General features: G+C 51.7%; 1 protein-coding gene and 1 long non-coding RNA gene across 8 annotated transcripts; one reads left to right on the plus strand and one right to left on the minus strand.

Annotated features, from left to right (window-relative positions):
• Window positions 1-7,593: 7,593 nt before the first annotated feature.
• Window positions 7,594-41,356, plus strand: LOC133754356 (uncharacterized). Its single transcript, XR_009865224.1, has 3 exons — window positions 7,594-7,801; window positions 19,581-19,712; window positions 41,266-41,356. It is a non-coding gene; the product is annotated as an uncharacterized LOC133754356 (long non-coding RNA).
• On the minus strand, window positions 21,902-113,844 carry LOC133754355 (general transcription factor 3C polypeptide 1-like). 7 transcript variants are annotated; one of them, XM_062184845.1, is made up of 8 exons: window positions 113,567-113,843; window positions 108,212-108,421; window positions 106,122-106,298; window positions 105,730-105,873; window positions 103,584-103,680; window positions 99,276-99,399; window positions 50,396-50,458; window positions 41,749-41,838 (listed from the first exon to the last, which is right to left on the minus strand). In XM_062184845.1, the coding sequence occupies exons 1-7, from the start codon at window positions 113,785-113,787 to the stop codon at window positions 50,427-50,429; spliced, it is 1,005 nt and encodes a 334-aa protein (XP_062040829.1). In that variant the 5' UTR covers window positions 113,788-113,843; the 3' UTR covers window positions 41,749-41,838; window positions 50,396-50,426. The 7 variants fall into 7 exon arrangements, with proteins under 7 accessions (XP_062040824.1, XP_062040825.1, XP_062040829.1 ...); XM_062184840.1 differs by lacking the exons at window positions 41,749-41,838; window positions 50,396-50,458 and adding an exon at window positions 21,902-22,096 and having other exon boundaries at window positions 113,567-113,844; XM_062184841.1 differs by lacking the exon at window positions 50,396-50,458 and having other exon boundaries at window positions 41,396-41,838.
• Window positions 113,845-121,000: the final 7,156 nt, after the last annotated feature.

Raw genomic sequence — 121,000 nt, forward strand, 5'->3', positions numbered from 1 at the left:
CTGAAAGAAGCTCCTGGCTTCTGACTGGTCCAGCTCTGGCTGTTGTGGCCATTTGGGGAGTGAACCAGCAGATGGAAGATTTTTCTCTGTTTCTCCTTCTCTCTGCAACTCTGACTTTCAAATGAATAAAGAAATATTAAAAAAAAAAAAACTTTAGCCTTAAAAATAGAGATGTAGCCAACTTGAAAATGAACCCTTTATCTCAGATTGCAAAATAGTCATCCATGGAAGTGTTTCCTTGGCCCGTGATGATTTTTTAAATTTTGAATTAGTTTTTTAAATTAGTTGTCAACATTGAAACAGTGGCAGATTTCTCGTAAGAATCTGATTATGAGGTTTTGTTGAAAATATCGGTAAAATCTGGGGCCAGCGCTGTGGCACAGTGGGTTAAAGCCCTAGCCTGCAGCGCTGGCATCCCATAAGTGTGCTTGTTTGAGTCCCAGCTGCTCCACTTCCCATCCTGCTCTCTGCTATGGCCTGGGAAAGCAGTAGAAGATGGCCCAAGTTCTTGGGCCCCTGCACTCACGTGGGAGACCTGGAGAAGCTCCTGGCTCCTGGCTTCAGATCAGCTCAGCTCTGGCCATTGTGCTCATTTGGGGAGTGGGCTAGTAGATGGAAGACCTCTCTCTCTGGCTCTACCTCTCTCTGTAATTCTTTCAAATAAATAAATAAATCTTTAAAAAGAAAATATCAGTAAAGTCTATTAATAGAGAGTCAGAATTCTGCCCGGTGGCCACTCCCTCACCACCAGAGCTGAGTGGAGACCGCCCCCTTTAGAAGGCAGGCACCCTCTCCCAGCCCACGCAACGCCTCGCTGGCCAGCTCCCTAGTCGCAACTCTGCCCTGCCTGGGCCTGCCGGCATTTGAAGTTACAAGCCTGCTGTAGTGGCAACTTTGAGAACCTTGGAAGTCCCGCTGGGCCTCGTTGTGTGCCACACTGTGCAAGGCCTGGTTTTTCTGGTCTGAAAGACAGACTGTCACTACTGCCTGTAAGAACTTCAGAATCGGGTGGGAAAAGCCAGGCATAGATAACTACAGCCCAGCGTGGCAGTCCCTAGGAGATAACGTTCGTCAAGTCCCTTTATTTGTAAATAAAGCTGTACCCATTGGCATCCCGTGTCTATGGCTGTTTTCACGGCATGTTGGCCGAGGTGACTGTGGTGACAGAGACCGTCTGGCCCATGGGGCCAGAATGTTCGCTGGCTGGCCCTTTGCAAGATAAATCTGCTGACTGCTGCCATAGAGAATGTGAGTTGCATTCTTGAAACAGCTCAGTATGGTACCGTGATTGTGCCCGTTTCACACCACACGGTTAGCTAGTGGATGCAGAGCCAGGGCTCCACCCAGACAAGTGTGCACTCTGGAGTATGTCATCAAAGGCCAGTTTCTCACTCCCTGGAGGCTGTGCCCATGGGCATGGCTTGCCCCGCGGGCTGCTGAATGAACTCCTTGACTTGCCTTGGCTCCTGCAGGGTCTGGCCCTGGGACCACTCCTCTGTTTCCAAGTAGGAGAGGCCTTACAAGGAGCAGTGGTGTTGGTTAGGAGGAGGAGCTTGGGGCTGTTTAGAGAGCACTTTATCAAAGAGTGAGAAAGTGCGGCTGCTGATGCCCCATGGGGTTTTGAACAGCCTGACCCTTGCAGTCTGAACACTTGCCCTGTGGACATAGCACCTTTCCCTGGAGACTGCTGTGGGGAAGCAGTTCCTCTTCAGCCTCCTCTTTAGACACCTGCTTCAAGCCCAGAGTTTTATACCAGACTGCCCTGGGCCCAAAGGTGTATCTTCCCAGAGTCAGAAATAGTGCTTATAAAAATCTGAACTCTTGTGTCTCCTGATAAACAAGGTGCTTTGGCGAGTGGGCATTTAGTGTAGCAGTTAGGATGCCCATGTCCCATATCAGAGTACCTGAGTTTGATTCCTGGCTTCAGCTACCAATTCCAGCTTCCAGCTAACGCAGACCCTGGGAGGCAGCAGGTGATGGCTCAAGTAATTGGGTCCCTGCCACCCCTGTGGGAGACCTGGATTGTGTTCCTGGCATCTGGGGAGTGAACCGGTAGGTGGGAGCTCTCTGTCCCTCTGCCTTTCAGAAAAACAAACAAGAAAGCAGAATGCTGGCCCTGAATATGTCAGTAGCCATACTTCCTCATTCTTTGATAAAGTGCTCTCTAAATAGCTCCAAGCTCCTCCTCCTAAGCAACTGGCCCTGCCGTGCCAGCATTGTCACTCAGACCTGATCCCCCAGGGCTGAATAGGGCTCACTCCTTTGACCTTGGAAACAGGCTGATGGTTTGACTCCTTGTGGCTCGTGGTGCCAGTCAGCAGGTGCTCACTTCCTGCATAAGCATACTGGCTTCCCCATAGGCCCCTGAAGCCACTTCTTGAGCACACTACATCCTTTCCCACCTCCACACCTTGCCCAGGCTGTATTATCTGCAAGCTGGGTCCTTCCTTGAAGTCACTCCCCCTGCCACTGCCCCACCCCCTGGCTACAGATTACAGTGACCTGCGTCCCCTCCCTGACGGCAGGATCCCCTAGAATTGGACTCCATGCCCTGTTCCCTCTTTGAGGGTCAGGGCCCGCTCTTGTTCTTTTGTATGCCCGACATCTGGCACACAGCCTGGCACGTGTTCACTGGGTCGACATGGTAGCCAGGAAAGGGCTGTACCAGCTGGTCCCCTAGCACCTGGCTGGCCAGGCTCATGACAGCACACAGAAAAAAGGCCCACGCTGGCCAGCCCTGTGGCTCAATAGGTTAATCCTCCACCTGCGGCGCCGGCACCCCGGGTTCTAGTCCTGGTCGGGGCGCTGGATTCTGTCCCGGTTGCCCTTCTTCCAGTCCCGCTCTCTGTTGTGGCCCGGGAGTGCAGTGGAGGATGGCCCAAGTCCTTGGGCCCTGCACCCACATGGGAGACCAGGAGAAGCACCTGGCTCCTGGCTTCGGATCAGCACGGTGCGCTGGCCGCAGTGGCCATTGGGGGGTGAACCAATGGAAAAGGAAGACTTTCTCTCTGTCTCTCTCTCTCACTGTCCACTCTGCCTGTCAAAAAATAAATAAATAAATAAAAATAAATTTAAAAAAAGGCCCACGCTTCTGGAGACCTTTGCTGCTCCCTTTGTTTCCAGTAGACAACCAGGGTCCCCTAGATACTGTCCTTTGAACACTTGGAACCTGTCCTAGTACCACAGTCTGGCTCAGCTGCCTTTACTGAACCCACAGCCTCTCCCCCTACTTTCCAGGGGGAATTCTTACCCTCCCCCTTTTTCCAATCCCCGTGAAGTTAACTTTCACTCCCAGCTCCTGCCTCACTTTGGAACCCGCTGTGACCTTGACCACCCTTAGCTGATGGATTCCCAGACTTAATCATCTTCAGAGATGGGAAAGCTGTGGGTGAATGCAATCTGGCAGGAAATTGCCCACCTGCAGAGACTACAGCGCTTTGCTAAACTCTCTGACTTGCCATGCATTCTCTGTGTGTTCCCTCTTCTAACAGGCCCAGGCTACCTAGATGTAGGAACACACCCATGTCCCATATTAGCGTACCTTGGTTTGATCCCAGCTTCCTGCTGTCGCATACTCTGGGAGACAGCAGGCGGTGGCTCAAGCACTTGGGTCCCTGCCACCCCCATGGGAGACCCAAATTGTGTTCCTGCCTGCTGGATTTTGGTCTTCACCCTGTAAAGGACTTGATAGTTATGGTCAGGCTCCCATTCTGGGGCCCCCAAGGTCTCTCAGAACCCTGAAGACCCCTGCAGGGATCACAATCACAACGTAGAGGCCTGCAGGACCAGGTTGTATATGAATGACAGCCATGGCAGGGTTAATGTCATTATGCTGCTTCTGTTGGTTTTCTTCCAACACCTAATATACTTCGCATATCTAGGAATATTATTCAGTCTCATAAAGAAATCTGTTGTCTGCTCATTTCTTGAAGCATGTGGCCTCTTCCATTTTTTTCATGTGTAATTAGAGCATGAAATGTGTCAATAGATACAAAGCCCTTAAGTTTGGGCCTGGCACAGTTAGTGTTAGCTGTGGTGATGGTGGTGATAATGGTGATGGTGATGGTGGTAATAGTAGTGATAATGGTGATGGTGACAATGATAGTGATGATGGTGATGGTGGTGGTGGTGGTGGTGGTGATGATGGTGATGGTGACAGTGATGGTGGGACTCATTTGTGCTGAAGATGTGGACACATGGATCTTCACTTTCATCTTCTCTTTGGGGGGCACCTCTCAGACTTGCTGGTAAATGGCACCCTGGACTTGACTTTGGTGGCAGGGAGACAACCAGAAGAGCTAGGGTTGGGAATCAGAGAGCACCATGCCAGCTGGTGGGCTGCCACTCTCGGTTCCCTGTGACGGGTGCCAGGCAGGAAGGCAGGCCTTGCACTGCCAGATCTTTTGATTTTTCAAGAAAATCCAGATCTCCAGATTTTAAAATGTGAGATAGTCCAAGTTTTAAATGTTGGCTGAAAAAATTAATTTTTTTTTTGACATGGAGACCAGACAGATGTGTGTGGGCTGGATTCAGTCAGTAAGGGACTTTGGAGCAAGTCTGAACACTGTCATGTGGCAGATGCAGAGGCTCAGGCCCAGGGGAGTTGAGTAGCTGCCCATGGGCAGCCTGGGCTGTGGACACAAGGCCCTGATCAGTTTCAGTCTAGTGCCTTCCACGCTGTTCTCCCCCCCCCCCCGCCAACCCCCCCGCCAGGGGCCTGTGCTGTGCAAGGCTCTGCCCCTGGCTTCCCTGCACATGGAAGTTTCATTTTTAGGCCTGAGGAAGGAAACTGAAAAACCAGGACAGCAGATGAGTTGATCCTTCTCTCCCTCTCTCCGCGGGCTTGCTGCCCAGCCCTAGCCCTCCTGGTGCTGGAGAGGAAAGGGTGGAGCTTGTGGATGGTTTGCATTCTGACTCCTCTGCCCAGCTCTGTGGCCTCAGGGGTCAGTCACGCCCTCTCTCAATGTCTAGGCCCTTCCACTGCAAGTGGAGGTTGTCAAAAGGAGCCTCCTATGGGCAGCTGTAAGGATCACAGGACATCATCTGTCTGAAGCCCTTGGAGGGGTACTGGCGCTCAGTAGGCACACAGTGAACATCGGCGGGGCAGGAACACATCTTTTCCCTTAGGATTCTGGGAGATCTCATGACTATATCCCATATTACTCAAGGCAGTTTGACAGATCACTGTGGTGGTGGGGGCAAAAAGGCACTTTAATTTGTATCTGTGTACACATGGGGGCTACAGAAAGCTTGTGAGGAAATGGACCTAACGGAGAACGTGAGTTTTTCATGAAGCCCCTCGTCCACACCCATTTTCACAAACCCACAGTCCTCACTTGTATCCTGTGGGGAGCTGGGGTGGGTGGACGGGGCTGGTTTGGAGTGCGGCGCAGGCATGGGTTTAGGTGCTTGTGTGATGGATACAGAAGCAGACGGAAATACATTTCCGCCTGGGAAGCAGTTGTCCCATAAGCCACTGACTCGATTACAGAAGTGTGACATTTACTTATCTTTACCGTTTCAAACAGAAAGAAATCAATACTTTCCAATTATCTCCAAGGGGGTATTAGACTTCCTCTGTCATATTTTGTTTCCACATCCCAGAGGGAGCGGGGGGAAAGGGGCAGGAGGGCACACCGTGAGAGAGCATGCAGTCTCTGTTGCAGCTCCTAGGCCCGCCCTCCGGCCCTTTCCGCAGCGTCCGTTCAGAAACCCCACCATTCACCCATTCGTGCCTGCACCTGTCCAAGCACTCTTCCGGGTGTGGGCCATTCAGTGATGATAAATTCAGGCAGCTGCCTCCGATTTTGCAGCGCTGATATTTAGTGGGGGAGACAGACCACAGACACATTAATAGGAAAGAGATCAGATAAGTGCTGTGCAGAAGATGAAAGTCGGAAGGACGAGTTCGCTGCAAGGAACCGAGTCCCTCTAGCTTGGATCTGATTGCTGAGACCGAGGGAAGCGAGGGCTCCTGAACAAGGGAAAGGAGAAGGCCAGGGCCGGGAGGCGGGGAGGAATCTTGGGTGGAAGGGGCCGAAGATGGGCAGGTGGGGCTACAGGAGCGTGCCCTCGAGGAAGGAGAGGAGAAGTCTGGATTGTGCCCCGGGCCAGGCCATGCTGAGCCTGGGCAGCCAGGGCAAGCTGTGTGGGTGTTCACAGAGGGAAGCGTTGGAGAGTCAAGCCAGCAAGTGGTACGGTCTTACTTTGCTATGGCTGCTGGAGACCTACTAGATGCCCAGTGAAAAATTCCAAGGAGGGATGCTGGGGGCTTGGAGAGTGGGAGAATGGACACCCTCAGGATATATTTGGGAGCCCAAGTTGCCTAGAACTCACGGAGAGCCTCTAATGGTCGTTTCTGGAGGAGGGGATGAGCAGCTGAGCACCTGCACTACGTAGAGCCCTGTTCTAAGTGTTTGACATGCGCTGTCTTAACCCAGACAGCAGACTCCAGTGTTGGGTCTTAGAGGACTCCCAGGAGGGAATGAGTCCCCAGCCACACGACGTCTTCCCCAGGCTCTCATCCAATTACGAAGCCGGCCCAAGAATGCCCGGCTAAGCATTCCTCAACGAAGCAAGTGCGAGGCGCGGTGCACAGGTTATAAATAACCGTTTCTAGCTGCCAGCTGCTGTTTGGGTTTGGAAAGGGAAAAAGGATCTTAGCATGACTTGTTTATCTCAGGTAATTTGGCAGTAAACCGGGCCCTGGGAATTCTGGTTACAGCGAAAATGCAAAGGAAGAGTGACAGGGATATTGTTTCAGGCTTTCAGCAGAAGGAATGGAACTTTGGGCTCGGAACCAGCCGGGAGGCGCACGTCGGCAGTGAAGGGAAAGGTTGTGCGGCAGAGCCAGTGTTCCAACAGCCCTGCCCTCTGTCCAGCAGACTTCTGTTCTTTTCATGGGATGGCCTTAAGGAGGTTAAGGAGGTGCCCTCAGAAGAGGCCCAGGGCATCCAGGTTTAATAAATACAGTTATTCCCGGAGTTGTGGGGAAGAGGGATAAGCCGCTGCCTCCAACACCTGCGTCCCATATTGGAGTGTCCGATTCAAGTCCCAGCTAGTCTGCTTCCTATCCAGCTTCCTGTTAATGCATCCTGGGAGGCAGCAGGTGGTGGTCCAAGTACTGGGGCCCCTGCCTTCTACATGGGAGACCCAGATGGAGTTCCTGGATCCTGGCTTGGCCTGTCCCGGCCCTGGATGTTGTGGACATTTGGCGAGTGAACCAGCGGATGGAAGATCTAAGATTGTTTTTGTCCATCTGACTTCCTCATTGTGCCTAGATGAAAATAAAATAAACATAAAAAAAATTAGTCATTTCCTGTTATCCGCGGGGGACTGGTGCTAAGGCTTCCCCCTTCCCTATGCCACAATTCAAGGATGGCCAAGTGCCTTATATACCCTGGTGCTGTGCTAGCAGACCACCTAAACACATCTCCTACGCTTTAAATCACCTGCAGGCGACTTCCATTACCTCCTACGTGTAGATGCTGTGTGAATAGTGGTTAATACCAAGACTAGAAAGGCTGCATGTTCAGTACAGATGTAGTTTTCATCTGCATATTTTAACATTTATTTTCATTTAATTTAGGAGACAGAGAGACAGATATAGATTGTTCATCCACTGGTTCACTCCCCAAATGCCAGGCTGAAGCCAGGAGCCAGGAACTCCAGCCTCTGCCATGTGGGTGGTAGAGAACCCAAGTATTCGGGCCATCATCTGCTGCCTTCCAGGGTGTACATTAGCAGGAAACTGGATCAGTAGCTGGAGCCAAGACTGAAACCTGTCAATCCAGTGTGGGAGGTGAGCATCCTAACTGCTATGCCAAGCATCAGCCCCATCAGTATTTTCAGCCCAAGGTTCATTAAATCAGTGGATGCAGAACCTGCAGATATTGAGGGCCGGCTGTCATGGTTTTGAAAAGTGGGATATTTTCTAATCTTTTGTCTTAACTGCCTACTAGATTGAAAATGAGAAGCCTATTTGTTGAGCTTTAAATTTTTTAAAATTATTTGTCCACATTAAACACGAGAAGCCTCTACCAACGTTGGGACACAGTGGGTTAAACCGCCACCTGTGACGCTGACATCCCATGTGGTCCACAGTTCAAGTCCCGATTGCTTCACTTCCTGTCTAGCTCCCTACTAATGTCCAGGGAAGCAGGAGAAGATGGCCAAGTGCTTGAGCCCCTGCCATTCACACATGAGATCCAGGTGGAGTTCCAGGCTTCTGGCTTCAGTCTGATCCAGCCTGGCTGTTGTGGACATTTGGGTAGTGAACCAGCAGATGGAAGATCCCTCTCTTCCTTTCTATCTCTCCTTCTCTCTCTCTCTCTGTCACTCTGCCATTTAAATAAATAATTATCTAAGCAAATAAATAACATTAGAAGCTTTCTCAGAAGACTGGATTTATAATTTATTTAGAAAAATTGAATTCACCAAGACCAAGTCTGTTTTGTCGGGGGGAAGCTGGCAGCTGAAACTAACCAGTTATTCCCTGGATAGGGTGGGCAGCTGCCTCCTCTCCAGGCAGTCCTGTTCCCACCCTGCCACTTCTGTCTGGCGGCTACAGACGTGAGTCTCAGTAAGTGCCAGAATCTTAGTTTCAGGGAGCTTGCAGGAAGTTGGGCTGGAGCTGAGGACGTGCTAGGGTGCGGGTAGTAAGGGCAGTGGGTCCAGGGCTGCTTTTGTTCATGAACTTGGTGTGCAGACAGGAAGCAGGGTGTAGTGAGTGTCCTGAGCACAGGGTAAACCCGTGTTCTTCCCATTCCTTGCTCTGTGACCTTGAGCAAGTTGCTTTGCCTCTCCGAGCCTTGTGGCTTTGTTGTTGCCACAAACAGGTAGGAAAGCCCGGGAGCTGTGACCCAGGAAAGGACCCTGCAGTGGCAGGTGCACACGAAGCAATCATGAAACCTGACCCAGGTGAAATCACGATTTCCAGAAAGCCCATTTGGACAGATCTTGACTTTTTTTTTTTGCCCTTTGTCTTTGTTCCTTTTTTCCTTTTTCATCTTTTCCAGCCATTTCGTAAGAACATGACCCTCACCAGTAGCTGATTGGCTTAGCGAAGAAACGGTTGTTTCAATTTCCAGAAACTGTATTTTGCCATCATTTTGTTCTTATCTCTCACACATTATAGATTGATCTCTTAAAAGAAGGCAATTTGTCCTCCAAAAATAAGGTTTTCTCTTTCTGGCAAGCTGCAGTGTCCTGGGGTTCAGGGAAGCCACTCCATTTCCCTGTGCCAGGCTGCCCACCCGCTCTGGGGTCTACAGCACCTCTTATTATCTTTTTTTTTTTAAATTGAGTTCAGCTGTATTAGAGTTTTTCATCACTGTAACAGAACACCTGGGGCATGCTAACTTTATAGAGAAAAGAGGTTTAGTTAGGTCACAGTTTTGGTGGTCTAAGCAGCATGGTGCAGGCTCTGGTGAGGACACCCACCCTCTATTGTGCCCTTTGGCAAATTTTAGAGGGAGGTGTGTGTAGGTGAATCATGTGGCAAGAGAGGAATTAGGAGCCCACGTGGGGCTGGGAACACCAGCCAGAATTCCATGAGAAACACCTGAACCCTTTTTATAGCACACTCCCAGTTGCCCTAAGGATTTTCTACTAGGCTCCAGCTCCCAAAGATCTACACCATCATCCAGTGCTGCCACCCTGGGAACCATGAACTTGGGGAAGGGAAGGATGCTCAAACCTTATCCAAACCATAGCATCAGCTTTTGGCTGTGTAATATTTTAAGTTTGAGTTTATGGAATAGGAAATAGATCCAAATAAGTCATTCAAAAATTTAAATAATATTAAAGTCTACATGGAGAAGTCACTTCCCGGGTAATTGTTTATACAAATAAAATCAATACGAGTATATAGTCTTCCTCACCCGGTTTCTTGGAAAAGAGGTACATGCCCCATATACTTTCTGGCCCCCTCTTTTCTTCATTTAAAATATGGCCATCTCTTAAGGATTTATATGTGGTAGACTATAAGGAGCTTGCTTGGTTTTTCTTCCAGCTTCACGAGCTCCCGTGCCATTGTGTGGATTCACCATATTTATTCAGCAGTTCCCTACGGGGATGGATTTCTGGTTTGTTCTGTCTTTGCTATTGCAAATTATGCTGCCGCGAACACCTTGTGCATGTGCGTCTTCCTGTTTGTGGAGGTGTTTCTTCACAGCACATTCCTGGTAGCAATTTAGCTGGCTCAAAGGGAAAATGCATTTGTGCTTTTGACAGTGTTGCCAAGATACCCTCCACAGGGCTGGGCCATTTTGTGCTCCACCAGACCTTGCCAAGAATATACTGGCAAATCTCTGGATTTTTACCAATCCATCTAGGTGAGAGAAAGCAGTCCCTCCATGGGATGTGTGTCATGTAAATTAAATTTCATAGATATATCAGGTGAGTGCAGCAGGAGCCCTCCAATGTGGCCAACAAAAGGACTAAGTTGCCTCGCGTTTTGGTAACCCAGTGGCAGCATTGTCACCCCACTGGAGAGAAGCATGTTCTTTGTGACCGGAAGGTTCCAGCCTAGGCTTTCTTTGCCTATAGGATTTCCTCTGAGCCACCTTTGTTCTCCCAAGTCCAGCCTTTGCTGCCACGGTGGGAGCCAGTGTGTAATGTCAAGCCCACCTCTCCGCATTTGGCTTTGCAGGCACCTTGCTGTCTTCTTTATTTTTATTTTATTTTATTTTTGACAGGCAGAGTGGACAGTGAGAGAGAGACAGAGAGAAAGGTCTTCCTTTGCCGTTGGCTCACCCTCCAATGGCCGCCGTGGCTGGCGCGCTGCGGCCAGCGCACCGCGCTGATCCGATGGCAGGAGCCAGGTGCTTCTCCTGGTCTCCCATGCAGGTGCAGGGCCCAAGCACTTGAGCCACCCTCCACTGCACTCCCTGGCCACAGCAGAGAGCTGGACAGAAAGAGGGGCAACCGGGACAGAATCCAGCGCCCCGATCGGGACTAGAACCCGGTGTGCCGCAAGGCGGAGGATTAGCCTGTTGAGCCTTGGCGCCGGCGGGCACCTTGCTGTCTTCTAGGGCTCCTCAGGGCACCATCTGGCTGGAAGGGAACCCCAACTCCGCTGGGGAGTCATTTTCCTCAACCCCCCTTATTAACTGCTCGGGGAATCAAAGCACAGTCAAAAGGTGCAGCACAGCAGAGTTCCTTCCCACGGGCTCCCTCTCCCCGTGAACTGTTGCGACTGTCTTCGTTCTTGCACTGGTCTCAGGACCAGGCTGAGAGAAGTCTAGTCTGTGGTGGTTCGCAGTGCAGGCTCAGGCCGAATTGCCCAGATGGAAAGGGAAGCTCCTCCGCTTGCCAGCTGTGTGACACCGGGTAAGTGTCCTGAACTCTTTGGACTCACTGTGTGCCTCTGACAAGTAGAATAGAGAAGAGTGCCTGTTTCACAGGGTAGCTGTGGGGAGTCAATGAGTTGATGTATTGCTCAGCCTGGAGCCCGGGTGCCTGGCCCACTGTAGATCCAGACTAAAAGTGAACTCCCATGGTGACGGTGATGGCGGTGGTGGTGATGATGGCGGTGGTGATGAGGCTAACATAATGATGGTAATGACGGCAGTTAGCCGCATGCTGAGCCCTGAATCTGCATTTCTGTGACCTTCTACAAGCAGTTCAATCACTGGCCCTCAGCTTGATTCTCTCCCTCTTTGCTTTGTACCCATGAGAACAGAGCTGTGCATCTAAAACAAGAATCGGCCAGCCACAGCCCTTGGGCCACATCTGATTTGCTGCTTGCTCTTATAAGTGAAGTTGTATTAGAACACAGCCACACCCGTTTGTTTACATGTTGCCTGTGGCTGCTTTTGGGCTCTGGTGGCAGAGCTGAGGAGTTGCATCAGAGACTTTATATCCTTGTAGCCTTCACAGTCAAGAATATTTTCTATCCAGTCCTTTACAGAATAAGTGTGCTGAGTGCTGGTCTAAAGGAGTGGTGGTAAAGACGCAGGAGATGATGCCTCTGCATAGGTGCTGGCCGCAGAGTAGGTGCCCAGTATGTTGAAGCTGCATCCGCCAGGCATTCAACTTCTGTGAACTTGGTGCTGGGCCCTTGCCTGCACCCTCATCACTCTCCTCCCACCCGAAGAGGGAAGATGGAGTAGTTACAGTATGAAGAGTTTAATTAAGAATACCATAAAATTATAGCTTGCATATGTATTTCTATCATGTACTATACATTTCCATATGCACCAAAATTACACATGCACATTCATCACAGCAATGGCTATAAAAAGCTGTATCCCGAAGGCTGTACTTTTCGGGAGGTGAAGGCTCTTTTTCAAAGGTAATTTTGACACTGATTTTTCCCTCGCCTGATGACTTCTGAAAGTCCTCCGAGGACGATGTGACTCCCCTCTAAATGGAAGCAGTGCTTATTACCTGTATCTACAGAAAGTAAAACTGACGCATCACAGTCTTGGGACCATTGAAAGGAAATTCTGAGTGCAGATAAAACCCTTCTAAAACCGTACGTGGGAGAATAGGATTATATTTACAAAGATTCCATGCAGTCACTTTATTTTGTTCGTTCTCTTTTCCTGCAGGCATACATCTATTCTAGAAAGTATAGTACGCACGTTTCATTTACATTCGATCTTATTTATTGCTTCCCAGCCCAAGCAGGCAGGTCACCTTGCAAAATGCAGAGGAACACCCCTTAATTTTGCAAGCGGCATATATTGATATTAATGTCACCTTCTTCCACTTCCCTGCCTGAATTGTTGTGAGAATAAATGAGATAGAAGGTAGGAAGATACTCAAAGAAGCTAAGTGCAACAGACAGGCGTAGTGTAACCTGGATGCAGCGTCTAGCTACCTGGAGCAGAGAGGCTCAGGGGTGTGGGGACTGGGCCAACCTGTCTTCCAGGGTGATTAGGTAACAAATGCTCATAATTAGAGCGAATTATCTTCATTGGAAAGTAAGCGAATTATTTTCCAATTTCATGAGTAAAGAAGCTTCTAATGAACTCCAGTGGAGAGATTTGCGTTCAAATTTCAGTAGTTAAGCTCTGTGTTCTTTGTAGTAATATTTTGTTTTTATGGACCACCTTAATTTTTTTTTTTACTGTTCTTTATTGGTGTAATAGAATTTTAGAGATGAAAAGCAAACCTAGAGATGATTCAGCCCAACTCTCATTTGAAAAAGAAAATAGGAGGAATCTATGGCCCTACAAGATCCTGTGACTTATCCAAGGTCCCACAGGGAGTCAGCTTCGTCCAGGACTGTATTCCTTGGAGCTGGTGTGATCAGGAAAGCAAGGGCATCGGCCAGACTGCAGGCGTGGCCACGTTCTTGCTTGGACTGGCTGTGTCCTTCCCACTCTCTGCCCTTGCTCTGGGCCCTGCCGGTGTCTTGCTTGCCCCTCAGCACTGCTGGAACTCTCTGGGCCACTAGCCACCCTGGCCTCCAGCCCACTTTGTCTCTGCCAGCTCAGGCCTATCTCTGGCTCCTGGCTCTGCATCGTATGGCCTATATATGGCTAGCCTGAGGACCCCCTCGGAATCCTGGGGCTGACAGCCAGAGCAGGTGTAGCCAGGGGGTTCTGGGAGCTGGCCATACTAGCTCCTGCCCATGAGCAGCAGGCGTTGGTAGGTCATGATCAAATACAACTACCAGATCTTCTGGGCCCTAAATCCTGGCCTCTTTTTTAAAAAAATTTATTTATTTCTGTTTTGTGTGTGTGTGTATGTGTGTGTACTTAATTGATGGACTGTGTTTTAGAACTTTCAGCAAAATGGAACAGAATGTTCAGAGCGGTGTTTAGGTGTTCTTCGCCGTCTTGCCATGCTTCCAGAAGCTTCTGTGCAGTCAGTGCTCAGTGAGGACTTTGCCGACTCTGGGCCTCAATGCCCACTGCAAACCTGCGTTTGCCCCTTGGTGATGTTGGTGAAACCAGTGTGTTGTTGAACCGCTGGGAGGCGAGGCTGGGAAAACTGCAGAAGCAAAAGATACCTGGGCCCTCTCCTGGAGTGCTGGAGCCCTTCCCTGTATTTTAAAATTCAAATCAGAGGCAAAGCTGTCTTCTTCCCAACTCTCTCTCTCTCAAATTTATTTTCATTTTAAGGGAAAGACAGACAGAGAGAGAGAAAAACAGAGATCATCCATCCCCTGATGCTGGGCCAGGCTGAAGACTGGAGCCTGGAACTCCATCCAGGTCTCCCACGTGGGTGGCAGGGACCCGAGCCCTTGAGTCCTCTCGAGCTGCCTGCCAGGGTGCGTGTTAGCAGGAAGCTGTGATGGGAAGTGGAGAGGCCTGGGCGCAAAGCAGGCGCTCTGACATGGGACGCGGGCTTCCCAGGCATTGTCTTAGCTGCACCCACTGCCTGGCCCCATCCCGGTTCCATGACTTGCTCTCCTACGTTCAGCTGTGGCTGGGCCCAGTGGCTCAGACCACGTCAGAGGACGCATTGCTTTCAGCTCTGCTTTTCCTCCTGTGCCCCGTGGAGTACCGGGAGTTACCAGAAGCTCCCGCTTCCGATCTGACGCCTGTTGTTGCCTTTCTTGGGTTCCCCTGAACCAGTCACCATGAACCATGCTCTGATTGACCAGGCCTGCGTCACAGCTCCGTCTGCCCCTGGGAGGGAACTCAGTTCCACTTGGATTAGCAGGCCAAGGAGTGAGGAGAGGATTTCCCAGAAGAGCAGGGTGTTTTGCTAGGACACAGGGCATTGCGTGCCAGACAGCCAGACACAGTGGTTCTATTGTTAAAATGCACCTGCTGACTCCTAAGGTGAGGGGCCAGGGGCACTGAAATTCTGCCATCTTCATAAATCCCAAGGCCCTAGTCAAGGCCGCTCCCTTTCTAGACCAAATATCAGAACCCTGCGGGAGGGGCTGGGCCCCACCCGAGGCACTGGCTGGTGCTGGGGAGTCAGGCTCCTCCTTAGACCTGGGCTCAAACCTACAGGTCCTCCCCCCTCTTCCTCACACTCTCTCCTCCCCGCCCAGAAGGCTCCTGGCATTTGGACATTGCTAGGGGTTCCTGCAGAGGAGGGGGGGGCACTTGTTGAACATGTCCCAGGGAGTCCATCTCAGCAGTGAAGTCAGAGTCTTTACAGCCTCATCCTGGCTGAGGCAGGGGGCCTCCAGGAGTGTCCTGGCCTGGAAGCCTCCAGGGGACCTGCGCCCTGTGAGGTGCTTCCCTCCTCAGATCTTGCTGCTGGCACTTGCTCGGCTCTGAGAGCGAGTGGGCAGAGCCCGGGAGAAAGCCACGTGTCACTTGGTGCCAGAGCCCAGGGCAGCCAAGCACGTGGTCAGGAGGGCACAGCAGAGTGGGAGGAGGTGGAGGGAACGGCACAGGGCACTCAGAGTCCAGAGGGGCTTCTGGAAGGTTCTGGAAGCAAACAGTGGTACCTTCCTTCTGTACCTCTTCTCTCTGTTCGCAAACAGAGACTTCCCAGCTGCTTTTCTAGCCCCTTGCACTCTCTCGTTCCAAGCTCTTTGCCCTGAGTCATCTGTGGCTTACCCGCTGCCTGCCTCCTGTACCTCAGATCTTCGCAGGCAATTCTCTAAGCCCGCTTGGTCTCTGCTGTCGCCAGGTGGGGCACATTTATCCCTCTTGGGCCTGCTGAGGCAGTGTCCTGTGGTGGCTTAGAACAGGGATTGGTTGGCAAACTGCAGTCCCTGGGCCGAATCCGGCCTCAGCCTGTTCTTATAAACCAAGTGTGATTGGAACCTGGCCAGCCCATTTGTTTCGGCTTTGTCTGGGGCTGTGTTCGAGCTATAGTGGGACAGTTGAGTATTACAGCAGCGAGCACACACTGGCAGGGTGTGAGATGTGTACTCTCCAGCCGTTTACAGGAAAAGCTGGCCGGTCCCGGTGGGTTGTCTGGCCTCTGGAGCCACGCCACTGGGGTTTTTAACACTAGGCTCCGCGGCTTCTTAGTGGGGTGACCTTGGATGAGCACCTAATGTCCTTGGGCCTCATTTTCCCCTGGGGGTGTGTCGTGAGCGAATGCACCATGGAGTATTGGGTGACGTGGCAGCTGCAGTGGCAGCACTGAGGGGAGCAGGAAGCGTGCCACAGCGTGAGCTTTGATCACTCCGTGGACGTTTGGCACAGGGGTTAAGCCACCAGCTGGGACGCTCACGTCCTGTGTTGCCATGTCTGGTTCAAGTCCCGACTCTGCTTCCCATCCAGCTTCCTCCTAATGTGCACCCTGGGTGGCAGCAGGTGTTGACCCAAGTACTTGGGTCCCTGCCACTCATGTGAGAGACCCGGATGGAGTTCTGGGCTCCTGGCTGGCCCAGCCCTGGCTATTGTGGGCATTTGGGGATTAAATCAGCAGATAGGAGATCTTTTGCTGCCTACCTCTCTACCCCTCAAATAAGTAGATTGAATGAATGAATTTGAAGAAGAAGAGAGCCCTGGCCTGAGTTGCAGGTCGTGTGGGGCCATAAGGCTCCAACATGCTACATTTCCTAAGCATGTGGGGCAGCAGAACCTCACACGGGGTGGAAGGGTCTTGCCAGGGCCTCGGGGAAAGTAACGCCTGACTTGCCTTGAACTCAGGTTCTGGAGTCAGGACTCGGGCTCTGTGTCTTCTACCACTCAGCCACAGGACCAGGACAAGCACAGGCAAGGCGCCTCGCGCAGATCTGAGGGGGTCTCATAGTCAGATTTGCATACGTGCACGTTGGCACCCAAGAGTGAGGCCATTTCCAATAGCGCCCTGGGCACCACGCTCACCCCACACCAGTCTGGGCCCTGCTCACAGCCAGATCTGCCTGCAGCCTGGGAACACGCGGCAGTTTCTCCAGCTGATGAGTGGATGATGTTGTTGGCTTGCTTTTAGGGTCCGTGTTGGAGGAAATGTGTCCCCTCCTTTGGTAGGGGGAGGTCCGGGCACCTGTGCAGAGCTGTTGGCACATGAGTGGGTGCCTCTCCAGCCCCAGCCTGCTCCCTTGTGTATCGTCCTCACAGCGTGAGTGCCGCTTTGGCACATGGGGAAGCTGGTGCCTGGGGTGTCAGGGGACGTGCCCTGCCTAGGTCATACAGGGAGTTAGCATCAGGGTTCTGGGAACTGAGCCAGTCTGCCTGAGGTTAGATCTCAGGCTGTTCACCAGGCATGGCCCACTGTGATACAGCCACAGGAGTGTCACTGGGCTTGAGTTCCCCTGTAAGTAACCATGACGGCTCAGACTGCCATGTGGAGGCAGGCGGCCTATAGGAGACGGGTGGTTGGTGCCGCCAGCAACCCAGGCTTCCTCTGTTTTTCCTCCGGGCCACCCTGAAATGTGGCTTTCTTCCTTGTCCTCAGGCATCTTGCCACCTCCACAGAATCAGGCAGTGGACAGCTGTTGCGTGGGCAGAGAGCGCTGTCTCCAAACTTACCTAGGATTTGGGTACGTGGAAGAGATTTGGGAGAAGGGCATTCAAATTGGGTGAACAGCATGAGCAAAGGCACAGGGGTCGGAGAGGTTAGGGCACAGGTGAGGGTCAAGACTGTCAGAAGGAACATAATTGCTATTTATGTTGGTCTAAGCCAAAGAGAAAGGGTCACTGGACTTGCTTCAGGTGCAGCTGGATCCAGGGCATCTACACAAATTCATCAGAACTCCACTTCAGCCTGTCAGCTCCTTTCCTCTCTGTGTTAGGACAGGACGGCCCTTAGCAGCTGCTGGCACACTTTATCTTACCACTCCTACAGCAGAGAGCTCCTCCCCGTGGCTCTAGCAGGAGTCCCAGGGCCATCCTCCTTGGCTGCCGTGGCTCCAGGCCCATCTCGGAATCTGCAGGCTAGGGCCTGTTGTGAGAGGTGGATGGGCTGATCAGCCAGACCTGACTCTCACTCCCACGCTTGGGCCACACATGTGTTCCGAGTCAGGAGGGGGAGGTGGAGGTATTTCCTGATGGGTGCTCCTCGGCTGCAGGTGGTTCTGTTTGGCCCGATTGCCAGGCGTGCGAGTGCGTGCCCAGGAATCAGAAGTGGGGCCATGGGCTGCATCACAGAGGACTCTGCCTTTCTCCATGAGGGCACAGGCCTGGCTGCTCTCACAGCAGGGCCCCGGTCACGCAGGCTTGAGCAGCACAGAAGCTCATGTCTCTGGCAGGACACGGCTGAGGCAGGAGCAGGCAGCCCGGGGATCATGGGAGAAGCCAGGCACCAACTCTGTGCCGTGGCATCTTCCAGATGTCCCTCCCTCCCCACAGCCCCGGACAGCTCACTGCCTCCTCCACCCAGGGCCAGGGGAGCCGAGCTTCTTCCTTTTAAGGGCACAGCCTAGAACAGGCACCCATCCTGCCTCCCACCTGCACCTCGGGGCTCCTGCCCAGCCGCAGGGGATTCTGGGAGCTCAGTGCAGGAGGAGAAGGGGACATGGATATTGGGTGTCAGCCCACAGCCTGCCACACCAGGTGTATTAATTCTGCTTTGTGTTGCTCTAAATAAAGCAGCCCAGAACAGTGTCTTGGGAAAGAGAAGGTTTATTTCAGCTTCTGGTTTGCAGGTTGTTGTTCAGGCTCAGGAGGCCCCATGGGCTGGCATCCACGTAGGCTGCTCGTAGGAGGTGTGGACGATGATCATGGGGGGAGCCCGGAGTGGAGAGACAAAACCTAGGCTGATCTTGAACTCACAAAATGATCTTTTTTTTAAGATTATTTATTTATTTATTTGAAAGGCAGAATTGCAGAAAAGCAGAGGCAGGAGAGAGAGAGAGAGAGAGAGAGAGAGAGAGATCTTCTATCTGCTGGTTCACTCCCCAAATGACCGTTAACAGCTGAGCTGATCCAAAGCCAGGAGCCAGGAGCTTCCTCGAGGTTTCCCACGTGGGTACAGGGGCCCAAGGCCACAGCAGAGAGCTGGATTGGAAGTGGAGCAGCAGGACTTGAACTGGCACCCATATGGGATGCTGGCACTGTAGGTGACAGCCTTACCTGCTACGCCAAAGTGCCGCCCCCAAAAAATGATCAAAATCACTTGCTCACAAGGCCCTTTTTGAGAAGCTGAATACTTCCCAAAGGCCTGATCATCTCAAATGGAAAGGGTTTTTTTTTTTTTTTTTAAAGATTTATTTTATTTATTTGAAAGAGTTACAGAGAGAGGTAGAGACAGAGAGAGAGGTCTTCCATCCACTGGTTCACTCCCCAGATGGCTGCAATGGCTGGAGCTGGGCCGATCTGAAGCCAGGAGCTTCTTCCAGGTCTTCCATGCGAGTGCAGGGGCCCAAGGACTTGGGCCATCCTCCACTTCCTTCCCAGACCATAGCAGAGAGCTGGATTGGAAGAGGAGAAGCTGGGACTAGAACCGGTGCCCATATGGGATACCAGCACTGCAGGCCAGGGCTTTAACCCACTGTGCCACAGCGCCACTGCGCCACTGCGCCACAGCGCCAGCCCCAGAAAGGTTGTTTTTAAGAACTCTGCGGCACATACTTGGGAAGTTCCAGTAAGAGGCAGTGAAGACTTCTGAGCCCAGGTGGCCCGACCCACGTGGTGCCGGCCTGTGTGAGACCCCCCAGCTGCGCCAGACTCCTGTGCTCAGCCCCTCCCATGCTAGTCCACGTCCCTGGGAGGAACACAGACGTTCACTACCCCCATCTCTGAAGCTGTCTCAATTTTTGTGCATAGAGATCGGTGCAGATCCGAACAGAAGCCGGCTCGAGGCTCCACATCGAACCCCCCGGGGACTACTCGGAAGATTTTGAGTCGACTGAGGATGCCGATGCCAAGACCATGGATGTTTCTGGGGATCGTCCACAGGTAGGGATTGGCCGTGGCCTTGTGCCCTGAGCTCAGGGCTCCGGTGGCCCTTGGGACACTTTCCATCAGTTATTCATGCCATTGTCCTCACTCGCACCTGGGTCCCTCCCTCCTGTATTCATCTCAACACACTTTGATGAGCACGTGGGCTGGGTGCTAGATGCCGGTGTCCCCAGGTCAGTGAGGCTGGGGTCTGATACCCCACATAGCCCCTCGATGGCACAGAGCAGCTGAGGAGTGAGGACAAAGCATGGGGGGAAGGGAGGAGGGGACTGGCGTCCAGGAAGGCTCCCCAGAGGGAGTGACTTCGCCCTGGGTCAGAGTTTAGTGGGGAAAGGTAGGCGGGCAGAGCTGGCACTCAGTCTGTCTATATATGTAGACGTGCACTGTTACCGCCGTAGGCAGCAGAGAACGCAAGCACAAACTGCTGTGGCTCAGGGTCCTCGTGGTCAGTGCGTGACTTTGCCAGCTGCTCACTCCCATCGTACTCAGACTGCCATATCCTCTCAACTGCAGTAGTAGGAGGGAGTCTTCCTAAGTTCATGGGAACACAGAGTAGGAAAAAAATGCAAAAAATAAGAATCTTTCAATTCAATTTTTCTATGGACTTTAAACTTTTTAAAAATTATTTCCTTGAGAAGCAGAGAGAGAGCTCGCTCGCATCTGCTGGTTCACACCCCAAATGCCCACAATGGCTGGGACCAGGGCCCCACTGAAGCTAATCGTAGTCTGAAGCCACGTGTGGGTGGCTTCACTTGAACCATCACCTGCTGCCCCCCGGGAAAGGTACTAGCAGGAAGCTTAGGGTCAGGAGCCAGAGGCAGGCTCAAACCCAGGCACTGCGACATGGAATGAGGGCCTCCTACGCTGTGCCTTAACCACTAGGCTAAATGCCCACCCCTCCCCAAACTTCTGCAAGTCCCCTCGTGTATCCCAGTCTTGCCTTGAGCAGGCATCTGTCGTGCACCTGTTATTGGGCTTCAGGCTCTGTCCCAGACACCAGAGACAGAGCAATGGACAGAACTGCTGAGACATTTATTCTTAAACAACTTACATTATTATTCTCCAAACGGGAGACAGACCATAAAGAAAACCAAAGGAACAAGCAGTGAGATCATTTCAGGTACTGATGTATTCTCAGGAAGGTAGGACAGTAAGATGGTATGGGAGAGAGGGAAGGAGGGCCTCTCCTAGGTATGACATTTCAGCTGAATGGTGATGGGTAAGCAGGCGCAGCTTGGGAAGCAGCAATGGGAAAAGCATTCCAGGCAGAGGGAACAGCAAGTGTAGTGGGTGTGAGGCTGGGCTTATTTGGGGAGCAGGCATAGGAGAGCAATGGGATGTGGAATGAGGTGAGGGGGTGCCTGAGGATGGTTACCTGGCATTTACCCCGAGAGCATTGCTTTTATAGTCAAGAGTATGTGAGTAGATTGTCTACCTGGTTACGCACAGGTGGAATTCTCCAGAGATGGCAAGTGATGGTCAAGTTGGTAAGCTGGCCCCTGGGCAATGGGCAGATTGCACAGCCTCACCACAGGGCCCAAGCCTCACTTCCGCCCGGCGCTTCCATGCCCCCAAACTGCTTTTACAGAATGAAAGTGGGCATCCAGGCGAGTGGCCTGTGGTCCAGGGAACATGTGTCTGCTTTCCGTGGCGTGTCTGCACTGCCGTGTCTGCTGATGATGGAGGGCCAGGCGAGAAGCGGGCCTCACCTTGTTGTTCCACGTGGGGGGTCCCAGGGGGCTGGGAGTAAATTGCAAATTTTTGTCTTCCTCAAAAACAAAGAGTCCTTGTCCTTGCCTGTGGAACGACTCCGTGTCCTTGTTTCTCTGGCCCACCGGTGAAACGGGAATTGAGCAGTAGGAAAAGCTGTGGTCTTCGTCGACTTGAAAACTCCGGCCACACAACACACACATGCACACACACACAGTATGCTTTTGTCCTCTGCTCAGAATCAGAGTGAGCAAACGGAGCCGTGCGTTTGCCTTCGTCTGTTGGGGAGGCTGATCCTCAGCCACGTTGCACCTGCCGCAGGGCCGGCCTCGCGTCCATGCCCCAGTATGCGTGTGTGCCCTGCAGACAAGGGGCTGTAGCAGTCTGCCGTCGGCCAGGCATCCAGCACCTGCTGTGCGGTGAGCCCGCAGTCCCTCCTACGCAAGCTCCCAAGCTCCCTGCCCCATAAGGCTCCCTCACCTGCTCCTGGGTTCCGTTAGTGTTCCTCTGTGCACCTGCTCAGAATTGGCATGGCTGCTGCTCTGCCAGCATTTCATTTTCTTCCCTGTGAGTGCTTGATTGTATTTCTTTCTCTCCCTTTTTCCAAAAACCCCATCTTGAGGGGGCTCTCCTTAAGGCTTCACAGTCCATTTCCCCTTGGAAATTTCCTGCTAAATAAAAGAGGCAAATGGCAGCACTAGTTTTCCGGGGATGGCAGAAGCCTTCAGGGATGCAGATGGAATAGGGAAAGAAAAAGAAAGCGTGGGCACACACACTCAGCCGCCTCTCACTGTTTGCAAGCGCAGCCCACAATGGAGCAATAGGAAATGCGTGTCCGCGGAGGTACTTGTCTTCCGACCCTCGCTGTTGAAACACACCGGCCTCTTTGCCTTCAATCAGACCCTCCGTGAACTTCAATTTCCCCGTGGCTGTGCGTTCACAAACCTGTGTGCTGCAGACATGTTCTCCTGGCCTCCACCCCGCCGACCTGCACGGTGCTTTTCAAAGATGTGATTTCCTAGCTGACATTTAAGACTCAGGAGATGCTGTGTGAAAGCCTGAGCCAGGGGCTTGCGCTGAAAAATCAGAAGGCTTAGGAGCCACTTTCTTCTACGATAGCAATGAGTGGGGCTGGGGAGCGGGTGTCCCCTTGGACAGGTGTGTGTTCCCCGGTGTGCCGCAGTCCCCACCACCAAGTTCTCAACACTGCAGATAAGACGGATGATGGGGCAGGCATCTGGTACAGCTGTTAAAATGCCACTTAGGAGGGGCTGGCACTGTGGCATAGTGGGTAAAGCCACTGCCTGCAGTGCCGGCATCCCATATGGGCACTGGTTCGAGTCCTGGCTGCTCCACTTCTGATCCAGCTCTCTGCTATGGCCTGGGAAAGCAGAAGACGGCCCAAGTGCTTGGGCCCCTGCACCCACATGGGAGGCCCGGAAGAAGCTCCTGGTTCCTAGCTTCAGATCAGTGCAGCTCTGACTGTTGCGGTCATTTGGGGAGTAAACCAGCAGATGGAAGAACCCTCTCTCTCTCTGGCTTTGCCTTTCTTTGTAACTCTTTCAAATAAATAAAATAAAACTTCAAAAAAAAAAAAATGCCACTTGACACCTGCATCCCACAGCAGAGTGCCTGGTCTTGAGTTCAAGCTCTGTTCCTGATTCTAGCTTTCTGCTGTCGAGCACCCTGGAAGGCGAGGGAGCAGGTGAGGACTCAAGTAGTTGGGTCCCTGCCACCCATGTGGAAGATCCAGGTGGAGTTCCTGGCTCCTGGCTTCTTTGGCCTGGCTCAGCCCCAGCTGTTGTGGGCATTGGTGTGTGTGTGTGTGTGTGTGTTGTATGTCCATATCTTCTGGGTCTCTGCCTTTCAAAATAAAAGAATTATAAAAAGATGGTAAATGAGTATAGATCAGGAGGTGGTGGGGACTTCTAAGAAAGAGAGCTGAGGTGATATCGTGGTAGAGACCATAAGAAGGGAGAGAGTGAGCCACGCAGAGCAGAGCATCCAGGCCCCTGGAGGAGCAGGTGCAGAGGCCCGAGGTGGAACGCTGGCAAGGAGGCCAGCGTGGTTACAGAGCGGGGGCACGGTGAGGAAGAGGAGGTGCGGCCAGGGAAGCAGGCATGGATCAGGTTGCACAGGGCTTGAGGGCTGGGATGATGTGGGGCTCTCACTGACTGTGAGTCAGCTGGTTTAAACCCTCCAGACTAAAAATGAAAGGTGTCCTTGCACCTAAGGAAAGTCAACCAGGGATGTCCCGGTCCCCTGATGTTCCCCCAGTGGAGTTATCCAAGAGCAAGAGAAATAAGGGGAAGGTGTGACCCCCATCCCATGGACGTCTCCTGGAAACCTTCAGGAGTCTGTTCCCATCGTGTGGGTTCTGGAGCTGGCGGCCCAGGGGTCTTCCCACGATCACCATTCAACGTCATTACAGATGCATACAGCTCTCAGGGCCAAGCATCTGTCCCCTGTGATCAGCGCACCCCACCCCACAGGGCCCTGTAGCAAATCTCTGCAGTTGTCCTTCATCCATTTCAACAGTGATTCTTGAAAAATGCGGGATTGCTTTTTCATAATATTGTATTTATTCATCTATCTATTTAGTTTGATTTGAAAGGCGGAGACAAAGAGATCTTCCATTCACAGGTTTGCTTTCCAAATGTCTACAACAGCCAGAGCTGGGCCAAGCTGAATCCAGGATCCCAGAACTCCCACCTGGGTTTCCCAGGTGGGTGTCAGGGATTGAGGTACTTGAGTCATCACCACTGCCTTCCAGGGTGCACATGAGCAGGAAGCTGGAATCAAAAGCAGAGTCAGGACTCGAACCCAGGACTCTGATATGGGATGTGGGCATCCCAAGCAGCAGCTTAACCACTGTGCGGGACACCTACCCCTGAGGGACCACTTTTAAGGCAGTTCCATTGCTTGGATACTTCTGCCATTTGGGACTACCATGTAATAACCCTTAACTGGGTACCTTTGTAAAAAAAAAAATATTACCATAATATAAAGGGATTGTACTATCCATGCCATTTGATGATTGTACTTTATTTACTTGACAACATCCCATAGCTATCTTTCCATGCCAGCACTCCCCCAACCATCATGCAGTTCATTGGGTCAGAGCGCTGTTTTGGGAGTTGGTAGCATGAGTTTGAATCCTGGTGTTGGTATTGGCTGTGCCTGCAGTGGCGCCGGGACAGCAAGAGTGCAATCAGTTCACCTTTGGGAGTGAGAGCAGAGGGTGAGGAGACAGAGAGGGGAGGCAGGGGCCCCAAAAGAAGAATGATGCCTCCCTCATATCTTCAGGACTGTAGGCTGCTTCTACCATGCCTAGGTCTCTGTGCTTGTCTCTATGGCACCACACCCTGTGACTTTAATTTCTCCCTTCTGAACCTACAAGGGCCTGACCCTCCCAGCAGTACAGAGAAAGAATCCTTTTAACTTCTCAGGGTGTAATGGTAAGGTGGAGTCCCAGCACCCTAAGCAGGAAGTTGCCAGCACTTCTCCCATAGCCAAGCTGCTGGGGCAGAAGATGGGCCCCACGAGAGCTTCTGTGACAACCACATAGATTAACAAAAGGATTTGGCTCTAACAGAAAAAACTCTGGCCTGCCCACCAGAAGACTTAAAACACATGAATTTTTTTTTGGCAATGTTTTTTTCCCCCCAGAAACTTTTGATTTAAAGAATACAAACTTCATGCATTTCATAAATACAACTTTAGGAACATGGTGATCCTTCCAACCATACCCACCCTCCCAACCAACACTCCCACCTTTCTTCCTCCTCACTCTACTATTCCCATTCTTATTTTTTACTAAGATTTGTTTTCTTTTTAAAAAGATTTATTTATTTATTTGAAAGGCAGAGTTACAGAGAGAGAGAGAGAGAGGTGAGACAAAGAATCTTCCATCCATTGGTTCACTCTCCAAATGGCCTCAAGGAGCAGGGCAGGGCTGGGCTAGCAGAAGCCAGGAGCCAGGAGCTGCTTCCCAGTCTCCCATGTGAGTGCAGGGGTCCAAGGACTTGGGCCATCCTCTGCTGCTTTCTCGGGCATATTAGCAGGGAGCTGGATTGGAAGTGGAGCAGCCAGGACTCAAACTGGTGCCCATGTGGGATGCTGGTGCTGCAGGCAGCAGCTTTACCTGCTTATACCACAGTGCCGGCCTCACCAAGATCTATTTTCAATTAACTTTACGCACATACGGTTAACTCTGTACTAAGTAAAGAGTTCGACAAATAGTATGAAAAAAACTGTTCATTAACAGTTGAGACAAAGGCTATACAAAGTCATTGCATCTCAAAGTGTCAATTTCATTTCTATAGATTACCTTTTAGGTGCTCCATTAGTTATCACAGATCAGGGAGAAGAGATGGAATTTGTCCTTTTAGCACTGGCTTATTTCACTAAGTATGATGTTTTCCAGTTGCATTCATTTTGTTGCAAATGACAGGATTTCTTTTTTTTTTAACCATTGTGTAGTATTCCATGGTGTACATATCCCATAATTTCTTTATCTGATCTTCAATTGATAGGCATTCGGGTTGATTCCATGTCTTAGCTATTGCAAATTGAGCTGAAATTAACATGGGGGTACAGATCACTCTTTAATATGCTGATTTCATTTTCCTTGGATAAATTCCCAGGAGTGGGATGGCTGGGTCATATGGTAGGTTGATATTCAGATTTCTGAGTTATCTCCATACTGTCTTCCATTGTGGCTATACCAGTTTATATTCCCACCAACAGTGGATTAGGGTACCTTTTTCCTGACATCCTCACCAGCATTTGTTGTTTGTTGATTTCTGTATGAAAGTCATTCTGACTGGGGTGAGGTGAAGCCTCATTGTGGTTTTGATTTGCATTTCCCTGATAGTTTGTGATCCTGAACCTTTTTTTCATGTGTCTGTTGGGCATTTGGATTTCCTCTTTTGAAAAATGCCTATTCAAGTCCTTTCCCCATTTCTTAACTGAGTTGTTTGCTTTATTGTTTTTGAGTTTCTTGATCTCTTTATATACTCTGATTATTAATCCTTTATCAGTTGTATAGTTTACAAATAATTTCTCCTGTCAGTTGCCTTTTCTTCATGATGGTTTTAAAAATGAGAGCAAGAGCTCACAGTACATGAACGTGTACTGAGTGCTAAGCACCACATTGAGGATGTACCATCCATCACTACATCAGACCTGAGAGTTAAATGCTAACTATCAGGACAAGCATCGTGGCGTAGCAGGTTAAGCCGCTGGCCTGCCACGCTGGAATCCCAAGTGGGTGCCGGTTATGTCCTGGCTGCTCCACTTCTGATCCAGCTCCCTGCTAATGTGCCTGAGACAGCATTGGGGGATGGCCCAGGTACTTGGGTTCCTGTACCCACATGGGAGACCTAGAAGAAACTCCGGCTCCATGTTACAGTTTGAAAAAATTGAAGAAGGAAGAAGTGATGTTGTTCACTCAGGCCTCAGAGAAACCCCGGGCACCACGATTCCCTGTTCCTTGGAATGAGCAGTGACAGGCTGGGAACGACCCAGGCCTGCATTTGCTTGAGGTTGTGCCACAGTCTGTTGTGAATATTATCGATCTTCTGCCTGGGGGTGAGGTGCTCAGAGGTAGCCATCCATCAGTTAGGCTTCACAGTGTTTTATTTATTTTTTTATTTTATTTATTTATTTTTTTGACAGGCAGAGTGGATAGTGAGAGAGAGAGACAGAGAGAAAGGTCTTCCTTTGCCGTTGGTTCACCCTCCAATGGCCGCTGCGGCCGGCGCACTGCGCTGATCCGATGACAGGAGCCAGGTGTTTCTCCTGGTCTCCCATGGGGTGCAGGGCCCAAGCACTTGGGCCATACTCCTCTGCACTCCTGGGCCACAGCAGAGAGCTGGCCTGGAAGAGGGGCAACCGGGACAGAATCCGGCACCCCAACTGGGACTAGAACCCGGTGTGCCGGCGCCGCAAGAAGGAGGATTAGCCTATTGAGCCACGGCGCCGGCTTCACAGTGTTTAAGCCATAACAGAGGGAACCTCTCCTTAGCCAAATAGCTCCCCAGTGAAGCCGTAGCTGAGAATGTAGATGAAAAATGTTTTTCAAAAATGAAACCCGATGAGGAAACAACCAGACAGACCCAAGTTGAAGGACAGCTTACAAACCAACTGGCCTGGGGTCTTTGCAGACACCAGTGGCCTGAGACCTGAGAAAGGCTTGGGGCCGCACCCGATGAAAGGTAGGTACAGCGAGTTCACCCTCCTGCAACGTGGTCAGAGGAATTGCTCCACTGAAGGGTGGTTTCCCGAAATTCACAAGGCCTTGAAAATGATACTGCATCAACATTACATTTCCTGCATGCATTCATGGTACCATGGCTATATTACTCAGCTTTTGTTACTACAACCTAGAGACGTGAGAGGAGCTACTCGGGAAGGAAGAAAGCTCACTTCAGCTTGCGGTTTGGGCCATTCACAGTCCAAGATCTCAGGGCCTCATTAGTGTGGCACCTGATAGTGGTGGGACACGTATGGAGGGGGGAGCCTGTGGGGAGTGAGGAAGAGAAAGAGAAGCTAGGCTGAAGTCAGCTGATAGCCAGGCCTCTCCCAAGGCCACACCCAAAGGACCTCCTAGAAGACCCACCTTTGGACTCCAGAATTGTATCCAGTCTCCCCCCTTAATCCGTTGACCATTTACCTAAGGCTTTAGGGACCAAGCCTTCAACTCATGGGCTTCTAGGGGACCCCCAGGCTGTCGGCGAAGCCTAACGGTAGCCTTGTGACGAGTGAATGTCCTGTGCTTGGGACACTGAAGAGTGCAGGCATGAGGGGTTGTGTGGTCAGCAGCCATGCGTCAATGGGTCAGAATGAAGGTTATGTATATAACACGGAAGAGGGGAAAGCAGGGGACGAATGTGGCAACATGGTAATTGGCGAACGCAGGCTAGGGGTATCTGGGTGTTAATTATACGATCATGATCAATTTTCTGTGCTTTTACATGGTTTCAAAATAGAAAGGGAAAAAAAAGCAGGTTAGGCATTTTGCAGAGCAGTTAGGACATAGGTGAGGTTGCCTGCCTGCATCCCGTATTGTAACACCAAGAGGCGCAGCTCTGCTCTGGATTCAACTTCCTGCTAATGCAGACCTTGGGAGGCACCAGGGTGGCTCAGGTGACTGAGTTCCGGCCACCCACATGGGACTGAATTCTTGGCTTCTGGCTTCAGCCCCTGGACTGTTTGGGATTTCTCTTTCTGGCTATCTCTCTCTCTCTCTGTCTCTCAAATAAATAAGTAAAATTAAATACAACACTAGCACATTAAAGAAATGAGGTATATGGCCGGCGCCATGGCTCAACAGGCTAATCCTCCGCCTTGCGGTGCCGGCACACCAGGTTCTAGTCCCGGTCGGGGTGCCGGATTCTGTCCCGGTTGCCCCTCTTCCAGGCCAGCTCTCTGCTGTGGCCAGGGAGTGCAGTGGAGGATGGCCCAAGTGCTTGGGCCCTGCACCCCATGGGAGACCAGGAAAAGCACCTGGCTCCTGCCTTTGGATCAGAGCGGTGTGCTGGCTGCGGCAGCCATTGGAGGGTGAACCAACGGCAAAAAGGAAGACCTTTCTCTCTGTCTCTCTCTCTCTCACTATCCACTCTGCCTGTCAAAAAAAAAAAAAAAAAAAAAGAGGTATATCAGTAGAAGCAGAGGCACAAGGCAAGTGAGAGGAGAGACGTAGTTTAACCACCTACTAGGAATGTGTATCAATGCCAGTTTCCCAGTTGTGATGATGTACTACTGTTGTTACAAGACATTACCCTGACAAGAAACTGGGCCGAGGATAGATGGGACCTCTCCGGATTGCTCCTTACAAACTGTGCGTGAAATGGCACAAGCAGCTCCAAATCTAGAGCAAAAAAACAATCACGGAAAACACGACCGTGCCGGGCCTGTCCCTTGGAGGTTCTGATTGGGACTCTGTCCTGTCCCTCCCACGAGTCTGGCTTTGCAGCAGTGTTCGAGAACCACGGTTAGAAGGAAAGGAGAGCGGCGGTCCTCAAGATCTGACACGCACAGGCACCACTTGGGATGTTTGCTAAAGACGAGATCTTAGGGCCTGGCATTTGGCACAGTGCTTAAGACACTGCGTGGTACCCCCACAGCCCTTACCAGAGAGTTGTGGTTCCAGTCCTGCCCCCACATCCAGTTCCACCTTCCTGCTGGTGTGCACCTGGGAGGCACCGGATGGTGATCCCTGCCACCCCCCAGGGGAGACCTACATTGAGGTCCTGGCTCCTGGCTGTGGCCTGGCCCAACCCCAGCTTTTATAGGCACTTGGGGAGTAAACCCAAGTGGATGGAAGATCTCTATGTGTCTGCCTCTCTCTCTCTCTCTCCCTCTCTCTCTCTCTCTCTGCCTTCAAATGAAATAAAAATAAATAAAAATTTTAATGTTGCATATTTTAGGCTGGTTTTTGAGCTAACAGAATTGGTGTCTAAAAGGTAACACATTTTTTGACAAAAGAGCTGCCAGGGATTTTGATCCAGCAGCCGAAGATTAGAGCACACCTCACATGGAAGGAACATTTTCCGAGTACTTTGAACTCTGTGGCTTGGATTTGGGGAACTACAGAAGAAAGATGTTTAAAAATCAAAGTTAACAACTCTTCTGCGTCATGCCAAATTAGGATGACTAAAAAGTGTGAAAACAACACAGATCCACAGAGGTTCACAGGGGAGGGTTGGGGGCAGGGTCTGCCCTGCTCTTTGGAACCATATCCTACACTTCTGGAAATTCAGGTGGGAGATGAAGTCACAGAAAAACATAGACAAGAAAAAAAAATTGCTGTTGACAACGTCTCACTATAGGTCAACTTCTACACAAATCACTGACCATTAGTATCAAGAAAAGACTAAATGACTTCAAGCTACAGCAATTTCCCTCTTATCTGTGGTTTCACTTTCCATGGTTCCAGTTATCTGAGGTCAGCTGAGGTGTGAAAATAATACATGGAACATTCCAGAAATAAACAGTTCATCAGTTTTCAGTTGCATGCTGTTCTGAGTAGCGGGACAAGAACTCACACTGTCCCCTTCTGTCCCGCCTGGTGGGTGGGTGGGGATCATCTCTTTGTCCACGCATCCACGCTGTCTGTGCTGCCCATCTGTTACTCCTTGGGGGCTGTCTCAGTTATCAGATTGACCATTGAGGTATAGCACATGCAAGAGAAAGCGCATTCATAGAACTGTTATTACAGCATATGGTTATAGTTGTTCTATTTGATTGTTAGTTGCTGTATTAATCTCTTATTTGTGCCTAATTTATAAATTATGCTTTATCTTGGGTATGTATGTATAAGGAGAAATATAGTATATATAGAGTTTGGTGGTTTAAAGAGATCCACTGGGGGTCCTAGAACACATCGCCCATGTATGGGGGAACTACAGAACTTTTAAAATTTACTTATTGGGTTAGTGCTGTGGTGTAGTAGGTTAAGCCTCCATCTGTGGTGCTAGCATCCCAAATGGGTGCCGGTTCGAGTCCTGGCTGATCTTCTTCTGATCCAGCACTCTGCTGTGGCCTGGGAAATCAGTAGAAGATGGCCCAAGTGCTTGGGCCCTGCCCCAGTGTGGGTGACCCAGAAGAAGCTCTTGCTCCTGGCTTTACATCAGCCCAGCTCTGCCCATTGCGGCCATTTGGGGAATGAACCAGTAGATGGAAAAGACTTCTCTCTCTGACTCTCCCTCTCTCCCTATCTGTAACTCTGCCTTTCAAATAAATAAATACATCTTTTTAAAAGTTACTTATTTATTTAAATTTTATTTGAAAGTTAAAGAGATGGAAAGAGTGAGACAAAAATAGAGTTCTTCTGTCCACTGGTTCATTCCCCCAAATGCCTACCACAGCCAGGGATGAACCAGGCCAAAGCTAGGAGCTTGTAGCTCCATCTGATTCTCTTTTGTAAGTGGCAGGGACCCAAGTACTTGAGCCGTCGTCTGCTGCTTCCCAGGGTCCACATGAGCAGGGAGCTGGTATGAAGCAGGGGAGGTGGGACACGAACCAGGCAGCATCCTAGCCACAATGCAAACACCCACCCTTACTGTACATTCTAGAAGGCAAGAAAGTCCTGAGATATTCCTGAGACATTTTCATATAAAATTAATCTATGTCTTTACTATTAAAAAAGGTAAACTTAGATAAATTAAAAAAAATTAATGTTGTGTCATGTGAAGGCATTAATGTGTCAGTTAATTTTTTTTTCTTTTTTAACTTTGGTCACATTCAAAATATGGCTCAAACTTGAGGGAAAATAATCCGGAGAAAATAGAGGCATGTAGGAAAGCCTTTTTAAAATTTTTAAAAAATTCTTAGGGCTTGGAAAAGATATGCCGAAATACAGAAATGAGTGCTCAGTGGGAGGGGGTATGGCCACAGGGCAGGGCTCAGACCTGGACCTGGACTAACAGGGCCAGCCTCAGCCCCCAGACCTGTAAGCCATCCTGGCGGGGAGCTGAGCTCATCGCTGGTGCTGCTTTATTGCGAATTAGGAAACTTATTCTGAGCACGCGTCTCAAGTTGTCCCTGGTCTCCACGCCACCACTCCCCTGGATGTTTTATATCACCTTACATCTTCTGAAGGCATTGGACTTGCAGTTCCTACCTGGGGGAGTAGACAGCAAGTGGCCTAGACTCAGCAAGCCTGGAGACCTTGGCCAAGTCACACAGTCCTCTGGAGGTTTTGGGAGGTTAGGTTATGTTTCCTATGCCTGCCAGGTCTGAAGTCATAAATTCTGGGTCAAGTTTAAAGGAAAACCCTATTCCTGTATGATAATAGCCATAGAGTAGAGGATACATCATAGTTCATGGAGCCCTTACCCACCCAAGAGCTATTTTCTTTAAAAGATTATTTATTTCAAAGTCAGGAGAGGCAGGAGCAGAAAGAGAGAGAAAGAATCCTCCATATGCTGGTTCATTCCCCAAATGGCTGCAACAGTCAGGCTGGGCCAGGCCGAAGCCAGAAGCCAGGAGCTTCTTCCAGGTCCCCCACATGAGTGCAGGGACCCAAGCACTTGTGCCATCTTCCACTGCTTGCCTAGGCTATAGCAGAAAGTTGGATCAGAAGTAGAGCAGCCAGACTCGAACCAGTGCCCACATAGGATGCCAACACTGCAAGAGGTGGCTTCACTCACTGTACCACCATGCCCATGCCGGCACCCTGTGGTCTATTTCTGTAGGTCATTTGTAAGGTATACATTTAGGGCCTGAAACATTCCTCCCCGATCCAGATCTAAGCTTTATAGAGAACAGAGATGAGCTGCCGTGTTTCTGGTCCCTAGAAAAGTGCCTGGCATAGAGGGAGTATGCAAATCTTTGTTAAGCAAATGAATTGAATAGTTGATTGATTGAATCAATGAGGGAGGGAGGGAGGGAGTTGTTGGTTAGACATCCTGGCCAGCCCACACAAGCCGAGTTCAATCATCACATCACTATGTTATAATTATAGTGACAGTATTTGCCAAACCATGAATCAGGACCCGTAAAACGACAAAGATTTTTGTGCTGCTTCTGGTAGAGGAGTCAGTTGAGAGATACATTTTGGATTCTGAAATATTGGAATTTGGGGCACATGATGATAATTTCAAAGAACCGTTTTAGGCATTTTATTTCATTTACTTGAGAGACAGAGGGAGACAGACAGAAATCTCCCATCTGCTGGTGCATTCCCCAAATGCTGGCAACAACCAGGGCCGTGCCAGGCTGAAGCTGGCTGCTGGGAACTCATTCCGAGTCTCCTACGTGGGTGACCAGGGACCCAAGTACTCGGTCCTTAGCTGCTGCCTCCCAGGGTGTGTATTGTTAGCTGGAAGCTGGAATGGGGAGCAGAACCAGGCAACAAACCCAGGCCCTCCCATGTGGGATGTGGGGGTCGGAATTGCTAGATGGAATGTCTGCCCTAAAAGACTTTTAAATCACACGAGTGGGTAAAGCCACCGCCTGCAGTGCCGGCATCCTATACGGGTGCTGATACGAGTCCCGGATGCTCCACTTCCGATCCAGCTCTCTGCTATGGTTTAGGAAAACAGTGGAAGATGGCCCGAGTCCTTGGGCCCCTGCACCCACGTGGGAGACCTGGAAGAAGCTCCTGGCTCCTGGCTTCGGATCGGCTCAGCTCTGGCCATTGTGGCCATCTGGGGAGTGAACTAGCAATGGAGTGAACTAGCAGATGGAAGACCTTTCTCTCTGTCTTTCCCTCTCTCCCTCTCTCTCTGTAACTACCTCTCAAATACATAAATAAAATCTTAAAAAAAAAAAAAAGCAGTTAGGTGTGTAACAAGTAACAAACCTGGCCCAGGGCATGGTCTGGTGGGCAGTGGAGAGGGCTGTGCAGGACAGTGGTAGCCAGCTGTCACCATGTAGAAATACAAGCCCCGCAGGATTAAGCGCGTTCTGGTCTTCATTAAACATTTGACTTCAGGAGCCAAGTTGCAAGGCTGAGGGTGGAGGAGAGGGTAAGGTAAAAGCAGAAATGACATGAGATAGAGCAATAGACACATGAATAAACGGATGATAAGTCATGAAGTGTGGAAAAACAGAAGGCCGGATCTGGTGGACCAGAGGGTGGAGAGAGCTTTCTGTATTTTGCTCAGTTTTCTTCTGAGTTGTTTGACTGTTTTTTTTTTTTTAAAGATTTGTTTATTTTGAGAGAGGGGGAGAGAGAGAGAGAGAGAGAGAGAGAGGTCTTCCATCCGCTGGTTCACTCCCCAGATGACTGCAACGGCCGGAGCTGCACTGATCTGAAGCCAGCAGCCAGGAGCTTCTTCCGGGTCTCCCATGTGGGTGCAGGGGCCCAAGCACTTGAGCCATCTTCTACTGCTTTCCCAGGCCATAGCAGAGAGCTGGATCAGAAGTGGAGCAGCCAGGACTAGAACCGGCGCCCATATGGGATGCCGGTGTCACAGGCAGCAGCTTTACCTGCTATGCCACAACACCAGTCCCTTGAATATTATTAATACTTTTGTATTAGATGTTATAAAAAAGGCTACAAAATAATGTGAAACTGCCTAACAAACTCTATGACGTAATGACCTCTGAACTGATGTGAGAATGGAGCATCTTCTTTATGGCCTGCATGTGTAGTCTACTTAGAGTTCTTAGGCATTTTCACATCATTTTGTAGCCTTTTTAAAATAACACTCAATATGTAAATGCTTTCTTGTTAAACAATATTCACACGGCTCAGAGGAAAACTGAGTAAAATACGGGTTTAATTTCTGCTTTAATTTTAGGATTTTCCACCCTCACCCCTGTAATCCTGGTTCATAAATTATATTTATTTTCAGTCTCCTAGCGTATGAATTTTAAGGTTATACATTTTCCTCTTTGTATAGCTTTGTCCTTGCCTCACAAATTTTACTGTGTAGTGCTTTCATTGTCTTTTATTTCTAATTGGTTTGTGACTTCAGGGTTTGTTTTTCTTATCCATGTTTAGGGAAATTTTTCTAAACATTCTAAGTAAATAGTTTTTTTTTTAAATAATGATATTTATATTTATAGCATTTGTTATTTTCAGATTTTCGAATAATGTTCATTCTTTTTTTTTTTAAATTTATTTTAGACAGGCAGAGTGGACAGTACAGGGAGACAGAGAGAAAGGTCTTCCTTTTTGCCGTTGGTTCACCCTCCAATGGCCGCCGCGGTAGGCGCGCTATGGCCGGCGCACCGCGCTGTTCCAAAGGCAGGAGCCAGGTGCTTCTCCTGGTCTCCCATGGGGTGCAGGGCCCAAGCACTTGGGCCATCCTCCACTGCACTCCTTGGCCACAGCAGAGAGCTGGCCTAGAAGAGGGGCAACCGGGACAGAATCCGGCACCCCGACCGGGACTAGAACCCGGTGTGCCGGCGCCACAAGGCGGAGGATTAGCCTACTGAGCCATGGCGCCGGCCCAGTAAATAGTTTTTGTTTGATTTTTTACTATCCTTTTGTGTTAATTTCTCATTTTTACTACATTGTAATCAGAGAATGGCCTGTTTGTATCTTCCTGGAGTTTACTAAGGCTTTTTTTTTTTTTTAACCAATTTATTTATTTGAGAGGTAGAGTTACAGATAGAGACAGAGACAGAGAGAAAGGTCTTCCATCCACTGGTTCACTCCCCAAATGGCTGCAACGGCCAGAGCTATGCCATTCTGAAGCCAGGAGTCAGGTGCTTCTTCCGGGTCTCCCACACGGGTGCAGGGGCCCAAGCTCTCAGACCATCCTCTACTGCTCTCCCAGGCCATAGCAGAGAGTTGGATCGGAAGAGGAGCAGCCGGGACCCGAACTGGTGCCCACGTGGGATGCTGGCACTGCAGGTGGAGGATTAATGTACTGCACCACAGCGCTGGTCCCTTTCTTAAGGTTTTGTTTGTGGTCAACCAGATCATTTTTATGAATCCTCTATGATATTTTAAAAGAATAATCATTCTCTTTTGGGCACAAAGTTCTCAGCACATCTGCTAAATCAAGCCCTTAGTTATTGTTATCTAGCTTAGAGATTCTTAAAATACAGTTCCAGACCACCCATATCAGAATCGCTGGGGCTGCTTATTAAAAATGTAAATTCTCATACCCTACATACAGAAGTGGATCCGGAGGGGGCATAGAGTACTCATCTTTTTTTTTTTTTTTTTTTTTGCATTTTTTTTAAACTTTTATTTAATGAATATAAATTTCCAGTGTACAGCTTATGGATTACAATGGCTTCCCCCCCCCCCATAACTTCCCTCCCACCCGCAACCCTCCCCTCTCCCGTTCCCTCTCCCCTTCCATTTGCATCAAGATTCATTTTCAATTCTCTTTATATACAGAAGATCAATTTAGTATAAAGATTTCAACAGTTTGCACCCACATAGAAACACAAAATGAAACATACTGTTTGAGTACTAGTTATAGCATTAAATCACAATGTACAGCACATTAAAGACAGAGATCCCACATGAGGAGCAAGTGCACAGTGGCTCCTGTTGTTGACCCAACAAATTGACACTCTAGTTTATGGTGCCAGTAACCATCCTAGGCTGTCATCATGAGTTGCCAAGGCTATGGAAGCCTTCCAAGTTTGCTGACTCTGATCATATTTAGACAAGGTCATAAAAGACAGAGTGAGGATAGTAACCAATGATCCTAAGAGTGGCATTTACCAGGTTTGAACAATTATACAGCATTAAGTGGGGAAGAGGACCATCAGTACACACAGGTTGGGAGTAGAGCCATTGGTGGTAGAGTAGAGGTTATGATTACAAAGGAATGAGGCCCAAGTGCACTAGACAGGGCCTAGAACAAAGGACAGAGTCATTATTAGAGGAGCTAAGCAAGGTGCTGTCTAAGCTACAATTAAGTTTTCTGATTGAGAGGCAAATAGAACCTGATGGAAGGGGCTTGATAATAATCTGGTGGGCTTTAGGCCTTGTAAGTTCAGAGGCCCAGACCTATCTATCTCTTCACATGGGGTACATCCTAAGGGAGGTGTGAACCTCCTAGGGGAAGGCACTCTGTTGACTTTCATTACTTGGCTGGCCTGGGAGGAGAGCTGGCCAGGTAAAGGCAGGTGGCATCTCTAACAAGAAATTTACAGTTCTGCCTGCAATGTTGCTGACCCTACTTGACCATCCCCTCAGCTGCAGTGGTCCCTTTGGAAGTTGGGCTGAGTGAAGGGCTTTTCAGCTTAGAGCCAATAAGATCTGTGGCTCTGACCTGGGCATCCTTCGACTCCAGGGCAGGTCCATTTCCAGTGATCCAACTCTTGGCAGAGCTGCCAGGGCTCTTCACAAGCTGACTTCTGCTGAAGCCCAGGCTTACCACATTGAAAGCCACTGCAGTGGACTGGCCTGTTGGGTCTCCTTGAGGGCAGATCACTGTACAGATCAGCCATTAATAGGCCTGCCACCCATTGCTTCTGATGCCGAGCTTTCTTTTCCTCCTGGTTTGTGTTAAAGCAGACCAGACGATGCAAGTCAAGGGAGTGCCCGTGTCCCATCTCTAATCTTCGGTGGCCTGAACTACAAGTCTATAGTCACAGGCATGTTCTGTAGTAGTTTTTCTAAGGTTTCTACCAACAAGTCTAAAACATATGATACACAGATTCAGGTCCCACAAATTAAAATGTATCTTTGATTGATTTTAGCAGCTTAAATTTATGGACAATCTTATCTATAAGCCATTTAAAATAAAACTCTTAATAAAATTTTCCCATGTGGACATACAATATGTACACACATATAATATAGCATAATAGACCAATATATCAATTTTAATAATAGCTTTTAAAATCTTTAACTCTTTTTGTAGATTGCCAATTGATTTGAATTGCTTTTTCTTTTTAGTAACCTCAGTTAACCATACTTTCTCTCAGTTGGTACTGTTAATACATTATTGGCTTCATCTGTTTATAGAGCCATCCCAAAGTACTGAATACAATATAAGTGGCTGGAAAAAGTCCATAGGAACCTATAGGAGGACAGCTAAACACAGAACCAACAACGCTTTAGTTTTATGAGCAGCAGATCATATATAACTGTGGATGACAAAAGACTTTAAGTCGCCATGTTTAAAATTATAAACTCATCAACCACCAAGAGGCACTTGCTTACTTCACAGTATTTTTGAAAGCACCTGTAGGATTTTACAAGTATTTAACCCTTTAAGCCTCTGGGGCTTTCTCATTAAGATAACTATCATGTTTAGTAACACAAGATCATTAGACTTTTTAATTCTCAAACATTTGTATTAATAGCATTTTCCATTATAGAAACTTAAAGTCTGGTACCACATCACATCTTGACAGTACTTCTAATATACTCCAAATAGACTGATTAGTTGGTGTCTCTATAAGATGAGAGACATAGGTCCTTCGATTTTTTCAGTTGGGCCCAAACTGGAAAAACCAAAGTCCAGCATTTACTGGAAATTTTAGAGACCAGATTGTTTGAAACTTTGATTTTTTGAATGCCTGTCAAGAATGCCAAGAAGGCTCAAAATCCAAAATATCTGGTTGAAATAAGATTTCTTAAAATCATGACATAACATAGACCAAATTTGATCATTGTTACAAGGTGATTATTCAAATTTTTGAAAAAAGCACATATTTAAATAACCCATAGCTCTTAATAAAAATTCAGCTGTTTTTGAACAATTAGAATTTAACAGACATCAAGAGAACATAATAGATTACTTTAACACATTGCTTTAACAGAGCATCAGAGTTTAATTCTATGTCAAAGAGAAATTGAGCTTCCTGTGATCTTTTGCTGTGAGGTTTCCTTCCTTTACCTTCTTTCATATTGGTGACCATGTTTCTGTGTTTCTGTGTGTAACACATCTTTAAGCATCTTTTGCAGGGCAGGATGAGTGGCAACAAATTCTTTCAGTTTCTGTTTGCTATGAAAAGTCTTAATTTCACCTTCATTCACAAATGAGAGCTTTGCAGGATATAATATTCTGGGCTGGCAGTTTTTCTCTCTTAGTACCTGGGCTATGTCTCGCCATTCCCTTCTAGCTTGTAGGGTTTCTGATGAGAAGTCTGCTGTGAGCCTAATTGGGAATCCTCTAAGAGTGATCTGACGGAGATCGGTGGGCCCCGTCTATCTCTTGGACAAAGAGCCCACTATGTACTTGGACACTCTGAACTTTGGTCCCTCCTGGGATTCTAGCCACAGGTAGTGCACCACCCACTTGATTTTCTGCCAGAGCACACTTTCTGACAGCGAAGCTCCTAATCATCACATCTTTTTGCAGCCTGGACCAGCTGAGAGTCGCCCAAATCGTCAAATCCTAGTTCCTCTTCCCTTAGCAGCTCTTCCTCCAGTCTCTCTGCTCTTGCCTCCTACTCTCAGCTGGTAGAAGCAACTTCAACACCTTCCGTGGAAACCTGCTGAGTACATTTCCAGGCTCATCACTTACCAGTGTGCTTAGCCTGTAACTGCAGGCACAGTTCCGTGAGGGCTTTGCTGCCGCCTAGCAGGGTTCCCTCTCCCCCAGTTTCCGGTTCCCCGGACCTGAGCCCTCAACAGCGGCACCTTTGATGTCTGTATTTCAATTAATTATCTAATTAGTTTGAAAGGTAGAGTTACAGAGAAGCAGAGGCAGAGAGAGGGGTGGGGGGGAGAGGGAGGGAGGTCTCCCATCCACTGGTTCACTCCCCAGATGGCCACAACAGCCAGGGATGGGCAGAGCTGAAGCCAGGAGCCAGGAGCTTCATCTAGGTCACCCACATGAGTGTAGGGGTCCAAGCACTTGGGCCATCTTCTACTGCTTTCCAGGCCATAGCAGAGAGCTGGATCAGAAGTGGAGCAGCCGGGACTCAAAGCGGCACCAATATGGGAGGCTGGCACAGCAGGCAGCAGCTTTACCCCACTATACCACAGTGCCGGCCCCAATGTCTGTCTTTCTATCAAGCAGTCATTTTAGGATGATTTCCCTGACATATTTCAGGTTTTCTATATGGAGTTCACTTCCTCCTAAGCCTTCTCTGACTGACAAGTTCTAGAGATTAGAATCTAAGTATCTTTGAGGAGCCATTATTCAGCCTACCATAAATATAAAGGTTTATTGGTCAATCATCAAGCCTTCACCGATTGATTCTCATTTCTCCAGAAGTATGATAGATACGACAAGGGCTATAGGGCTAGTAGAGCTAGGTTGACTCCACGTACTGGCTCTCCCTGGCTGTTCAGTTTATCCTCTTTCATCTCATCACAAATTTAACCAAGCCTTTTTTTCCCCTTTCAGAGAAATGTCCTGGTTTGGATGCTACATTTTTCTGGTCACTCTAAGTATAGTTCTTAATGCCTGACCTACAGTCTCAGGAAGAAAAAAGAAACATAAACATTTGTTTTATCCAGCAGTTAATAGTTAAGTTCTAAAGTAAAAATATTAACGCTTGGCCTATAATCCCAAGAAGACAAAAGCATTGTTAAAAAAAAAAAAAATCCGCAGGCAGTTACAGTCAAGTGGGAAATGTTCTGACATTTCACATTTAGATGCTGTGCCGCACCCTGCTAGAGGCAGGACAGCCACCAGCAGCTCCCTGCCGGCGTCTCACCGGCTGCACTTTCAGGGTCGTTTGGAGGCCCTTGGGATTTCATTTGCAGAGCTGGCTTCTGGGACCAGCAGCCTGAGCATCATTGGCTTCTTAGAAATGTAAATTCTCAGGCCCCACTGAGTTAGAGAATCTGAGGATAGGTCTCCACAATCTGTTTTGTATGAGTTTATGTTTGTATGTATGTTTGTGTTTCTAAGTATGCATTTATCTAGTTATTTTCACTTTTATTTGAAAGACACAGCGAGGTCTTCCATCTACTGGTTCACTCCCCCAGATGCTCACCACACCTGTGGCTGGGCCAGGCCAAATCCAGGAGCTTGGAACTCCATCTGGGTCTCCTGTGTGGGTGGCAGGGATCCAAGTACTTGAGCCATCACCTGCTGCCTCCCAGGGTGTGCAGTACCAGGAAGCTGGAGCAGAAGCAGAGGAGCCGAGACTCGAACCAGGCACTCCAATAGGGGATAGAGGTGTCTCAAGCAATGATATAAGCTGAGTACCAAATGCAAAAGCCCTCCCCGACAGTCTGTTTTACCAAGCCTAAGGGTCATCCCTCTTTCTCTCTCTCTCTCTCTCTCTCACACACACACACACACACACAGCATCTCAGGTATACAAACACCGCCATTGGTACTGTGAACACTGCTCTGGCCAGAGAGTCGCTGGCTTTCCTCTGCTCTTGGTTTTGACCTTGTGGAAGGTGAGTGCGCTGGAAACAGATCTTTGGTTCAAATGACTTTCAGAAGAACGGCCCGCCAAGTGCCTTATCTCACTGTGCATCTCTCTTCCTGGCTTTTGGCAGGAGCTGAGAAGAAGCCTGGAACTCAGTGCAAACGCACAGAGGAGACAGGGGGATTGTCCCAGCAATGACTAGGACTCTATCGAAGAAGACGTCACCTCTGAGCCCGAGCCTGAGCCCGAGGGCTGTCCTGGAGGTGACTGCCCTCTGTCCACTGGGGACAAGGATGCTCCTGAGGACCGGGAGGCAGGTGGACGTCCCCCGCAGGGCCCGGACACCCTCGTCGTGCTGGAATTTAACCCCGCTTCTCAAAGTGAGTTCTGTCTTCCGTGGCATTTCGTTGCCTGTGGCGTCGCTGGTTCTAGCAGGAGGGCTTCGGCTTGCAACGCTGTTTTGAGTTGCGCTTCCAGGGTGGAGTTGTCCATCAGGTCCCTGTTGACTATGGAAGGAAGACTCCTGGATGCTTCCTGAGGCGCCTGAAACTCCAGGTGGCAAATGTCTGGCGAGTACTCGCGGGCGCCGTCCCAAGCCTTGGAGGGAGTGTGGCCGTGTCTCCCTTCCAGTTGGCTCACGCCGGGAAGTTAAGCCAAGGGGACTGTTGCTGGCTCAGATGACAGTAGGGCTCGTTTCTCTTCTCTTTTTTGGTGCAAAAAAAAAAAAAAAAAAAGCATTGAAATCTACACACAATTTTTTTTTATAATATGCATTTTCAGTGAACTTTCTCATGATCCCTTGTATGCACTGATTTCAAAATGATCTGCTCCTTTAATGCCATTTTCCATGAAGATTTTGGGGTTCCCTTCACACTTAATAAATGGTAAAGACTCAGTATGCATTGACTATTATTATCATCGTCTTTTAAGGAGGCATAATAAATAAAGGATATTGTGATTTTTTTTATGCCACCCATATGTTGGGTTTGGTTACAGCAAGGCAAATCTCTTTCTCCAATATCTCAGTCTTATTTCTGCTCTTTTTTAAAAAACCATTTATTTATTTATTTATTTGAAAGGCTGAGAGAGAGAGGGAGACAGAGAGAGGTCTTGCATCTGCTGATTTGCTCCCCAGATGGTCACAACAGCCAGGGCTGGGCCAGGCTAAAGCCAGGGACCTGCAGCTCCATCAGAGTCTCCCTCGCGGGTGGCAGTGACCCAAGTGCTTGGGCCGTCATCTGCTGCCTCCCAGGGTGCACACGGGCAGGGAGCTGGACTCAGAAGCTGGACACCAACATGGGAGGCTCCGAGGCAGCGTCTTGGCCAGCACCCGCCTCTCCACCCCTTTCTGTCACTCTCAGGGATCCCTCCCGAGCCGTCCAGCCTCACTCTGCGAAAGCACTTTCTGCAATTACAAGGAGAGAGGACAGAGGGGGCCCTTGTCTAGTCCTTCTCAGATCTACTCCGGCGACGCTGTGAGATGACGGCCAGCAATGCCTCCCTGCTCTTTTCCTGGGGGACCCCCGCCCCAGCTCTGCTACAGGTGGTGGAGGGAGTGGCGATCATTAGGCACCGCCCTCATTTCTGGTGGAGAAGCCAAACAGCAGGGAGGCCTGCGTGTTCAGAGCTCACCCATCAGGCATCAAGCTGAAGCTGGCAGCCAAGTCCTGAGTCTCGTGATCTAGGGTAAGGGCCCCACAATTCCTGGCTACAAAAACGCTAATAGTGGCCGAGACCAAGAGCGTACCATGGACCCAGTGCTGTTCCCGAGTTCCATGTGCATTCGCTGGTCTAATTCTCACAGCAGGTGCAGGACCTACTATTATTATTCCCATTGCACGAAAGGAGAAACTGAGGTGCGAGGAGGTTAAGGATTTTACTAGAGAGCACAGACATAGTATGTGATGGAGGCAGGCCCTCTAGCTCCAGGGCCCTCATGCTTTATTTCAGAGTTTATAGAAAGGAAGCCATTGATTCTGCTTGGACCCAGGAGGCAGCACCAAACCCGACAGACCTGTCCAAGCAATCGAAGAACAGCCCAGCCTCAGAAAAGCTCCTCTCGGTGGCATTCAACTTCCCAAGGGAGCAAGGCTAGGAAAGGCGTGGACCACCATGCGGAGCATGGGGATGGGCCAGGGTTTCCTCGGGTGCCTTGTTGGGAGAGGGGGGAATCATCCTGGGGGATTGTTGGCGTTCAGTTACGCTCACTGCCTTCCTGGGGTGCCAGTCACTGTTCTGTCCCTCCCAACCCTGCAGGTCACTTCCAGGAGAACCTGCAGCTCTGCGCCAGCCTGCCCCTACCATCGCACCCATTGTAACAGGGGTGAGAAAAGGCCGACATAGCCAGCTAGACTTCGGTAGGATCATCTCTGCTTTACATACACACGTGCACACGTGCACATGCACGCACACACAAGATGCATGTGTCTATGTTTCTTTACTCGATGGCAACTTGTTCTGGTTTTCCACTTCAAATCGCGATATGAAGCTTCCCTCTCAAACGTCCTTACGTAAGGCAAACATGAGCCAATGGGGAGCAACAACAACCAAACAATCCTAGCAGAACAGGAATTAATTTCTGAAGGTGACATAAAAATGGCCGAAGTCTGGGCGAGGCTAGGGCTGGGTGAGTTCTCCGCTTCTGGGCTCCATTCCAAGCCAAGAGCTTGCAGGGTCCCCACTCCACACGGGTGCACAACTCACATCAAGGTTTCTACCAGTGACGTTCCCTGGAGTCGTGCAGTGCTCAGCCTGCCCGAGTGTACACAGCAGCCATGGATATTTTTAGAGTTACAAGTATCCCAAACAGACACAGGAAGAGAGAGAGAGAGAATCTTCTGGCCGGCTGCCCTGGAGTTGGCAGCCAAAGTTCCTCACTTCAAATTGTATTATTTTCTATTCAGGATCCTCCTGTAGCCTCTCCAAGCACAGGCACCACCAGGCAGCCCAAGCAGCACTGGTCCCCAGCCTGTCCTCGGGGAGAGGAAGGGACGAAACAGGCACAGGGGATCCTCTCGGGGGAGACTCACTCCCGGGGAGCCTTCCAGGAAAATGCACAGCCAGTGAGCCCCCATTCAGGTCCCAAGGCACAGGTGGCTGTTGACAGGAGAATAAGGAAGGCAGGAGCCATCCCTTAAAAAACCAGCTGACACTGACATCCTGGTGGCTCCAGGGGGCGTGAGTCAGCTTTCCATTACTTGAACTAAAATGCCTGCAAGGTGCTCCTTAGGAAGGAAGAAGGTTTATTTCAGCTTATGTTTTTGGAGGTTCACAGTACAAGATCGGACAGACCCATTCAGCTGGTGTCTGTGCAGACAGGGACCCAACAGCAAGCCAGGAAGCAGAGAGACACAGGGTTTCGATAACCAAGCCTCTTGGGGGAACTGCCTTCTCCCAGGGTAAGCCCCAATCACCTAAACATTTCCCAGGCACCATGATTAGATCAGCTGTCCACCCTCAAGTCATCCACCAACCGTTAAACCATGACCCACTATCATAAGACTAAGGGGTTTATGTGTCTGTGGAGCCGAATCCTGATCAAATTCAGTAAAGAATAGAAACAATTCATGGTGTAAAAACACCATGGAGCCTACATCAACACACTACCAAAATTAAGCCATTGGAGGCTTCGTGGTTGTAACATCTTCATGTAAAAACCACACAAGCAGCACAACTCAGATGGGCAGACGCCAGTCACAGCGTGTTCCTTAGAAGAAATCTAATACTGGACACGCCCACTTAGAGACAGTGACAGCACAATCTCTTCCTCCTTCCAGAAAGCAGCAAAGTCCCTTAGCTAACCCAGCCAGAGCCAAAAGGACCAGACGGAACAGAATGGAGAGTAGAACTCAGGCCTGGCAGGTGAACCTAGACGTGGGACCCAGCCCCATGGGTGCTCTAACCCAGCACCACTGAAGAAGCAGCTCTCGTGCTGATTAGAATAAAGGCAACACCAGAAAATCAGCTTACACTCACCCATGCCGGCCAGTCCTGCACACCTTCCTGCCTCTCCTTGCCCCTTTCCCTCTCGCACTCCTTCTCTCACACATACACACACGCATGCACACACGCACACGCATGCACACACACTCACCTCTCTCTCCAGCTCCACGGCCCCAGCCTCTCACCAGCCTCCCTGCCTCCATCAGTGGCAGGAACATCTGCAGAGCTGAGATGTGCCACCTTCCATCCGGGAGCCTCCAGTCGCCTGCCTTCCCACTGGGATGCTCCTGCCTTAACACACAGACTCCTACAGGTGCCTGTTCTCTGTGACACCGCAGTTTCGTTTCTTGGAATTCATCTGCCACGTGCGCATAATGACACAAGGTCAAGATCATTCGTCACAGCCTGATTTTAATAGCAAAGGGTTGGAAATAACCTAAATTTCCATTAATTAAATCAGAAATGTACATTCAATTTTTGGAAGATTCACCTTCATTAAAATGAACAAGACAGCTCTCTCTCTCAGAATATTAACCCAGAATATGAATAGTTATACCGAATGCTAACTCTACACAAAAGACGGGGCCCCCTACTGAAACCCAAGGCCCTCGGCTGTGGTGGACTGAATGCCCCCAGGGCCCCTCCTGTCCAGGGTGGGCTCCTGACATTCCCCCACCAGACACTGTATCCGCTGTCCACTGCCACTGTAACAACTTGTCACCAACGTGATGGCTTTGCCAATACAAAGTTTGCATCTTCAAACTCTACCGCCTCACTGGCCAGCACCAAGGATTCAGCACCACCCTGTTCCCACATGGCCGCTCCAGGGCACGTGCCACCTCCTTGCCCTTTCTGGCCGCCCCAGGCCACCCCCATTCTTTGCCTTCCTGCCTCCCCTCTGGAAGCCACCCCTGCCCATCTCTCTTCTTCACAGATGCGCCTCTTGCTCTGATGACAGCTGGGAAAGTTCTCCATGAGACAAGGACGGAGCCCATTTGGATCAGCTGGGACGGCCTCTCCATCTCAACCCCTCCATGTGGTCACCTCTGAAAAGCATCCCTCTCAACCCCGGGCAAGCAACACGGTGCCAACTCCTGGTGTTTATGATATGGACACGGTGGACAAGAGGGACGTCACTCCACCCATTACAGCTGCCCATGGCTCCAGCTACTGAAGCACCTCTCGCCTCCCATCAGACGGATCCATCCCTGTGCCCAATTCCTACCCAAACCTTCGAGGCTGACCTCTACAGCCCCCTCCTCCATGAAGTCCTCCCTGATTCTCCCAGGCAGATTCCGTGATGCTGAAGACCCCGCTTCATGACTCTTGTCACTCGGCATTTGAATTATGTGTCTCCGTACCCGTGGGGTCTTCAAAAAGTTCATGGAAAATGTGTGTTATGGAAAAACTATGCACAGGCTTCAAAACCTTTTTTGCACCAAAATAAACATTTTTAATTCCAGTTTTTGTCCCCATGAACTTTTTAAAATTCCCTCATATATCTCTCAGTAGTTTGCAAACAATTTAAGAGTTAAGAACTGACTTTCTAAACCCTTCTTTCCTATCTTCAGTTGTATATCTTATAAGATGTGTTTACTTATTTGGAAGGTAGAGTGACACAGACAGAGAAACAGACAGAGAGATCTTTCATCTGCTCGGTCACTCCCCAAATGGCTGCAAACAGCCAGGGCTGAGCCAGGCCAAAGCTGGGAGCCACGAGCTCCATCCTGGTCTCCTGAGTGGGTTGCAAGAACTCAGGTACTAGGGCCTCTATGTCCTGCTTCCCAGGCACACGGCAGGCAACTGGATCGAAAGGAGAGTAGCTAGGGCCCAGTACAGCTTGCCGGCATCACAAGCAGCAGCTTACCCCAATGTGCCACAACCCCAGGCCTTATTTATTTTCATTTTTATTTGAAAGGCGGAGATAGAGATGAGAGACGGACAGACGGGCAAAGAAAGATCTTCTGTCTGCCAGTTCCCTCCCCAAACACCCACAACAGTCAGGCCTGGGCCAGACCAAAGCCAGGAGCCCAGAACTCCATCATGGTCTCCTCATGGGTGACAGAGCCCCAAGCACTTGGGCCATCCTCTGCTGCTTTCCCTGGAGCATCAGCGGGGAGCTGGACTGGGTAACTAAACCTGTGGCACCCTAATGCTGGGCACGTCCCCACCATGCACCACGATGCCTGCTGCACACCAGGGTCTAACAAACACTGGTGGAGCGAATGATTGAGTCCTTTCTATCTGACTACAGTATGCACTGGGTGCAGTGCGCAGCCCCAAGTAGGCTTTCACAAGCACTGCTAACCATCATGGCTGGCCCACGACGCGGACTGCACAAGTCAACACATTCATCCGCCTAGCTGACATTAGCAAGCATTTTCTGTAGAAGCCCCGCCTTTCTCATTTCATGTTCCACAGTAACTCTGCAGGCAGTACTGCCGTATGTGTTTGGGTAGCTCGCACTGGCTGCTGGGAGAAACAGCTCCACGTCATGGAGGCTTCTTTGTCAGCTGCCTCGTCAGCCTGCCTCTCCTCCATTCAGTGTCTCAGGGACCCAGGCCCTTTCCGTAGCATTAGCTGTGCCACACACGGGTTCCTCAAAAAGTTGGTGGGAAATGGAATTCCAAGAGACATTTATTTTGGTGCAAAGATGTTGAAACCCACAGAGCTTTTTCATAATACTCATTTCCCATGGACTTTTTGGAGATCCCTCTATGCATGGATTTCAATTTTTTTTTCTGCACCATAATAAACTTATCTTTACATTCAATTTCCCAAGAATTGCTTAAAGTCCCTCAGATAGGAAAGCGATGCTGCAGACTCACTCACCCCAGCCCAGAAGTGACATCTATCTCTTCCTCTCGTACCCAACTGGTCAGTCTGGTCCAGTGGCCAATCCAAGGGCAAAGCAGCCTGGGAAACCAGAGCAATGAGTGGCTACTGTCACACAAAGCAGCCATAGCTGCAACGAGAATTTCCCCACCTTACAGCTGCAGAAACAGAGGTCGGAGGAACGGAGACCCCGCCCCAGGGCTTCCAGCTCGTGCATGCCAGGGGCAGAGTCAGCTCTCTCTCTCTCTCTCTTCTCTTCCCTCTCTTTCTCTATTTATTTATTTCATGTATTTGAAAGGCAGAGGAGAGAGACAGAGAGAGAGGAATCTCTCATCCACTCCCCCAAATGCTCTCAACAGCAGGGGCCTGGGCCAGGCTGAAGCCAGGAGCCTGGAACTCCATCAGGATCTCTCACGTGGGTGGCAGGGACCCAAGTACTGGAGCCATCACTTGCTGCCTTAGCAGGAAGCTGGAGCTGGGAGCAGAGCTGGGACTCGAACCGAGGCACCTAGCTAGGGGATATGGGCTTCCCGAACAGCTTCCTCACGGCGCTGCCCACCCTCACCCCGGCAAGGCAAGCTCCTGACCGCTGCTCTTGCACATCTGTGCGTACGATGCACTCACAAACTAGACCACCACGAAGACACAGCCTGGGGTCCCTGCGGCCTGGGGATGAGACAGCGCCCCCCAGCGGACAGCCCCCCCCCCCCAGGAGGCAGCGTGGAGTTGGCTGGGTCTCGCCACTCCACCATCTGTTTACTGAGCCCGGTCGCTGTCAGTTTGTTCACTGGCGGCTAAATGATGGCACGAGACAACTGCTGGGTGCTGATTCTTCCCTCCAGACTGCGGTGAGAGGGGAAACAAAACCTAATTTTTTTTAAGCAAGCATCAGATGAAGCCTGAACAAAACCAATAACTCTTTGAAGACAAGCAGCTCCGGAGCCTCCCACAGACGCTCTCTGGGTGTCATTTCTGGGGTTTATTCAGCACTTGTTTACTGTTGGGAGAGAAATATTGCTCCCCTCCGGCCGCCTCGCCTCCCCTGGCCGCCACCTTCCCTAGCCAGGGGATGCCTTGGCCCTTATGGTTGAAAATGTCATAAAAACATCCCCAAGCCTCCCAGGCCCTCAGCCCAGCCTCGGTTCTGCAGATCCAGGGTCCTCTCTCCAAACCCTGCCAAGCCCTTCTGTCTGGGCCCTGCCTTCCAGCAGCGGCTGCTCCACACTGAGACTCTCGCAGTGACAAGTCAGTTCCTCAATTGTTCAGGGTTGATTACTCATGGAGTGAACTAGTCAGGCATTTTGCGTTTGCTTTCCCCGCACACCTCCTTTCTCTGTGGGCTTCCTGCCACTCTCCACCCCCTCCACTGGCTGGCCAGCATGGAAAAGAAGTTTGCATAACTCCAGGGCTTCAAGGCCAAGTTGCTGGTGCCCCAGGTGCTCGACCAGGCCGGGGCCTGGGACTCTGGATTGCCCGTGTCTGCGCAGCCTCTTCTCTTGGCAAGGAAGCAGAATTTCCCATCCGTCTTCCGCAAAAAGACAGGGACTTTTGCCCCCAGGGCTGCCCCTGTGTGCTCGACAACAGCCTGTGTGCACGCGTGAGCGTGTGTGCGCCAGGCAAGGATGTTGTCAGCCGCCGAGTGAGGCTTGGTGGCAGGCGCTGTCTCTTCACAGCACGAAGCACGTCAAGGGACAGCCTGTGATGGCAGATCTAATAAATACAATGGCGCTTTTAAAAAACAAACCAGAGAGAGAGAGAGGAAGACGGAAGGCAAGTCACCACCCTCCCATGAAACAGTCTCCTCAATCGGCTTATCCAATGTGAGAATTGGCTTCAGACAAGGGGCCTCGTCCAGCCACAGCCCCCCACTCCCTGCAGGACTGTGAGAGCCACACACAGGCTCCTGGGCCCTCGGGACCAAGAACAGGCACTGGGCTGCTGGAAGGAGACCCGAGGGCAGCTCAGGCAGAAGCAGAGGGGCCCTGCTCTGGCCACCACCTGCTGCAGCCTGGAAGCCCGGTCCCCACCCCACTCAGCCTCCTTTAGCCTGAGACAACAGTAAGGGTCCTGGGGCCTGTGTTACCAGTGCAGTGGGTTAGGTTAAGTTGCTGCCTGCGATGCCCGTTTGACCCCTGGCTGCTCCCCTTCCCAGCCAGCTCCAGACTAATGCACCTGGGAGGGCAGCAGAACACGGTCCAAGTGCTTTGGGCCTCTGCCACCCATGTGGGAGACCTAGATGGTCCCCTGGCTTCCTCCTGGCCTAACCCTGGCTGTTGAGGCCAACTGGGGCATGAACCAGCAGAAGGGAGATCTCACCCCCACTTCCTGTAACTACGCCTTTCAGGTAAGTAAAGTCACTCTTTAAAAAAAAGAAACAGTCGGGGTCTTGCATGAGAGAATGACATCAGCTGAACTCCATGCTACCTAACCCCTTGACTTCCTTCTTGCATTCAATCAACAAACATTCATTCAGCACCACTTACAGGCTGGAGGCTCTGGGGAATCTGTAGTAAATCAGACATGAAGTTCTCGTTCCAACGTGGCAGCTAGACAGTAAACAAGCAAACAGATAAACAGCAGATGGTGATGTGCACCCCGAATGAAACAACACAGCCTGCATGATGGAGTGCCCCAGCGGACGAGGTGTCCTCCGTGAGGACAAGGCGGCCATGTGAAGATCCAAGGGCAGAACCTCCCAGGCAGGAGGCAGGTCAGGTGCAAAGGCCCTGCAGCAGCCATGAGCAGCCCCTGCCCAAGGAGCCACAGGGGCCGTGTGGGCACTGGGGCAACTGAAGGGTGGGGCGGCACTCGAGGTCTGAGCAGGCCTGGAAGCGCTCATAGGCAGGGCCGAGGAGCAGAGACATCTGGGGCTGGGGCAGTGCCCCTCGCAGCCCAACTTCACGCCTGGGTACCCAGCCAGGCCCTGTGCTGACTCCGCCCTGCAGTGCCTGATCTGCCTCAGAGTCCCAGGAGGGAGAAGCTCGGGTCACATATCCGGTTTGCGGGGCCAGTCAGAACGCCCAGAAGGGGCACGGCCAGAAAGAGCTGGGAAAAGAAAGCATGGCTGCCCGCAGTGGTGACGGCTTGAGTTGGGGAATCTGAGAAGCTAGATGGGGCTGGGAAGGGCCCTCCCAAGTGCCCGCTCCTCAGCTATGCCTTGGGGTGGTGGGCAGCGCCCAGCTTCGCTCCTCCTGCAGCTCGGGCCTCCTCTCTCAGACTGGGAAGCCATCGAGGGCAGTTTGGGCATCCTAGAACCCCCGTGTGGCTGGGCCTCGGTCAGTGCGGGGGGTGCCCTGGGAGGAGCAGGGGCTGGAGGGGAAGGGGGCGCATAGGTGGAGGAGCAGGGGAGGGGTCCTCAGGCTGCAGGGGGGAGAAGGGGGCTGAGAGAGCTGGAGGGAGGGGCAGAGACGAAGAACCCACAAAGGAGAGAGCTGGAGACCAGGCAGAGAGGGAAACCGGCCATGAGCCAAGGAGGATTGGAATCCAGCTTTGGCAGCTCTAGCCTGCGGGTTGGATTGGCTCACTAGGCTCTCCCATGATGGGCAGGGACCCAAGCACTTGGGCCATGATCTGCTGCGTTCCCTGGTGCTTTAGCAGGGAGCTGGATTGGAAGCGGAGCAGCAGGGACAAACTGGCTCTCGGATACGGGATGCAGGTGTCGTAGGCAGCGGCTTAACCCTCTGCAGCACAACGGTGGCCCCCGGAATGACTTGGTTTTAACTCAATCGCTTGTGCAAAGACCCCATGTCCAAATAAGCCACATCTGGAGGCACTGAGGGCTAAGATTCCAGCATATAAATGGGGGGGGGGGGTAAACGCAAATCAACCCTTCACATCACCTGCCTTCTCTGTGCCTCAGTTTCGACACCTATAAAATGGGCACCTTCCGTGGCGGATCCTTCTGGGGCATAGTAAGCCTTAGTGCATGATAGTTATTATGGCACTCTAATGCCCTCCAAAAATGTCCACGCTGTACTCCTAGGAACCTATGGATATGGATGTGTTACTCTACACGGCAGAAGGGACCTTGCAGACGTGACCGGGGTTGCAGATGGAAAGATCATTCCAGAATACCCAAGTGGGCCCCACGAAATCAGGAACTACAGAGAACATCCCCTGGACTGACCCGACAGTGGGAGACACAGCCACAGCAGGACGAGGGCTTCGCCCACTGGGGCTGGCTTGGAGGATGGAGGAAGGTGAGGGCACCAGGGAGCCCGGAGAGCACCCCTCCCCCACCCCGTGCACAGCCAGCAGGGAAACAAGGACAGCAGGCCGAGCACTCCAGGGGGCTGGGTGCTTCCCAGAGCCAGGAGGCAAAGACCCCGCCTCCAGCGCTGCCTGCCAGCACTTTGGCTTGGAGATTGCACCAGACCCATGGCCTGCAGAACTGTAGGGTGATTGACAACACGAGCTCGGGGTCGCTGGGGACAGCAGCCGCAGGAAATGGGCACATTCTGAAAACACTATTGAGGTGGGAGGGGGTGATCTGATTGACCAGATGGAGGCCAAGCTGCCATGGGGTCCCAGGGAGGGGCATGCAGCACCTGGAGGACCCTTAGGGCCAGGGCTGGAGGCTGCACGCTGGCCTTCTCCTTAGGAGTCGGCACAGTGTCTGAGCATGGAGAGGAGGGCCAGGGTGTCTCTGTGCCCACACAGGGAGATGCCTGAGGGCCCCTAGGGATTGAGGGAGCTCCCCCACATCTCCACATCACAGACCCACCCCTGCAGTCATAACCCTGACCGTGGCAAGCTGTGCTTCCCCCAGATGCGATCCTTGGCCTTCCATGGTGAAAAGAACTCCGCAGGGGGCTGGTGCCATGGCACAGTAGGTTAATCCTCCGCCTTCAGCACTGGCATCCCATATTGGCGCCAGTTCTAGTCCTGGCTGCTCCTCTTCCAATCCAGTTCTCTGCTATGGCCTGGGAAAGCAGTAGAAGATGGCCCATGTCCTTAGGCCCCTGCACCCGTGCAGGAGACCCAGAGGAAGCTCCTAGGTCCTGGCTTTGGATCAGTTCAGCTCTGGCCATTGTGGCCATCTGGGGCATGAACCAGCGGACGGAAGACTCTGTCTCTTCCTCTCACTTTCTGTAACTCTGCCTCTCAAATAAATTAAAAAATCTTGAAAGAGAGAGAGAGAGAGAGAGAGAGAGAGATCTGATTAAGTTAATGATAGAGAGCGGAGGAGATCAGCTTGGATTTTCCCAGGCAGGAGGGCGAGGGTCAGAGGGAAGCAGAAAACGGGGTAACAGAGCCAGGGGGTGCATGGAGGGGCTTTGTAGATGGAGGAGAGGACCCAAGGCCCGGAGTACAGTCAGCCCCTAGCAGTTGGGAAAGGTAAGTTAACAGATCCCCACCCCCACCCTGGAAGCTTCCAGAAGGAATGCAGCCCCTGGTGACACTTTGCTTTCCGACTGCTGACCACCAGAGCCAAGCCCGGTTCCCTTGCCAGCTGCCACTGCCCGGTCAGCGGGGGCGGGGTCTCCTGGGGCCTCCCTGCCTCCACTTTCATGCCCCTTCCGTCTGCCACAGCCTGGCTGGCAGAGGACCCCCTAGAAAGGTAAACTGGATCACACCACTCCCCTGCCTGCCCTAAGGACTTCTCATTGCACTTACACAAAAACTCGAGTCCTCACCGTGGCTTGCGGGGGTCTTAGGCAGGAGGGGCCCATCCTTGCTGTGTCACCTGGGGAGCTCTGGCCAACCAGTGCCCCCCAGGGTTGGGGTCCAGGGGACCCTAACGTGCGGCCAGGCCTAAGCTGTTGGCCCCACCCCACCCCTCTGCCTCATGTACTCCAGACCCCATAGCCACCTCGCAGCTCCCTGCACCTGTCACTTGCAGTCCAGGCTCAGGCACTGCACATGCTTGTCCGGTTTCCCAGAGGTTTTCCCAACCCTCCGTTATCAAACAGCGTCCCCATGCCCTTGATGGCGCCATGTGTGTCCCGGCAGCCCTCACCCCGCCTGTGGGAACAGATGTGTCTATGTGTGTGTGTTCATCACCTGTGTCCCCATTAGACCACCAGAAGGGCAGGTTTGTGGCTCAGCAGGTTAGACGGCTACTTGAGATGCCCATATGCCAACTGCCAATTTGTGTCCTGGCTGCTCCGCTTCTGGTCCAGCTCCCTGCTAAGGGAGAGGCAGCAGCTGATGGCTCAAGTACTTGAGCTTCTGTTTCCAACATGGGAGACCCGGATGGAGCGCCTGGCTCCTGGCTTCGGCTTGACACAGCCCTGGGGAGTGAACCAGCAAATGAAGGATCTCTCTCTTCACACCCCCCACCCTGTCACCTTCCTTCCAAATAAATAAAATAAAAAACAGCTTGGAACTCATGCACACAGAGGTCTTCACAATTTCACAGAAAATGTGTTTTCTGGAAAACAATGCATGGATTTCCAAATTGTTTTTGCACTCAAGCTCCTATTTGAATTCTGTTTCCACCACCTGTGTGAAGTCCCTCCTATCTGATTGCTGTTGTAAACCAGGGCTTTGCTGTTGCCCCCAGCCTCTGCCATCCCAGGCCAGGCTCACCACAGAAGCAAACTCAAGGCCGAGCCCCAGCAAAGGATCTCTGAGGAGGCAGAGCTGCAGCAGGAAGAGGCCTGGCTGTGAGGTCAGCAGGGCTGCCCCCGAGGCTCAGGGCACACCTCCCCAGCGGGGGACCCTGGGGGAGTTGCTGCACTGCTCTCAGCCTCAGTTTCTTCATCTGTAAAATGGGCACAGTGGCCGACTTCTCAGCCCGCTACGCAGGGTGACTGAGTGAAGCGACTGTCTTGTCCTGGCTGCTGGCCCCAGGATTCCTCCCAGGGACAGAAATGACTCTGTTGAGAAAGTGTTCCATTGATGTGCCTGCACCAGAGTATCCCAGTGCGTGTGCGGGCACACACACACACACCTGCACATGTCACACACCCCTGTGCACATGTGCACACCTGTGCTCGTATACACACTATGCATGCCCACACTGCACATATACACACCTGTGCACACGTACACACACCTGTGCACATACACACACTGCACGCACCTATACACAAACACACGTGTGCACATGTACACACCTGTGCTCGTATACACACTGCATGCCCACACCACACATATACACACCTGTGCACACGTACACACACCTGTGCACATACACACACTGCACGCACCTATACACAAACACACGTGTGCACATGAACACACCTGTGCTCGTATACACACTGCATGCCCACACCGCACATATACACACCTGTGCACATGTACACACACCTGTGCACATACACACACTGCACGCACCTATACACAAACACACGTGTGCACATGAACACACCTGTGCTCGTATACACACTGCATGCCCACACCGCACGTATACACACCTGTGCACATATACACACTGCACGCACCTATACACAAACACATGTGTGCACATGTACACACCTGTGCTCGTATACACACTGCATGCCCACACCGCACATATACACACCTGTGCACATGTGCACATACACACACACCTGTACACATATACACACTGCACACACTTGTGTACACACACCTTTGCACGTATGCACATTTGTATACACACGTACCCACACCTGCACTGCACATACACACACCTGTGCATATGTACACACATCTATGTGTACACACATACCTGTGCACGTATACACACTGCACACACACACACACCTGTGCCTATGGGGCTGCATGTCCACTGCCACAGGGAAGGCTTGGGGAGTGAGAGGGGGCTTTGCGTGAGTGAGGCAGGAACTCCTTGGGAAGCCCAGGTGGGAGGAGTGGGGCCAGCCAGGTGACAGATGCACCGTGGAGCCGGCGCTGTGCAGTGGGACCTCCCACAGACCTCCAGTGCAGTCAGCAGAATCCTCAGATGCTCTCTGAGAGGCCCTGTCACTATGGAAACCCAAAAGGGGGCAGCATCGTATTCTGATGCTCACTCCCCCGTCAGGAGGGGAGTCACCCATAAGCAACCCAGACCCCACACGCAAAGGAGGCCTCTGGGAAACCTGGGATTGGCAAGGAGGGCTGGGACCCCAGAGAGCCGGTAGTCAACAGGGAATGAGGCCACAGGTATGTGGCTCCCAGAGGCACAGAACCCATGATGGTAGCTGGGGCTCAGGTGGAGCAAACAAAATCAGAGTGCTATGGGGAAGTTTTGTACCACCACAGCCTTGAGGGTCTACCATCCCAATGCCATTTCCTGCCCACGGGGCTTCTGCGCCCGTGAGGAAGCAAGCTTGCCCATGCTCCAGGGGACTCACAGACACCTGCCCAGAACACAGACACCAGACACCCCTGTCCCACCTCACCCTGGGGTCAGAATAATGGAAATGACCACGGCGGCCAGTGCCCCTGTGCAGGAAACCATTCTTCAATGACTGGTCCCAGCAGGGATGGGGAGAACCCATGCCACAGCTCCCACGGGGCTGAAACACAAAACGCACCTGCAGCTGGGCAGGAGCGTGGCTCCCTCGTGCCTGCATCAGCCCCTTCTGGATGGCATCAGGGGTCTGAGAGCCCCACAGAGGACAGGCTGGGCACACTCCCTCCCCTCTGGGGATGCCCCAGGAAAGCAGGTGCACAAAATCCCACCCCTATTTCCAAGAAGGTTTCCTTGCAGTCCCAGGATTCTGCAGGTGACTGCACGTGCCAGGGTGGAGGAAGGAAGTGACACTTCCATCCCAATCCTGGGCTGAGACTGCCCTGAGCCAGTACTGCCTCGCGCCAGCCACTCTGCCTAAACGGGTCCCAGCTCCGTGGCCTCCAGGACATCCTTTGTTCAGGGCATGGCCGTGAACTCACGAGGGGCTGGTGTAGATGACTGATGCCAACCGCCACACAGGGTCAGGGACACAAAAGGTAGTGGCGGAGACTGCGGGAAATTGGAGAACAGCGGCCCACCCTGCGGGGCTGGAGTCCACTGTGGCCACATGCGACCAGTACTGCTGGGTTCCTCCTCCTGTCCCAGAGAAGGCAGAACCTCCTGAATTTGCAAGTTCGGCTGGGAGAAAGACTGTTCTCTGGGCACACTCAGCCCTTCTCTTTGGGGGACCGCCCATGACTTTGGCCACCTGAGACCATGTAGGCAAGGGAGATGCCTTTGGGCCGAGGTGCCTGGTTCCTTTAGATCATGCGAGAGAGAAAATCCGTGCTCCTGTGTCGTGTAAGCCTCTGTGATGTTGGGTGTTTGGCTCAGCAACTGGCCTTAAATCCATGCTAATACACTTGGCCACAAATTCCATTTTAAGATCCTGAGTGAGCCCGGCCAAGCCTGCCTGCCTGCCAGCAAGTGCCAGTTTGCAGCCCGGACCTCAGGCAAGGATCTTGACAGAACCTTCTGCTTCGCCTCACTCCTCAGCTCGCAAGTGCCTGGGAGTTCTCTCCCATCAGCCCAGCTAAGTCCAAACCCCCTGGCACCCCAGAGCGGGGGTGTCCCAGCCAGCGCTGCCTCTGGTCTCATTTCTCACGCTCCCACGCATTCCCTGTAGCTGTTCCAACTTGCCCACGGTTTCTGAGCCTTCAAGGTCGCCGCCTCCTCCAGGCAGCCATCGCTCCCCCAGCCTGAGTCAGTCACACCCTCCTCTGCCCTCCCACCACCCCTTAAACATACCCTATTAATACCTCGTGAGAGCATGCACCGTGTGCTGCTCTAATTGTGCAAAGCTGTGAAGGCAAAGGCGCTCACCGGAGGCAGGCAGGCAGAGGCCCCAGTGCCCAGGCTCAGGCCCTGTGTGGGCCGAGGCCAGGGACCCAGCGCCTCCGAGCCTCAGCCTTCTCAGCTGTGAGCTGGTGACAGCGCTGCTTGGAACTTTAACAAGCACAAGACACCGTGTCTCTTGCACCCAGGCATTCTGCTAGGGCTCTGAGCAACCAGAAATGCACCTGTCATCATGGAGCTTAGAAACTCAACAGTGGTAACCGACCTGAAACTAGATTGGATGCAGGGAAAACATTACTTCATGCAGCTGTGCTAACATTTACAAAGGAGGAGTATTTGCATGGGTGAAGGGAACAGTCTACCCTGTCCGTGTCTCTTCCTAGGAAGAGACACAAAGTGGGTTCTGGCCAGGCAAGCGAAGAGGAGAGCTGGGGGGAGGGGATTCCAGGAAGCAGGAATGGCACGTGCAAGGGCCCTGAGGCATTAAGGTAATTTCCTCCTCCATGAACCCAAAGAAGAAAAAAAATGTGTCAGGGCAGAGCAGCTGAGTGTGTCTTTGGGTCTCCATGGCCCAGAACAGAGCTTGGCATGTGGTAAATGTGACCAGATATTTGCCAGCTGAGTGAGGGACCCTGCTCGTGGCTCCACCCCTGTGCACTGGCCCTGTGTCCGGGGCTGTGCTGGACCAGGAGGAAGATGTGAGGCTGGACTTGTTCTGGATCGTGCTCTCTCAGCCTTTCCACTCCCAAAGCTGGACACACACGCGCGTGGACCCCAAACACCAGGTTAAGGCATCAGAGTTTGTGGCAAAGACCAGCCGCAGTCACCCAAAACCTGGGCCCCTTCTTCAATGGGGCTGAAGACATCCGGGCCTCCTGGGCAGTAACATGGCCCTGCACGGCTCTTGCAAATGGACAGTCCGAGTCAGGGCTGGAGACCCCGGGCAGATCTCCTTCACCCTCCTTCCCAGCTGCCCCCAGGAACTGGGGCCCTGGAAAGACTGGTGGGGTGTGGCTGTGCCACCTAGGAGAGAAACAGCCCTCTGCTCTGCCTCCCTACTGCAGGGTTGCTTTGTCTGCAGCACAGCCTTGCGTGCCTCACATGGTGTCTAGGAAAGGGACAGGGACCTTGGAGTTTGAAGCACTAAATGGCTGCGTCATGAGGCAGAATGGGGTGCGGCCTTGGCTTCTGGTGGCGCCAGGGATGGGTGGTGACTCAGAAAGGGGAGCTTGGGGCCGGCATTCTGGCATAGCGGGTGAAGCCACCTCCTGCAATGCCGGCATCCCATGTGGGTGCCGGTTTGAGTCCCGGCTGCTCCACTTCCGGTCCAGTTCCCTCCTATGGGCTAGGAAAGCAGTAGAAAATGGCCTAAGTGCTTGAGCCCCTGCACTCACATGGCAGGAGTTCTTGGCTCCTGGTTTTGGGCCTAGCTTGGCTATTGTAGCCATCTGGGGGAGTGAACCAGGAGATGGAAGCGCTCTCTCTCTCTCTCTCTCTCTGTGTTTGTGTGTGTGTGTGTGTGACTCTGTCTTTCAAATAAATCAATCTTTTTTTTTAAACTTATTTGACAGGTAGAGTTAGTGAGAGAGAGAGACAGAGAGGAAGGTCTTCCTTCTGTTGGTTCACTCCCCAAATGGCTGCTATGGCCAGTGCTGCAGCAATCTGAAGCCAGGAGCCAGGTGCTTCCTCCTGGCCTCTCATGTGGGTGCAGAGCCCAATCATCTGGGCCATCCTCCACTGCCCTCCCAGGCCACAGCAGAGAGCCGGACTGGAAGAGGAGCAACCAGGACTAGAACCGGCGCACATTGTAAGACCCCTTAAGCAGGCGTCCCACAAACCCACAAACCGGACCCCAGAAACACAGACTCCACTCCAATCGATGCAAAAGGCAAGAGGAAAGTTTATTACATTTGCAAATGGGCTGTCTCAGCAGCACCTACTGGTAAGGTGCAGAGAGAGAGAGAGCAGCCGCGAACAATAGCTTACAGAGTATTTAAAGCTTAAAACCACAGTATTAGCATACTTAATTGTGTTACAATTTTATTGGGCAAGCTACAGGATACTAGCATTTTATTGGGTAAGTTAATGGTTGCTAGGTAAGGGGCTTGGGAGGGGGGGTCACGGGCAGTTTCTTTTTCTCAGCTGAAGCAAGCAAGGACGAGGATGGCAGTACAGAACCTTATTGTAACTTTTTTCCGGACTCCTGCAAGTGTTATCGCGTGAGACCGTTACACAGACACAGAGCAGTTTCACAAGGCAGTTTCCCAAGGTTATTCTGCAGGCAGGTGGAGACACAGTTATCTTAAGAAATGGCTACTGTCAGCAGCCAAACTTTTTAACCCTTGCTAGAATTATTTTGCTAAAATTATTTTAATATTTACTTTTAGCAGGGGTCTTATATTCCCTCCTCTTCTTTTTGTACTAATTTTAATCTTAAAATTTTACAGGGCTTTTTTTAGTTTAGCCATAGAGTCTCTGATGATCCCTGAATGGATCAGTGTAGAAGTAGCACTTTTTTTTTAAGGCAGCACATAAACCCCCCTTTTTTTTAAAAAAAAAAACAACAAGTCCATTCTCCTTCTGTTTTGCAATACTACTTTAAAGACTGTTTTAGCTTACCAATGGTCTTCTCTAGGTCCAGTATATCGTCTTCTACTGCTCTATGGAGGGCCTGATATTTTTGGCGTTGATTATTATTATTTTTTTGCAAGGGCGGCGGTGCTGTTTCCACACCTGCCGCAACCCCCTTTTTATTTAATTGAGAATGGCCTCTGTCTTAGGTTGCCCTCAGTCATTCCTGTCCTTACCCATCATCGGTAACTCTGGCAGCTTGGCCTAGAGCCCTGTCTTAGGTTGGTACAGGATGCTGAGTGTCTTACCCGTCTTTGAGTACCATTCCAGTCTGACATTAGGTGAGAGATGAAACTTACAGCCAAATATTAATTATTTTTGATTACAAAGGAGGTTTGGTAGCAAACTTGAACCAATTTTTTTTGGCCATATTGGACAATCCAGTAGCAGTAAGATTGTTTTGGTCACTAAACATGCAAGCCTTCGCAGTCCACGGTTATTTTCAAAGGCCAGTCCAGGAACACTTACTACCGATACAGCCACGGCAAGGGCAGTGTCCTCTCCTATTAGGATGACGTTGCCATTACAGTCTTCAGGTGAAGCACGCCGCCGACATGTTCTATCCACCGCTGTAAATACAGATGTCAGCATCGGGGCCACATGGGAGCAATTGCGGAAGTTATCAGAGGCTAATGATGTAAAGGCCTATTGGCTGCATAGAAAAACCCATTTCTTAGGAGCCCGCGTCCCATTTTAGTACCGGATCAGGTCCATTCCATTGATTGGTGATAGGATTCCTCCATTTTACCATTGTTCTTTTAACATTTTGTAACTTTTTTACACCCTCTGTAACTTACTCGAACCTTTTGTAACTTACTCAAACCTTTTGTAATTTACAGTCATTTTTTTTTTTTTTACTGGCACCGATTGTAAACCTTAATAACTTGTGGAGGCTGTGCACTCCATAACTTGTCATCCCAATTTTTACTCAATCCTGAGCAGAGAGCCCATTCCTTTGCCAAAGAGGCCAACTGAGGGTCTTTCCAGCCAGGAACATTACAGGCTACATATGTAACTTCAGTTTTTTTTTTAAAGAAAGGCATTGCTTTGTATACTTGCAGATCCTGCCAACTTTGTCAATTTGTGACAGCAAATTATTTTTTTTGTTGTCTGCTGTGCATAGACTTAGTTACTTTTAGTTTAATCTGCAAGAAATACGCTGCAAGCCTTGTAGTGCACACTAAAATTATTTAGAGGAAAGATGGTAAAGGAGCATAGATTAACAGAATGTTGCAATAAACACGGCTCCATTGCTTTAATGATACTATAGCAAGACGGTCCTCTGATCCCTGTAGGGAGGGCCCGAGGCTGGCCCCACTTCCAGTTTTCCGAACTCTGTTTTTTTAATGAATTACCTTCTTTATTAGTTTTGGAGTAACATTTATTGGCCCAATGCCTTCCCCTTTAACACCGGGGGAAAATACCAGGAGGAGCCTTATTTTGATTTTTAGAAAGTCTGTTAAAGGTACCAAGAGAACTTAGAGTATCTGGTCAAAATAGAATTCCTTAACATCCTGAAATGATAGCCATTTATTAGTTAGGGTGATTTTTACACTTTTAAACCAGATCTGATCATAATACTTAACAATGCTTTTCATTAACCTGAACTTAACAGAGACAGTAGAGTAACATGAATTCTATGTCTCTTGTTTGTCGAATAAACCAGAAATAAAAACCTTGAACATAAGGGTTTACATAATTTAGAACTATTTAACAGAGTCAAAAAGAGCTTACAGGACCTAACTCTAGAAATGGCAGAGCAACCGATTAAGCAGACACTGTTAAAATAGACATTACAGTTTTTGCAAAAACAGATTTCAAGACTTAGACCATTTCCAGATATTTACTAACATTAGTGCACATTTTTTTTTTTAAAACCTCATTGTTGTAACAGAAGATCAGACTTTAACTTTAGGTCAATGTAATTTTGGCATTAGCACTTAAAGAAAACTCTGTAAACAATTTTAAAGTTGTAAACCTTTTAAAACTTTTTATGACTTGCTCACACCTTCTGAAACGTTATATCTGTAGTTACTTTTACATAGTCTTGAATTGTCATGTATGGACAATTTATGAGAATACATGCTAACAAACTTAAACAGTCTCTCTTATCGAATTTAAGATGTGAAAAGTACAATACATTTCCCCACATTTTGCTTAGCATTGATGCCTAGATGGCTTAAGACACTGAGTTATTAATGAATACCACACCATTATCTGAATTAAAAGTCAAAATTACATTTCCATGCTTTTAAGTAACATAAGAATAACTCCTCCTGGACAGCAAACATGGACACAACTTTGAAAAGATCTTCATCGTTAAGAGAAACATGTTTAAAGCATATCAAAGACATGTAAAACCGAGCAAGTGAGCTACCAAGCAAACCAAAGGGCTTTGGCATTAACTTAATTCTCTGAACCAATGTTAACAACATAAAGGCTTGTATACACAGAATTTACTCTTATTTTTATAAGACCACTCTAGCTGGAAAGCAAAAACATGAATACAGCATAGGTCTGACACCATTTACAACATTTTAATACATTTCACATAATCTGAATTGACTCAAGCAGCTGTTACTTTAACAAATTTTAGATTCTCATCCTTTGAGAGTTCCAGGGATCCAACTGGAAGCCCAAAGTTGGAAGACTTGGTTTAGAATTTAAGCTGTCAGAGTCAAGCGGTTTAGCCAACAATTAGTACACTTCTGATCAGTTGGGTAATCACTCAAACACTGAAAACAGATAAACAACATAAACAACTTTGCGTTACAGTTTTCCCAATCAAGACTCATAATGGCAATAGAAAAACGCGAAACCTTCAAGGCATGTGAAGGAACACTCTCATCAGATAAGTCAGGGACAGCAGCACAGAAAAGAACTAGACATCAGCATATGAACCATTGCTTAGGCTTCCATTAACTGCAAAGAGAAAAACCCATCAGGTTGGAAAGGGTTAATGGATTAAGGTTCTTGCTCTGGCTCCCTCTCAAAGCCCCAAGGACAAGGGTGGCTCATTGCTAAGATTTTAGGCAAGCATCCGTCTCGGATCTTGGCCAGAGAGCCGAGACACGAAGCATGCCCACCTGTTTATCAGAAACATTCCTTTATCCTCCTCCCCGGGAACTGGCCAGGCTCCCAAGGAGCAGGAGAAGGTCATCCGGCAGCAAAGTTACTTGTCTACCAGAGCTGAACCTAGATACAAGCCCCTTTATTTTAAAAATTTGTCCTTACATTTGGCCCTAGGGTTACATTGAGAGGTAGACATAATTAACACATTATAAGAATACAATATAAATTTTTTTTTGTAAAGCAAACCAAGCATAATCTGTTCAAGCACTCCTATTAATAATAGGGTAGAGTTAACACATAATACAAAAATAGAATGGGTAGTCCGGACACCTTGCCACCACAATTTCTCATTTCACATAGTAATATTAACTTTATAACAGATAACATTTACTTTAAATGAAATATTTAAATGCAGGGTGGGGGGTGTCCAGTGTGATCTATATTTTTTTTTACCCCGAGTGTTTCTTATCCACAACACCCTCTTCAGTAAACCAAGGACTAATTTTTTAACAGCGCTGATAAATAGCTCTATGGTTTGTTTCTTTAACCCTATCCTCTACATCTGCAATAAAGTTTTTCCAGCCTTTGTCACAGCTTGTTTTGTTTCTTTAAATGCACATTTAACTCTTTTTTGAGTACATTTTAATGTTGCTCATCCACGACTCCTTCTGCGAACCAAGGACTGACTACTCCTATGGCATCAATGAACTGTTCTATGGCTCACCTTTTTTTAATCCTATTTCCTGCATCTGTAATAGAGTCTTTATAGCCTTGACCTGTGAGATAATAGAAGAGTCAAAAGTTCCATCCCATGGCCACCCGACATTGAAGGCTGGCCAGTCGGAGGTACAGAAGACCGTCCAATTTTTCTTCCACACCTCCACAGACAAGTTTTGAGCCCACTCTCGGACCTCCTTCCAATGACCTAAAGTGAGGCTCAAAGGTGTAGTTAGACCTTGTCCCATGTTAATGACAAAAGGCAAGTAAACTATAACACAGAAAACAATCACAAGACACACAAACACACTGCGCGCGACGATGGAACGAGACAAAACTGAAACCAAAACTCCAGATGGGAGCGGCTGCCTAGCCAGCCCCTTCCCGGGGAAGGAGGAAGACGAAGTCCTTCCCTTCTTCCCAGCCAGGTGGGAGAGCGGCCTAGCCAGCCTCTCCCAGAACACCGCTGGAGCATCCTCCAGGGCTTGAGCCAGGGGTCCTGGACACGTCTGTCCCTGCCTACTACTGGCTCTACTCTTTCGGCGCCTAGCGCCCGGACGCCTAGCGCCCGTACAGACAAACAATAGAACACACAGAAATACACAGATCAGGAAAGACTTACCTCCGATTGGGAGATGGAGGGTGGATCTGGAGTCCAATTTCCCGGCCAATGCACCAAGAAATGTAAGACCCCTTAAGCAGGCGTCCCACAAACCCACAAACCGGACCCCAGAAACACAGACTCCACTCCAATCGATGCAAAAGGCAAGAGGAAAGTTTATTACATTTGCAAATGGGCTGTCTCAGCAGCACCTACTGGTAAGGTGCAGAGAGAGAGAGAGCAGCCGCGAACAATAGCTTACAGAGTATTTAAAGCTTAAAACCACAGTATTAGCATACTTAATTGTGTTACAATTTTATTGGGCAAGCTACAGGATACTAGCATTTTATTGGGTAAGTTAATGGTTGCTAGGTAAGGGGCTTGGGAGGGGGGGTCACGGGCAGTTTCTTTTTCTCAGCTGAAGCAAGCAAGGACGAGGATGGCAGTACAGAACCTTATTGTAACTTTTTTCCGGACTCCTGCAAGTGTTATCGCGTGAGACCGTTACACAGACACAGAGCAGTTTCACAAGGCAGTTTCCCAAGGTTATTCTGCAGGCAGGTGGAGACACAGTTATCTTAAGAAATGGCTACTGTCAGCAGCCAAACTTTTTAACCCTTGCTAGAATTATTTTGCTAAAATTATTTTAATATTTACTTTTAGCAGGGGTCTTATAACATATGGGATGCCAGCGCCTCAGGCGGAGGATTAGCAAAGTGAGCCATGGCGCCGGCCCCCAATCAATCTTTTTTTAAAAAGGGGTGCTCGCCCCAAGAAAGGTGGTCAGCCAAGTCACAACCACTCCGATCGGTGACAATTCTGGTCTGGTCTGTCCTGTCACAAAGGAGAGACTGAGGCAGCTGGATGGCAGCCACAGAGCCTCCTCAGCCTGGGGCCTCTGAGCAGGATGTGGCCGTTCTGATCATTCTAGAACACGTCTTCTGGGAAGAGCTGGGTCATGAATGGATCAGGCTTGGGGCACCACAGAACCCCTGTCTCAACCACCCGGCTCGGATGCTATGGCCATGAAGCCTCCCAGGAAGGAAGCAGTGGGCGTGGCTGTGTTCCAATAAAACTTTATTTACAGACACAGGCAGGGGGGCCCCACGATGCGAGCAGGCCGAGCAGTCCGAGCTGCATACTTGCCAAAGGCTGTGTTGGGGGCGGGGCGTTGTGGCACAGCAGCTTAAGCCATTGCTCGGGACACGGGCATCCGGTGCTGGAGGGAATCCCAGCTGCTCCGCTTCTGATCCAGCTCCCTGCGGATGTGTCCTGGGAGGCAGCCAATGACAGCTCAAGTGCCTGGGTCCCTGTCACCCACTTGGGAGCCTCAGATGGCGCTCTGGGCTCCTGGCTTTGGCCTGACCCAGCCCTGGCTGTTGTGGGCATTTGGGGAGAGAACCAGCAGATGGAAGATTCTCTCTCTCTGTCTCTCTCTCTTACCCCCCCACCCGTTTCTCTGCCTTTAAATGGTTGAGATGCTAAGTTTCAGGTTATGTGCTTTTCATTGCAATTAAAAAGTAAAATTGAAGAAACAAAACAAAGCAGGATTTGCCTCCTGGGCTCCAGTTTGCCAGGCTTTGTTCCAGAACATCCAAGCCAAGAGCCCCCGCGAGGCACTGGCCGCCCAGCCACGAGGCAGGCTCTGCCGATGCAGCCGATGCCGCCTGTGAGCGGTGACTGGGAGAGGGGGGCTGAAACCATGGGGAGACTGCACAGCCACGGTCCGCCCGCACGTGAGTATTTCTAAACAGTCTGGAACAAGCACAGCTGAAATGATCTTTAGCTGGGGCCGACACTGTGGCGCAGCGGGTTAAGCCACCACTTGGCGACACCGGCATCCCATATCGGAGGGCTGGTTCCAGTCCTGGATGCTCTGCTTCTAATCCAGCTCCCTGCCAACATGCCTGGGAGGCAGCAGAGGATGGCTCCAGTGTTTGGGCCCCTGCACCCACATGGGAGACCTGGAGGGAGCTCCTGGTTCCTGGTTTCAGCCTGACCCAGCCCCAGATGTTGCAGCCATTTGGGGAGTGAACCAGTGGATAGAAAATCGAGCTCTCCCCCCCCCACTTTCTCTCTCTCTCTCTGTTTTTCTGTCTCTACTATCATCTATATCTCTGCATCAATCATCTATCCATCTATCTGTATCTCTCCTTTATATGTCTCTGCCACTCTTGTCTTTCAAGTAGATACATTTTTTATAAAGAAACCCGTACCAAGATTTAAGGAACTGAAGACAAAAGTTGGGGTCTATAGCAGCCTCAGTAGGTGCTGGTGGTGTTGGATTTGTGGCTTCAAGGACCTCTGAGCTGTCACTGGGCCCTCAGGGGATGCAGCAAGTGCAGATGGAGAAGCCACAATGCCATTCCTGCCTCTACCAAAGCCACCAACTCATGGCCCAGGCTGCCCCGGCGATCGTGTCTGGGATGTGGTTGAAAATGGGCCTGATCAGAGGCAAAGGCCCTCCAAGGAGAAAGCAGGCACCCCAGGGCTCAAGGCTGAGACGTCTGATTGACAGCACGGCAGGGAGCAAACGCTCCCCACCCAGGGTCAGCCCTGCTCACGTTTTGATGAGGATCGCTGTTGAGTCTGAGGGTGCTCGGGTGCACGCGTCCCCAGGTCTGGAGCCATCCACCCCCCTCAACTCCATTTTGCTCACAGCCTGGTTCTCGTTGGGATGAGCTTGTGGATTGCGACAACTCACAGGAGAAACGACCCCTCAGCCCCGAGGCAGCCCTGCCTGGGCAGGAACCGCTGACATTCATTCTGCCCCTACGGCATGCTGGCCTGGGCTACGTGATGCATACAAGCCCCGTCCTCAGAAGTGCCTGATGGGACCGTCCCCACGTTCAGAGAAGGGGAAATGGAAACTCGGGGCAAAGCCGTCTGCCTGAGGTCAGAGGCTGAGTCCTTACAAGTCCTCTCCCTGCCCGCCGGGGCCCAGGCTGCCTCTCCTGGGTTTGCCTCTGCCTTTGGAGATGACGACTCAAGGTGCCCAGACACAGAGAGCCCGGGACAGAAACGGGACGCTGGCCTTCTGGCAAAGCTCCTGCTGACTTCCTGGCAAACTGAGTGAGGGGCAGCTTTGATGATGGAGAACATCCAACTGGCCCCTCCCCTCCCATTAGAAACTCCAAGGGCAGCAGAACCCAAAGACGAAGGCCAGCGGCGAGGCCTCATTCCAGGGTCCCATGTCACTCGAAGCTGATCTTCTTTTTAGATTTATTGATTTGTAAGGCATAGTTACAGAAAGTGGGGGGGGGGGGCTTCCATCTGCTGGTTCCTTCCCCAGATGACCGCCACAGCTGGAGCTGCGCTGATCTGAAGCCAGGAGTCAGGAGCTTCCTCCAGGCCTTCCATGTAGATGCAGGGGCCCAAGGACTTGGGCCATCTTTTCCTGCTTTCCCAGGCCATAGAGGAGAGCTGGATGGGAAGTGGAGCAGCCAGGACTAGAACTGGTGCCCATATGGGATGCCGGCACTGCAGGTGGTGGCTTTACCCACTATGCTACAGCATCAGCACCTAGGCTGATCATTTTTAAAAGCATGGACCTTGTGGCCCCTGCAATACCAGCATTCCACATGGGGGCACTGATTCAAGTCTCCATTGCTCCACTTCTGACGGAGCTTATCAGAAGTGCTTATATCAAAATGTGAGCACAGCCAACCCCGGACGGCATCGCTGGCTCCTGGCTTCAGCCTGGCCCAGTCCTGGTTGTTGCAGACATTTGGGGAATGAACCAGCAGACAGAAGATATTTCTCTCTCTCTTTCTCTCTCTCCCCCTCCTTCCCCTCTATGTCACTCTGCCTTTTCAAATGAATAAATCTATAAAAACATAATTCAGGCAGACATAGGTGGGAAAACTGTAAGGAACGGCAGGAAATGACTGACCCAGAATGGAGGAGCAACACCAGCCCTGGGGAGAGAACGGAGGGGCACACAGAGCATCTAAGACTCACTCACATTCTAACCCTTAGCTCAAGTAATGAGTACACAGGTCTTTATTATTCTTTAGACTATAGAGATGCATTCTGAACATTCTTTTGTATCAATGATTTTCTTTTTGAGGCTGAAAGCAGATGTTTAAGGATTGATCCTTAAATGCCCACCACCTGGGTCTTTAATAATCTGAAATTTCTCCTGGAGGCACAAGATGGCTGCTGCAGCTCCTGACATCACATTGTCACCCAACCATTTCCAAATACAGGTGTAGGGAACACCCAGTATTGTAAGGAAGACTTCACTCATCCGTCCTTGTCCTGCCTTCAGGGGAAACATTCCCCCCCCCCCCCCAAAAAAAAAAAAAATTCCTGCTTACATCCACCTGGCCAAAACCAGGCCACTCAACCACAAGGGAAGCTGGGAAAGCATCTTTTCCATCCATTTGTTGGACAGGAAAGAGGACTGAGAGGGAGAGGGCATGGCCATTGGGCAGGAAGCCTGTCACAATCCACCTCCTCTTCTGGGCAGGTCAAGGGCACTGCCCCACTGTTGATGTCCTCCAGTCCATCAACAACCCTGGCTCCGTGACCCTGGAGCCTGCCCCAAATGCGCCATTGACCCTGAGTGATGCCCTGAGTTGCCTTTGACCTCTATCCCCCAGCTCATGACCGAGCACAAAAACGACAAGCCTCACCACACCAACTGGTGGACAAAGTCGGAAACCCCCCAGCCCCTGGCACAACGTGGCCTGGCTCAACTCTGCTGTGTGCTGGGCTGCCGTGCTAGAAGCATATACACTGGATGCAAATCGACCAGACAACTCCAAAGTCAAGTTCATTGCAGTGGTGAGCCAGGCTGTCACACACAGCAAGAAGGGGGTGGAAATTATGACGACACTGCCCAGTGGTCCTTGACCCAAGACGGGTGCTCCCCTGTTTGCCACAGTCCCTACCACTCCCTATTGTGCCCCCCATGACACACTCAGGGGCCAACTGCTGTGCCCACGTAGCTCCTCGCACCCCGGGCCACTTCCCAAATGTGGGTCAGTGTCTGGCATTGTGAGCTGACTTGCGTTTTGGTGCCTTGAACTCAAGCACTGAAGGCGGCCGAGTTTCCTGTGCCGAGGTGACAGTACCAAGTCTACTCTCACATCAAGGCCTCTGTCAGCTGCGCTCAGGCATTGATGTCCTGAGTGATTGAAGTCAAAGACTCCCCAGGCCCGTTCCCAAAGACACGACCGCGGGGATCCCACTATCCCGCTGCCACCCTGCGGCATGGCAGACAGGAGAAGCAGCTCGGCGGGGGGCTCAAACACAGCCCCGGAGGCTCCTCCTAAACACTGCTACTCACAGCCACAGTGGGGTGTCTTTCGGGGAAGCCTGACAGAGCTACAAGGACGAAATGCAGAACGAGAACACGGGGAAGCGTGCGCCGGGGTCGGGGAGGCACCCGACTGTGTTCCTGACATGGCTGAGGTCACAGGTGTCCGTGACCCACACCAGGAGGCGTTCACCTGCACCTCCCCAGGGACTCTAGGACGCGGGTCTCAGGGTCTCTGTCTTAGAGATGCCACAGCCAGCACCTGTTGATCACAGCCTTGTGCGTCCCTGTGTGGCCAACAAGGAGGGTGCACGGCAATGGCGTGCGGCTTCCAAGGCTCCGTCATGGAAGGCAACACAGCGCCTGGCCTGGGCCTCCGGGTTGCTTGCTGTCTGGGAAGCTGGCTGTCATATTGTCAGGGGCCTCAGGAGGCCCTGCGGTTCATGTAGGGAAAAACCTGCTAGGCAGCCCCGGCTTGGCAGCCACGTGAGAGCCACCTTGGAGGGACCCTCCAGCCCCTGGACAAGGACTACAGACTTGGCAGCCTCATGAGAGACCCCTCCCCAAAGCCACCTGAAAACGGCTTCACTGGTTATTGGTGTTTTAAGCCACTATGTTTGGGGGGAGCTGGATGAGTGACAGAGGTGGTAAGGCCTGGGAAGCGAGGAAGCAGACATATGGCCTGTGGTTCAAATCCCTGCACCCTACATCAGAGGACCTGGGTTCGACTCCCGACTCCAGCTCTTGGCTCCAGCACACCCTGGGAGGCAGCAGTGATGGCTCCAGCAACTGGGTTCCTGCCACCCACATGGGAGACCTGGGCTTGTCCCTGGCTCCCAGCTTCAGCCCAGCCCCAGCTACTGTGGGCATTTCAGGAGTGAATCAGTGGATGAGTGTCTCTCTCTCTCTCTCTCTCTCTTATACCTCAAATACATTTTCCAAAAAGAAAAAAAAAAATCAAAACCCAGGAAGAGAGACAAGAATTAAGCAACGTGTCGGATGGTAGAGGGCAGGATTTGAACTCAAGCCCGGCGCTCCAGAACAGCTAGCCACTTGACCACACTGCCAGTCCCGCTGCTCCCAGAAGACTCCCTGCTGCTTGCCCGCGTCCCTCTCCTCTCAGCGAGTGCCTGCTCTGTGCTGCTTAAGCCCCCATCACACACTTCACCCTCCCAACAACTCTGGCCAGCAAGGTCTTATTTTCCCCAATTTATTCCTTCTATTAAAATGTAATCATCCAAATCACGCATCAATGCATTTCTCCCTGAGAAAAATTCAAACAGTGGCTAAGTCCCCCTAAATCTCCTTAGGATACTTCCAGCCCCGCTTGCAGGGCCATCTCCGCGATGGCCGTCATTGCCTCAGTGGGTGCCCTCCCAGACTTTCCATCCTAATAACCCTTGACGTTCCTGTTTATGTCCCCAAATACGCTACCTCGCAGGGCGTCTGCAGGGCAAAGTCCCACAAAGTGACACGGGCAAGGCGCTCTGTCCCAACAGAACCACTGATGAGGCGCTTGGTCCCAACAGAACCACCAATGAAACCGGGCAAGGTGCTGAAACCCAACAGAACCACCGATGGCACCGGGCGGGGTGCTCAAACCCAACAGCACCACCAATGACACTGGGCGAGGCGCTGGGTCCTAACAGAACCACCGATGACACCAGGCAGGGTGCTCAAACCTAACAGAACCACCGATGACACCGGGCAAGGCACTGGTTCCCAGCAGAACCATTGTGTCTATGTAGACACGACCTGCAGGGGACATGATGACACGCGTGCAGGCTCTGGTGGCGGCACCATAATGTGAATCAAAGAACTGACCACCAGAGATGCCAGGATGGCAAGCGTCCCCCATGGTTAAGGTAGCAGGGGCAGGGGTCACGGCCATGTGTCCAGGCTGGTGGCAGTCTCCTAGCTTTGCCTTTAGAGGTGGTTTCCTGAGGTTCAATCTGTCATTAGTCATTGAGCAAAGCCACATGCACATGTTAGGGCTCCCAAGTCTGAAAGATTTTTATCAGGGGGCAGGCATTCGGGGCAGTGACTGAGATGTCACTTGGACACCGGCATCCAGGATCTGAGTGCCTACGATCAAGGTCTGGATCCGCTTCTGGTCCAGCTTCCTGCTAACGGACCAGGTGGTGGCTCAAGTACTTGCGAGCCTGTCACTCACGTGGGAAACCCAGATGGAGTTTAGGGCTCCTGGCTTTGGCCTGGAGCAGCACTGGCTGTTGCAGGCATCTGAGGAACAAACCAGTGGATGGAAGATCTACATCGCTCTGCCTTTAAAATAAAATGAAAGAGGCTGGTGCTGCGGCGTAGCAGGTAAAGCTGCCACCTGGGATGCTGGCATCCCATATGGGCGCTGGTTCGAGTCCTGGCTGCTCTACTTCCAATCCAGCTCTCTGCTATGGCTTGGGAAAGTGGTAGAAGATGACCCGAGTGCTTGGGCCCCTGCATCCACGTGGCAGACCCGGAAGAAGCTCCTGGCTCCTGGCTTCAGTTTGGCTCAGCCCTGGCCATTTGGAGAGTGAACCAGCAGCTGGAAGACCTCTCTCTCTCTCTCTCTCTCTTTCTCTCTCCCTCCCTCCCTCTCTCTCTCTTTCCTGTAATTCTGCCTCTCAAACAAATAAAATATTTTAACAAAATAAAATAAATGAATAAAAATTGCTATGGTTTTTGTTTAAGAAGACACACAATCCTGTTCCCTGGGTTTATTTCAGATCAAATGTATTGTTCTACGCTTTCAGAATCTGGCACCCCAATTGGGACTAGAACCTGGGGTGCCAGCACCGCAGGCAGAGGATTAGCCTAGTGAGCTGTGGTGCCAGCAACCCCTGTCTCTTTCTTAACGCTGCTGTTTCTCAGGTGACAATAAGTCCACTTCGGCTGTCTACAGGGTCGCTCCCTTCCTGTTAGTAGCTGCAGCCTGCTCTTTGGAGAGAGGATTCCACCACTGACTGTGACGGGCACTGGGTCTGTCCACATTTCCCTCTATTTGGGGCGAGGCTGCCGTGAACGCCTTGTGCACCTGCACAGGCCTCCAGGTCGGCATCAGTCAGCAGCAGTCACAGAGGCATAGGGATGGCTGGGTGTGGTTCTAATCCACATGACCAAAATTTCCCACTGCAGCTACTCCAGGTGCTCTCCCAGCAGCCCCGGGTGGAGAGCCCCGCGTCCCCACACCCTTATCCACCTGTGCTATCCTCAAAGCACTCCTTCTGTTTTGCCATCTCAAGGAGAACAAAAAGTGCCCCATTTGTGCCCATTTCACAGGTGAAGAAGTGGAGGTTCAGAGAGCTTCAAGAATTTGCCCGAGATCACAAAGCAAGAAAGACGCAGGAAAGGGACTTGGATTCAGATCTTTGCCCCCAAAGCCAACTGCTTGCCAAGGTAGGAGGGTGTTGTTCCTCGAAGAACAAGCGTTCCTGAGCTCAACCTTCGAGGCTCACTGCTGCGGGGGCAGATGGCGACTTCACAGACCCGGGGCGCACAAGCAGAGGAAGTGTGTGGCACCCAGCTCCCGGGCCGGCAGAGATCCTGGGCGCTGAGCAGACCACCACCACCCGGGAAAGCCTCAGGGAGGAAATGAGCCGAAATGGAATGGACAAGGTGTTGCTGCCGACTCGGAAGGTAAATTAGATCAGCGTGCCTCTGGCACGAGGCACTCAGAACCGCGCACTGCCGGGCTCTTGGCTGCTCCCAGGCAACAGCCGCTGGGAGGGGAAAATAAAACAATCTATGAGGCTGCACAACACAATAATGAATGATAACAGGCCCCGGAACGGCAGGGGAGGATTATTGGGAAATCAGCTAAGAGCTTATGCTGATGGCAGGAGCCGGGAGAGTGGCTGAGTGTGGCCTTAAACTTGCAGGCGGAGATGTCTTGGTGGGGGTTGGGGGGTGGCTCCCGCACTTGCTGGCTGGGGACCTCCAGTTCCTGAAGCTCATGGAGACCCAGCTTCCTCGGCCGTACAACAGGAATGAAAACAGGACAAACGGGATTAAATGAGACACGGGCAGATGACACACCAGCCGGGGCCACCAAGCACAGCTGTTCCGGTTGTACATAAAACAAGGGCACTTAGAGCTGAGACTGAGAAGGGCTGCAAACCAACCCATTTTCCATGCCCAGAGCTGGGGGCTGGGGTGAGCACTGGGCGCCACAGCTGGGTCGCCACTTGGGATGCTCATGTCCCATGCCCAGAGGGCCTGGTTCAAACCCTGGCCCCTCCACTTCCCACCCAGCTTCCTGCTGATGCACCCTCTGGGAGGCAGCAGGTGATGGCCCAAGTACCCGGATGGGGCTCCTGCCTCCTGGCTTCAGCCTGGCCCAGCCCTGGGTGTTGAAGGCAACTAGGGACTGAGCCAGCAGATGGGAGACATCTCTCTCTTCCAAATTAGAAATAAACAAAGTGGGGATTTCCCAAATTTACTAAAGCCCCTTATACAGCACAGCAGCCCCCCAAAGTGCCCGACACGTGGCAGGTGCTCCCTAAACAGGAGTGTTGTGATCCCACATTGGGGTTTGGGCTCTTCTGACCCCTGGAGCGACCGGAGCTCTCCAGTGTCCTGACAGCAACCCTCACCGGGAATGAACTGCACAGGAGCCACAGACGAAAGGCTGGGGTGGAGGGGAGCGGTCCCAAGAAGAGCAAATGAACCAAGATCATGCCCTGTGGACCACATCAACAGGCCTGGGGGTGCCAGAAGGGAAGCGAGGGAGCCCACTGTTGCTGGGGTCATGACCTTGCCTGGGAAAAGCAGCAGATGCAGGAGGATGGGAGCCCCACCTCCAGCACCTTCATTTGGGCTGGTCTCTGTCGAAGGTGCCCACCCCCCTCCCAAGCCCTCCTCCAGGAAGCCCTCCTTGGTTCCCAGAACCCTCACCATGACTACAAGGGCTGGCAGTGTCTTAGACACTTCTGCAACCTCCCCAGCAACGAGATGCAGTTTACTTTCAATACAAAGTGGATAAATGAATGAGAGAGAGAGAGAGAGAGAGAGAGAGAGAGAGAGAGAGAGAGAGGCGTGTGCCTCTTGGGCCATGTGAAAGAGCAGGGAACGCCTCCCCCAACTGACCCTTCATATACTAGGACAGGGAGGGTCTGAGACAGGAGAGGGCTACAGCTGGGTGTGACAATCCTGTTCCCTGTGGCCCAGGGACTGCGACAGGGGGAAAGGGTGACCCGCAGCCCAGGCAGAGAAGCACTAGGCAGGCACTGGGTGAGCTCTGGCAGCTGAGTCTTTGGATGAAACGAAGAACCTGCAGGGTCCCTTCACCTCGCTGGACCGTCGGCACGGTCAGGGTCATTTGCAAAGAGATGAATTGGAAGAGCAAAGGCTCTGGGTCCAAGGCTGGCCATGTTCAGCCATGCCGAGCTCCTGGGTGGGCCTGGGCGTGGGGCCACTGCAGCCTGGGGCCTCCTGCACCTTTGTCACCTGCCTGGGGCTCTGTCTTCCCATGGGCTGGGAGCCCTGGAAAGGAAAGGACAAGGGTGTGGGCAAAGCCACAGGGGCTCAGGGAACAGTGGTGACTAGATGAAGGCAGGGAGAGGAATCGGGAGAGGACCTCCCCAAATGCCACAAGCCCTCCAACTCCAGCCTGAGATAGGGCTGCAGGGAGCAGCATAGCCCGAGCCGGCGGCAGCAGCAAAGATTCCACGAGCTTTCCCACCCAGTGGCCGCTGGTCATGAGTGGAATGTGCCCGGGGCCGGTGAGGAACTCTTAATTTCACATTTTATTTGGGGCTTAATTTAAGCTTGATTTGATGTTCGTTAACTTACATTTCCAACTAATAGACGCAAGTGGCTAGAGGCTGCCATTGGATGGAACAGATAGAGACAATCTATCTAATAGAATCTTCTGTGCAGCTGGCATCGTGGCAAAATGGGTTAAGCTACCACCTCCAACACTAGCATCACGTACGGGCACCGGTTCAAGTTCCAGCTGCTCCACTCAGATCCAGCTCCCAGCTAATGCACCTGAGAAAGCAATGAGGGATGGCCCAGATGCTCAGGCCCCTGCACCCAGGTGGGAGACCTGGAAGAAGCTCTGGCTCCTGGCTTCCGCCTGGCCCAGCTCTGGCCATTGGGGCTATTTGGGGAGTGAACCAGCAGATGGAAGAGATCTCTCTCTCTCTGACTCCGCCTTTCAAAGAAAAAAAAATCTTTTGTGACATTTTGGGACTCTTTAACTAGTTGAACTTGACTCCCAGCTCGACTTTGTACTTTCATTCTTGTTGCTTAAAATACTCAGGAGTCTCCCTTAGGAGCCGAAGAGTCTGCTAATGCCAGCAGCAGCATCACCTCTACTGATTCAGCCCTACTGTGTGCTGCCAATCGCTGATCACTGTTCACACGTCATTATGTCAGTCTTTGCACATAAACCCACAGGGAGCTGGGCAGCCAGAGGCCCGGGCGTGAACCCTGCCTTCACCTGTTACAGGCTGTGGGCCTTGAGGCAACGTACGGTGCACTCACTGCCTCAGTTTCCTTATCTGGCCCTCAGCGGTGACAAGGTAGGGCTGGGCCAGGTCTCCCATGTGAGGTGCCCAGGACCAGGGCAGGCAGGGAGGAAAAGTCCCCTCCTGTCACCTGTCTTTGTGATTGCCACCTGACCCTCCAGGTATGCAAATGAGGCTGGTGGGGGCAGGGGGAGGGGTAAGTCACCATCCTGGATGCGAGAGCTAGAACTGACAGAGCTGGGGCTGGACCGAGGGCCTCTGGGGCCTGGAGGAAAGGCTTCACCGCCACGTGATCCTGCGTGTGGCTTTTAAACGCCATCCCTGGGAGCCAGGGGCATCGTCTTCAGGAGGGCTGGCGCTCATTGTACACCCAGGAATTGACAGCCTGAGCAGTATGGCTACAGAGTGCAAGATGTTAACTCTCAGAGAAAGAAAATTACGCCCCTGTTAACACTGCTGCTGCTCCTGTCTTCATCCGCGGGAGCAAGCCTCCGCCCGCCCCGTGCTGCAGCATCTGGAACGCCTCTCGCACCTGCTAAGCGCTCCCCAAAACTGACCCTGAACTTAGACGAGGCCGGGTCTGAGAAAGCACCACGTGGTTCCAAGAACAGCTGCCAACCGCTGCCCATTTTGTTATCTGACCTGAAGGAAGTGGCTGGCACTAGGGCGCCGAGGGCTCAGCTTCCATGTCCCCTCCCTCCCTCACTCCTCGGGGGCAGGCCTCATCCTGCCCACCCCAGTCACTCACTGCCTAGGGTAGTGGCCGGCATCACACAGTCATCAACAAACATCTGTCCAAGGGGAGGATGTGGGCTTAAATGGGCAGCTGGAGGAACAGGAGTAGGGATGCGTGGAGGGAGGGAGGGTGACGGACAGATGGAAGGGGTGTGCTGGGTGCATGAACAGATGGGGGCTGAGCAGGCAGGGGAACCATGGATTCCTGGGTGATGGGTGCTTGATGGAGGGAGAGCTGGATGGGGGACAGAGGGGGACCACATCCAAGTGCTCTCTAGGATACAAGCCTTGGCCGAGACCAGACCTTACTCTGGTACCAAATACTGACACGCAAAGCTCTCACACCACAAGGATAGTGTGAATGTGTGGGTGCACGTGTATGTGTCTGTATGTATGTGTGTGCATGCGTGTGCATGTGCGTGCCTGTGTGGCCTTGCTGGTTGTGCTGTCCTGAGGGTGAATGTGGCAGAGAACATAAGCCACAAGGAGTGGGAGTGAGGTGGGGTGATCAAACAGGAATGTATTTAAAAATGACTTTGGGGGTCTGGTGTGGTGGTGTAGCAGGTTAAGCCAGCACCTGCAGCGCCGGCATCCCATAGAAGCACCAGTTCAAGACCCGCTCGCTCTGCTTCGAATGCAGCTCCCTACTAATGCACCCCTGGAAGGCAGTGGAAAATGGTCTGAGTGCTTGGGCCTCTGCCACCCACAGGGAGACCCAGATGGAGCTCCAGACTCCCAGCTTCAGCCTGACCCAACCCCAGCTGCGGATGAACCAGTAGATGGAAGATTCTCTCTCTCTCCGTGTGTGTGTGTCCCTCTCTTCTGTGTCAATCTGTCTTTCAAATAAATAAATAAATAAATAAATCTATCTTTTAAAAAGTAACAGATCTTGGGCTGGCGCCATGGCTCACTTGGTTAATCCTCCACCTGCAGCACCAGCATCCTATGTGGGTGCCTGGTTCTAGTCCCGGTTGCTCCTCTTCCAGTCCAGCTCTCTGCTGTGGCCCAGGAAGGCAGTGGAGGATGGCCAGTTTGGGATACCAGGAGGAGGCACCTGGCTCCTGGATTTGGATCAGCACAATGCGGGCCATAGCGGCCATTTGGGCGGTGAACCAATGGAAGGAAGACCTTTCTCTTTGTCTCTCTCTCTCTCTCACTAACTCTGTCTGTCAAATAAAAAAAAGTAACAGATCTTTTAAAAAAAACCAACAACTTTGGACATATGAAGAGTCCTTTACAGGGCTGGCACTGTGATGTAGTGGGTAAAGCCGCCACCTGCAGTGCCGGCATCCCATATGGGCACCAGTTCAAGTCCTGGCTGCTCCACTTCCAATTCAGCTCTCTGCTATGGCCTGAGAAAGCAGGGGAAGATGGCCCAAGTCCCTGGGCCCCTGCAGCTGTGTGGGAGACCCGGAAGAAGCTCCTGGCTCCTGGCTTTGGATCGGTGCAGCTCTGGCAGTTACAGACATTTGGGCAGTGAACCAGTGGATGGAAGACTCTCTCTCTCTCTCTCTCTCTCTCTCTCTCTCTCTCTCTCTCTCCATCTGCCTTTCAAGACAAATAAATAAATCTTAAAAAAAAAGAGTTCTTTAAAAAGTTCAGGGAGGGGCAGGCGTTGTGGTGCAGCGGTTAAGACACCACCGGGGATGGCCGCATCCACGTCCATGACACTCTGAATGCTGACCTCACCACAGGGCTGGCCCATCACGGTTCCACACTGCTCAGGCCTCAGTGGCAGGTGCAGGGCCTGGCACTGGACCCAAACCTGGTGAAAGAGAGCCTCCCCTGACTTGGGGAGACACAAACATGGAGCCATTTGGCCAGTGCCGCGACTCACTTGGCCAATCCTCCACTTGTGGCACCAGCACCCCGGGTTCTAGTCCCAGTCAGGGCGTCGGTTTTGTCCCAGTTGCTCCTCTTCCAGTCCAGCTCTCTGCTGTGGCCCAGAAAGGCAGTGGAGGATGGCCCAAGTGCTTGGGCCCTGCACTTGCATGGGAGACCAGGAGGAAGCACCTGGCTCCTGGCTTTGGATCAGCACAGCATGCCGGCTGCAGTGCCCCGGCCACAGCAGCCACTGGGGGCTGAACCAACGGTAAAGGAAGACCTTTCTCTCCATCTCTCTCTCTCACTGTGTACTCTGCCTGTCAAAAAACAAAACAAACAAACAAACAAAAAAAATGGAGCCGTTCACATCACTGCACAATCAGGGCTGTAAGCGAGCAAAATCAATAGAGATGGAGACAGACAAACAGAAAAAGGGACCAAAGGAGTTGAGACACAGAGAGAGAAGGAAACCCAGTGGCATTCTCTGAGCACCTGGATCCAGCCAAGCCTGAAGCCACACAGCCACTGTCCTCAAGGGAACTCATAAAAAATGGACCATTTTGCTTACCCTGGCTTGAGCCAGATTCTGTCACTGGGGACCGACCAAGTTTCTTCATTCATTTTCGCATTCCAGGGGCCATCCTAGGAACTCAGGACCATGGGAATGGAATGGGAAGGTACCAGACTGGACAGGATTCAGCCCCGTCCACGATGCTAACCAACCCACGCCACACTGAGACTGGGAACGCTGCTCCTTGTGCTCACCCTATGAACTTTCCCAGGGCAAAACATCCCAGAGCTCTGGGCCTGTGCAGGCTATAAACAGACAGGTGCACTTGACCGTGGAGGTGGCCTGTGGCCCTGTGACCCCAGCCTGGGCAGGGTGCTGTGCACATAAGAGGAATACACAAATGCCACCACGTGCAAATCTCAACATAAAGTCAAGACTCGCTTTCCCGGATGGGAGCAACACTGTTCGTGACAGAAGGCGGACTCCCTGCCAAGTGCCAAAAAGCAGCCACGGAGTATGGGGGCATGGCGGGGGGAGAGGAGCACTTCCCAGTGCCACGCCTGCCAGCTGAGTGGGGAGAAACACGCCCCAGGGCCCCGTGGACTCGGGTAAGCAGAGCTGGAAAACACCCAGCCGGGAGAGAGTGAGGACTTCTCAGGGAGAGGGAGCAGGATGTGTCCCGGCAAGGTGGCATCTCCTGGGGACACGGGAGCCACGGACGAGCAGGCAGTGCTGGCTCCTTGCTGGGAGGCTCCTGCCCGCTCAGCACCCCTGGCTTCCAGGCCAGAAGTAGCTGCAGGTGTGTGATGGGCGCCTTTTTTTTTTTCCTTAACGTCAACATCTGTCAGGCTTTCATTCCCAGCCTGGATTACGTGAAGTCACCAAAACACTCAGCAAAGGGGGAGGCATCTGGCTCAGCGGCCAGCCGGCCCCCTGGGACACCTGCATCCCATATCGGAGCACCTGGGTTCCAGGCCGGGCTCCAGCCTCCTGTGTGTGCCCCTGGGATGCAGCAGATGAAGGCCCAAGTGCTTGGGCCCCTGCACCCATGTGGGAGACCCAGAAGAAGCTCCTGGCTCCTGGCTTCAGATCAGTGCAGCTCTGGCCATTGTGGCCACTTGGGGAGGGAACCAATGAACCAATGGCTGGAATATTCTCTCTCTCTCTCTCTCTCTCCCTCTCTCTCTCTCTCTCTCCCTCTTTCTCTCTCTCTCTCTCTCTCCCTCTCTCTCCCTCTCTCTCTCTTCCTGTCTGCCTGCCTTTTAAATAAAATAAAAATCCGATTTAATACATACCAATCAAACAAGTAAGGAAGCCTCTAGAATCCAAATACAAGCAGCCACACAACCTCTTCACATTCACGACAGGCTGTGTCTGCTTTTGGAAATTAGAAAACTACAAAATAGGGGTCGGCGCAGTGGTGTAGAGGGTTAAGCATCCGCCTGCAGTGTTGGCATCCCATACAGGCGCTGGTTCGAGTCCCAGCTGCTCCACTTCCCATCCAGCTCTCTGCTAATGCACCTGGGAAAGCAGTAGAAGATGGCCCAAGTGCTTGGGCCCCTGCTTCCATGTGGGAGACCCAGAAGAAGCACTTGTCTCCTGGCTTCAGATCGGCGCAGCTCTGGTGTTGTGGCCATTTGGGGAGAGAACCAGTGGATAGAAGACCTCGCGCTCTCTCTCTCTCTCTGTAACTCTGCCTTTCAAATAAATAAAAATAGATCTTTTTAAAAAAGTACCAAATAAGTTACAAACATGAGTGAGAATGGCAGAGCCTGTGTGGCTAGGCTGAAACCAACAGAAACACAGTGCAGGGCACGTCTTCTAGACTGTGGTCCCCGGCCTGGGCCCCTCTCTGGCCTCTGGGACATTTTTTTGCTGTTCCCCTGCAGACTTGACATTCTCTCAGGCTGTCCAAGGACATAACAAACTTCACACATCCAGCTCAGCACTCAAGACCCCTCTGCTCCACTACCTAACCAAACCAGAACAAAACCCACTCCCACCTCAGTCTTCCCCATCTCAGCAATGGGCACAACCTCTGAGGAGCGTCCTCAGAGCCTTTTTCCCTCACTCCACTTCCAATCTTTCAGCAGGTCCTATTGGCTCTCCTTTCAAACCATATCCTGCAGCCTTCAGGTTCCTTCCATCTGTGCCCCAGGCCAAGCCACCAGTGTGCCTCGCCCACACCACCACCTGCCCACCCTGCTCTGTCTGCCTCACCCGGTATCCCCACTCATGCAGAAGGATCTCTGATCAAGCGCAAGTCATTTCTGACCAAAGCCTTCGGAGTCCCCCCAGTGCCTTTACAAGAAAGTCCAAATTTGACACCGCAGCCCATGAGGCTCTGCACGCCAGGTCCTTCCCACGTGATGTGGTCTCTCCCGGTCTGCAGCAGCTCACGGGCCTCCTTAGAGTCCTCCAGATCTGCCCACTGGTTCCTGTCCCAGGACCTTTGCACTTGCTGCCCCATCCTATCCCACTCTTGCACCATCCTCTAGGTAACTCCAGTGTCACCGCTCCAGAGAGGCCTTCTCTGTCTGCCCCCGACAGGACAGCGGCAGAATAGAGGACAGACAGCAACACCACTTATTAACCATAGAAGCCAATGAAGGCCTGGACAACGCTACTGATGGCTGCCCCTAGGAGAGGAAGTATGTGTCTGGGCACAAGGGAGTTTTGTGCCATGCATGGTTCTGTTCCTCTGAATTTTAAACCATGTCCACTTATTATTATTCCAAAAATGCTTAATAAAACAGTAGGGGGAAGGCTACATCCCAGTAATAGTCCCGACAACCACGCCCAGCGTCTCTGCCACTCCATAGGAGCTCAGATAATAAGTGTATCTCGAGTCTTAGCCAACGTTTGCCCGGGACTGTAAATGCCAGCTCTGGGATTAGAGGCAGGATCACAGTGCAGATGGGGAGGGAAGTGACCTGGCTGGAGGCTCCAGGCTCAGAAGAGAGAAGGCTGGGAGGAGAGCCACTCCTCCCCGGCTTCCTAGGAGACCTCAGGCCCCAGAGAAAGCACCGCTAATCAGCACAGCGTCTGCTTGGGTCAGCAAACTGGGCATGTGGCCAGCAGCTGGGCGACGGAGTGGACTCTCTGGAGTGAGGCTGCAGCGGGTGGCTTAGGGAAACACAGAACAGCTTGGGAAAGTTCTTCCTCCCCACGCCCACCCACCTGCACACACCCAGCACATCTGTGGGAGGAGAAGGGCTGGGATGACGTCATCTCTCGAGTGGCCAATGCCCCTTGGAGGCTCCGGGCTCACAGAGGAGACTCAGTCTGCCGCCCTGCCAAATGGGCAGCCAGGCAGGCACCACTCATGTCACCCCATGGCCAGCTCCCAAAGTGGCCCAGGCCCTCCAATGTCACAGGTTTCTTGCTGCACAGCATGGTGCTTCCCTCTGCTCTGGTCTCAATGGATGTTGGTCCACAAAGACCCCAGCTTCATCCTGCTCTCAGTGTCCCAGGCCCTCCACAAGGACCCCCATTTCCCAGAGGGACCTGCCCAGGGATGCACACTGCATTGGCTTGCCACCCTCTCCCACCTCACTGTCCCCTCCTTCATTAGGGGTTGCTGAAGACCCACCCCCCAAGAAAACTGCTCATCAAATCCCCAAATCCTAGTTTCAGGGTCAGCTTCTGGGGCCTCCCTGGACAGAGGAGTTGAATAGCCCTGTCCAGTTGGAGCTCAGTTTCCTTTCTCCCTCTCTCTTGCAGTGATTCTGGGGTGGCAGAGGCCAAGCCAGGACCCTTTGCCGCACAGAAGCCCTTGACACACCTGAAGGCAGCCCCAGATGCTCCCAGACCGCCCCCAGGGCCATACTTCTCTTTCCCTGGTTTAAAACACTTCTCCCCCCAGCCCTGCCCCCTACCCCCTTCTGACTTTACTCCCCATGACCGTGAGTCATGTGCCTGGTTTACACTCCCTGGAAGGTGTGCAGTCAACGAGCGCAGGACCTGTCTCTGCATCTTCTTGAACATGAGAACCACAGGCTGCTAGTGGAGGAGTAAGACACAGCCTCAGTTTCCCTGTAGCTAAGTCACCCCCACCCCCGGTCCCCTCCAGAAGTCCAAGTCCCATTCACTAGCACTACTCTCAGTGGAGGGCAGCCGGGACTGAATCTAAACACCAAGAGCAGAGAGGAGAGTGTCCCCTCCCTTGTGCTACAGGTAATGGTCCTATTGATAGACCCCAAGGACACACTCTTGGTTTGTGGAAACCATTTTTGACTATTGGTGCACAAGAACAGGAGCAGGCACAGTCACAACCACAATAATATAAAAACCCAGACTCCTCTCTCTCGATCAGCTGCCAGACCCTGTTATTATTGCTGTTGCTGTTGATGATGATGACCCCAGGCCTGCCGAGTCTCACATGTTGCTGGACCCACCCACCATGCCCTGTTTGTTGTCACTTTGGTCCTGAGTACTAGGCAGGACACTGTTTCCTCTGTGTCCCACGGTGGGGTGCTCACATTTGGGATCAGACCGTTCTTGGATGTGAGGGCATCCCGTGCATTGTGGGGTGTCCGGGAGCCTCCATGGCGTCTTCTGCATGGGAACCACTGTGAAACCTCTATAGGCACGTTGGCTGCTGTCCTAGGAAGGAATGGGAAATATGGGCACAGGTGCCAGCCCCGCCCCTTCCTCGACACAGCCCGCATCCCTGACTGATTCCTACAGATCTTGGATGCTGCCTCAGGATCCTTCTTAACACAGCTGCCCAGGGACCATTGTCAATGACCAGGACTGGCAGTTAGAGGAAGCCCCTTTACTCTCCCTTTTTCTAGGAGTGGGAGAAGAACTGACTTGCAGTCAAGCCCTCAACCACGGTCCCTGCCCCTCTGGGCCTCGGTGTCCCTGCGGGTGTGCGTGGGGACCATCCGGACTGCTTCCCGGAGCTCCGACAGGGCCTTAAGTGGGAGGATCAATGAGACAATCTTGGTAACTCAGAATATTACAGAAATGCACAGCAGGATCCTCTCTCGCGGGGTGCTCTGAAGGTGAACCCGTAAATAATTAGAAGACATTGGGCTGTTATCAAGTGCCAGGTTTAATAACGGAACTAATGAAAAAGGAAGGCGCTGGGAGCGGGCGGGCAGGGTGGAAGCCCTGGCAGTCGGCTCTCGCAGGCTGCTGCCGGGAGGACGTAGCCTGACGCTCAAGGCTACGGCAGTCTGTGTGTGGTGTTTTGCTCAGGTGCAGCGTAACCATGGAGACAGACTCCCCTCCTCCCTGTGGAGTGGATTCCACCTCCCATGTGTGTCCACCTCACACGCGCACCCCATGCCCCTGCACCCCGGCTCCTTCTGGCTTGTGCAGAGGGGAGGAGACTCATGCAGGGGCAGCCTCTGGACCCCAGGGTTGTGGGTTCAAGTCCTGCCTCTGCCCCTTCCTGAGTGTGACCTCAGCTAAGCCGCGTGGCCTCTGGGAGCCTCATGCTCCTAACCTGTACACTGAAGATAAAGCACTTTCCCCCCAGCAGTGTGGGATCCGATTCCGTCAGGAGTAAGGGCCAGCTCCGGGAGGCAGAGGACCAGGCAAGAATGGCGGGAATGAAGGCTCCCTGAGCTTTGTGTTTATTCTGCCAAAAATTGGGGACGGGAAACTTCCTGTCTTTGTGAGCAGGGAAGCGTTCCGTGCCAAGCTGATGCCCGAGGCCATCGTCCCCACTCTCCTGTGAACCCTTTGCCCTGGGCCAGCCCTCCCAGAGGTCTCCGAAGGTGGCCTTGATGTTCAGTACCCTGAACTACTTTACTGCTTGCCAAGAGGGGTTGGGTTACAGGGCCCAGTCTCTCAGTGCTCCATCCTTGGTGTAGCATCCCTGTGTGTACACATCAGTCTGCTGACTAAGGCTGGTGGGGAAACTGCCTGGGCTGTTGTAACAGTGCAATGCTGTGAAGGCAGCTGGCACTGGCCACCACCCACCCAGCCATGCCCCTTTGGCTCTTCCTCTGGTCAAACCCCTCCCAACCCCTTGTCCCTACCATGGCACTCACAGGGGCGACCGACTGCTCCTGATAACAATACTCGGACCACTCGTCAGCGTGAACCAGGTCCTGGGCACTGCCCCAGCTCTCTATGACCCACGATGACCATCCTACAACCCTAGGGAGGCGCTATCATGCCCATCGTCCACGGGGTGAACGTGACACCTAGGAGCAGTGGATCTGCCAAACCCACATCCCTGAGACGGTGAGGGGCTGGGGTTTACCGGGCTGTGTGGCTCTGCAGCCTCAGGTCTAAACCTTTGATGAGGTGCACCCTGGTTCCAGGAGGGCGAGGGCACTGGGGACAGCCGAGTAGCTCAGAGGCCAGGGGCTCCAGCCTCTGCCTGAGCAGTGGTATAAGACAGCAGAGGGGGGGTGGGGGGGTGGGGGGCAGACCTGGGAGGTGCAGCCCGCAGCCAGCATCATTCCTTCCTTGGGGGGCTGATGAGCCAGGAAAGGACACAGCCCCAAAGGAAACATGGGGGGAAGCGGAGCAGCGTGGCTGGCGGCTCCTGCTCTTCTCACGGTAAGGGAGCCAAGTTGCCCACACCCTACGGCAGGCCTTGGCATCTGCCATCACTGCCATCCTGGAAGGGCGCCACAGCCTCCTCTACTGACAGCCGGGGTGGGTGTCTCAGGGGGTGCAGGGATAAACTGGGCTCCGGGGGCAGGCAGGCAGGGTTCTCAGCCCAGCTCTGCAGCCTCCTATTCCAGGGGCCCTGGGAGTCCCTGAGTGTAACACCCTTCACTTTCCGGTCAGTAAACGGGCTCACAATGACAAACGTTAGGGGCTCAGAGAGAAGGTGTGGGTAGGGAGGAACCGAGTACCTGCTGTGGGCCAGGCACCATACCAGCGCAGTGCACAACTTAACCTCTCACAAGCCTGCGGCAGGCAGGACCCTCTAGGCTCCATTTTTACAGAAGTGGAAGCTGAGGCCCAGAGTGGTAAGAGGACGGCTCAAGGCGGCAGAACTAGGATTTAAGCCCAGGCTCTCTGCCTCCAGACAAGCTTCTCAGCCACTATGAGCTCACCACACCTAGCATGGAATCGGTCCCATCTTTCTGTAGGCCAAGCCCCTTGCTGGACAGTAGTCACAGTGGCCTGGCTCCTGGACAGGAGTGGGACCTCATTCCTGCTCTGCTTCAGAGCACGGGGTTTAGGAAGACAAAGGTGGCTGAGGGTGACAGCTGAGAGCTACGAGCTGTTGCCAGCCTTCACCTCAGCCCAGGACTGACAAGGAGCACCCCACGCAGAAGAGAGCTGCAGGTGGGTCTGCTCACGCACATCTACACTGGGCCCAGTGAGGTGTGCTGATTCTGGGAGGCCTGGAGTGCTGCACCCACAGGGCAGCTGCTGAGCTTTTAAGGCCACGTGCTGTGTGGCTCTGATGTGCTGCTGTTTCCGTCAGACAAGCAAGCCCTGTTTGACTTCCCAGGCTGTGTCTGTCTTGTCACGCTGACCACGGAGCTCTCTCCCGGGGCCTCGTCGTTTGGCATCCATGGCAGCAGAGCAGTTCACGGATTGGGGTGTGAGCCCTGCCTCTGTCAGAGAGCTTGGGAGGCTGGGGGACTTCCAGCAGCCTCTACCATCTTGCCTGCAAACTGGAGCTAGTGATGGCATCCAGCCTCGTGGGGCTGCAGGGGGCACCCGGAGAGACAAAGCAGGTAAAGGAAGAACAGTGCCACCCACATGTCCTGAGTCCACAGGGCCATGCTCAGGGAGTTTCACAGCCCTCTCATCCTTCCCCACTGTCCAGAGTTGTACCAGCATTGGGTTTTCCATTTTCATGGTGAACCATTCTCGTCTGGCTCATGGGCCTGTCACTCTGAGCTGCCCCGCCACTACAAGGAAGGCCCTGGGTGGAATTGGGGCCTGCCTGGTCCCCACACAAGTTAAGGCTGGAGGGGGCAGCCAGCCACCACGCATGCTCACAGACACCTGGGGCTTTTGGCAAGACAATAGCAGAGCGGGATACATCCAGACACTCCGAAGGTGCAGAGGGGGAGAGGGGATGCAGCAAATCCTTACCGAGCGCCCAGGAAGAACCAGGCATCATGCAAGGTGCTTTTAAAACCAATTTTACCTATCACACAAACTGTGCCATGACCGCCATTTTGGGAAAAAGATGAGGTTCTGAGGGGTCGTGGGATCGGGCTTGGGTCTTGCAGGTGAGGTCACCTGGCGAGGCTACCTTCAATTTCAGTTTCTGCCAGAAAGCACCGCTCAGCATCCAGGAAAAGCCAGTGTGGCTGTGAAGGGGACCCAGCAGCCAGCGCTTCTCACATTCCCAGCGAGCATGCGCATCGGGGTGCCTAGCCAAAGGGCGTGAGTAGCCCGGGGAAAAACCAGGGCCAGATGAGAACAGAGGGACTCCAGGGTCACAGGCAGAGGCAAGGTCTGACTGGTGAGCTAGGCAGATGCCCCAGAATGCAGACAGTCATCCCCTTTTCCCTGCCCTGACACACACAGACACACACAGACACACACAGACACACACACACACACACCGACCCAGGGCTCGGCTGGTCGGTGCTGGGAATCATTCTGACAGTCTGGGAAATGCCTACACGTGCTCCAGGGACAATCTGGAGGAGGTGACTGCTTTAGATGACTGCACAGAGACCTGATCAGAGGCCGGGAGCCCAGAAGTGAGGGTGGCACTGGAATAATGGAGGAGGGCAACACCCAAGTTAAAAGCCCGGACTCCAGGGTCAGTGTGTGGTGTGCACCTGCTTCTACCAGTCTTTGCTGGCTGTATAACCGTGGCCAAATAAAAGCAGGCAAGAAAGTAGAACTGCAGGGTCTTATTTCCTGCATGCATAGAGCTTGGAAAGGACAAAGAGACAGGCTGGGGCCAGGCAGGGGAAGGGTGAGCAGGGAGACGACATCTGGGTGGGGTATTAAAGGACATGTAACATCGGGCTAATGAGACAGAAGCAGACAGGCATTCTGGGCAGGAGGAACAGTCTGAGCAAAGGCTCAGAGGTGGAAACGGCCAGGCCTCTTGGGAAGTGGGTGGTGGGGCAGAGGGGAGGAGAGAGAAGAACGAGGAGAAAGGCAGACAGCGGAAGTTGTGCGTGCCATGCAAAGGCCACCGTATTTTTATTTTGTAGGCTTGATGTTCAGGCCTGACTGGCAGCTGTCACTGTGGTGGATGAGGACAACGGGCCGGTGGGATGGAGGCTGAAGGGAGGCCCCGCCTGCTGACTCTCAGGCCCCTGGGAGCTGTCCTCAGCCTCGCTCAGACCCCAGGCACTCCCCTGCCTGACTCCCCCTTTCTCAGGAGTCCCGCCCAGTGTCCCAGGGAGGCAGCACAGGGTGTGGACAGCTGCCAGGCTCCAGACACACACTCCACCCTCTCTGCGGCCTTTAGGCTACTGAACTGTGCCTCTGCCTTCTGAGCAGTGAGAGAAAAGAATAACCGGCAGGCTGGGCTGGTAGAAGGATTAGAGTAAAACAGAGAACACGCAGCGCAGGGCCTGCCGCAGGGTCTGCCACAGGGTCTTGATGGGCTTTCTATCCCCACTCCCTTGCCCGCCCGAGAAGGAACACAGTAGAACAGAAGAATCTGCCATTATCTCACCTTGTCCCTTCCTCTTTTAAGCAATTATGTCCCATTGTCTTATATACAGGACACCTATAAAGACTTCCACTGGGCAACAAATGTACCACTTATGGTAACTTTGTGATTGCCCCTACAGTGAGCATGGCAATGCTAACCTCTATTCTGAGAGTTTTCACAGGAAGTCACAATTCAGAAACTAGTCCCCAAGCGATTCTCAGACCCAGACAGACTGGAGTCCACCTTTGCCATCTCAAAGGAAAGCTGGCCCTCGTCGCTGACCAATGGAAGGCAGGCCAAGCGCACTGGGAGCTACCAGAGGCCCACACCCAAGCCTACCCACACAGGGCTCAACCCAGCTTTGAATGGCAACACCCAACTGCCTTGACTCCCCCAGACTGTGCACTGGCAGCCGACTCCTTGCCCTGCACCTTGCAATAAACATCTTTTCCCACCACCCCCCTGCCAGGCATTGCCTCACTTTGCGGTAGGCAAGTGGACCCAGTTTTGCGGTTCTAAGCCAACCCCGCCAACCAGTTTTGGGGATGTCTGACAGCAAGAATCTACGGTTTTCTTCCTAATCACCTGAGCAAAGAAGGGTGCTGACAATAATCCACACGGGGGCTTGTGAAGGTTTAGGGACCTGTACGAGTCTGAACGTTTTTGGTCTAGCATTTCAGTGTCACCAGGAGACACCCTGTGCATCATCACCCCTCCAAATCCGGGGGCCGAGTTAGTGACTGACCCCAAGGACCGTAGCGGACCTTTCTCAAGGGCTCGGAGTCTAAGAAGGTAACAGCAGCCAACCACACCTCTGCTGCCAGACCTGTCACCCTGGATGGACATCCATGTGCCCACAAGGGCCTGCACTTGCCTTTGGCTCCTCCTGTCTCAGGAAGCACCACTTCTCAATCCCCCTAAGCCATCAGCAGGCCACATCCTAGAAAGGTCCCTCCTGTCCCAGTCTGATCCCCGGGGATTTTTCCCAGTCCCTTCTGGCCTCCCACCTGCCCCCAGCAGGAGCTTTCCAAAGCAGTTTGGCCAAGCACGTTTTCCTGCTGAGAGGTGATAGCTCCCACTGAGGCAAGCAAGGAGGTAGCTCAGTAAGCAGCGAGGCACTAAGAGCCTGCCAGCAGCACCTGCGCTGTGGCCGCACACTGCACAGCCCCCGCCCCCTACCTGCTGATCCACACCCATTCCCCACCACGTACCAGACCCCATGACACCTTCCCTAGAGATGACAGCAAGTGTGCTCCAGCCCCTGCAGAGTTACCATGGATGCTCCTGAGATTCTCAAAGGGCCAGGGAAGTGAGCAGTACAAGCCCCACCCAAACCCCACCCCATCTGAATAGCTAATTAGGCACACCCTCCTACCTACAGAAGCAGGATTAAGGAAGAGGAAGGAAAAGCCCAGTTCCTGACAGAGCGCTTCCCGGGTGCCCGGGCATCCTTGGGAGAGCCGTCTCAGGCCTCTCCACTGCAGGAGGGGAATGTTACTCTTCCTGAGTTCCAGTTCTTACCTTTCTTTTACTTTTTAAAAATGGTATTAAAATGTTCTTGTTTCTTTTACTCATTTAATTACTTACAGTAATTACTTTTTTTTTTTAAAGCTAATGCCACTTTTGGCACTTTTAACTTAAAGAAATTATGCTAATTTTAATTGTTTTAACCATTTCCCACTATCACCACTACTTTGAGAGGCTTTTAAAACTTCTGATCATTTTTCCCTATTCCTTTTATGTTTGTTTCACCTTTTATCCTTCTTGTTTGATTTTCAGTTTCTTTGGCTTCAAAGTGGTATAAGTCTTTACATTTTATTTCATTTCACTGTAGTCATTCATAATATGACTCATTTCTCTTTTTTCTCAGCTTGTACACTTTAATCCTATTACAGCTTTACAAATGTCCCCTTTTGCCATTTTAATGACTGTAATTTACTGCACCCTGTTCTTCACTTTGTTTTTACTTAAAAATTTAACAGTCTTATTGAATTTACCCATTTAAGGTGTACATGGCAATGGCTCTTAGTGCATTCTCAGGCTGCATTCCTCACCTGTCCCTTTTAGAACCTTTTCATTACTCCAACCCATTTAACTGTCAGTCCTCTACCCTTGAACTAGCAATCGGGGCCAGCGCTGTGGCGTAGTGGGTAAAGCCGCCACCTGCAGAGCCGGCATCCCACATGGGTGCCAATTCGAATCCCGGCTGCTCCACTTCTGATCCAGCTCTCTGCTGTGGCCTGGGAAAACAGCAGAAAATGGACCAAGTCCTTGCGCCCCTGCACCTGCGTGGGAGACCTGGAAGAAGCTCCTGGCTCCGGATCAGCACAGCTCTGGCCATTGCGGCCAACTGGGGAGTGAACCAGCAGATGGAAAACTTCTCTCTCCGCCTCTCCTTCTCTCTCTGTGTAACTCTTTCAAATAAATAAATAAATCTATAAAAACAAATAGCAATCACTAATTCCTTTCACATGTCCCTATTCTGGACTTGCCTGTAAAGTGGAACTGTTACAGAATTACCCCAAAACTAGCTGAGGGGTTGCCAAAGAACCCCCCAAACTGGGCCTGCACACCCAGAGTGCAGTAAACCAATCATGGGCATCGGGTGATTGGAAAAAAGGAGACATTTATTGCATAACACACAGCACAGAGTCAGGCAGCCAAGGCTCAACACTTGGGTTCCCCACGGGAGTCAAGGCAGTGAATCTTAGAGTTCCAAGCTGGGGAGGCACGGTGGGATCTGCTTGTGTGTGGGCCTCTGGTTGGTCCACAGTACATGTGGCCTTCCTTTGATTGGCCAGCCTGCTTCCTTTGGAATGGCAAAGGTAGACTGCAATCCATATGGCTCTAAGGGTAGACTGGATATTAGTTTGTTTGATCAGGGCTGTGAGTTCCTGAAAACATCTCGAAGTCTAACATCTGAAGTCTAACACCGGGATATCGGCTTTGGGAGAGACGGATGAACCTTAAGGCCTGCAATCCTGCCTGTGGGTTCTCGCAGAGGCTCTGATTTACAGAAGCAGCACTGAGACCTTCCTCAATCACGCCACTCCCTTAGCTTCCCAGTTAATCTTTCCAGGGGCACTGTGGGCTGAGGTTCTGGGCCTGATAAAATCCACATCAAAGGCTACCAGCGACTCCGTACAGAATCTGAATGGCCCTTTGTGAGCCGTCACTCTTTCTCCAGGAAATGACCTTGCCACCCTGTGGAAATGAGCTGACTACAGACCAATGGGTTGATTTCTGGACTCTCGATTCTACTCCACTGATCTACATGTCTGTCCTTGAGCTAGACCGCACTGTTCTGCTTACTGTGACTTTACAGTGCGGGGTTGGGGAACAGTGAGCCCACAAGCCGTTTGCGGCCTGCAAGACCATTTGGTCTGGCCCCGCCAAGGCAACCACAGGCAGAACTCGAAATTCAATAAATCTACAGCAAGCTAATTTTAACAAAGCTGATAATTTTGAATGGCTGGCAAATGATGTCATAACTACCCAAATGGCCCGTGGCAGAAAAAGGCTCCCCATGTCTGCTGCAGTGAGCTGTGAAAGTGAGAAGTGTGAGTTCTTCTGGTGTATTCTTTTTCAGGATTGTTTTACCTTTCTGGGTCCCTTATGATTTTCCTTATGAATTTTAATTTAGAAACAGTCTGACTGCTTCCAGAAAGGACTCAGCTTGAGATTCTGAAATGGACTGTGTGGAATCAGATTAATTTGGGGGAGAATTACCATCCTCATGATGTTAAGCCTTTCGACCTGGGAACATGGGATGTTTTTCCATTGACTTCAATTGTAAATTTCTACTCACCACGTTCTGCGGTTTTCAAGGTATACATTTTGTTCTTCTTTCGTTAAATTTATTCTTAAGTTATGGGGAACAGAATTGTTCTCCAAATTTCATTTTCAGATTGCTCATTAGTAGTATTTAGGAATAAAGTGGATTTTCAAACATCTGGTGTCCTGAGATTTTGTTGAACTTGCTTATTTTTGAAGAGTCGCTGTGATGTTGGCAAGGAGGAGCTGACACCACCAGCACTTCCCTGAAGCCTCCCCTGGGCTGTAGCCCCACCTGCGGCATCCAAACCCTCCACCCCGTCCACGTGGCAAAAAACAATGCAACTTTTGCAGTGTTTGCTGCTAGAACTGGAACTGGCTAAAAGCATCCGATACAGCTACTGGCTGCATCCCTGTGCTAACCTTCTGCTCATTATGCTAAAATGACCATGGCTGACACTCCCACTCCCATCAGGCACCTGACGCCATGACGCTTCGGCGATTTCTAGAAAAGGCTATACCCTAATCCTGCCCCAGACACACTCTGTATGCCTCTAGGTCAAATAAAGGGATGGACCCTGACCTGGTGCGGTGCAGCTGTCCTGTGAGCACGCCCACACTCCTTCCTGTTACACCCACTTTGATTGTAAATCACTCTTTAAATCTTGCTTCCTTGCTGCCTTTCATCTAAGTTACATCCTTGAATTCCTTCTGGCAATGCAGACAACAGCCCGGCCCCAGCCATCCTCACAGCAAGGCAGAACTCCACGTCATCACCAGGGGAGTGCGGACACCTCACCATCTGCCACGCACCTCGGTGCAGGACTCTCCTTGTCACCGAACGGGAGAGTCTACAAATGACAGCCGCAGGCCTCAGGCTGCAGGAGCACGATGCCCGTCAGTCACTCCCACCTGTGATCAATGCAGTTCTGCACTGCCTGATTCTACTGTGCTTCTGCGGGACTGTCACGTTCACATCTATTTCCCTGCATTCCTTCTCTACACAATTTAATAAACACAGGATGACTGGTAACACTTGCAGGGAAGAATCCCAATTTGCAAAACAGATCAGCTCAGGGTGCTTGTTTTCAAGACCAAGGTTTTTTAGCTTTGTGCAAAACCGAGCACTGCATCTCTTCACACAGTGAAATATGCATTTGGAAGGTGCCTAAACCCAAACTCTTTGTTTCAGGAATGTTCACGCGAATTCGTGTGTATTCAGGCACACCTGCAAATTTACATGACGTGATGCATCATCTTTATTTATCACTTAAGCCTTTGCTACCCCACAATGCCTAGAAGGAAGGTTTTATGTTAATCTGCAAACCAGAATGACAAGGCTCAAGGCAAAACCCCCTGTAAACTGCAGCCAACCCTTCCACCTGTGCAGGAAAAGTAACTGAAGTGGTGCTTAATTAAATCACACTGGCTACGCACCGACTTAGCGCTTGAGCTGTGCCATGGAGACACTGCACAGGCCTTATGGTTAGAAAGTACATAGGGTGCGGCTACCACCCTCGAGAAGCTCACGTCCTAGCTGGGAAAAAGCCACACAGATAAGTAACTGAGACTCCGTGTGCCAGCAGGGGTGGGTGCTGGGACCACCTGGGAATGGGCGAGCCTCTGCGTGCACGTGTGTTACTCATTCTAACCGGAGGCCTGCCCTCTTCATCACGCGAGGAGACACAGCCCCCATTCCTGGTGCTCCCAGTCATGCTGACCCTTCTTCCAGAAGTCTCCTTCTCCCATTCCCATGGATAGGTTCTATGGACAGATACCCCTCCGGGGGCCAGGCAGAGAGCAAAGGGGGTGGTGCTTCTCTGCCCAGCCAATCGCTATTAACAAACTGTCACTCAAGGTTGCCTCATGTTATTTTTACAGAGCACTTCGGGGTCAGACTTTTTGGGTGAAAATTTTTCTTAAATACCCGCAACAAACTCCATGAAAGGAGACAGTGGGAGCCTCAACAAACACACTGGGACAGCTGGCCTGCGGGCGGCCAGTGTGCGGCCCCTGTTCTGTGTACGCCGTGGCCTGTAAGCCTCACAACACCCCTGGAATACGTGTACTGTGGGGAAACTGAGGTGCCGAAGGTCACCCTGACAGGAAGTGAGGAGACGAGATCTCTGCGCACAGGGCTCTAGCGTCAGTCTGCTCAGGCGCCTGTGACCTTCAAGGGGTTCCTTGCATCTCCAGGGGCCTGCAGTCACACAGCAGCCTTCCCTGGGGCTTCTCTAGGGAACTGAACTTGCTCCTTGCTTTCTTTCCACTTTCAAGCAAAACAAACAAACAAACAAACAAACAAAAAACAAAGCCCAAACCAGTCTACACCGAACAACCTTTATCCTGCAGGTCAGGGAATAAGACAGGCCCCAGTGGATCATCCTACCTTTGCGGCAGGCACTGGAGAATCCCTTAGCAGCCGTGTTCTCCAAGGCACCGCTCGGTTCCGGGAGCTTTTTCCTCCTCACCATGGGACCCAGCCCTCCCTCCTCACCTTCTCCCCACGTCAAGGCTAGCACCCCGCCCCCCGCGAGCCCGTCATTTAGTCAATCACATGTCCTCGCGGCACTGAAGGGGGTGTGAACAACCAGAGATGAAGTTCCACTCCAGGATGGCTGCCCTACCTCCCAGAGGCTTCCTTCCGTGTGCCCACCCCTGTGGCCTTGTACTACTGAGGCCCCACCATCTCCCCTACAAGACTGCTTAGCCCCAGGGAAGCTAGACAGGGTGGCCAGGAAACCAAGGGGCAGAGTTCCCATAGACCGGCACTCGCACTCTCTCAACAAATGGGGCTGCCGGCCCTGGCGAGGACACTGGTCTAAGTGTTGGGGACGCTGTGGGTTGGCCCTGGCTCAGTGCACATCCTACTGAGGACGTTGCTGGAACCAGTCTCCACCCACAAGGCCAAGCCCATGGGTCCAAAGCAGTTTTTTCTTGTATACCTTTTCCTTCTCCTTGGAGTCAGTGCCTTTGCTTTTTCATGTTTGCTTGGTTTCCTGCGTGCCATCCACTAATTCATGCTGACTCTGACAGACGAGTAGCTAACCCTAGACACACACACAGAGCCAGGCACCTGTCACTCAGGGCTTTGCTCTCCCCAGGGCCATCTCGCTGGCCACTCGCTGGCCTGGCTTCCTTCCCCTGCTTCTAGAACCCCACAGTTCCCCATCTCTTGGTGTCACCCATCGTTGCACGGTGTACATCCGCCAGGAGCCTCTAACAGGAGGCCCTGAGTACAGACATGCCTGAACTTGTCCTGGTTCCTGACCGATGGCAAGGCTCAACACCTCAAACTTCCAACTCCCCCAGCTTCGGATACCCCAGGGCCCTCGGAGGTCTCCTCTCTGGAGGCTTCTTACTCTAGGTTTTCTGAAGTTGCAGGGCATGAATTTCTTTGTGTTCATTAGGACAGGCACTGACAGGCCTCGGGATCTGGAAACGTAGTTCTTTCAGAGCCGAGAAAACGCCTTGCGTCGTTTCTCATAACCTCCTCTTCAGTCCTAGGTGTGCTCCCTCCTCCCCACCCCCAATTATGTAGGTGGAGGGCCTCTAAGCTCAGTCTCTTCAACTTGCTTCTTCCATGTTCTATCTCTTCTGAGTTTTTGTTCTCTCTGGGAGATTTGACTTTATCTGATGGTTTTCTTCACTAAATCTATCATTGCGATTAGTCCGAATTCTTTTATTTCCAAGTGTTCTTTCTTATTTTCTGCTCATAGCCCCTTGCTCTACTTTCATGGATGCTATACCTTCTCTTTTCTGAGGATCTTTTTCTTATTTGTAAATTTTCTTCTGCTCCCCACTTTGTTTCTACTTCCTGTTTGTTATTTTCTTTCTTTTTAGATTTATTTAATTAGAGGCAGATTGACAGAGAGGGATGAAGAGAGACAGAGCTCTTCCATCTGCTGGTTCACTCCCCAAATGGCCACAATAGCCAGAGATGGACCAGGCTGAAGTCAGGAGCCAGGAACTCCATGCAGGTCTCCTATGTGGGTGGCAGGGGCCCAAGCACTTGGGCCATCTCCCTCTGCCTTCCCAGGTGCATTAGCAGTGAGTTGGATTAGACGTAGAACAGCCCGGACTGGAACCAGCACCCATATGGAATACCGGCATGGCAGGCAGTAGCTTAACCTGCTATGCCCCAACACAGGCTCCCGCCACTCTTTTAATGTTAGTTTCCTCAAATATTTGGTGAAGCATTAAGATGCTGCCTAGGGGTGGGCATTTTGTCAGGTGGTTAAGATGCCCATGGGGCCTGTGCTGTGGCGCAGTGGGTTAAAGCCCTGGTCTGAAGTGTCAGCATCCCATATGGGCACCAGTTCTAGTCCCAGCTGCTCCTCTTCCGATCCAGCTCTCTGCTATGGCCTGGGAAAGCAGTAGAAGACGGTCCAAGTCCTTGGGCCCCTGCACCTGCATGGGAGACCTGGAAGAAGCTCCTGGCTTCAGATCGGTGCAGCTCTGGCTGTTGTGGCCATCTGGGTAGTAAACCAGCAGATGGAAGACCTCTCTCTCTTTCTCTACCTCTCTCTGTAACTTTTTCAAATAAATAAAAATAAAACTTTAAAATAAAAAAAGAAGATGCCCATATCCCACAGTAGAGTACCTGTTCCACCGCTCGCTAGCCTAGCTTCCTGGGACTGCCCCTCACAGTGGAGTTCAACATCCGACTCTGACTCCAGTTTGCTGCTAATGCAGACCCTGGGAGGCAGCGAGATAGCTCAGTTAACTGAGCTCCTCCCACCCACACTTGGGACCTGGACTGCATTCCTGGCTCCCGGCCCCAGTGGTTGGGGCATTTAGGGAGTGAACTAGTGGCTGGGAGATACCTTTCTCTATTTCTTTCTCTTTCTGCCTCTCAAATAAGTAAAACTATATACATATATACATAAACTAAAACACTGCCGAGGTCCTGTGTTGTGGAGTGGGGGGAGCAGGAGGAGACAGGCTGTCATCGAGTGGGCACCAGTGTGGGCTGAGCCAGCACAGGTGGCTGTTTTGCTGGGAGACCCCCAGATTTCAGTATTGGGAGGACTCTTCTCTCAGAACAGCCAGCCTCCAGCCTTGGCCTAGGGGGCTGCAGTCTGCCTGTCAGTGTCCCAGGAGTCCACATTCCCTCTTAGGAAGCTACCAGAGGATGTCACCATCAAACGACAGGAGAGACCAAGAGGCAGCGCCACTGGGAAAGGAGACTGAGGGAACTCTCACCAACAGAGACTGTCACTGTCCCCATTCTCTGCACCGCAGTGGCCCCGGCCTGGTCCTATGTCTGCCTTGGGATACCGCCAGACTTCTGTCTTTGTGGGAAAGGCTGAGCACTATAGGGAAAGGGGCCCAGGGGGACGTCTTCTCCCACAGATTGCCAACCAGTCTTCTCCCCGCCAGGCCCATCCACCCTTGCGCCTTCCAAGGTGCCTGCAACCTGCAGCTGTTCCATTTATTTCCGGTTCTGAGCCATCCATCCACACTGCCACCCTTCACAGGCGCCCAGCTCCCCCAGCTGCTCAGTCAGTCACCATCAGTCCACCTGTGTCTGACGTCAAAATCCTGTCACCAGCCCTCCCCCCGCCACTTCCTGTCCCATCTTCTCTTGCCAGTCCCTTCTCTTCACGACCGGGGTGTCTGGGTAGAGGGCAAATGAATGCATTTATTCCTCCTCTTTTACTGAAAGCTCTGACTCCCAGCTTTTAAAATGGTTCTGGCTCATCCGGACTGACAGTGATCAAGAAGGGACCCCAGGAGGTTTTAGGGCGTCCCGTCTTTCATTTCGTTGCTTTAGAAGCTTCAGATCCTATCTCTACCATACAGAGCGCTTGACCTCTCCTAAGTTACTCGGCATTTTCACTTGAATTTTCTGACATGTGAAAAAGTGACAACAGCACCGACCTTACAGGGCCAGGCGACAAGGCCACGTGGCACAAAGAGAGGTTCTTGGAGAAGGCTGGCTGAAGAACAGAGAGGCTTAGTGGAGGCTGCACCCAGAGTAGCTGCAATGCTGCTTTCAATGACCTCTGGAGACTTGACCTAAATAGCAAAGAGTGGATCCGACCTTTGGCGTCAGATTCTGCTAATGCACACCCTGGGAGGCGGTGGTGATAAGCCAAATACTTGGATTCCTGCACCCACGTGGGAGACTGCATTGATTTCATGGTTACTAGCTTCCACCTGGCCCAACCCTGGCTGTTGCAGGCATTTGGAAAGTGGACCAGCAGATGAAGAGATTTTTGTCTCTGCCTTTCAAATATGTAAAAATAAAATAGCATGTTTTTAAGTCCCCCCCCCAAAAAAAAAAGGAGCAAAGGACACCACGAACTTGGCATGTTGGGGGGTACAAGCCTGCCCCGCTTCCATTCGGCAAACATTCCCCACACGCTTCTTACAGGGAAGGACTTGAGCCAGGCACGGAGGGGTAAAGAGTTGCATAAATAAGTGAATCATCCTACTGCAGGGCAGAGGGTACCCGGAGAGAAAGGCTGGGCTGGGAAGACGGACAGGAGCCATAGGCCAGCCCAGCCCAGCCCACCCGGGACCAGAGCTGAGCCTCGGATCTTTACCTTTCTTGGTCTTACAGGGCCCACATTCAGGGTGAATCTCTTGCAAGGGAAGAGACACGACCTTGGCGAGTCCGGCATTCAGCATGTATTGGTACAGGCGCTTAAACGTCCTTTCACACAGCCCCTGCCAAGACAAAAGCAACTGTCAGGCGCAAGCGAGGAATCCGAAACCACTGGGGAGCTGCAGACGTGAGCCAGTGCAGGACCTGAGCTACTGGGCTCTCGAGTGGAGAAACGCTGGAGGCACTGCCCAGCAAACACAGCCAAGGAATGCTCTCAAGGAATAAAACGAGGCCCAGAGCCCTGGTTTCCAAACACCACCTTCTGAGGCCAAGACGTGGACAGGTGTCTGCCTAACGAGATCCCCAAGGGGACCACAGGGTGGGAATGAGGCAGGTGGCCACAGAGATGGAAGCAGACTTTCCACATGGGCCCTTGCACAGTGTGTGGATCTTTTTAACCATGTAAGAATATTAATCATACATCTCCTACAGGTAGGGGAACAAATAGGAGAAAATATATCTTAAAATGCCTTTTGGGATGTTTTTAAGAAAGTCGTTCAGCTATGAAGTTACAACAAACGATGAGGGTACATCCAGGGTACTGCTCCTACTTCTGCCCAGGAGGAGAGGACCACAACGATCGCATTCACTGTCTCACCGCAGGGGCCGTCAAAGGCACGCCTTTCCCTCTACGTGTTTATGTATTGATTCGAAAGGCAGAGACAAAGAGGGAGCAAGTCAAAGACAGGGACAGAGGACGGTGCTCCTGTCCACTGATTCACTCCCCAAATGCCTGCAACAGATGGCGGCGGGGCCAGGCCAAAGCCAGGAGCCAGGAACCCCATCCAGATCTCCCATGTGGGCGGTAGAGCCCCAGGTACTGGAGCCATCCCCAGCTTAGGAAGCAGGAATTAATAGCAGCACTGGGACTTGAACCCGGGCACGCCAATATGGGATGCAGACATCCTAACTAGCGTCTCATTTGCTCTGCCAAATGCCCACGGCTACATGTTTCTGAAAAAAGTAATTCACTTCCCAACATCAGGGTGGAAGATTTCATATCAGGGGGACAAAAAACCAGAAACCAGATTCTGGTTTCCCTTAAGATGTAAGATCTGGCAACCAGTGCCAGAAGTGCAGCTGCCCGAGCCCCCACTGCCCCTGGAGTTGGCGCGAGCTGAGGACCGGCTGCTTCCGTTCAGCAGGACATGCTGTCCCCAGGGCCGCGGCCTTCATGCTCCCTATCAGAACCACGGATGGTGAAACCGAAGGTCAGCTGCTGTTTATTCCCATTTCTGGGCTGCTTTTCTGTAGCTGTCATTGAGAGGAAAGGGCATTTCCTAAGGTGACCGCTATCACAGCGTTGTCCTACACTGGGCCCATCTGACTCCTGTGTCCCACCCTCCTGACCACTGCTGCTATTGGATTGTGTAGCACCTGGAAGAGAAAGGCAAGGTGCCACTGCTCTAAGGTAGACTGGACCGGAGGAGGCACGCAGGACTGAGGGCTGCTCTGTGCCTCTCCTAGGCTTCCTCTTACCCTCCAAGAGAGAGGCAGTGAGCAGACAGACGCCTGGGGTGGCTTCCTCCACACAGGTGGACGCTCAGCAGAACATATGGGCACCCAAAACCACAGATGACTCCCACGGGGCCCATTCAGACCCAGTGGCTTGTAAATGGCGTCCATCGTTAATCTAGCCGGGCCCCCAGCATCACAGAAAGACCCTATGGAAACTTATCCATCAATCCCCCAGCCCTCAACATATGGCACGAGGCCTGGACCACCCTAAGTGAGCAAGGATGATGTAATCCTGCCTTCCAGGGGCTGTCATCAAGGACTCGTACCATCTGCCCAGCAAAGAGAGGGAGCAGCAGCAGGAGCCTCCTCACTCTTCAAGAGACAGCACCCAAGTTCATGGCCCCAGCCTCATCCCAGACTGACTCTTCACCAAACCCCTCTCAGCCTTCTCTGACTCCTGCTGCTGACAGCCATGGCCAGCAGAATGTCCCAGAAGATCTGCACATTCAATAAATCTTAAAATCAAAATTGTCAGGCCAGTGCTGTGGTGTAGTGGGTAAAGCCTCTGCCTGCAGTGCTGGCATCCCATATGGGCGCCGATTCGAGTCCCAGTAGCTCCACTTCTGATCCAGCTCTCTGCTGTGGCTGAAGAAAGCCATTGAAGATGGCCCAAGTCCTTGGGACCCTGCACCCATGTGGGAGACCCGGAAGAAGTTCCTGGCTCCTGGCTTGGAATGAATCAGCCTAGATCCGCCCCTTGTGGCCTTTTGGGGATTGAACCAGCAGATGGAAGACCTCTCTCTCTTTCTCTGCCTCTCTGTAATGCTGCCTTTCAAATAAATAAATACATCTTTAAAAAAAAAAATCAAATCTGTCCTGTGCCTCCTTCTCTCCCAACTGCTGTGTGCTTCATTCACGCATCCATCTGACAAACATCCACCAGGCCCCAACACGGCCAGGCACCTTGGCCAGCAGCACCCGCTCTGACCATGGAAGCTACATGGACTTCATCTTCAGGTCCTTCTGCTTCCTGCGCCTCGACATCCTGGCTCAGCCACTCACCGGTTCGTTTCACCCCTAAAATGCTTCTCAAAACAATTCAGGCCTCCCTGGCCACGGCTGCCACCCCCACCCATTTCAATGGCCCTCCCTTGGCCTGTCCATCTTCCCCAAACACTCAGCAGTGCTTTGGCCCAAGGACCAGCATCATAGGTCCCCTTTCTTTTCCAGCCATCCCCCCAGCACCCCAGCATCAGCCACCCCCAGTGACCTCTACAAACGTCCCATGGGCTCCCCAATTCCGGGCCTCTGCGTGAGCTGCTCTCCTTGGCTGAAATGCCAATGCACCTGTCCGCCTGGGCAAGGGCCCCCCTGGAGTGTCACTTGCCCTGTGAAGCTGTCCCCGGCCTCTGTCACTGAGCTCGGAGGCATTCTTCGCCTGCCCCTCCATTAGAACAGCTCTGTGACACAGACCCGTCACCCTGGTTCGCTGTTGCCCTCTTAGGGTGGAGCACGGTTCTGACTCAAAGGAGACACCTGCTACGGTGTTTGTTGAATGGATAAGTGAAAGAATGGCCTGCAGCAGTCAACTCTTGTCTCTCATGCAGCCCACAGTGCTGACCCCAGGGCACAGCAGCCCCAGCTCCCTGCCCCAGCAACTCCAGGGCAGAAGTCTCCAATCTCCGAAGTCAGCCAGGGCCAGTGTGGGGGGTCGGGACTTCCTTCACCTCTGCTAGGGTCTCCTGAGAGAGGCCTTCTCAAGCGGCCTTTTATTTCCTACTTTTGTTAGTCAGCTAGAAAGCACGGTGCACGTGATCACAGATGGCGCTGACGCTCGGCCTCGGGGTCTGAGGGTCACACAAAGGAGGGGGCTGGGGGCGGGGGCTGCCCAGTGCACACCTAGCTCCAGCTCACTGTTGTCAGGACAGGCTGCAGGCTCAGAGCTGCAGATTTTTCAAGGGAAGCTGGAGAAAGGAAAATGGAGGTTTTTTTTCCCCAAATACACACCTAGGTGTGTATATGAAATCTCCATTTTCAAAAAAAAGAAAAAGCTAAGTCAAATTGATTTTTCACAAGCCAGGTGTGACCCACAAGCCTCTGGTTTATAACCTTGGCTTTGAAGAGACTTGGGCGTGCAGTGACCCTGCAGCGAGTTCTGATTTCCGAACGAGGAAATCGGAGACCAGAGCTGCACCAGTGTGGCACAGGAGGACCAGTGGCAACGACAGTCCTTGTGGCTGTGATATGTGACCACAGAGCAGGTCCCCACGAACCTTCACCTCACATGCGACGCTCTGTGCTCCAACCTCCAGGGCTGTCTTGGCGCCCTCCTGTTCCTGACGTGCACTCCTGCAGGGAGCAGCACCCCCCCTCCCTTCTGCTCTTCCTCTCGTGCTCACTCTGTGACTCAGTCACTGCTCCTGGACCAGAGATGAGGCAGGGCCGAGGTGCTCTGGGCCCTGTCCTCTCCTCTTCTGCTCCGTCATCGCAGCCTAAGCCCGCTGGGGACAATCACGGGAGGAAGTGTAAACCTGAGGATTTACCACTCTCCGTGTGAACCTTGACAGCTGGGCCAAGAGCAACGGCTGGGAGGGCAGGGAAATCGGGCCCTGGCATGGAGCCTTTTCTCACCCTCCAAAAGGGAAGACAGCCCGATCCTTTGGGGTGCACCGCAGGGCTCGGGGCTGCAATTCCTTGTCTAGGCTGAGGCAGCTCGCCAGGCTGGGCACAGGTCAGGGTCAGCCTGGCACCCCGGGCCCCCCCCCCACGCCCCCCCCTCCCAGCTCACCAGTTCCTCCCTCAGCCTGCCCAGTGTCTCGATGCGGTTACTCCGTGCGCTCAGCATCACCGACAGCTTCTCCATGAGGATGTCGTATTTGCTCCTCCTGCGAGAGACACCACACAGTTGACTTCTTCAAACTCACCGTCTGGCCCAGGCTCAAGGTCTCAACCATCATCCAGGTTGGAAGTGGAGCAGCCGGGACAAGAACCAGCACCCATATGGAACGCCAGTGTTCCAAGTGGTGGCTCAACATGCTCTATGCACCACAATGTGAGCCCTGAGCCCTGACATTTTTATAACACTTTGAAGTCTAGGAAGCTTTTCTTACAACATTTCCTTATAAATCACCCGGCAAAGAAAGATGGAGATAATTACATCGAGAAGTGAATCAGCTTTTTCCAAACTTCAGGTCCAAGACGCTAGCCTGAGTCTTCCTTCCCTAAACCCAGTGCTTACTTCACGCCCTCCTGACACTTCGCTCAATCTGGAGCTGCTTTCCACCTGACTTCACAGCGTGCCCGATTCCACCTGTCAGCTCATTTCTATAATGAAGCGGATGTTACAATAAATACTTCCAAGCTCATGGTCACCAAAAGACTCAACTGAAGAGCTCAGGGCTCCTGGCTGCGTGTGCCCTGGGGAGCCCGGAGCAGGGACACAGGTCAGCCACATGAGGGCAGCTTGGCCTGACTCACATCCAAGGGGAAGGCAGAGCACACGGATGAGACCTCAACATTGCACCCACTTCTCAATCGGTGAAAGAATGAATGAAGGGGCAGATATGTACAGCACATGAACTACCATGCGTAGGAGCACTGAGTCATGGCCATCTTACACAGAAGAAACCACAGTCCATAGTGGTCAGCACCTTTGCCCAAGGGAAAGGCAGTAACTGGAGTACAGTGCCTGACTTCATCCGGAGCTTCCTCCCCTTCCCCAGGATTCTCACCCTACGTTCTTTGTAGATTACAGGCCGCCCACCAACTTCAAGTGCAGTAACAGCATCATGTAACTAATGGATGGTGTGACTAATTAGAAACTAGAAACCAATTCACCAAACAGAATTCTCTTCAATGCAGGTTTCCAAAACAGAGACTGAAAGATAAACTAGGAGTCTGGGACATTTTGATGGTGGGTGTGCTTGAAGGCGAGTCAGGACTACCAGACACGTGACCGGAGCACAGGGGCAGCTTTTGTTCCTGGAGGTTTGGAGTCAGGACAGGCTGCACATGAGTATCATGCACTGTCTGGGCCAAGCCCTGGGCAAGGCAGTAGGCACTGTCAACTTGAAAGGGACACTTAATCCTGACTGTTCACTCCCCTTCCTTTTGGAGGCTGGCCCTGGCCACCAGGGTCAAGGGCAGGGACTTCCTCAACCACCCTGTCCGTCTGCCCACCTCCACTCCAGGCACTGGTGGCCAGGCGTGGGCCACTCAAAGGCACCCACTTGTCCTTCACTCCCTGCACTTGGCTTCTGTTCTTCTCACTCAGGAGGGCATGGGGCTGCCAGAATTAGAGTGAGACCTCTGCGGGGTGGTGGAAGCTTTCTTTCTCCCATCGCTGTGCCAGGAAATTAGTCTCCCCAACAGCAAGGATTAACGGGTGAGAGGTAACTTACTCTCAGAGACATCCTGGTCCTCAAAAAGGAGTGTGCCTATTACAACAGCCTGTGCAATAGCACAGCCCACGCTATGATACCCAGCTAGAGTATCCTGCACTGTAAGCACTTGGCAGAACCTTGCCTTCTTATCCCAGTGGGTGGATTATCACGGTTGTGTTGCAAAAACCTCCAATCTGAAATGGACATAATCCAACCACAACTCTGCCACCACAGCAACTCAAGTTTGATGTTTTTTTTTTTTTACACCTTTGGTTCTCACCTTTAATGAGAACTAAAAAAGTTCTCACCAAAATGATAAAAGTTCCCATTGTTGAGCTACAGAGTAGCAGGCATTTTTTTTTTTTTTTTTGTCCTTTTCTAATTTCCAGGCTTTCTAAGTGAGCAGGACTTATTTTCAACAGAAACAGACAACTAAATGTCTTCTTTGGAAAGCCACAGTCATATTCTCATTTGGCCTCTAATGATTTTTGAAAGCATCATGCTCGTGGCTGCAGTACAAGTCGCCGAAGGCTTTGTTCCCTTCTAGCATACCTGTCCACGTGAAAGCGGTTGAGGAGGAGGAGGATCGAGTGCTGCTGGGCTCCAGTGGGCAGCCGGATCACGTGGGACTGCATTGTGATGAGCCCGTTTTTGTTCAGGATTTTCCTGTGATAGTGAAGCTTCCCAGCATCGACCCTGGAGGAGGAGGAGGGGGAAGGGGAGGAGGGTGTGGGTCACGTCGTTTTGGTTTGCTGGTAGTTTTAGCACCACAGTGTAGGGAGTCTCTCCCCCAGACGTACGCACCGACACACACTGACCCAGCCAACCCAAGAGAACAGTCAGAGATTTTTAAAAATCCCCAGGGAAGACAAGGCAGCAGCCCCTGCATTTGGGAGGCAGGTTGTGGTGGTCAGTGAGCCCCACATGCAAATCCTCCCCCTTACTTGAAGGCACTGCTGTGCAGGTCTCGCTGCAGCTCCCCCTGCCACCTGGACCGGCCCAGTCGCTCCAGGATGCAGTAGGAGAAGTCGGGGAGCTTCAGGTCAGGATCCCCCTCCTGGCCTATCAGGGCCCGGTAACGCATGGCCTGGGAGGCAACGATGATCAGCTTCTTCCCCCACCTGCAAGTCAGAAACACCCACGTGAAGAAACAGGTCGAAGCGATTTTATGAAAATGGAAATCTGAAAAAGCAGATTTAGAACTATCGTTTTCTGGGTTCCCAGAAGGCCATCATGTTCCGAAGTGGGTCTGCCGTCCTAGAACCCCACAGTGTGCTGAATGAACAGGGCTGACCTGTTACTTCCTGGCTGATGCCCTGCAGGGCTCGCCAAGGCACTCAGACCAAATCCACACCCTCGCCCCGGCCTGGAAGGCCCCCCCTGCCTCGCTCACTTCATCTTCACCCACAGGGGCCTTCTTGTGCCAGTAAGAAGTGTCAGGGTCACTGTCCTGGCTCTTCCGTCTGCCTAGCTGCTGCCCTGTCCCCGATCCTCAGATGGCTGATTCCTTCCCATCACCCAGGCCTTCCAGAAAACGTCAGCCAGAGCTCCAGTCCCACTCAACCATTCCCAGGCTCTTCACAGCACCTAGCACTCACAAACAGCCAAGGGGGGAGGAGGGGGCGGGCAACATTCTCGTCCATCCTCCTTAATTCAAACACAGGCACACCCCCAACTTGTTCATAAGGATACCCTGAGTGCCTAGAATGAGCTGGGCACAGGGTGGGTGCTCAGCAAGTGTACTTAAGTGAATGACCATGCCAAGTGCACTGGACTGATAGACCTTCAGAGTCAGCAACACCCAACTGTGCTGTCAGTGACTTCTCTCTGCTGGACAACAGATCTGATGGGTCAAAGATAATGTCCAGAAAGAAGTAAAAAGTTTGCAAGCAAGGTGCTGCAAGACGCCTCATTCCCATGCAGGGGCCCACAGTCCAAGCTGTCCACCGCTCCCACTGATAGCTGAAGCTCTACCTCCAGCAGAGGCTGGCCTGAGTTAGGCTCATGCCTGGGGCAGAGCGACCCTCCCCATGCACACTCTAGGAGCCCAGCCCTGGCCCTGCATCAGGGAGTTGTACAGGAGGTGCTGTGGAGAGCACGCCCCTTGCTCACCACGTGGTATCATGTTACTGGACCAGAGGCCTCCCTTTCCTGGGTGAAGGAGTCACCAAGGGTCCACATGCCACAGCTCATGGGCTGCCAAGCCCTCGCCTCTCCCTTCTTCCCGGCCCTAGCCTGGCCACACCGCCCAGACCTGTCTAGCCTGATGGCTTTCCTTCCCCCTGATTCCACCACCACGCAGACAAAAAGAAAAAGGAAGAAGCTGTGTCAATACACTGTTTGGGCCTATAATGAGTTGTCTGTGTAAGTCAGCGAGGACCGTATGGCCTGTCTTCCAAGTGGATGCTAACACATAGTAAACAGAGTCCACATGACGCTCAGGGTGACAAACTCAGGATCCTTTTTCTCAAAACCCTCACTAAGTTAAATTCTAAGAGGTCACTTGGGAGAAAGTTTGAACGCAGTGGAGTGGCTTTGCTGCTCTTTGTTTTCTTCCCCAGATGGCTTTCCTAGCCCACACCATTGTAATTCCAATGACTCTGGACATCATTGGCAATTATCTGGCTCAGTGACTCCTGCTGGTTCTGGTTTGCTGACTGTGACATCAGATACTGCCCAAGCATTGCGCCAAGTGCCAGAACGCTACGATAAACACAGCCGGTCTCTACCTTCAAGAGGCTGACCTCCTGAGGACTTGCACAGGGATGGCTCTGCGGCCCAGGGCCCAGCTAGGACAAGAGAACAAAAAGGCAACTTCCAAATGTCAGCTGCCTGCCGCAACCATGCACACAAACAGAGGGACAGATAGGAGCCCTGACCTCAATCAGCCCAGCTGCAGTGGGGTGAAGCGGGCTGAGAGCTGGCTTAGAGCAGGGTTGGCAACCTCCAAGAGACGCTGGGGCCAAAGACCCGAGCCGAGTGCTCTGACCACACCCCTGACGTGAGGGGTTCCTGACGGGGGTGAACCAGTTACCTGTCAAAGGCTTCCACCATCGTACAACGCGGCTGCAGAGACTTGGTCCTGATGTCGCTGGTGATGTTCTTCCTCTCCTTAAAGTACCGACACGAGCCCTGGATGCCATCCTTGTTCTCTAAGATCATGTGAATGGGGTAGACATCCTCCAGAGGGACCGGGTCCCTCCTGGACTCCAAAATGCCAGTTTCCAAGTCAATCTCCTCGTACCTAGGGGGAAAAGCACAGGCGGCAAACCCAGCTGAGCTTCGGCAATGACGCCTGCGCAGTGAGTGCCTCTGACAGGCTCTAGCCGAGATCAGAGAGAAAGAGCTGAGACTGCAGTGTCCCTACTGCAAGATGCAAACAGCCTTGACAAGCAGGGTCCTGCCTTTTAACAACAGAGAAGAGAGAATGCGGACCTTCCCAGGGTCTCCCAAGCTGGCCCCAGAAGTTGGGTGCTGGGGCCGGCGCCGTGGCTTAACAGGCTAATCCTCCGCCTTGCGGCGCCGGCACACCGGGTTCTAGTCCCGGTCGGGGCACCGATCCTGTCCCGGTTGTCCCTCTTCCAGGCCAGCTCTCTGCTGTGGCCAGGGAGTGCAGTGGAGGATGGCCCAAGTTCTTGGGCCCTGCACCCCATGGGAGACCAGGAGAAGCACCTGGCTCCTGCCATCGGATCAGCGCGGTGCGCCGGCCGCAGCGCGCCTACCGCGGCGGCCATTGGAGGGTGAACCAACGGCAAAGGAAGACCTTTCTCTCTGGCTCCCTCTACTGTCCACTCTGCCTGTCAAAAAAAAAAAAAAAAAAAAAAAGAAGTTGGGTGCTGGGACCCAAACTGCCTTACTGGCCCCAGTCACGGCCCCCTTTGGTTTCCCTCCAAACGTGGTTGTGGGACTCCAGGCCACCACATTGGGACTGAGCGATTCAGGGCATTCCTCCCCTAAGACATCATCTGTCCATCTCTTGGGTACCCTTATCTACTTCCATGGTGTTAACCATCACGCTCATGTGAACCATTCTCACCTCTGAACCCTCAGTCCTGTCTGTGCAATGTCTCCAGTTGTCTATCAAATCCAAGGTTGTGAGTGCCCCTCCCCCCTCCAATCAAGTACCTCCCTGGTGCGACACTGTCCCTTGGCCTCAGCATCTCTGACACGTGCTTTCTCTCCTAGCCAGTCAGCCCCGTAGAGTGAGCTTTCCTTTGAAATCTCATTCACACCCTGCACCAGTCTAGCTGAGGCTTGGTCCACATCCACTTTTCAAGCCTTTTCTTGCCCCCTCTGGGACCTTTGTGCTCTTCTATTTTTGTTGTTGTTGTTGTTTACTTTTATTTATTTGAAAGGTAGAGTTAGAGAGAGGGAGACAGAGAGAGAGGTCTTCCATCCGCTGGTCCATTCCCCAAACAGCTGCCAACAGCCGGGACTGGGCTAGGCCAAGACCAGGAGCCAGGAGCTTCCTCTAGGTCTCCCACGTGGGAGCAGGGGTCTAAGCACTTGGGCCACCCCCTGCAGAACCTCACAGCCGCACCAGCAGGTGGACACGAACCGGTGTCCATGCATGATGCCCTGCTACACCACAGCGCCGGCCCCCCTCTGCGTTCTCAAATCCCGACTTCTCCCCAGCTCCCAGGTAACCACTCTGGCCAGACTGCCCGGCCCCTCTGCAGTGATGCCTTTCTGTCTTCTGTTGAAGCTCCTCATCCTCCACTCTGTCTGCAATGTCCACGCACCTCAGAGCTCCGCTGAAGGCCGCCGACCAGAACACAGTCCCCACCACGTGCTGCTTTCACTTTTGACCTCGTGCAAAAGTCAACCCGCACACAACCACCCTGCTTGTCACTGCAGTACAGCATTCCATAAACGCCTTACTGCACACCGGGCTTGTGCTCATGATTCTGCCCAGTTGTAAGGTGAAGTGTCCTGAGCACGGTCAGGGTGGCTTGGCTAAGCCACGGTGCCAGGCCGGGTAAGTGGCCTGGATGCACTTCTAACCTAGCCTGGGTTCACTGGGACACAGACCTAACGCAAGCCCAGGAGCACTGGCCCCGCTCTCTCCTAGGGATCATCTCAGCCAACGGCTTTCATCACCAAGGACAGGGGATGACTCACCGACGTCTGGCTCGGTCCCTCCCTCTGACCTGCTTTAGCTCCCGTGAGGCCAGATGTTCACTAAACAGAGCTTGCACTTGGACAACCTGAAGGAGCCTCATCCCAACCCCCAGCCGTGTGCCCCCACCAGATGCACACCTCAAGGCTGCTCAGCTGTGTTCCCTGCCTCAGGGGAGGGTATCGGGTTCACTCAGGGGCCCAACATCCTCCTAGAATCCTGTCTCTCCTCACAGCCGATCAGCCACCAATCCTCTGGACTCCGCCGTTGTGGCTGTCTCGATCCTTTTTCCTTAGCCTCTGTTCCACACCTACGATGGCAAGCTGGCCCCTGCCTCGCTGCTATGACCAGACTGCAAAGAGGCTCTCAGCTTCACTCTTTGTCCGTGTCTGACCCTCCCTTGGGTGGCTTCCCACTGTCCTTTTGATAAGGGAGAAACTCTAGAAATGGGAATAAAGGATGGTTGATTAGCTTCTCCAGTGCAAGGCAGAGTGGATTCTGGACCTAGAATTTCTGCATTCAAATTCTGGGTTCTGTTCTTCCTTATTTATTTATTTATTTAAGAGGCAGAATTACAGCCAGAGAGAGGGAGAGATAGAGAGAGAGGTCTTCCATCCTCTGGTTCACTCCTGAAATGGCCACAACAGCCAGAGCTGGGCCAATGCGTAGCCAGGCACCAGTTCTTCTGGGTCTTCCATGTGGGTGCAGGGGCTCAAACACTTGGGCCATCTTCTGCTGCTTTCCTAGGCCATAGCAGAGAGTTGGATCGGAAGTGGAGCAGCCAGGACTTGAACCGATGCCATGTGGGATACAGGCACTGCAGGTGGATACTTAACCTACTACACCACAGCGCTGGCCCTGTGGGTTCTGCTCTTGCTAGTTGATGACCTTGAACAAGTCATTTTGTGCCTTGATGTTCTTTTCAGGAAAACAGGGGTAACATTACCCACCTCTTAAGGTTGTTGTAAAAATGAAACAACTTACTATATGTAAGAAACTTAGAACAGGGACTGGTATTGTGGTGCAGTGGGTTAAGGTGCTGTCTGTGACACTGGTAGATGCCAGCTCTACTTCCAATCCAGCTCCCCACTAATGCACCTGGGAAAACAATGGAAGATGACCAAGTGCTTAGGCCCCCCGCACCCACCAGATGAAGCTCCTGGCTTTGGCCTGGCCCAGTCCTGGCCGTTGTAGCCACTTGGAGTGTGAACCAGCAAATGGAACACCTCTCTGTCTCTCTATGTAATTCTGCCTTTCAAATAAATAAATACATCTTAAAAAAATAAATAAATAAAAGAATCTTAGGGGGTGAGCCCTGTGGCACAGTGGGTTAAGCCTGGGTCTGCAAACCAGCATCCCATATGGGTACCAACTGGAGTCTTGTCTGCCCCACTTTCCATCCAGCTCCCTGCTAATGCACCTGGGAAAGCAACAGAGGAGGGTCCAAGCCCTTGGGGCCCTGCACCTACATGGAAGACCTGGAAGAAGCTCCTGGCTCCTGGCTTTGGCCTGGCTCAGTCTTGGTTATTGTGGCCATTTGTGGGGAGTGAACCAGTGGATGGAAGACCTCTCTCTGTCTCTCCTTATCTCTCTATAACTCTGCCTTTCAAATAAATAAAAATTTTTTTAAAGAAAAGCAAAATTTATTTAAGACAGAAACCTCCAGCCAGAGTGGCCTGGAGGGGAGCCCCAAGAGAGGCAAAATTCCAATAAATATATCTTAAAAAAAAAAAAAGAATCGGGGCTAGCAGTGTGGCATAGCAGGTAAAGCCACTGCATGAAGTGCTGTTGCGGCCAATTGGGGAGCGAACCAGATGAAAGACCTCCCTTTCTCTCTCTGCCTCTCCTCCTCTCTCTAACTCTGACTTTCAAATAAATAAATAAATCTTTAAAACAAATTAAGCTTCTAAGGGCCGATGCCATGGTGCAGGGAGTTAAGCCTCTTGCCTGCAGCATCAGCATCCCATATGGGCACCAGTTTGAGTCCTGGCTGCTCCACTTCCAATCCAGCTCTCTGCTCTCTGGGAAAGCAGTAGGAGATGGCCCAAGTCCTTGGGCCCCTGCACCGATGTGGGAGACCTGGAAAAAAAATGTTCCTGGTTCGGATTGGCACAGCTCTGGCCATTGCCGCCAATTGGGGAGTGAACCAGCGGATGGAAGACCTCTCTCTCTCTCTGTGTAACTCTTTCAAATGAATAAATAAATCTTAAAAAAACAAAGAATCTTAGAACAGTACCAACTCCTAACATGCATCTGTGTGCCAACCCTTATTCCTTGTTCTGTCCTTCTACCCTACACTCCAGCCAAACTTAGTTCTCTTCCTTCGGCCTTTCACATTCCCGCTCTCTGTCCACCATTCTCTTTGCCAACCAGCTGCCTAAATCCAACTTCCAAGCCTTGTCTTGGGTATCACCTCTGGGGACTGCCCCCACCCTCACAATATGGCAGAAGAGCACAGACTCTGGGGGCCGGCACTTGGTTCAGGGATAAAGACACCACCAGGCCTGCATTCCACATGGAAGTCCCCAGGGCTCCTGCTTGCCTCAGCTTCCAGTCCAGCTTCCTGCCAATGCACACCCTGGGAGGCAGCCGATGGCTCAAGTACTTGAGGCCCTGCCACCCACGTGGGAGATCCAGATGGAGTTCCAGGCTCTAGGCTTTGGCTAGCCCAGCAGGCCCAGCTGTTGCGGGCATTTGGGGAGTGAGCAAGCAGATGGCAGCCCACTGTTTCTGTCTCTTGTCTTTCAAATCAATGAAAAGAAAGAAAAAAGACTCCGGAGACATACAGAGTTCAAATCAATGCTCCTTGCTTGTCCCCTGTGCACGCCTCAGTTTACACCCCTGTAAAGTGGGACAGACGACAGCACCTACTTCCAGGGGGTCACGGTGTGGACCGACCTCCCCAAGCTCCTAAAACGGAACTGCAGAGTCGTACCTGGTCCGTGCTCGGGTTATCAGCGCGATTCCTAAACTGGCTGCTGTGCGCACTTGCCCTGGTCCAACCCTGAGCGTTCCACAGGAACTGCCTTCCTGCTCCCGTCCTACGTCCAATTTCATGGAAATACTCTCTGAATGCAGCCCGCCCGGATATAACAGGGTTACCATCAGATGATCCCCAGCTCCTGGGCCCCACCTGGTCCCCACATCAGGTGCTGCCCACCACACTCCGGGTCTGGGTTTCTCCCGCCCCGGTTCGCTCCATTCCCTGCCCCCTCCCCAACCCCATCAGGACCCGGGCCCTGCGCCCGCCCGCAGGCCCAGGCCGCTCACCGATCCTGGAGCTGGAGGTCTGGTCGCTCCCGAGGCTCCTCATAGAAGCTGATTCCTGGGTGCGTGGCAAGGGCCCGCCACAGAAACTCCTGCGTGTAGGGCTCCAACGGCAAAGGGAAAGGCGGCACGCGCGTTTCCAGGCGGCTCCACAGCGCGGGCAGACATAGGCCATCGAGCCCCTCCAGGGCCACCTCGTCCAACAACGACTCCAAGGCGTCCATTGCCGCTTCACTTAGCAGCCCCCGCGGCGCCTGCGCACCGCGGCGCCAGGCGGCCTTTCCCAGCGCGCCTGCGCACAAGGATCTGTGGCCGCCGGAGGCGGGTCGCACCCCGGGATCTGAGGAGGCGTTCTAGCGCGCCTCCGTGACGTCACTCGCTTTGGAGGCGGGCTCAGCAAGCGGCGCTCCACCGCCATTGGTCGGGAGCCCTGCAGTAACCAGGGGAACTGCAAACAGTGTAGGGGCAGCTTCCGGTTCGAGCACCCGTAACCGCCGTAACCGCCGTAACCGCCGCCTTTAAGGATGGACGGTGAGTGTCTAAGGGCCCCTCCGGGAGGGCGGGCAGTTACTCTTCAACATTCCTGAGTCTTCTTCAGACAAGGGCCTAGGCCGTAGACTCCTGGACCGCCAATTCCTGACTCAAGGCGGTCTCCGATCTGAGGGAAAGGGAGAGTTAGTGGTCCGGGTTGGGGAGAAGCGGCTGGGGGAGTGGTCAGCGGTACCGAACCTGTGGTCGTGTGGGAACCCAGGACTGGCCAGGGTCTCCGGGAAAGGAGAAGTAGAGGGCCGAGGAGGACCTTGCGTGTCCCGGGAGGTTGGAGCTGTGGGATCTGGGAGTTTGGGTAGAGGTAAGTGTGACTGTGGGTAGCTCAGTCGTCGCTCCTGGGAAGGGACTTAGCACGGGAGTGTGCAGTCTAGTGTTAGCAACAGCCCACGAGCACCTCTCTAAGCTTCCTAGCAGCCGTGTGAGGTCAAGGTTATCCCATTTTACAGCGAGGAAAACGGAGGCTCCCGGAAGTTCAGTAACTCCCGAAAGTCGGACAGCCAGCAAGCGGCAGAGTGAGCGGGGAACCCGGGCACTCTGACTCTGGAGCTGGATCACGGAGTCTGAGATGTGGCAGGGTTTTCGGGGAGCCCTTGAGTCCAGAGGCTAACAAACGCGAGTGTCTGCAAGGACGAGGCTCCTGGGCTGGTTTGGGGCTGTGAACCGGAAGCTGATCAGGCAGCTTCCAAGCCAGTTGTAGGGTGTTTCTCAAAATACCCAGTTGGCCCACCCGTCTGAAGGCCAGAGGTGGCCTGTGGGCCACCATTCAGGGATCCTTGATTGGAATCATGGCCTTGACCACGGGAAAGAACATGAATGTAAAGTGCAGTGTTATTTGACTTCGCAGATATATGGGCCCGACTCATGCCTTAGAGTGAGCGCTAGATTCTTTTTATGCCACTGCCCCTGGTGTCTCTGGAATTTGTCCCTGAAGAAATTGCCTGCCTTTGATACACACTGAACACAGCCTGGAAGAGTGCTTTTACTGGAACGTTCTGGCTTGAGCTGTCAAGATAGCTTTGCCCTTTGCCCTTTGCCCTTCAGAGGTGCTCTAGAATGTCTCTCACCAGTTTGCTCCTTGGAAAGGACAACCCACTGTTGCTACCAAACAATACTCAATCCTTCCGGCCTCAGAAAGCCTTTATGCTCCTGCCTCCAAAGGGCTTTGCTTACATGTTTTACATCTGTGACATTTGCCATGTCAGAAATTGAAACAGAATCGCAACACGTTCATTTATGGATTCACTTAAACAGGTCAAGAATAAACCTGTTACATCCGAATATAGATACTATCTTTAATGGACAAGTAGTTGCATTTCCGCTAAAAATTTAGTAAGAAAAATGACTTTTTTTTTTCTTTTTTAAGATTTATTTATTTGAGAGGCAGAGTTACAGACAGAGGGAGAGAGAGAGAGAGAGGAGTTTTCCATCCACTGGTTCTCTCCCCAAATGGTTGCAGCATTTGGAGCTAAGCCTATCAAAAGCTTCTTCTGGGTCTCCCACTTGGGTGCAAGAGCCCAAGCCCTTGGGCCATTTTCTACCGCTTTCCCAGGCCATTACCAGGGAGCTGAGTCAGAAGTGGAGGAGCTGGGACTCAAACCAGAGCCCATAGGGGATGCTGGCACCGCAGGCGAAGGCTGACCCACTGCACCACAGTGCCACCCCTGACATTGTTTTGTATTTTCTCAAATCTCTGTGGTGTCTGGTTTAATAGTAAGGAGCTAGACTTGTGTCGGCTTCAGCATCCCAACTGTTTTGTCATGTTATTTGGGCTGATGCGGATGAAGACATACATACGAAGAAATACACATACATACGAAGAAATACACATACGAAGAAGTACACAAGCACTTGCACACACACATCGTCGATATATCATTGGACCAGGGAGGGATATTTTTAATTGCCTTTTTAGGTAACTGTAGACACTCTTTGATAATATAACAGAACTTAGCAAGTGGCAGTATGTTAAAGCTTAGTCACAATATCTAGACCCTTATCATTAAGCTTTTGTATTCTGTTCCATTAAAATTTACTGTTCTATCTTGCCCTTTGACTGAATATTTTACTCATAGGATTTTTTTTTTTAAGATTTTATTTATTTATTTGAGAGGTAGAGTTATAGACAGTGAGAACGGTCTGCCATCTGCTGATTCACTCCCCAACTGGCCGCAATGGCCAGAGCTGAGCTGATCCAAAGCCAGCAGCTTCTTCCAGGTCTCCCACCTGGGTGCAGGGACCAAGGACTTGGGCCATTTTCTACTGCTTTCCCAGGCCACAGCAGAGAGCTGGATCGGAAGTGGAGCAGCCGGAACTAGAACCAGTGCCCATATAGGATGCTGGCACCGCACTCAGAGGATTAACCTACTGTGCCACAGCGCCGACTCCCACTCATAGGATTTTATAACATAAACTATTGGTCACTGGGAAAATGTTGGTTCACTGAAGCATGCAAATCTTCCACATGTTAACTTTTGAAATGTCATTGCACGGAATCAAAGTCACACTTGTTAATATCATCACCTATCTCACTTTTTAAAAGAGTTTTAAGTATAGGGAAGCCATTGAACTCCTGTAATGAAAACAAGTTTTCCACTTGAATAGTTTTGATCATTGACATAGATACTGTTGTTACCTTGAAGGGACAGACTCATTTGGTTCATATTTGTGAAAATGTCTGCCCCATGCCCAGCTGTGAGTGACTGTAATTTGTGTGTTAGTTGTTCATTCAAGGAAGAATGGCATTCCATACTGAAGGTGGTTAGTTCAGCTGGCAACTCAACCACATGTCGGTTTTCTAGGATCAGCCATTGTTCTTGGCTTGTAACAGAAACGCTTTATGTGTACTTCCCATGTCTTTATGCAGAATCTCATGGGCCGAGGCTCAATAGAATCATTGCTGTTTCCTGAGGACATTCTGAAGTGAAAGTGATTTTTTGTTGTATTACGAGGTTGGGACAGTAAACAATATAATGGCTACAGGTGTAGTTTGGCTGTGCTGCCTTGATTCAAGCTACAAGCAGTTCTAACCCAGGTTACTTGGCTTTGCTTAGGGAAGAAGGATTAGAATTATGATGAGAGCAGTTTTCTCTTTGCATTCCTCTCCTCCTCCTAGGATCTGTGGAACACGCTTTGAGAAACGTTGCTGTACCAGGGAAGGCCCAAGAAATTTGGTCTGTCCCCAACAAAGTAGAACTTGAAATTTAGTAGATCTAAAGCAGGCTGCTTTAGTTGGTAATTTTGTGTGGCCCATGACTGATGTTATAAATGTCCAAATGGCCCTTGGTGGCAAAGGGTTCCCCAGCCCTGGAATAGACCATTTTCAAGAAGCCTGTCTTGTCTCTTTATCTCTGTACTCCTAGAATATGCCTGTGGCCCCGGGGAGGAATCTGTTGATTTTCAGATTGCTTACAAAGGGGAATAATTTATTCTAAGAAAGCATTTACCCTGAGATTAGCTATGACCTTCAAAGAATCCCATTTTCTTTCCCAATCTTTTTTTTTTTTTTGTAAATACATAATTTTTAAAAGATTTTATTTATTTATTTGAGAGGCAGAGTTAGAAAGGGAGAGACAGAGAAAGAGGTTTTTTCATTTTTTAAGAAAGATTTATTTATTTGAAAGTCAGAGTTACACAGAGAGAGAAAGAAGAGAGAGAGAGAGAGAGGTCTCCCATTGCTGGTTCACTCCCCAATTGGCTGCAATGACTGGAGCTGCGCCGATCCAAACCCAGGAGCTAGGGGCCTCTTCCAGGTCTCCCACAAAGGTGGAGGGTCCCAAAGACTTGAGCCATCTTCTACTGCTTTCCCAGGCCATAGCAGAGAGCTGTATGGGAAGTGGAGCAGCCGGGACATGAACTGGTGCCCATAAGGGATGCCAGCACTACAGGCTGCGGCTTTACACACTATGCCACAGCGCCGGCCCCTCCCAGTCTGTAAAATTGTGATTTATGCATAGTTGTATAGGCATGTATCTATTGGGTAAAGTGAAGCAGGCCTTAAGGAATTGTGATTCTAGCCACCCAGAGAAGCTAACCCTGGCCCTCTTAGAAAGATGTTTACTTCCGGCCGGCGCCGTGGCTCACTAGGCTAATCCTCCGCCTGTGGTGTGGGCACACCGGGTTCTAGTCCCGGTCGGGGCGCCGGATTCTGTCCTGGTTGCTCCTCTTCCAGGCCAGCTCTCTGCTGTGGCCCGGGAGTGCAGTGGAGATTGGCCCAAGTCCTTGGGCCCTGCACCTGCATGGGAGACCAGGAGAAGCACCTGGCTCCTGGCTTCAGATCAGTGCAGTGCGCAGGCCGCAGGGCGCCACTGGAGCGGCCACTGGGGGGTGAACCAACGGAAAAAGGAAGACCTTTCTCTCTGTCTCTCTCTCACTGTCCACTCTGCCTGTAAAAAAAAAAAAAAAAAAAGATGCTTACTTCCCAGACTGATGAAAGCCCCCCATGTCTAGCAGGTGCCCCCATCCGGGTTATAGTCTGATTGATTCTGCATGCCAGGATCACTACAGCTTTCTAGGACATTCTCCCTGGCCCGTCGGATTTGACTTTGAGCAGCTCCCGCCTGTCTGTCTCGGTGACACAGTGTGTGATGCGCTGAGGTCTTAGGGGCCGTGCAGCCGTGGATTTGAATCCCAGACATGTCCTTTGTCCTCTTGGAGCCTCAGTTTTTCTGTCAGTGAAATGGGGATGATGAAGAAGACCCCCGTCAGTGAAGAGTGGATGAAAGAGCGTGCGGCCCCGTCTGGTGCATAAAAACACGGTTCTACATGGCGGCGGGTGCTGTGATTGTCTGCAGCTTCCCTCCGCCATGCTCAGAGGAGACGGAGGCACTTCTGAGGAAGGTCTCTAGCAATTAGTGACCTTTGTCATTAGCTCACTCTTTGCTTAAGTCAAAACCCCATGTTTGACATTTTTTTAAATTTACATAAAGGTAATTGGCAGGACTTGAGTCTTCTTTCTGAAAATGCTCACCTTTGTGTTAAAGTCAGGTTTTCCCCAGTGCTTTTAAAGTATGAGATGGTTTAGGGGGAAAAAAAGAAGTACTCGGTCTTTGAGGAACATAATAATTAGACAGCAGTTCAGCGCATCCGTGTAATTAGGGAGGATTTTAAAGCTGTGCATTTGCTTTTGCTGGCCCCAGAGCAAATACTCAACACTTGCCTGTTTGTACTGTTCATTTGCTTAGCAAACTTTCTCAGAGAATTAATAATACCAACATGAAATTTCACCCGGCTTGTCCAAATAATCCCAAACTATAAAAAAGGCGCTGGGTGATTGGTAAGGTTTGGATGCAAGTGTGTGTCTGTGTGTCTGGCCTGTTCTGTCTTGTGTGATATTTACCTGGGCTCCTGGTGATTTGTGTGTTTCTCTTGCTACTCAGAATAAACCAGGCAAAAACCAGACAGAATAAACCCAAGCAAACATTCAGTAGGCCAAATAAATGTGCGTTCCGCGTGGTCTGTGTGTCTGTCCTGTTGTCTTCATTGCTCCTGTCTGTCCATCTGATGCCTGTCTTTTCCTCTCGAAGTTTTTCAGCGTGCGTTCTGCCCCGCCACTTTAGCTTGCTGCTCGCCGGAACCTGGCACACTTCGTTTTGCTTGTTTTTCCCTGATGGTGTTTGTTCCGTGAGTGAATAGCATTTCAGTGCCTTCTGTGCACTGGAATCCAGAGATGCCAAAACGAGTCAGCCGGAGTCCAGGGGAAGGGGAGATAGCAGCTCACTGTACTGTTCTTGGAACTTTTCTGTAGAGTGAATTTGTTTAAAGATACAAGTCTTTAAAAACTTTAGCCTTGGGGGCCAGGCGCTGTGGCATAATGGGTAAAGCTACCGCCTGCGGCGCTGGCATCCCATGTGGGCAGTGGTTCAAGTCCTGGCCACTCCACTTCCAGTCCAGCTCCCTGCTAATGCACCTGGGAAAGCAGTAGAAGATGGCACGAGTGCTTGGGCCCCTGCACCCGTGTGGGTGACCTGAAAGAAGCTCCTGGCTTCTGACTGGTCCAGCTCTGGCTGTTGTGGCCATTTGGGGAGTGAACCAGCAGATGGAAGATTTTTCTCTGTTTCTCCTTCTCTCTGCAACTCTGACTTTCAAATGAATAAAGAAATATTAAAAAAAAAAAAAAACTTTAGCCTTAAAAATAGAGATGTAGCCAACTTGAAAATGAACCCTTTATCTCAGATTGCAAAATAGTCATCCATGGAAGTGTTTCCTTGGCCCGTGATGATTTTTTAAATTTTGAATTAGTTTTTTAAATTAGTTGTCAACATCGAAACAGTGGCAGATTTCTCGTAAGAATCTGATTATGAGGTTTTGTTGAAAATATCGGTAAAATCTGGGGCCAGCGCTGTGGCACAGTGGGTTAAAGCCCTAGCCTGCAGCGCTGGCATCCCATAAGGGTGCTTGTTTGAGTCCCAGCTGCTCCACTTCCCATCCTGCTCTCTGCTATGGCCTGGGAAAGCAGTAGAAGATGGCCCAAGTTCTTGGGCCCCTGCACTCACGTGGGAGACCTGGAGAAGCTCCTGGCTCCTGGCTTCAGATCAGCTCAGCTCTGGCCATTGTGCTCATTTGGGGAGTGGGCTAGTAGATGGAAGACCTCTCTCTCTGGCTCTACCTCTCTCTGTAATTCTTTCAAATAAATAAATAAATCTTTAAAAAGAAAATATCAGTAAAGTCTATTAACAGAGAGTCAGAATTCTGCCCGGTGGCCACTCCCTCACCACCAGAGCTGATTGGAGACCGCCCCCTTTAGAAGGCAGGCACCCTCTCCCAGCCCACGCAACGCCTCGCTGGCCAGCTCCCTAGTCGCAACTCTGCCCTGCCTGGGCCTGCCGGCATTTGAAGTTACAAGCCTGCTGTAGTGGCAACTTTGAGAACCTTGGAAGTCCCGCTGGGCCT

Source organism: Lepus europaeus (assembly GCF_033115175.1).
Source record: "Lepus europaeus isolate LE1 chromosome 21 unlocalized genomic scaffold, mLepTim1.pri SUPER_21_unloc_9, whole genome shotgun sequence".
Taxonomy (NCBI): domain Eukaryota; kingdom Metazoa; phylum Chordata; class Mammalia; order Lagomorpha; family Leporidae; genus Lepus; species Lepus europaeus.

What these genes read in the sequence shown, in the direction of transcription:
- LOC133754355 (XM_062184840.1), bottom strand. Translation starts at nt 113,787, where the DNA reads ATGGACGCCTTGGAGTCGTTGTTGGACGAGGTGGCCCTGGAGGGGCTC. An exon ending in AACCGCTTTCACGTGGACAG is followed by an intron (nt 103,681 to 105,729) that starts GTATGCTAGAAG and finishes TGTCTCTCGCAG; the next exon opens with GAGGAGCAAATACGACATCC. An exon ending in GCAGGCTGAGGGAGGAACTG is followed by an intron (nt 99,400 to 103,583) that starts GTGAGCTGGGAG and finishes TTGTCTTGGCAG; the next exon opens with GGGCTGTGTGAAAGGACGTT.